Source organism: Wyeomyia smithii, chromosome 2, assembly GCF_029784165.1.
Source record: "Wyeomyia smithii strain HCP4-BCI-WySm-NY-G18 chromosome 2, ASM2978416v1, whole genome shotgun sequence".
Taxonomy (NCBI): domain Eukaryota; kingdom Metazoa; phylum Arthropoda; class Insecta; order Diptera; family Culicidae; genus Wyeomyia; species Wyeomyia smithii.
In genome coordinates, this window is record NC_073695.1 from 65,953,029 (window position 1) to 66,074,924 (window position 121,896).

Below are 121,896 nucleotides of genomic sequence, written 5' to 3' on the forward strand. Positions count from 1 at the left end.
GAATTCGATACCCAGCTTAAGAGCCCATTCAGACAAATTGTCTAAGGTATCTTGCAATGGTCCTTGCAGATCGCTAGCCTTGCCACCAGTAATGGATACAACGCTATCGTCTGCAAGTTGCCTTAGCGTGCATGAATTTGCAAGACATTCATCGATGTCATTGACGTAAAAATTATATAAGAGAGGACTTAAACATGAGCCCTGGGGGAGGCCCATGTAACTAATTCGGGAAGTTGTCGAATCGCCATGTGAGAAATACATATGCTTTTCTGACAACAAATTGAGCAAAAAGTTATTCAAATTTGGTGAAAGTCCCTGCGAATGAAGTTTCGCGCTTAAAACTTCTACAGAGACAGAGTCAAAAGCCCCCTTAATATCCATGAACGCAGAAGCCATTTGCTCTTTTCGAGCAAAGGCAAGTTGAATTTCAGTAGAAAGCAACGCTAGGCAATCGTTCGTCCCTTTGCCCCGGCGAAAGCCAAATTGAGTATCTGAAAGTAACCCGTTTGTTTCGACCCATTTGTCTAACCGTAAGAGGATCATTTTCTCCATTAATTTCCGGAGGCAAGAGAGCATCGCAATCGGCCTATATGAATTGTGATCAGAGGCAGGTTTCCCGGGTTTCCGAATAGCAATGACTTTTACCTCCCTCCAGTCATGCGGAACAATATTTAGCTCAAGAAACTTGTTGAACAAATTCAACAAGCGTCTTTTTGCAGAGTAGGGTAGATTCTTCAACAGGTTGAATTTTATTCTATCTAACCCTGGAGCCTTATTGTTGCACGACAGGAGAGCCATTGAAAATTCCAACATCGAAAATGGAGGCTCTTCCGTAGTTACTAATAACGCGTCGCGAAAGGTTTTCTGTTCCGGTACAGAGTCCGGACAGACCTTTTTGGCAAAATCGAGTATCCAGCGATCTGAATACTCCTCGCTTTCATTCGAAACGTCACGGTTCCGCATGCGCCTGGCGGTATCCCAAAGAGTGCTCATCGCTGTTTCCCTGGACAACGCGTTTACGAACCGCCGCCAGTACCCGCGTTTTTTCGCCTTTACTAAGCTCTTCATCTGCCTGCCCAGTGCCTCGTACTTTCGAAGCAGGTTGACAGTGCCGTACTCCCGGTAGTCCTTATACGCCGCGGACCTTCGCGCGTACAGCTCAGAGCACTCTTTGTCCCACCATTTGTTGGGAGGGCCCTGTCTAATCGTTACCCCGGGTATCGGTTTCGTCTGAGCTTGAGTCGCGGCGTCGATTATCAAGCCAGCTAAGAACGCGTATTCTTCCTCCGGAGGAAGTTCCTCGTGAGTCTCGATAGATTGCGCTATAATAGACTCATAACACTTCCAATCAATATTACGTGTAAGGTCGTAGGAAATATTGATTGGGTTCGGGGAAGTTGAACCATTAGCAATTGATATAACGATTGGAAGATGATCACTACCGTGGGGATCGTTGATTACTTTCCACCGGCAATCTAACGCTAGTGATGTCGAGCAGAGGGATAGGTCAAGCACGCTTTCACGTGCTGGAGGATTAGGTACACGTGTCGCTTCCCCAGTATTCAAAACTGTCATATTGAAGTCGTCGATCAAGTTACAGATTAAAGAAGATCGGTTGTCGTCGTACAGCGACCCCCATAGCGAACAGTGAGAGTTAAAATATCCCAAAATCAAAAAAGGTGCGGGAAGCAACTCTGCTATATCAGTGAGATGCCTATGTTCAATCCGCGCGGATGGAGGGATATATAACGAAACAAGGCATAGGTCTTTTCCATTCATATTCGTTTGAATGGCAACGACTTCAATATTCGAGATCGAGGGGAGGTCGATTCGGAAGAAGGAATAGCACTTTTTAATCCCTAAAAATACCCCTCCACCGTGTGAGTCTCGATCTCGACGAATAATGTTAAAATCGTGGAAATTGAGTTGATCGTTTGAATTGAGAAAGGTTTCACAGAGCGCAAATGCGTCACAATTGTATGTATTTATTAAATGAGAAAATAGATCGAATTTGGGGATGATACTTCTGCAATTCCACTGTAATACAGTGATAAAATTCCTAACCTCTTTCGCCGTATTAGTCATCGAAAGATATGATAGCTGAAATGAGGGGCCAAGTTGCTGCTAGTTGCATCAAAAAGGTTTTCACTGTAGGAAGAAGGGCAAGAAGAATATTTTGTAGGGGATCTGGTATGTTGAATGTTTTAAATATCCAGTCCACAATATCAGAAAATTTTATGAACCCTGTTTCTTTTTTATCTTCTGATCGAGAAATGGGTGCACGAGGGGTTTTTGGTGCCCCAGGAAGCGGTGGGTACTCCTGGTTTGATTTAAAATTAAAACCGGGAGGTACTTGCTTCGGTTTTTCTTCACCGCTTCCTTTTTGTGTTGGCTTATTGGTCATTCCGCTTGGGGTTATCTTGCGACCTTTGCGAGAAAGATTAGGAGAGTTGATCATTCTCCTCTTCCTAGATCCTTCTGGCATGGCATAAGAACACCCTTCGAGGGGATCGTCAGATATACCCTCATCGGTTGGCAAAAAGGAAAAGATGTTTCCTGTCGAAGGTGGCTCAGCACTCTTCAGCATTTCTGCGAAAGAGCGCTTTGATCGTTCCTTGAGGGAACGCTTTATTTTTTCCTCGCGCTGTTTGTACGCGGGACACGCCGAAAGGTCATGCCGAGTTCCCTCGCAGTAAAGACACTTTTCAGTATCCTCACTGCAAGCGGTCTCAGCATGATTGCCTCCGCACTTGCTGCAGCGTGCCTTGTTGCAGCAGTAGGTGGCTGTATGACCTAACTGCTTGCAGTTTTGGCAATGCATGACCCGCGGTACGAACAGGCGTACAGGCAGACGAACCCTGTCCAAAGAGATGTAGTTCGGCAGTGCGGATCCGGCGAATGTTACACGGAAGGAATCCGAAGGGAAGAATTTCTTCTTCCCTTCTTCGATGGATACTGAATGCAATTGCTTGACATCCAGTATCTTTACATCTTGAATCAGGGGGTTCTTGAAGCAGCCAACCCCGTGACGCAAAATGTCATCGACCGTGAGGCTTCCTTCGGTAACCACACCGTCGATCTCCACGTCCTTGGCAGGGATGTACACGCGGTACTCTCTCGTGAAGAGCTCGTAGCTAGCAATTGCGTTTGCTTGCTTCAAGCTACTCACAACAACTCGCAGTTTGTTCGGTCTAACCTTTGTAATTTCGGTTACGTCCGAAAACTGTTTTGCCAGGTCCTTGCCGATTTGAATTATATTTAGAGGCTTCTTTATGGGCCTGAAGTAAACTACGAACGGACCTTTCGAAGCATCTGGGTAAGCTTTCACCCGTGTTGCCGGTACCCTTGGTACGGGGCTAGGTAGCGGGGAAGGTAGAGGGGAATTGATGGGGGAGATCTCAATCTCTTCCCCAGTTGTTTCCACATCCAGGAATAGTTGCACCTGCATGTCGTCCATTTTGCGGGAGCGTTACGCTCTACCGCACACAATCGATAAATATTCGAATGTGAGGGGGGGTCAAGTAGTTGCTATTAAATTTTAAAAACAATTTTTCAAACTACAATGGATCAAAATAAAAAAAAGGCAGTAATACTAATACTAATAACAATAGTAATAATAATAATAATAATAATAATAATAATAATAATAATAATAATAATAATGATAATAATAATAATAATAGTAATAATAATTATAATAATAACAATAATAATAATACTATTAATAATAATGATAAAAATTCTAAAGTGAATACTTCACCGAACGTCTAAGTCACGACCTCACGGCTGATAGTAGGATTAATCGAGCGTCTCCGCAGAACAAACAATGACGATCCAGCTTCGTGTTGTGACACAGTGGCCGTATCCTACACGCGACCTTGTAGATGCCACTTGTAGTTGACTTCCACTCGCTCGATCGTATGGTGGTCCGTGCTGCTAGCGGGGTAACAGCGGTGCGGGAGAATTATTCTTGCTGATATATCAGCTGCGTATCGGATCACTGGCGGGGTAGCCTGCCCCTACCAGTGTGCAGAAGATGTTTCTGCCGATATATTGCAGGCTATTGTTATCGCACACAAGAACTAATCGAAAAAAAAAAACACCCGTACGATAACTCGTGTATTGTTATTTTGCGAATCAAACGGAGATAAACAATTTGCGTCTAATCAAGACGAAAGCAAAACAACGAATGATAAATTCGACATATGGTTGCCGTTACAATTCGCACAGCGAAAATTTTTACTCTCTTTCACAGGACATGTGTCCTTTTTGTGAGAAGAGTCTCCACAAATTTTGGTCCATGTTACAAAACTTTGAACCATGGCCATAACGTTGGCAAACACGGCATTGGGTGATATGCTTTTCACCTCCGCCAAACTTTCGATATAATTCCCATTTTACACACACGTTATATAAAGCATGTGGTTTTTCAAAAAATTTAAGTTATTAACCTCACTGCGGTTAAAATGAATTAAATAATTTACAAAGGAAATTCCAGTTCGCTGACTGTTTTCGCCTCGTGATTTTTTTTTCATCAGAATTACTTGGGTAGGGGCTATACCAAGTAATTCTGTCAAAGTAGTTTTGATCTCATCAACGGTTTGATCGTTGGTGAGACCTTTCAATACGACCTTGAACGGCTTGGCGCTCTTCGTATCATACGTAAAAAATTTATACATCTTTTCAGTTAAATACTGAATAAGACGATTCCAATCTTTCAATGTTTGGGCCAGTAAACGCCATTCGCCTCTTCGGCCAATTTGATAAGTAACTTTGACGTCGGAGAGAAACGTAGAAAGTTCTCTTTCAAAAATATTAAATTCAGAAGCAATAGTTACCACAATAGGTGGAACTTTCTCCTTTTTTACAGAAATTTCACTATGAATAGTTTTACTTTCGAACATTTCAATTTCGCCGGCTTCTTGCTCAGGCAGAATATCATATAAATTTTCACTGCATAAGCTAGTTTCAGAAAGAGATGCCTCTCTTTCCTCCCCGTAGCGATGCGTGGTTTCTTTTTTCGTCCTGCCATTTCAGGTGATACGAAAAAAGTTCAAAAATAATATCAGATTGCAAGTATTGAGAAAGAAAGTAATAGGTAGTCTTGAGAAAGACTGATGTAAGTTAACTTCCAGGTAATCTTTAAAAGACACACTGACAAAACACAAACTTTGAAGCTATAGGCAGTCAAAGACCAGTCCACATGCAACCGAAAATACGTCTGATTTGTCGGGCAGCTCAAGACGCACTGAAACCATTCTCTTAGCGTCGTTGCGTGGCGTGATGAATTTTTATTCCGTATATAATACGAATAAATTTCCCTGTTCCATGTTTAATCCGCGGCTGCGCATAACCTTTTTTCGTGATCCTCCGTCCAGTCTGCGTTTGCACCAACCCTCATACTTTCTCTTTAGACGTTACATCCCTTTTAATGAATTGTAGTGAATTTTCTATGCCAATATCGACTGGATTTCCGAATTTGCTTTTTAAATTAAACAAATCTTTTGCCCGGTTGGTCACTTATCTCAGCAGCAGCTCGGTTCTTTTCTGTGCGTGCTGTCAGAGTGCGTTTATTTCACACAGAATCGATCATCATATCAGATTTTGAACAGCAGACTATCTTTCTCGAGGCAAATGAACAAGTAATTGAGGACTATTTTTTTTTTAATCAAACAAGATTTCTGTTCTGGATCCTAGCAATCAAAATCTGCCGCGGCCGTCCAATTTGGGCAAAGCAAAGCAAAGCCTTGGTGCCTTCGAGCCGAGACTCGAACTTGCGACGACTGGCTTGTTAGACCAGCATCGTACTTCGGGACCTACTGGGAGAACAATTTACCCGGCCGTCCAATTTACTAAGTGTAGAAACAATTTTTTCAGTAGGGGTCTTCACATCGAGCTCGTATACGAATACCCAGCCGTAAACTATGTATCTTCCATTACTCGTCAATGCAGGTGAGTATTTTTACGGCTGGGTATTTGTTTACGAGCTCAACATGAATACCCATAGTGTGTTGTCAGAATGCCTTATATTCTATCGGGGCACGTGAGAAGTCGGGGATTGATGCCACCATAGGCCAAAAATAGAAAAAAAATTTTTTTTTGGTTATTATTGATTTAATGGATCGGATATTGACCTGTGAATGAAGAAAAGCTGTTTTGTTGGCCTATTTTATGAACAGTTTACTTTTGAGCACGAGATAAGTGAAGGTGTTTGACACTTGCAAAATCAGCTTAAGCAGACGAGTTTTTTTACATTGTGTACATATCCTCTGTAGAACAAATTCAATTGCTTCATCTGCTCATTTACATTATAAGCCCTCAGAAAACAGGTATGTTTTGCTATTGCGGTGTTCTTTGGATAGGTATGTGCTTAACTGAAATTATAATTAGTCGTAAGAGGAAACATAGTAATAAAGTCAGAGAGCACCATTCATACTTAAATTCATGTAAACTTTTATATATCTTCCGCGCAAAATACTATCACCAAATTACCACTAAACGAAAAATTTAGGACCTAAAAAAAATTGTTTAAGGTTCCAACTGCGATTATTTACATCTAGGTAGACGGCAAGTGGCTAAAGATGGTTACTTTTCCGTTTGAATTTCATACTTTTTACATAGTTTCTTAGAAAGGTTTTGGTACATCCAGCTTTAATTTACAAATTTGTTCTTAAACATTTGTCTATATTCGAATTTTGACATTTGGTGTTGAAATACGATGAAAATTTGTAAACATGTTCTCAAGATGTTGTACTTCAAGATAATGCAATAACAAAATTCTCGATTTTTTGAAAACTAAAAAGGTATATAGCCCTTAATAGAGCAATTCCACACAAAAAACCGGCAACCAATTTAATCGACCATTTTTGATTTAGCTGAAACTTTGCATATACGTTTCTATGGGCAAAACATGCCATTTTGTGCTATTTGTTTAATTTTTTGAAACACGACTTATTTTTGAGAAGCTATTGAAAATGCTATTTCGGGAAGGTATTGATGATTACAAACATTTTTAGAGCCAAAACGGTTTGTTTGATCGGTGTGACTTTTTCAACAAAGTTGTAGATAATAATTTTGTCTTTCAAAAAAAAAATATACACTCTTGAAAAATATTTTTTTTATGAAAAAAAGGTAAAAGAAAAATTAAAAATCTATTATCCTCAGCATTATCAGCTCGCTTTTTAAAATCAAATTTTTTTTATAAAAACTACAAAAGATTACCTGAACAATGCAACCGGTCTGGCCATAGAGAAATTAAGAAAAAAAGGTTATGTTATTCTGAAAAATAAAATTTCTTAAATTTTTTTCGAGGCGCATTTTTTTTTTTTTTTTTTGAAAGGAAGAAATTGTAATCTACAACTTTGCCGAAGGCCCTATGCCAATCATTCGAACCGTTTCGGCTGTAGGTAGATTTTTAATTTTTAATACCCCAGTAACCATAAAGCACTAAATCATTGACCCATAACAATATTATATTTGCTTACAGAATTCTGGGTAAGAGCTTATTCTGACCTGAATGCTTGCATCTATCTGATATAATGTAAAAAAGGCTGCATATGGCAACCCTTGATACGCATCACAATTGCATGTTTGGAGCGCTCTCGAGATTCTTTGAGATTTACGCTGAGAAAAAAAAAAACAAGAAAACATTTATTAATTTGATGTCCTAAAACAAAGCATATAAGTCTTCAAACGTAATCCATATGGTTTATTTCATGCATTCCTTCATTGTTGTTTCGGCCGCTGCTATAATACATGAAAGAACAGACAATACCAGTTTTTAAGAATCACCACTCGTTTTACGCTTGTTTTGGCACTTTGGCACGAAAAAATTAAAAGCTTTCTCCAAATGCATTCAAGCACTACATCTTGAATGTATCAGGAATATACATATCCCAAACTAATGTCAACAAATATAAATCTTATGTTAACAAATAATATAAAAGGGAAAAAACCAAATACATTAAAAAATTTCATATACAGGATTTGGAAATTTCAAGTAAATTCAATAAAGTAACTTAAAGGCAAAATCAACATACAAATGTAAAAAAGCGAAATTCTGCAGAAACATTTTTTATTCAATAAACAGAGGAATATATTTCCCAAAGACTGCAGAATATCACGTTAAACGTGAAAAAATAAAAAAAAACAAGATTCAACGAAATAACAAATGAAAAAAAATAAACACCAACAAAAAGCTGGGTGCCTTCCCCCCTTTCCCCCCTGCCAAGTTTTGTTCTGGAAGTCAAACATTCAAACACTAGAAGCCAGAGTGATTTTTTTTTCAAGCATAACTATCAAGATCTGATGTTATTTCGAAAAATAAAATTTTTTGATAAAACACCAGATCTCGACGTTTCCTACTCCTACTCCTGGCTTTCTGCTGAGAATAAATTTAACGGTTCTTACGTTAGGCATTCGGGCTACATGACCAGCCTCCTGCAACCTGCTGCGTTTCATCACGCTAACTCGTTCGTCACTTTTCAACAGTCGGTGTCAAACCAGCCGTTGCGCGTTGCCGTCCCACGCGTCGTACCTACCACTTCTCTCGCAGTCGTGTTGATACAGTCAAATGGTTTGTTTGATTGGCATAGTCTCTTTGGCAAAGTTGTAGATAATAGTTTTGTGCTTCCATAAAAAAACGTATCCTGTGAAAAAAAAATTTATTTTCTCAAAAAACCATAATTTTGACGTAGGACTACGTCTTTTTTTTCTATACTAGATTACAGTTTGTGAAATTGAACATGAAACTGGCAAATGTTGCGTCAGATTTCAAACGATTATAGCAAGCGAACGACTTAATGCATCTTAGTCATTTATATGTCGGTGAATAGATAAAATGTGTTACAATTGTTTGATATAATGTTCAACATTGTTGCTTTACTGCTTAATGGTGGAAAAAGGTGAAAATTTCCAATATCAAGCTTTCCCATACATTTTCCTCGTTATTGGCTTGCTTCCCGAGCAGAGATAACAATAACATGGACGAAATAAATTCCACTGCCTACATATTTTGACTCAACAAAGTGCTTTGGTTTGTTTGTCTTTCTCTAAGCTGCGTGGCCACGCCCTAATGGCAAAAATCTACGCTGAACTCGATACAAAAAACTGCGTGTAGAAAATTCAGCTTTAGTTTAGTTTGTTAAACAATAGCAAGTGCAGTGCAGCTGTTAAAGGTGCGCGACAACGAGAAACGAGAGCTGCATACGAGTCAACTTCCAGGCACTGCGGAGCATGTTACCTTTATTTTGCATACGGCAGCAACAGTCACCATCGTTCGCTGCAGGATATTTTGCCTGCACAGCTACTGGAGGGCACAGCGGAGAGCAAATTTTATTATGCGCGGCCAAGAAAAATATTCAAAGCTACCGTTGGTGCGATCATCAGCGTTCTGTTCGTTCTGTTGTTGTTCTGCACACGTGAAGATTATGGAATCGGTTCGGTTTTATTTTGCATACGGCAGCAACAGGCACAATCGTACACTGCATGATATTTTGAGGGGAACAGCGGAGAGCAAATTTTATGCGCGGTTAACAAAATATTCAATGCTACCGGTGGTGGTGCGATCATCAGCATTCTGTAGCACACATTTCGAGCTGAAGATTATGGAATCGGTTTTTTTTTTTTCAGAATTATAAATACTTGAAGATAAGAGTTATGAGAATTTTCACAGCTACTGAAATGTTCATCTATTTCTCAATAATCATTTTTACAACAACATCCAGGGCGCACCAAAGATAAACGGTAGTGTTGCCTATGAACAGTTTATCACAACATGATATAACCCTCATTTCAAGAATTTTCACTGCTAAATTGAGTGATTTTCCGGTTTAATTGTTTGTTTGTGCCCACTCGAACACCGTTATCAGTCAAATATTAGAAACGAAAATTAGTTAATCTAAGAACCAGAGTGATTTTCGCATAGGGAAGGCAAAAACTTTCTGTTGATGCTTATGAAAATCACTCAGTAGTATCTAAGGTGTTTTGGTTTGTTTGTCTTTCTCCAAGCTGAGTGGCCACGCCCTAATGGCAAAAATCTACTCTAAACTCGATACAAAAGACTGCGTGTAGAGAATTCAGCTTCAGTTTAGTTTGTTACACAATAGCGGGTGGAGTATAGCTGTTAGAGGTTCGCGACATTGAGAAAGGAGAGCTGCATACGAGTCAACTTCCAGGCACTGCGGAGCATGTTACCTTTATTTTGCATACGGCAGCAACAGTCACCATCGTACGCTGCAGAATATTTAGCTGGCACAGCTACTGGAGGGCACAGCGGAGAGCAAACTTCATTATGCGCGGTTAAGCAAAATATTCAAAGCTACCGATGATGCGATTATCAGCGTTCTGTAGCACGAATTTCTAACTGAAGATTATGGAATCGGTTCTTCTCAGAACTAAAGATGCTTGAAGAGTTATGAGAATTTTCGCAACTACTACTAGTGTAAAATTTTCGTGTATTCATGCATCGTTAGTTTTACAATAACGACCATCAAAAATGAACGGTGTAGTGTTGCCTATGAACGCGGATTCCGGAATTTACGCGTTTTTTTTACGCGGTTTCCGGAATTTACGCGGTTTTTTTACGCGGATTCCGGATCCGGTTTTCCTTCGATTTTCAAATGAAGAATAAAAAACTGCTCGAAATGCCTTAAATGACAGTTCTCTCATATACCGTACATGGGCGAAACGTCATCTAAGACCTTTCGAGCAGTTTTTTTATCCTTCATTTAAAAATCAAAGGAAAACGATAAACATTTTTTCAAAATCACGTTTTGCTCAGAAAACACGGCTTTTTCAAATGATATATAAAAACTGGTATAGCTTTAGGACCCAACTACAAAATTTTGGCTTCTTAGTAGATTGCTGCTATCTTATAGATGTAGAATCGTATAGATGTTCTTCCGAGGAGCATCTGTTAATTGTGTAACGAAAAAAATGCCGTTCTAGACTCTTCTGCAGAAAAGGCTACAGGGGCGTGTTGGTTACACTTTTCATATGAATCTGCATTTCATTGGTTTATCACATTAAAAAAAAAAAACTTTTGGAATCCGAAGACACTATTTAGCTAGTATGAAGGTGAAAGGCGTTATGGAATTAGATTCCACTTTTTGCCTTATTGGACCATTGTGCATCCCCTTGACAAAGCGGACTCTGTAACCTCGTGGCAGCTCTCTTTTGTTTCAAATTTTGTTTAGCTCGAGTTATTAATAAGAAAATATTACACCCTGCTTGGGTTTTAAAAAGCACATTTTACAATAATTTTATCACTATATCAAAACTTTTAGTGTCAAGAAGGACACGTATTTTTAAGTTAAAAATTTGACACTTGATGAAACTTAAACATGCCCGTCTGTATAAGTTTTTGTCACACATACACTCACGAACAACCAACTAATAAGCGTTTCTTACTTTTTATGCTACAGCTAAGGGATCGGTATTCTCAAATGGTACTTAGTATGAAAGATAGTACAGTTACCCCCTTGACCTTATTACTTTTATCGCATAACCACGCCTACCTAGAGCGGACTTACTTCGGATGATTACTCGGTTTCATTCACAAAGGCCGCCTTTGGTTTACAAGTCTTATTAGCACTAAGCGTTTTATGACTCTAATCTAATCACGACACATTCAATGAAAGACTACCCTCGAAATGGGCGGTGAAAATGGCACCATAAAAGCGCGCCAAGCTCAGCGGGTAACTCAACTTAATTTGCACTTTTTATCATCACTTACTCAATTGCAATTGTGGCCTTGAAGGTTGATTTGAATCCGTCATGCATGAATGGCCGCTACCCGTTTAGAGTTAAAGATCGCTGCTACGATTCATTTCCTTCCATTCAGGAGACTTTTCCCCCGATCCGGCAATCCCCTCGAGGCGGTCGGATCGGCGTCGGAGGAAGAACATTGCCCTGGTAGCCTTACCTTACAGCCGGTAATACAATAATGACGAATGATGATGTTGAAATAGACCTAATCATCGCTGGGCAGAGATCAAGCGCTTCGGTCAGTGCAGAAGCTATCTGCGATGCTCTGGCCGACGACGGAACCTCGTCTTTAGCGATTGATTGACGGTTTCACATGGGATTTCGCGCTTTTTAAACCTGTAATAAAATCGTTATTTTACGATCAGAAGCAACTGATTACGTTACCCGAAATAGCGCAGCGCCTAGCTAATAAATTGAATCGTAAAATTGATAAACAATTTCCTCCTAATGAGTAGAGGTTCAGAACCTGCTCAGGTCGACCCAGGTGCCTATATATGGCCTAATTTTGACGAGTTGTTTTTTATCGCTTCAGCATTAACCTTATAATTACGGGAGTCAGAATCAGTCAAGCGAAGCGATAGTAGTGTAAAAAATCTCGCTTATGTCTGGGATCGTAAATTTCCGCTAGATTAATGGTTGGTCATAGAATCCAGACGCCGCTTACGTCAACCCAAATTAGATAACGTTTGAGGGAAGTTTGTTGAATAACATCATTATCGCGCCCAAGAGTAAACTGTAACGGCACTAAAACATAAATAGCTAGTTATGCAGGAAGATGTTCGTAACGACACTTCCGTGGTGCAATTTTATGCGCCACCTGAGTGTCCACATAAAACTACACCGCCTCCCGGCTTACACGGTATGATTTATAAAACAATTTACTGCCCCTACTCACATAGTAAAGCGTTACACTGTGGTGTGATTTAAACCATAGCAATAAATTACCGGACCAAAGGGTAACGCTTTACTTTCAAATATGCGTTTAAAAAAAACTGGAACTGGAACACTCCTTATTTTAAAGGAAGGTTTTCGCATTTTTTTTTTTTAAGGGGGGATTTGTTAGTAGCTTAAGTATTTATGATAAATATTAGTAAATAATGAGTTTGTGTGTCCAATCACAAATGGTGACTTCTCAACACTGTTAGAAATTTGTAATTTTAATTATTAGGATTTGTTTGCTTTCGCAATTAGGACTTATCATTCGTAGGGATTTAAACCTACTTGTCAGAAAAGGGGAAGTAAACTTACAACTAACTTAATTGCTAACTTATTGGCTATAAAGAGAGCTTATCGTAGCAATTGAGGATTGCAACGATTTTTGTCGAAGTTTGTTAATAATTTTATTTGACATAGTTTCTAATGGTTCAACACCAGTAAGTCTATGTAATTCGAGTGTACCAAACCAAGGAGGACGCTTCAAAATCATTTTCAGAATTTTATTCTGAATCCTTTGGAGCGTTTTCTTCCTTGTTGAACAGCAACTTGACCAGATCGGTACAGCATAAAGCATTGCTGGTCTAAAAATTTGTGTGTAAATCAAAAGTTTGTTCTTTAAACAAAGTTCCTGTTAATAAGAGGATATAAACATCTCGTATATTTGATGCACTTGGCTTGTATACTCTCAATGTGCTCTTTGAAAATAAGTTAAGGTTTTCGCATTGATTTCTCAGTTATCAAAGTGGTGTCTAAACAAAATCAAAATGCAACAAGACATTTTATTTCCTTGACGTAAGACCCGGTTTCATGAAATCAGTCAGCCGAAAGACATAAATTATATTTCTAACTAACTCTCTTCTTCTTAAAATATACTGTTCAAACAATAAGTTACAGAATACAAACAAAGTTACTAACTTAAAGCATCTTCTATTATTATTATCAAGACAGTCTTCAGGCGTCCAGTGCTCTGACTGAGCACCCCAATGCATTTGGAATCGATTGTGACATCGATAATTTATCCCTTTTACACCTCATGGTGTAAAAAGGGTTGCACCCGCGCCACTCTGCCGGTCTGCCGATTCCGTTAGGCACGAGCCGTCTCCGGGTTCACCTCAGCTGAGCTGAGCAGCACATGCAAATTACATGCTACGTTATGGGGCGTGCTTCCTCGAAAAGTGATCAATTCTCCCCGGGAATCATACCCGGAATGAAAAACACCATTCATACCGTCGGTCGGTCGACTGCACGGGGTCCGAACTTACGATCGGGATCTAAACACGAGAATTAATGCTCTTCTTTGCGTTTAGGCGAGTATATTAATTTTGCTCTATTTATTATCGACAATTGCTAGCTTAAGCCCGGAGTGGCCGTACGCCGACCGAACAGCAGTCTGGCACCGCGACGGACCCCCACACACAGCCGCAATCGTGATCCATTTATTTAAAGCCAATTTATAATCTATCTACATGGTCCGCCTCCTGGAAAAATTACCAACCTAATGCGAGAACCATGCGTGTTACCCAGGTATGAAGCTTCTTCAACCGGGCAAATTCTGCGCACAGCTGGCGATTGGTCACGGAGGTCACGACGAAAAACCTTGGAAATAAATTGCAGCTTTTTACTTTCGTAATTGATACCACGTGGTATTACCTACCACGTATAAATATGTTATTATGGAAGGTTTACTGTTTGATTTTTTTCTTTTAGTTACTGACTGATCCGTGGTAGATCAGTAGGCGTCGGCAGTCTGACTTTTACTAAACTTAACAAGTATGCCATATTCTCAAAGTGCCGTTTTTCTGTTTGTTTTTTTTTTCCAGATGATGTCCACCCAAATCAGAATATTTTTACACCCTGTGTGGCTTTTCGTGTGGTTGGAACCCCTATTAAATATGTTAACAGTAAGTATTCTAACTATTCTAACCTACAGGGTCCGGCAATTGAAGAACTACGTTGAAACAAACAGCTAAAATTACCAAAACGAACATTTTATTTTCAATTTATTCAAATTCACTCAAAAACATAGGGGAACTGCTCTATTATTCATCTCAGCCCATATATTCATCTCATACAACATGAAAACACAATTTAAAACAGGAAAAAACGCTGATTTTCTATCTGCTAATCCATGGAGTGGATTCTTCTTAGTTCACTTAAGATTTCTCATAAATTAGAATCCTCAAAAACTCCTTTAAATGCACTGAATTTGATATTATAGTCGGGCGTCTGCACTAGAAAACTCATTTAATTCAATCACCTACCTCAGAAAACAAAATACGCGCATTGTTCTATACGGCTACAACGGGACTTGTTCAGCAGCCAACCAAAGTTTTTTTCATCACTAGCGGACCACTTTTTTATTTTAATCACTAAACAAAATCACTCACTACACTAAGAATACTTTAATCTTTGAAATGTTCACCTCAAATTTTCTAAAACAAGCTGGAATTAGTAGAAATATATGAGGTGAATTTCTACAAATTCCAAATTTCAACTGTATGTATTTTCATCTGTTTTCACAGCGTTGAAGAAAATCGAAAGTTGCCAAATCAGTTTCCGAACTGTTTCCGAAATAATTGACATAAGTCGACAGCACTGCAGTGGTTACCTAGGATACCAATTTTGCACGTAAACAACTACTGCGGATATCTAGGCAACCAACTACGACGGGCAACGGCTACGTGTATTCATGATAATGTAATTCATTCATGATTAACGGTGTGATGAATTAAGGGGCGTCGTGGGATGAATAATTAAGTAGTGGGACAAGCTTTGAGATGGATATGGGAGCGTTGTGAAAAATGTTTTGTTTTACAAAATTCAGGATAAATCTAGCTAAGTTTACTGAATATACATTGCTGAACGATTCCATAAGCGTGCGTAAGCGTATTTTGTTTATTTGTTCAATAATTTCGTGAGAATTTGGTGTTTAATCCATGCATTCTTCGTGAATATCGGCCTAATGGATGAATAATGGAGCAGTTCTCCTATCACTATTTGAAAACACACTGGTCAACTTGTTCGCCTTTAAGGTTAAGCACTCGCGGCAGCTATTTTATCCAGGATACCGCCAGATGTCGCTTCGGAACTTCCACACTTTCAAACGGCGAAGCCCATAGGGTTCAGGGCCAGTGGACTCGCCTTATATTTTGAGCTCGAAATGAATTCTGGAAAATGCTCCGCAATCCAGAGTTGGGTTTTTTGTTGCTTTGTGAGCCTGCGCCGAGTCCTATTGGGAAATCCCAATCCCTGGTACGAAACTGACGACGTGCCCACGGTTCGAAGATGTTATGTACAACTAGTTCCTGATACGTGTTTTAGTTGATCTTCTCTTCTTCATGGGCAAAACCTAGCAGAGTCCGGCCATCACGGGTGATTCCGGCCCAAACCATTACCGATGCTGGATTCTGTTGCCTGGTGGCCGTCAGCACGTCGACAGAGGCTTGCAATTTCTCTAGTAACCAAAGTCTGTCGTTGTGCTTATTTACGAACTGTTTTTTTTTTTATTCTCGCTTATTTTCCGTCGGTCTATTTCCGCCACTGTTGTGGCAAATTACCGACGCCCAGGGAGGCGACTCCACACCCAGGTCCCTAACTCACGACCCGTTTATTAACGGACCGGCGCCAACGGCTTTACTTCCTCATGCGATGGAAGGCGTGATCCCAGAGATTTTTCGCCTCAGAAAATCTCCCGGTGTCGGCTAGGATTGAATCTAGACCAGTTGGGTTGGTAATGAGTGGATCACGCCACCTCACAACCATCGACACCTATGTCGGCGGTGGGATTCGAACCCAGGCGTCGAGCGTGGTTGGCGGAGACGTTACCAACCACACTAGGCCCCCGCTCTTCAATTTACGAACTGTTGTAAGGTGAAGAGTAAACACGAAACTCTCCAACCTTCCATTAGCAGCCCTTTTTATCAGCGCCTCTGGGTTTTTTTTAACCCGTTTTTGTATTTGCCTCACAGGAAGATCTTGATTCTTCTAGATATTGCAGGACTTGGTCTGAAGTCTATCTTTCAAGATCTGACTACTTTGAGAATTTCACTTGAAGCGCCTTTTGACAATCCTCAGGGTGTCAGGTGTCACCACAGTAGCTCGACGTCACCCTCCATACCGTTTTTGCTACTTCCGATCTTTAAAATATACTGTATACAAAGGTTCTGCATAACTAGTAAAATATTCATCTGGAGTAGAACAGCTTGCAGTTATACTAGATAAAAACCTCAATTGGAACTCACATATATGATAGGCAAAGCTTTAAACACTTTCTGGGTGAGCAAGAAAACGTTTAAAATAAAACGGGGATAAAAACCTGCAATGATCCACTGGATTCATACGGTTATAGTGAGACCCAAAACAAAATATGCTGCCCTAGTTTGGTGGCCCAAAACTAAGCAAAGAAAGCTAAAAAACTTGAAAAATTACAACGCTCTATGCTCGAGAAGATTGCTCTAAGGGTCAAAGGGACACAGTAATGTTTGAAAGGTATTCTTACTGGACATCTCAGTTTACTGAACGTTTTTGAAACTAACCCAGTTGTAGAGAACGGGGACTGGATGGAATCTAGACTAAACCTTGATATACCATACGAGGTGACAGGTCGTCACAATGGCAATCGAAGGGACCAACTACTCCACCAAGATCGATAACACTAGTCAACACCAGTGCACTCCAAAAGCTCAAACTGAAAAAAAATGAAAGATCGTAGCTATTCAACCATTCCTGTGAATTCTGGTGTCCTTAGCCATTGCCCTTTTTTCAATGACTTAAATGAGTTGCCTCGTAAACAAACCCAGTGAGTAATTTCTAAACGACACTCTCAATCTTTGATTTTTCCCGGTTTGAGCTTTTGGAGTGAACTTTTTTTTCATTTAATCGACCAGTTTAATCTTTTATACAGCTGGATCAAAAATGGGGAAAAAATACGGGAGCTGGGATTACAGGTCCTAGGCTAAATGTTTCAATACCAATGTGATGTTGGACGACCGTTTTTTGGCAGAAATTTAAGCCATCTTTTTTCCTTGTAGAAGCCTAAGACCACTGCTATCATATATTGTGGTGACTATACCATCTTAGAATGCGCTGCAATTTGTCTGAAAAAAAAAATCTGGACTAACATTCTTAGGTTTTAAAACCTCCTTTTCATTAATCCTTTCATTTAAATAATGACGAGACATAGTGAAAAGTTGTCAATGGATGGCTTCTACAACATTATTTGAAATTACATAAAAAATAATAAAAATTTAAATTTGAGATCCTCTGTTGAAAAAAAAAACAGTTTCAGAACCAAAAAGTAATTTAAAAAAACATTTATCTCAGTTTTTACCAAAACATTTTTTTTAGATAAACAATTCAGTTACCTGGAACTCTTCTGAATAACTTAAACTTTCAAGACAAAAAAGTATTTTTAGCAAAAAATTTTCCATGTTCAGCATTTTTTACGTTTCATGCTTTTGAACGTCCATGAACGCAGGGTAATGGCCGGAATAAGAAAAAAATTGTGAAGAAATTACTTTTGGGGAATTGTAGGATTGGGAAATTAAAAAATATTGAAAAATTTGGATTAATGGATGTCCACTGAAGAAAATTCAAGTAAGTTCAACATTTTAATATGAAAATTCTGACAATTCCGAAGAAATCATCAATCGACAACTTTTCTCTATCTCTTGTCATTATTCAAATACCATATATCGAATCATAAAAAAACCTTCAGACGTTTCCAAATTTTAGTCGAAATAAATTTTTGAAAAAAAAATATGCAAGCTTAGTCTATTGGGGCCTAAACACCCTTAAAGTTTTGTTGAATTCTGAGAGAGTGGTGCCAACATTTGGATGAGTTGGTGCGAAGTGATTCTAATATATCACAGTGCAACAACCATCGAGTTTTTATTTTGCCTTGGCTTCTATGTGTGATTTTTTGATTTATTTTGTTTCAAAAACAAAATTTTCCGAGTTAAGACCCGTTTCACATTAACCCTAGAAATATGGCCTGCGTCTGTCTGCACCTTTGCCCTCTCCTTTTTTAAATAGAGCGGATCCATTCTCGTTTTTCAAAAAACTGAACTCTGGCATGTGTTATGTATCGATGTGTTAACACCGTAATGATCATCATCTTCTTCTTCTACTATATAAAAATGGAATTCCGTAACGCCTGATCTTAATGATATTATTCCCTTCGTCTTAGAGGTGTACAGGAACTACGTAAAACATGCACAATTATGACTTTTTGTGCTGAATATGCCTCTAAATTAAAATTTAAAGCGATGACATATGATTCTTTTTTAATTAAAATTTTTGTTTATGTTCATTAAAGACATTTGAGGAAAAGCTATTAGTACCTATCTGATTATTAAAACATGAGATATTCATTCACAAAACTACGTAAAACATGCAAAACTATGACTTTTTGTGCTAAATTTGCCTCTAAATCAAAATTCAAAGCGATGACATATGATTCTTTTTACATTAGAAAAAAAAAATAGAAATTAGGAACATGCAAAATTATGACTTTTTATACTTAATTCGTCTAAAAATCAAAATTCAAAGCGATGACATGTGATTCTTTTTTCACTAAAATGTTCGTTGATGTATAAGAAAGACATTTGAGGAAAAATAACAAGTATCTGATTATTAAAACTCGAGATATTATTCACAAAACTACGTGAAACATGCAAAATTAGGACTTTTTAAGCTGAATTTGCCTCTAAATCAAAACCCGAAGCTGTGATCTGTGATTTTTCTATAATAAAATGTTCGTTGATGTTTAAGAAAGATATTTGATGGAAAATTAATAGGTATCTGATTATTTAAGATATAAATATTCTTCACAAAACCACATGAAAAATGCAAAACCATGATATTTTAAGCACAATTTGTCTCACAGCTATGATATATGATTTTTTTTATTAAAATGTTTGTTTATGTTCAGGAATGACTTTTGAGTAAAAATAACACCATGTAAAACATGCAAAATCATATATATTTGGGCTCAATTGGCCTCTAAATCAAAATTCAAATTTATGATATGTAATTTTTTTTTCATTCAAATGTTTGTTAATGTTCAGGAACAACATTTGGGAAATAGCAATAGATATCATATTGCTAAAAGTTGAGATGTTACTTTAAAAACTACGAATGTTTAAAGATAATTTTGTGCATAAAAAAAATATTAAAATACTCTTTTTGAAATTTATATATATAGTTCAGTATTGCATTCAGTTTTTTGACTCCCAGAGCCCATTAAACGTCATAGAAAATATATTTTTTCTAATAATTTTTAGATAAAACCCTTCAAAACACAAATAAAAAAAATCGATCAAGATCTGAAATTCTCATCGCAAAGCGGGACTTACGACGGAAATTTACATGAAAAAAGATACTTGATATCTTATCGGAGAACTGAGATATTGGCATTTTTCTATGTGCCGGAAAACTATGCATTTTAACAAATATGTTGAATAACTGTTTTATTTGGGAGATGAAAAAATAACAATGTTCAGAAAACAAATGCAATTTTAGATGGCTGATAACTTAGTAAAAGGTTTAAAAATTCGGAAAAATCCACGAAAAAAGTTAGAACGAAAATTGTGATTTTTAGTGCCTTCTAATAGAAAACTCAATGTTGCTCGTAATAAGTAAGAGATAGAAACTTGATGTCTTCGGTAAAGTTTCTTTTTCAGATAACCTAAAACTTTGTCGAAGACTATCTTATTCTGATTAAAAAGTAAATTTTTTATCTCACTCATTGGTGGGTTAATCACCCATCTTTCTACATTATAGGATGCATTTTTAAAAATCCTGAAACTTTCCCGAACATACCTTATGGCTATTATCAACATTTGAATCACTATTTAGGAAATTATACGCACAAACGGCAAAATAAAACACTGTGCAATGGAGATATTGAGCGTTAGTGGCATTTTTGAGAAAATGCATAGTTTTCCATCACATGTAAAAACGCCAATATCTCAGCCCCCCGATAAAATATCAAGTATCTTTTTTTCATGTAAATTTACGTCTTAAATCTCGCTTCGGAATAAAAATTCAGTTCATGATCAAAAAATTTTTTTATATGTGTTTTGAAAGGTTTTATCTGAAAGTTATAAGAAAAATTCACTTTTTGTAATGTTCAATGGGCTCTTTAAGTCAAATAATTAAATGTGATGCTAAACCAAACCATGCAAAATATTCAAAAACAATCCCACAAAAATAAAAAAATATATGAAAAAACTTAGGAATCGAATAGGTTTGAAAAAAAAAATGCAGAAGAGTGGTTTTGTAGCTTAAAAAAGCCATTTTTCATAAATCACGTTTGGGCAACCTGAAAACGATATTTTAGAAAGTCGAAATGTTCTATAAAAATGCTATAAATAACATTATCTTTCAATTTAGGGCTGAGCACCTTGACTTTTTCAACATCTATTTTTATGGGACAGCCTAATCCGTATGCTTCGGAGAGGCCATTACGGCGAAGAAACTTCCCTTGGCTACCACATCGCTCTGCGCCATATGGGCAACATGATCCCATTCATTCTATGTCAGCTAGCTTCAACGCCCTAGCAGATTTAGTCGATTTCAACATCTCGTAAACGACAAGCTTAAATGTTTCCGAAGTATACTTTATTGTCTGTGAATATTAAATAGTAATAAGCAGTTAATTTTATCACCAAGTTCACCAATGTGTCAGATGATTCAGGACCTACAATAAACAATAATAGCATTTTCATTCCCATCTTTGAAAAAAAAAACATATCGGACAAAAACTGACCTCAAATGGTGAAATTGTCATGTCGCTGACATTTTACGTGGATCAGTCACCTACCAATCGATTTCTGAGACTTTTTTCTCTAATATAAAACATGAACCGACATGTAGATATTAGCGGTTCCATCAATGCTCTACATACTTGATATAATTTTGCTTTGTGAAGTATATTAAAACCATACCCAAACTGTTTTCGTAGAATCACCGTTTTGAGGTCAGTTTTTATCCGATTCAAGATCTGATGTTTAGAGATTTTTTTTTTTTAAATTCTGTGGCAATAACCATCGCTATTAACTGTTTCGGTTACAGACGGTGTTATCAGGGATGGACGAATGGTTCAAGACATTTACAATTGGTGAAAAGATTTGAGAACCCCACAGTGCACAGTGGTCTAAACTCGAAAAACCGTGATCGTTCTATTTTTGAAAAATTGATTTTATGTACTCAATGTCTTCGGCAAAATTGTTTCATAGAAGAAGGCCTTACTTTTGGCGTTTCCGGTTTTTCGATCAATCCTCCCAACAGTTAGGTAAAAAAAATCTTTTTTTAATTTTCAATATACCAGATTTCTCCTAAATAATTCTTAAGCACTTGATTTCCCTATTGCGGCAAGTATTTCTTCCTATCGAAATACCCCTTCTCATAACAAAAATTACAAAAATAGCTAAATTACGAAATCTCAACCATTGACCACTTTGTCAATGGCATCGATGTGCAGGATACAGAAAAAACAATTGGCAACAATGACTCAATAGGGAGTGGTTCACAAGTATAAACCATCTTACGAATATAACAAACTACAGGGCGGAAAAGCAGCGTCACTTGAACGAAGGTGAAAGTTGGCTTCCTCTCAACTGGTCGGACCCTCTGTTCAGGCCGGCGTTAAGTAACATCACTGGTCAGTCATTATAATAGTGTGATAATAATTTTCTGAGAAAAAAGCACAGGAAATTACCACTTGATTACGGCAACCGATGGGAACAATTAGACAACCGTCTGTTGACTCTCTTAGGAATCAGCTCCCTCAGGGGCTGTGGCGCCATACATTACGTAGTGCCGCAGAACTAGACAGACGATGGTGTTTTCGATGGAAGAAAGGAGAGGAGACCCCTATAATAACAAACCTTTAATTCGGAGGAACAAGGTTAATAGCATACGGTGATGACAGCAGTCGGTAAAATAACACCATCGTTCGTTCCGAAGATAGTAAAAGTCGTTTTAAGAATGAAATATCGTGGGAAAAGCTCCCAGAGCCAGCCGGTCCCAAAAGCGGTGCATCGTGTTTCATTCGTTTTGTCGTTCCGTTTGGTTTTCTTTGCCGTCGCGCCTCGGTATACCCGTGGGGGGTCTTGGGGCAATTAGCATAATCATAATTCAAATGAAGCTTCTCGAAAAAGCGGTCTGTCGCCCCGCTGCCGAACTCTCGATTGCCGGAGCTCGACCTCGGCGACAGTGCGTCTAGAGTGTCTCGTGTCTGTGCCGGCGGGGGCCGGGCTCTCTAACCCAAGGCAGATGATTTGGATGGAAGACAGGTTTGGTGGACGACTAAACAACCGCATCAGGCGACGATGAAGAATAGCGTGGGGGTGTTGGCAGCCGCTTGGCATCTATCATGGCAGTCATTGTTGTGGCCCGCAGCAGGTGGTTGCGAAGAACCCTCCAAACGAAAGTAAATTTGCTCTCGTGAGATTGGAGTTAATAATTGTTACTAGTTTATGGTGCTATTGCATAATAAAAAATGAGAAAAAGTTTCGTTTTCTTACTAAATAAAGGTTAGAATTTTTTTCGGAAATTTGCTGAAATACGACTAAGGCTATGTTACCATATTGCCATATTTTCTTGTGTGTTACAGATGAAAAGGATGGCCAAAATTATGTTCGCCGTTTGAGTTGTTCGCGACGGGCAACCGTGCGAGTTTGTAATAAATCCCCCATTTTTTTTATTAAGTAAATTTTGATATCTTGTTTAGGTATGTATAATACCGAAAAACTCATGTATTTACCGCACAAAAATTAACTGGTCATTTATTGCGCATAAAAATGGAAGAAATCAATTAAAGCATACAGTTATTTCGTGAAAATTGCGTGTTTTTATAAACAATCTTTTGTCCCGTAGCTATACCAAAATTAGGGCCAAATTTGCGCTGCCACCCCCACTTTAGATCCCCCACAGCTAGAGATGCCAAACATCGGAAATACCAATATTTCTTCCGTGTAGGGCAGTAGTGTAGCTGGGGCGAGCAGCAGCAAACGGTTTAATCGCTAAAACCCACCTATTTGTCTTCCATATCTATTATTTCACTATACGTGCTTATTAGCAACCACGTTAGTGAGATTTCACTTTTAATGTTTGCTTCCACTTATCTTAGTCATTTCCGTATCACGGCGTGGCCGCACAGAGAAAAATATACATTTACACGATGGGCCGATTTCCATGTTTTCGCTTTAGCGAACAGTCTTTCATGTATTGAAATTAATTGTTGGTTCCCCCAACTGTTGCAGGCAGTTAAGCTATCCGCGGGGAATAGTTGGTCAATTTTGACGACTCTACGAGAATGTCCGTCTTTGCCTATATTGGACTTCCGCCGTTGTGCAACAAATCGTAAACAGGACCTCATCTGGAGAATTTTACAAGGATAGCAACAGATTTACACCCTAGTTTTATGGCCTCTCATTAGCAGGCAAGTCCCGCTGTTTGGGTACAATTCACCTCCGCGGTGCGGTCCATGGTTCATAGCTGTAACTGTTCGTATGTAGATTTTACTTTTATAGCATCCCGCAGTCAGTCAGTCAGTCAGTGAGCGGCTCATCAGAGTGGCTAATGAGCTCAATCGAACGGAAAGAAATGAGAACACAAACAAGTTGCATACATGGTTGATCATGAATGTTGCGGTAGACTGATGAGCCGGCGATAGAGAAAGAGAGAGAAAGAGCTGGTTTGATTTGCATATGCTGCAGACACCCGGCAGATACCTACCCTCCGGCAGCAACATTCGATCAATCGAATACTTTTTCCGTGTTTGCTTGACGAGCGTGTATAAAGTGTTTTTTTCTTCTTTATTGGTAATTACGTTCCTTTGCTAGCCTCTTTATGCGTAACCAGATGAAGAGCAGTCAAATTGTTATATGCACAGTGTACACATTGATGAGCTCAAATTTATCGCTAGCGATAAAAATCTATGTTTGTTTGAATGCAAAATTACCAAAACTAAACCGACAACAATAAAATCGACCAAAGAATAACGATACAGATAGATTTATTATGAAATAAATTGTAAATAATACCAAGTGAACAATTAATAACAAAAACAGGGTAGTTGTATGAATTGCCATAGGCTAGTGAGAACATAAAATTAAATATAGTTTAAAGGAACGATTAGAATACTTGATTTAGTTCTTCCCATCAGAAGAAAATGGCTTTTCCTAAGTTTCCTTTTTATTCAAATGATTTTCGTATTTTCTATACATTAAGAGCAGAATCAATTGATTTTCTGTTGAATGCAGTCCCGTAAAAATTGGTTTTACGCAGAAAAGGTAATTTCGTAACAGTTGCTTTCAGATCTTCTGGACTTGATTTTGCGAGAGGAACATTAATTATTGTAATCTAGACTTCTGTTCTAATATAATAATATCATTACATTATCAAGAGTCAAAAGATTCAAATGCCTTACGTGGCGAACCATTTTTGTTAGGACGGTCATTACTCGACCAATTACGAGCGGCTCTGTTTTCAATGAATCGTTGCACACGAGTAAAAAACACTTGAATATTTTTCACGGGTTGAGAAATTGAAACAAACTGTTTTATAATCATATAAAGGCTCCAAACTTCCTGAATGCTGGTGCTGGAAGGCTCTTGGTGAGAAAGTCTGCCTGTTGCATCGACGTTGGGACATAGTCGACCCGAATCAGATTAGCCTTCAAAAGATCCTGAACGAAGAAGTGCTTAACATCCAGATGCTTCAGACGTCCGGAGACGTCCGGAGACCTTCGGGTTCGAGGCGATCTTAATTGTTGACTGGTTGTCCTCATGGTAGGGGATCGGACCCACTGGCTTGAATCCGAGATCTTGGAGCATTCTGACCATCCACTGGCCGTAACAAGTTGCTGCACAAAGCGCGATTAGTTCGGCTTCTGTGGACGAGAGAAACACTGAAGCTTGTTACTTCGCACTCCAGCTGACCGCTGCTCCGAAGACCTTGAACACAGCACCAGACACAGACCGGCGATCGACAATGTTATTCGCCCAGTCGGCATCCGTAAACGCCTCCAACAGCGGTTCTGCTCCGCTGACCTGGTAGACCAGTCCCAGGTCAAGAGTCCCTTTGATGTAGCGGAGGACTCGCTGAAGTCGTACCCAATGTTCCTCGTTAGGGCACGCTTGAAACTGGCTAAATGAATTCACTTCAACCACCAGGTCCGGCCGAGACGTCAATGCGGCTTACATGACGCAGCCAACCAGCTCGCGGTACGGTTTCTCGGTTCTCTTCGACTCTACCCCCTTCGGTAACTTCAGCCGGTGTTCCATCGGGGTTGCGATTGGCCGAAGTCCTGCATCTGGAACCGATTGAGAAGGTTCTCCAAGTAGCGGCCCTGATTAATACGTGTCACCTTCTGTTGCCGATCCAGATCGATTCGCATACCGAGGAAATTCTTAACTTCGCCAACGTCCGTCATTTCGAACTCGGCTGAAAAACAGCCCTTCATTGTACCGACCAACTCCTCCGACGCACTAGCAATGAGTACGTCATCCACGTAGATGACTAGGACGACTTGCTTCCGTCCGGATCCACGGTGGTCGTTCCGGCTCCTCACGAAACCCAACCGTACGACGAACTTGTGGAAACGGTCATTCCACGACCTGGCCGCCTGCTTCAACCCGTAAAGTGACTTATTCAACCGGCATACGAGGCCATTCGCCTCGCTGACGCATATAGATTTCCTCGTAAAGATTGCCATTGAGGAAGGCCGTCTTGACGTCCATTTGATGGACGGCCCATCCTTCATAGTTCGCCAGGGCCAGGGCCGTACGCAACGTGTCCATTCGAGCAACGGGAGAGTACGTTTCGCTGTAGTCGAACCCGTGCTTTTGGCTAAAACCCCTGGCGACTAACCTCGCCTTGTACCTCGGTGTTTCGTTCTCATCAGTTTGCTTTATTTTAAAAAACCCATTTACACGAAACAGCACTTCGGCCTTTTGGTAGCTTCACTAGGGTCCATGTTCCATTTTTCGCCAACGAGTTAATCTCTTTTTGCATGGCCTGCTTCCACAGCGGCCAGTCTTCTCTCTTCCGCAGCTCCGCCACAGTTTCCGGTAGATTCTCAACGTATAATACTGCGTTTAAAGCGAAACCGGCGTAGTCCACTTCATAATCTCTATGCCACGTTGGCGCACTACGGTTTCGGCTCAGCCGCCCGACAGACGCAAATCGCTGAACCATTCTTCGGCTCATTGTTCGATTTCTTCACATGGACTTCGACAAATGTTTGCTGTTCCAGCAAATCAATATCGCGAGCCACCACGATCAATTCTTCTTTGGGATTCCACACTAAATACCCGTTGGCTGCGTACCCGACGAAAAGGCCCTTCCATGCCTTCGCGTCTAACTTCTTATTACGTGCACATAGACAGCACATCCGAGTCTCCGAAGCCTGGATACGTTCGGTCGCTTACCTTCCCAGAGCCCCGAAGGCGTCTTATCCGAATCAACCGCACTGGTAGGTGACCGATTTACCAAATATGCAGCGGTCTGAACCGCCTGAACCCAAAAGGACTTGTCAAGCTCAGCATCTGCAAGCATCACACGAGCTCTCTGGATGACAGTACGGTTCATCCGTTCGCTGGTTCCATTGAGTTCCGGCAAAACGAATAAAAAGCCTTGTTTTTGTATTCTCCCTCGTTGTCACACACGAACCGGGAGATCCGCGAACCGAATTTGGCCGTGACCAGCGCTTCATAGTGCACAGAACGATCGAATACTTCGTCTTTCGATTGCATCGGAAAAATCATTACGAAGTGGCTCCAATCGTCAATGAACGTTACGAAGAACCGTTCACCGTTCCGGTCGACCGGCGTAACCGGACCACACACGTCGGAGTGGATGACTTCCAACATACGCGATGATCGTTTGGTTTCGCGCGGGAGAAAAGGCTTTCGGGTTTGCTTCGCGACGATACACGATTCACAGAACTTTTCCCTCTTGGCCGAAAATTTGTCACTCACCGGATGCAAACTATCAACCATGCCTTTAGCAATCAACTGTTCCAGATGCTTCAAGTTCAAGTGGCCAAACCTACGATGCCACAGTTCTAGGCCCTTTGTTATTCGACCACACGTCAACATCGCATTACGTTTACAGTTTTCTCCGACCTGGAACAGATCAAGTTCATGCAGCTTACCACGACGCGCACCGGTGGCAGTGATTTCGTTCATTAGGGGGAAAAGTGATCGATTTTCAAGAACCAAGTTTTTTTTGGTTCCTTTTGGGGTCCCAAACAACCCTAAACTTACCGGAAGTTGAAAGGTTTTGTCTCCGCTTGGTGCATTGCATTTCAAATTTGTATGAAAATTTTCTATGGGAAAGCCTACTTTTTTGCATTTACCTTTCTAGAGATCTCAATAGTGATCTAATAATGCACTACATTAGGTAAAAGTATAGTTTTTTAGATACCCAACAACTTTCCAGAAGGCACTGAAGAGCTAGGATGTCTCTAAGAAGAGCTATAGCTGTTCAAAGTTGAGTATGTCGATTTATATGCAGATACACTAAGGTGGAACAAGCAAACAAGTTAAGGTCAATATTCTAGGCGTGGGCAGAATCTACAACATGTTTCTGAGGTAACTTCTGATGGAAATCTGACTGACGACGGTACACTGGCAGTGTTGGCAGAAAAAATGATTTGCAACATAAATTTCGACATACTCAACTTTGAACAACTCCAGTATTTTTTTTTTTTTGGGACATCCTAGCTCTTTGATGTCTTCGGCCAAGTTGTTAGGCATCAAAAAACCTACCATTTGAAGTCATGAAACCTATGGTTTGAGCCACTTTGAGCTCTTTAGAATAGGAAATGCAACGTTGGTTTTTCCATAGAAATTTGAAATGCAATGCGCCAAGCGGAGACTAAACCAATCGACATCCGGGCCCCAAATAGAACAAAACAAAATTGGAACAAAACAAAAGGTATCAACTCTTCGAGCAGTTTCTTGTCCTTCACCAAATGGTCCGTGCACCCAGAGTCTACGAACCACTAGACTAGCACCCGATCTGAGCAGTCATCGTAATCGTTTTTCGTCATGGTAACAAATACAACCGAATTACTGTCCGTCAAATTAGCACTCGATTGTTGTTTACGCGTCGCACTTTTCTTTTTATCCTTCAGGCACTCCGATAGCTTGTGCCCTTCTTCGTGACACCCATAACAACGAAAAGACCTTTTTCTTATGGTATCTTCTCTTTTTCGAACCTGAAAAACCGCCACCTCTGCTTTCGATGTGAACAATTCGACACCTGCACTTGCACCGCGCTGCTCGATTTCTTCATCTAAGAGTCGGCACTTCACAAATTCCAGAGATAAATTATCTTCTGGCATTGTCTCCAGAGCGGTGACGACGGTAGAGTAAGCCTGCCCCAACGTCACCAGCAAGTGGCAAACCACGTCTACCTCGTCGATGACAACACCCATTTTCCGGTATTCTCTCACAAGGCGATCAAAACGGAGAAAATGTTCCTAGAGGGCGCCGGTTCCTAGTCGCAGCGCTAGCTTCTGTCGATTTAGGTGCATCCTACTGGCGATGCTTTTCCGCTCGAAGACGCGGACTGAAGCGTTCCAAATCTCCTTCGGTATCCGCTGCTCCTGATCGTGTTCCAACTGGGAATTGTGTATGCGAGACACCAATAACGACCTAAACTTTTTGTCATTTTTCTCCCGTCTTTCGCGTTTAACCTTCTTTGCAGCTTTTACGTCATTGGTATCGCCCGCTGCATCCCACAGCTCTGGCAAGTCAACAGCCTCCGATTCCACGCACTCGAGGAGGTCGTACTCTTCCAACAATAAGCGCATGCGGAACTTCCATGCCGTGAAGTTTGTCCCATCGAAAAGCGGAAGCAGGAATCGGTCTGGCTTCTCCTCAACCGCCAAAATCTTACTTAACACTCGCGATCAACGTTACTGGGCACCGTAACCTGAAATAATCCAACGGATGGCTTCATGGATCGACTTCAAAGAACTAGGACACGATGTTCTTAGAGAGAAAACAAATCACGTGTTTATCCATTGAAAGTTTATCTGGAAAGAAATAAGAAATAGCCAAACGGAAACTGCCTAATGACAGTTACATGAGCGGTACGTTAGATGGGAGCCTCTCTATTTTGACTTCTCTCAAACATTTTTGAACAACAAATTTTCACAAAATATAATCGGGAAAGTACTTCACATTACGCTCCAATAAATTTCTACTTATAGACGAGAACAAATACTTTGGGTAACGACGAGACCAAATACTTTGGTACCGTTTATTTGGATGAGTTGTTGACTACCTTCTTTAGGAAAATACGCAATTACAGGTTCAACCCAATTTGTAAACATGAAATGTTCCTGCGATTTAAATGTACTTTCTATAGTTACTTCCTTGCGACCTTTGGTTTCAAAGTCCTTAACCTTATCGCAATGGATCGTTATCGAGCAATTCAGCGTCTTCGAAGGTTTTTGGTCTTGCTTCGTGTTAGTGTACAGGACAATTGCGCAGCTAGCGCTACGATCCTACTGACACTTGCAGTCTCTCCCAAGCCGGGACTCGAACCTACGACAACTGGCTTGTTAGGCAAGCATCGTGTATCAAGACCAGCTCGGAGGTCACTCAGAGAGTTAAGTTTTTAAAAATAGTAGTTTAATTTTTATACACTAAAACCAATATTTCGCTAAGGGATGGGTAAGATCAATTGATAATGGATCGACTTGGCGGAAAATTCTTTGAAGAGAATTTATTACCGAGTGTGAGGTTCAACCGCACGTCAGAAACAAACTAGGGTCGAATGTAGCAAAAATCTTTTGGATTCTTTTTCCTTCAGAACAGCAATCTTACCGTGTGTACACCAGCAGTCTTTCCGATCCTGGGAGGTGAACATGCTGTGAAACACTCTAGGATCGTAATTTTCTATTTCATTTTATAGATAGTTTTGAAGAATTATTTGCTTTCTCATTCTTTTGCACGATGGGCAACTTTACAAAAGCGCTCTCTGACAAATGGGTTGATTTATTATTTGAAGGCCAAAACCCGAAAAATAGTAAATCCAATCCAAATGAATTAATTAAATGTTTGATTTGAATTTTTGAGAAAATATAAACATTTTTACGTTAAAAATGCAGTGGAAATTGTGTAATTCAATTTTCAACAGTCCACTAGAACCCAACTTTGTATCGCCTTCACTTTCTAACAACTAGGAGTTTCGATACTGAATTTATCAAAAATCAATAATTTTTTTTTCAAGATGTCACCGAGGTTAGCTTCTCATCGGAGACCCACATTGATGATCAGCCGGGACTGAGCACCAAGGAGTACATCGTAATCGCAATCTGCAGCCTCTGTCTGGGGTTGATCTATATAGCGTCGGTTTTTCTCTACATCCACATGAAAAGACGAAAGCGGGGCTCCGGTGACGACGAGGACGCCAACACGATCAAAAACGACTACTCGTCCTACCAGCAGAATGATCAGGTAACCTTCGGCATTGGGCTGGGTTCACAGGTGAATCCTTTCCACGGGAACCAGCAGCGGAACAGTTTCGTTGGGAGAAACGGCAGCCAACGACAGAGTGGCCCCGTTGGTCATCGTGGAATCTCGACACCGATGAATGTGGGCCTGCACACCGAAGAGATGGGAATCGTGAAGAACAATCCGCTGCTGAAGCACTTTCCCAATTTGAGCGATAACTCCGGTTTCATTAGCGACAACTCCAACTCGGTGTCGGAGTTTGAGGATGATCGAATGATTGATCCCGAGAAGAGGGTAAGTCCAACAATAGCTGCTTTAATTTTTGAACGATGTTATTTTAAACATAATCTATTCTACAGATGCAAACCACAGCAAACATTCACCAGCCAAAAAACTACTTAGGGCATACCGACATGGATGGAGGACTTCACCATCAGCAGCAGCAGCTGCACAATCACCAGTCCCTACAGAGTCCGGATGGGATGAGCAACTCGAGTGGTCCCGATACCGAGTGTTTGCCCGAGGAAAATGTGTCCATTGTCGAAGATATCAGCAACGACGAAAAGCTCGAAAGTATGAAGTCTATCGTCAACGGAACTATGCGTCGCAAGCTGTACTTTAACCCGGCCTATTTCGAACCGCATCTTCTGGTGGTAAGAATGTCGAGTAAAGTATCATTTTATTTGAGTTTAATTTCGCAATTCTTCTAGTCTCCTCCACCGGCAGCCGTCGAGTTTCTGAACAAAATTCGCGAGGTGATTACAATCGCCAAATACAAAATGTCTGCAAAACGCTTCCAACCTTCCCTGAATATTATCCCCGAGGAGCTGCAGCACGCGCAAGGATCGGAAACGTACGCGGCAGCCCACACTGCTCCTCCCAGTCGCCGCAGCAGCCTGATCAGTTCTCGCAGAGATAGCTCGAAGAAGAGCATCTGCTCGGGATGCCCCGGTTGCGAGAAGAAGGGCAATTCTGACGTTGTGGTTCCTTCAAGTAATTGCAGAAATTGTGGGGACAAGCAAAACAGTATCCGAAAATGGCTGGAGGATGTTTCCTCCAACCATGGTGACACGGCTAACGATGCGGATGTGTACGATGGTGGAAAGATGAACAATTCTTCGGATAATATGGATTCACTGAAATCAGTTGATGATCGTTCGACTTGCGACTCACTGCCAATCAATCCGGAAATCAAGAAGTTGCCCAAATCTATGCGACCCCGCCACGGCAGTATACAAAGTGACAGTTCCTCTGCTTCCGACAACGAAACGATCATTGCCAACAGCGTCACGGAACGATCGTCTCTAGTGCGGGCTCCATCTCGTGCGAAGTCAGTTCGCTCGGACACAAGCTCCTCAGCACCGAAGATTGTGTCCCATAGCCTGAAGTCCGATATTATGAAAACAAACAAGTATGCCTCCGAGGACGGTTCGTTGATGAAAAACAACAGTTTCGTGTACGACCCGCATGAAAACCGCGGTCGAAATCAGGACAACTACATACGAAACATAAACAATTCGCTGATTCACTCGGATGTCAAAAAGAACTACGACAAACGTGACTTGTACAGTCTCAGCGGAAGTGAACTCTTCAACAATCCCCAGTTTGAGTCTTCCCCTCAGATGCAACATCGTCAGATGAACGCCAACCATCGTCACCATCAGAATCAGCAAAGTAGAAAACGGTCCAACTCGCACAGCCGTCCGGGACCCTCGGGCAAGAGGCAAATTGAAGTGCTAGACCAATTCGCCAGTGCCTCGTCGCCCAAGCTGAGAAGTTTAAACCACATGCCGGATATGGTCTACGAAGCCCTAGCCATGGATGAACGGAAAAAGTCCTGGCGAAGCCAGGGTAATCCTGTCGCTCTAAATGAATTCCTTCACGAAACATGCGAAAGCCGGTTCAGCAGCATCGATCGAACGGAAAGGTACCGGAATGAGAAGTTCTTTCATGACTTCATAAACTCGGACGGCAGCAACACCCCAGGAAATCGATCTGGCAAAAACTCATTCAACAAATATCAGCCAGATTCTCCCATCTATTCGCGTAAATCTCCCCACTATCTTGTTGTAGACTACGAAACCGATAGCCTTGAGAGGGTGACCTCAAGAACCCAGATAAGCTTCAACACATCCACAACCACTAGCAGTGATCTCAGCTCGCAGCCTTCGCCCTCCCACAGCACAGCGCTTCCCCTGGAAGAAGAGGTTGAAATCCGCAATGCCATCTACGATCGTGTCGAGGGGTTTAGAAAAGATACGGACACTATAAAAAAGGAACGAGAAGCGCATCCAAGCGACGATGACTACGAGGACGTTCCGATGAACTCGCTGGCGGAAACCGTTATCCAAGTGCCAACGAAAAAAGGACCCAAAATCAAGTGCGATACCCCGTTCCAGGGTAGCATCACGATCGAAGTAGAGCACAGTCCGGATGATTGTGACCTTTCGACCGACAGCGATCAATTTGAACCGGACACACTGGATCGTAAACCGAAGAAGCACAGCAATATCGTTGGTCGACACAAAAGCAACGTTTGGGCCCAGGATCGTTCGGGCAGCAAGGAAACGAACCTAACCTCTCTGCCAGCCGATTTGAACAATCACTTCGTATTAAAAAACTCCCAATCCTTTAAAGAAACCTCGTTTGGCAGTCTGCGCGAAATTTATGAGTCAAAAAACTTAAAAAACGCTAACCACAGCCAGATGCACAGCTTGGAGGAGATCGATGTGCAGTCAGGAAAGTTGCTCACTCTGGAACTGCGGCACTCCAAGAGACAACGGTCGAATGACAACACCGCTATCGCTCCCAAGCTGATGCCACCGGATGTGATTCCATCGGACGTCCCGAGAAGTCGCAGTCACTACGATCAACCACGTCCACAGTTGAAAAAAGTTGAAGATTATGGAATCTCTCCGAAAAATCTGGCTTGCTGGAACAATGATAAGTTTTTGAAGCAACCCAATGGTCCAGCACCGAAGCCCGTTTTGAACAGTATTGAAAGCTATGAATCCACCAACAGTATGACTGCGGACAGTGACTCTACACAGTTTACGGGAGTGTCCGATAATGGCCACAACTCACCGCGCAAGCAGACAAAGGTTGCCAACTACAGCCAAGTGAACAAACAAGGCCGCGAGAGGACGTCGTCCCTCGAGAGGGATGACTTCCGGCAGGGCCACAGCGGTTTAGATAGTTCCAGTATTTTGAAGAGCTTCATGAGCTTAGGGGAGATCAACGAGAAAAACTTCCTCGATCAAGTGGATAACAAGATATACGATCTCAAGGAAAAATCCCAAGACCGGACAAAGTTTATTGAGGATATCGATAAAATTGAGGTTCTGTCAACTAAGACGCTGTCGAACTATGATTATCCGATGAGGAAAACTAATGTCAGCGTGAGCAAGAATGAGCAGGAAGATTCTAAGGCCAGCTACGAAGTTAATCCGGTTACAACTACCAAGATCTACCGAGTCGAGATCAATCCGTCCTCCAACGGGATGCAGATAGCTATGGGTCTTCGTGATCGGGTGAAGAAAACGAAGGATATCAAAAACGCCTGGAAAAAATTCATCGGAATCGCTGCTTCCAAATTCAACGGAAAAACCTTCGATGGTAAGAGTGACTCCGATGTTGAGAAAAACTCCGACACCTCGGATATCCTAGATAAGGATGAGGGGATTTCTTCCCTGATCGATGATGCGAGCGGTGCTTATGAGAGTACGCATCACCATCATCATCGACATCACCATCATCACAAATCGGCTGGCTATAGTGGACCACAATTGAACGGGCGTCAAATAGTGATCGTCCGTAGAGATTCTCGTTCCAGTGGAAAAGACGACAGCGGATACATCAGCACCGATTCCGGCGAGTCACGGTTGAACAACAAAAAGCTCTACGAACGTTTCAACTTCACAGCTAAATCGAACGAATCCACCAACGCGATCCAAGAGGAAAACAAGTATGAAATCTGCGCAATACCGGAAAACTCCGTGAGCACCATTAAGAGCAGTACGTCATCTTCGTCCAGCGGCAGCACCCGTTCCGATAAACAACTGACCCGACCTCGTGATCCTCCTCCGCCGCTGCCGCCACCTAACCCACCACCTCCACCGCCCACCACAACGATTCCCACCAAGAAACAACCGTCGCCTCCGCGTGTGATCGAAAAGCCACAAACTAAGCCGCCTCCTCCTCCGCCAAAAACCCCTGCACCGAAAACACCCCGTCCAGAGGAGAACTGCCTTTTCAACACGGCGGACGCGATCAGCGTACGGGTATACTCTTCGGATGACGAGAACCTGGCCAGTAGTGACAACGCGTCCTGCATCTCAGATAACAACGAAGACGACGACGATGGCACCAGCTGTGCCACGGACGACATCTGCGAGTCCGGAGCGGAGAGCGTCGAAACGCACTCCGTATTCTTCAAGAATATCCGGGCGAGGCCCCGGGAGGCCCGTTCCGGAGCGATCGCGTTAGCTCACTAGAGTTGTGGGGCAATTTGATTACATTCCGTGCAATTTGATCGGCAATTATTTTGATAACTGGTTGTGCAATAACAACGATATGCTTAGAAGTTTAAGACTAGAAACGTTAAGGACTGTACATTCGAACATGACACATGGAGTTATTGTACCTCTGAATACTTTAAATAGCGAATATAGTTCGGTAGGACTTAGGTAGATTTAGTTTGCAATCGTAGTTTAAGACTGTTTGTTATCGTGTGCAATTTTATTAACACTCACATTTGTTGTGCAATTTATTTTTAATGTAATTCTAAGAAGAGGTTTGAAATCATTTTCAAAGCGAGATTACCCCAGTACCCAGATGATACTTTTTCAACTTTCTCTATCATAAAACGTGGCAATATTAGCTGAACTATATTATTTCGACGGCTCTTATAATAATCAAAAACTAACAAATTTTCGAAAAACTAAGAAAAACATACTTCAATTCCAAAACAAAAACTTAGCTTTTTCAGCTGTTATTCAGCCAGTTGTAAAAATGACGTATCAGTATAATTGTATAATTTATTGTTAGTCACCAAAATAATCTTCAACTTTTGGACCCAACACTTCGCTGTGTTTGAATCGTGTGCACGTGCAATAAATCGCCAGCGTTTTTTGAGTGTTGTGATAGAACGATGCAATTGAAACCTATAATTAGCTGTTAATCCTAAGCACTAGTAAGACGTAGGCTAGCTAGCTTAGAAAAGGCCGGATATGTGCAATAAACTCAACAATCCGATTAGTTTCTTAAGGTGTGCAATACATGTTTATCTATAGTAGCAGTAACAAGTAATAGCTCGACAAAGGTAGTTATAGCTCAAACACAGCTATAATACCAAAAAATCAATAACTTTTTTTTTGGTGCTTAGTTTAATTACATCTAGCAAAAATTGTTTTGTTCATCTTTTATTTATTTTTGTTAGTAGGTAGAAACAACAAAAAAACGCCTAGCTTCGTAAGTACCTGCCAAATATTTAGATTTAAAGCCAGCGAATGGCGACGTGTTTGTTTAGATAATGGAACTGTTTCGAGAGAAAAAAAACACTAACGACTTGGATATAAAACCATTTAAAAATCTTCCCATCCTAGAGGAACTAGCGACAAAACGAAGAGGTTTAACTGGTCTTATTTCTCAACAACGTTCGAAAAATGGGGCTTTATGGTGATTGAAACCGATCGAACCAACTTGACAAGGTGTTTATGATGTATTTGAATTAATTGAAATTTTGTTGATTTTAATGTGTTTAACGTAATAGTGCAAGACGTTTTCTTCGTTTGTTGGTAATATTATGCGCAGATTTTAACTATAGATAAACATAACGATTAGGTTGAGTTTTAGCACAATTATTGTAGCTTAGTTACTAACCTAAGACATTATACAAAAGAGTATAGAAAAAAATATAGAAGCGGCCGCTTTTAATATGCCTGGATTTGCTCACATATTTTAGCAAGTTGTGTTCTCGGAACTGTGAACGCAACTGTTCTTAATCTAATGTGTGCTTTGTTTTAAGAAAAATCTATAACAGCAATTAGTTTAATAAAAAAAAAAAAAACATTTTATTGTATTTCCATTTTGAGCCTATTTGCCTTAAAATTTTATCACAGTCCTCTTCATTTTGATACTAATTCTGATTCATCTGGTTGAGTATCCCTCTCCTAGGTTGAGGGGCTTCACGGTTTTGCAATTAGCAATATTTGAATTACTAGAATGATGCACTTACAAATAACAAATTAAACTTCTCTGCCGGTTCCAAATAATCCTCCTAATTGCGGTGCATGCCCAGATACCAATTGCAAAACAACTCAAACGTCCTTGGAAAAGACTCTCATGGGCTTTACTGTCATAATTAACAACAAAGAAAAGTTGAAACTTAACCTAATAGCATGAGACATGCACTCTCTATGTGATTTAATAAGTCACTAATGCTCATTAGATTCTTTTCACTGAAGCGGCCGTGTAAGAGACGGAGTATGTGTGCTGATGACGACGACTAGTCTAATTGCTTGAGTAATTTTTGGTGAGCAGGTATACCTGCAACAGTGTGAAAGGTACCGATTAGAGTAGTGAGGGGCAAATGTACGCACTTAATTGTTTTTACAACAGAGCTATTGCAAACAATCATCATAAAATTCGGTTTCGTTTCCAAGCGGTACATGAACCTTTCGCCTTCAAAATGTATTACCAGAGTTTTTCGAATTTTATTTGCAGCATGAGAATAACACTTTTTTGAAAAAATACTCAGATGCGAACTTTTACCCAGCATGCGGGCAAAGATAACTAGATCAAGATACCTAACTTCATACATTTACTTCATACATACATTACATACATTTTGAACACGACCACTTTCCTATGGTTAGTGCTGCCATCTGATGACTTAAATTCTTATAAAATTGACACTATGAGCAAAACCGATTTACCGTGCATAGTCCGTCATCGATCGTTGAGCTGTTCAAGATTGTATATGAAAAAGGTGTAGCAGTTTGGTCAGCTCGTCAGAGTGGGGCTTATATTGAGGGGTTTTATTTATTTTCAGGACTCGTTTATAATTCTCGAGTGTCTTCATATATCACAGAAAATGCCCTTGGGAAATTGTAATTTAAAGCAGTGTAGAAGATACTTACGAAAGTAGCGAGGACATAAATTATGTACAACACTCTCGTCAACACTATTTTGTCATATATAAACATATCATTTTCTCACATTTTCGGTTGTTGTTAAAAAGAACAGAATATACAAACCCGGTACATATTCATATAAATATGAAGCAAATGTTATGGTTTGTGTAAAATAGCACAATAAACTTTAGCTAATCTGGTTGCTGTAAAGCAATGATAAATTAAATTGAATTTATTGTTTCTAGTAGCATAGCGCAATGACTTGATGTCGCTCTTAAAGAAGTAATGTCATCTGCCAATAGAATATGAGACGATTTCCAAGTGCTTCTATAGCGGTTTTATTGTTATTATTATGATTTCCATATCAGCCTAGGAATCTCGCGTTTGGTTTTTGGGGGAAATATTTGTAGAAGCTTTATCGTTAATTATTAACTTTATTAACCTCGGCAAGAGTGGAAAACTTGGCTGTAGAGTGTGCTGATAGTGGTTATCAGGAATTTCCGATAGAACGCTTAATTTTAAATGATGCGCCGATACTTGATTCTTCTGGAAAGTTTCATGTTTGAGAACTAAACATTCGTACACATTATTATCATTTTTAAATGGAAGCACCGTATAGTCGCCCACATGGATACCAAAAACAATATTTCACCTTTCAGCAGTCATGTCTTGGCCTTGTCGTCAGTTGATTTTGACGTCAAGTCTACATCAAATTAACAGTGTATAAATTAGTTCGACTTTTGCTCTCGCGCAACGACAATCATGTCCGATGAATTCTGCAAGAGTCAGGTATCTTGTTCTAGTCATCTTTGATGCGGGCAAAAGTTCGCACTGTATGAACAGTGTATTTATTACACTATGCTTAAAAAAGTTAATTGTCTTCGCTGATTCTTTTTAGCTGTGTTAGAGAGGTGCCCCGAAATAATTTTTTTACTTCCGGAAATTCGGTTTTCTGGGGACATGTTTGGGTGTTTTGGTGATACAGTCAAACCTGTTTTTGTGCGACTCTTTTTTGTGCGAAATTTATTTTGTGCGACTTTTTTTATGCGATTATTTTTTTTGTGCGACTGTTTTTGCGCAAATTTTTTTTGTGCGGCATATGTAAAAGGACCTCTTCCGACAACATTTTCAGCCATTTAGTTTTTCCGATTCTTGGAATGAATTCCAAAGCATTACAGAAGTGTTGCGTCCAAAAATTACTATTCGAGCCAGTTTTACGTAGGAAAAGTCACGATTTGCTTGCCTACGAAGGAAAGCGGTTGAAAGGATTAGCATGTTTAAAAAAGTTTCGTTTATCAATCCGATGTTTTAAAATTGTTCTCATAGGTGTTCTAAATCAGAATCAAAAACTGTCCCTATCCACCGCATAAAAAATTTTTTTTTTCCAATAATGCTGTGGAAATATTGTTTTGTACCTGCACGTGAAGTTTCAAATGACTTTTTAGCGATTTTTTTTTGTGCGGTCCCGATCCCTCGCACAAAAACAGGTTTGACTGTATATCCCAAAAAATGGACCTTCCAGAAGAGATTCCACTGGGGCTTCTAGAGGCCATAGAAACAAATAAAATTTATTTTCGGAACCGGGGTGATACACAGAGAGAGCTGCGTAGCCGCAAGGTTACAGAGTCCGCTTTGTCAGGCGGATGGTCGTGGGTTCGAATCTTAGTAGAATCAGGCCATTCGATGTCAAAAAGGACTTTAAGTATGAGTTTATTCTCAGGCTCCCCACCACTTACCCTTTCTTTACGCTGAATTCTATAATACCTTTGCGTGAATTTCTCTTAACAAAAAATAAGTCCCTCTTATCAATAAAACTGGCCAGAAGGACGCACGACGAAACTTCTACAGGGAATTATAATTGGCGATATTTGGCAGGAGGAAGGAGGCTCAGTATTGAAGAACAGTAAGCGTGTAAAACGAGGGGAAGTACATTACACACAAGCACTGATCAAAATTAATAATAAGCATGCCACTTCTCAATAGCGGTATTGCTAAAAATAGAAGTGCGGGATTACAGCAGACACCCGGGCATATCTCACAATAGATCAACGATTGTGGTCGCAGTGAGGAAGTCCGTACAGGAAAAAAAAATACACAGAGACGCGAAAACGACTCCAGATGCCATATTAGATTCCAAAAAAGCGACTTCCGGTTTCCGAAAAACAACCAAAAAATGGTGGAATACCTCCCAATACTGGTATTTTCGGAATCAAATTGATGGTGAGATCAAAAATCATCTTCAGACGTTATTTTTGAATAAACGATGGTAACTTCCGGTTTGCGGTAAACAGTAAAAATTGACCAAATACCACCCCGTATGAGTTATTTCGGTAGCGAAATGATGCCAATAGACCTGAAAACGATCCCAGAAGCCATCTTGGATTTCAAGATGGTGACTTCCGGTTTCCGGAACACAACCTAAAATGGCCGAATACCAATATGAGTATTTCAGGGATCGGGATCATGCGCAGACACCAAAAATAAACTCCAAACGCGATTTTTAAACTCGAGATGGTGACTTCCGGTTGCTGAAAAACATCCAAAATTGACTGAATACCATCGCATAAGAGTATGATGCCAAGAGACCTGAATACGACACCAGACGAACCAGAAGTCACTATTTTGAATTTGAAAATGGCGTCCGAAGTCTGCGGTAGAGTTCCGATACGATGGTCCGACAGCGAACCAGTGGCTGCTTGGTATAGCAGCTGCTAAGCCGCGTAGCAGTGATACAGGTTTAGTTGCGTCACCCCTACGCCCGTGGTTTCGCAGCCAACATACCGGCTGGGTACCTGAGGCCTCTCATAAAGTGTTTGGCGTCCCGTTTTCCAGAACATACCATGCACTTGAGAGACTCCCCGCAATCCTTCACTTTTTGGCCTGCACCACCGCAACGCTCCTGTCGGGCCCCTGCAGGTCCAGAACTTATGTCTTGCCTCAAAGCTCCTGAAGCAAACGTCAAGTTGCTGGAGTATACTTAGAGGGCATACTGACCAGCCGACCTTTAGCTTGCCTTCCTTTACCCAAGCAGCAAAATTTGTTTCGATAATGAACTTTGCGCATCACAGCAACAAATTCTTATGCGAAATTAAGTTGCAGTTACATCTCAGTTTCATATACAATGACAAAAAAAGCGCAGGAGGTGGAGCCAATTGTAACATTTTCGTTGTTTCAACACAAGTTTCAAGAATGAAACCGCAATGTGTATGAACTTATGCATGGAATTTGATAACAACATGGTAAATGCTGCATTGCAAGTTCATGGCTCAGTTTTAAATATTGCTTCCCTTATCATGCCAATGCAATGGTCATTACCAGTTTTTAATTTTGCTTCTTCAATTCATCAGTACCTTAGCGTGATAATGAAATTCAAAGCAATTTATCATATTTCGTTTAGAGACCCACACTTTTTGGACGACTTCTAGTCCAAGCACCCAAAAGTTACAACGCAGTAAATAACCTCATCTCAAAAACAAATATGAGGCGAACGATCGAGCAAAAGTTGCTGTTACATGGCTCCAGAACATGACAGCAACTTTTAGAAGTATTTTTGTGTGTTTGTTTTTTGTATCTTCGCAAGCATCACGTTGGCAACCTATATGCTCCACCCACTAGATCTATTCAGTGAAGGTTAGGTTTTCAAGTGCCGTTTATACGTTTCAACAACAAATCTAACCTCGCGAATTACGTTGTTGGTGTGAAGATTTTTGAAGCAGCGATGCAACTTTAGTTGTTGCTTGTTTCTTTACAATTTCATCGTAGTAACAAAAAATGTTTCTTAAAACCTCGGAATTTCATTAGTACAACAAATGATCACAATTTATTTTTTTAATATGTTTCAATTGTTCTAGGTTCGCATCTGCCGATGCTAGTCGGAAGGTGGCCAGCTGGGTCCCCGCTGGAACTTTTCGGAGATGGATTGACTCACTTTTTTGAGGGCTTGTGCAACGTCGCACGCCTCGGTGATTTCATCCAGGTTTTGAAGTAGAATACTTCTCTCAGGAAGTTTGGCTACATAGGGATGTGAAATGGAAACTTAAACCGAAAAAAGTGAAAAATATGTCCAATTTCAAATGCTAATAAATCGGTTAGTATTCGATGGATTTCCTTCGTTCTTGCAGCAATAGATTGGAAAATCTTCTAAGATTCTTCCCAAAATAAGATAATTGTAATTTTATTATTCACACTATTGTACTATTGAAAATAGTCAAGCCTTGTCAAAACGAAAAATTCGACCTCTGATTGGTCGTTATATGCTTGCTTCCCAAGCACGGTCGACAGGATCATATACCTTGCAATTGAAAACATGCTATTTGGCCTATATAAGAGCCTGTTTCAGCCGGAGCCGCTCATAATAGTTCTAGACAGCGACAACAGCAGTCGTCCTTCCTTAACAGCAGCACTAGCCCTGTGATTGGTCACCACGTCTCAGGAGCAGCGCGGTTTTTCTCAGCGTGTGTCGCCAGACAGCCATTATTCCCCCTGTGTTGGGGCAGCATGAAGATTGCCATCAGGAAATCCAATTTCGGAAATCAAAATGCCTTTTTCAAGGCAAATAACCAGTCATTGAAAGTTAATAATTTTTGTCAACGCAAGAAAGCATTCTGTGTTGCATCCTAGCAATTTAAATTTGTCGCACCCGTCTAATTTACTCAACGTGAAATAGCTTCCACAGTGCATGTTGTCCGTGTATCTTAATTCCCCAAATGTTAGGGCAGCTCAAAGGTTGTAATTAGCAACCGATTTTGAACCGCAACATGCTTTTTTCAAGGCAAATAAAAATATAATTGAAGGTTAATAATTTTGTGGCATCAACACAAGCAGACATTCTGTGCGGGATGCAATCAAACTCTGTTGTAGTTGTCTAATTTCCACTTTATTTAGTAAACCCCCCACTGTAGGGACAGCGCAAAGGCTGCGAGAATAACCGACATTGAATAATAAACTGCCCTGTTAGTACGCATTCACAAAAGCAGTTAGTTCGACTATGCAGAGCTAATATGAAGTCGATTCAATCAATCAGCATAAACAGAATTTCGTCGTCTCCCAGCTGCCAAGTTGCAACATGATGAAACACGCAACAGCGAGCAAACGAAATCGCTTGATGTTACAAACCGCAATAAGATACGGGTTAAAACCTTTGCGTGTGTGAGAGCACCATCGGTGTTTATTCGCTGGATACACTATCTACTGTCTACTGAACGCAATAATCTGCTTACATGGGACACGGGGACGGGAACATTTTCTTCAACCAAGCTGCACAACACGACACAAAACATGTTATTTTGTTGCTTCAATGAGAGTGCTATCGGTCCGACTCGACAGAATGTTCACAAGACATCATTTTTGTGCATCCGTTTCGTTTCGTAGAAACTGAGGAAAAACTTTAGAAACTGAAAAAAGAGGTGGAGCTTATCAAATGATCGCTCTGAGCCAGAATGAAGTCACACATATTTTTCAAGTTATATCATTCCACCACGTACGAAAAATAATTCATTCCTATTTTCATCCCTATATAAGAGCCTGTTTTAGTCGAAGCCGCTCATAATAGTTCTGAACAGCGACGACAGCAGTCCTCCCTTAGCAGCAGCGGAAGCGAGCAGTGGGTACCATCGATAGCGGATAGCGGCCACAACTGTGGCATGGCTGCGGATAAGCGTAGCAGTTTCAGCGGATCTCTCCATCGATAGCAGCAGGGCCAGCAGATGCAGGTACAGCGGATACCAATGGCGGCCACAACTGTGGCATGGCTACGGATAGCGTTACAGTTGCTCAGCAGTTGGGCCAGCGTATAGCGTCAGCTGATGCAACCAGAGTTGCCAATGTTCCAGTTTAAACTGGATTCTTCCAGTTTTTTTTTTTTTTTTCAAGTGATCCAGTCAAACAGTTTATTCCCAAAATCTTCCAGTTTTTTTTGTATATCTGCCAGTTTTATCCAGATTTTCTGGACACTCAAGCTCCGACTGGTTTGGAAATATTTTTAGAACGTAAATGTTGTGGATTGATGAGTCATTGTAGCAACTCTTAACAGTATTTTCAGTATTGTATCTTCTCGCACGAAACACGGCCAAAATAAAAATCGTATTGCATGGTTGAGATAAAAAAGGCAAGTAATCTCAGTTTTATTCAAAACTAACAAATTGGTTTTATCAAATCATGAAGAAAAAAAAAAATAATTGCAATGATGGGTTAATGTTATATAAAAATAAAAACAATCCGTCTCAAAGATATTATATAAAGGCGACATTCTCCAAATTAATTTCAATGACGAAGCAGTTTTAAAATTGTTCGAATAATTAGATACCTAGGGATAGCGATCTCAGAGATAATTGAAATTTAAACTTCACAGATGTAACGTAAGAAAACGTTGCATCAGTTCTTTTGTTCAAAGTTAAAGTAAATGATTAAAGCATCATTTTCTTGATTTTGCGATGAACTGGTTGCGCAATTTGTAATTTTGCTCCTGTTAATTAAGTTTTTCAGTCAATTCAGTCAATTCAGACAATTTCAAATCTTCCAGTTGGTCTCGAGGTACGATGCTGGCCTAACAAGCCAGTCGTCGTAGATTCGAGTCTCGGCTCGGGAGAGACTGTAAGTGTAAATATTATCGTGGCACTAGCCCCGCAATTGTCCTGTACATCCAACAGTTGGCTGCGATGTCTGTGTATAATAAACAGAAGGTCAAGTTCCGATTCGGAATGTAGCACCAAGGCTTTGCTTTTTTGCAGTCTACAATTTCAACAAAATGTAAGCCCGGAGTTGCTGTATTTAAAACTTATATTGGATTCAATAACCATTACAGAAAAGCTCTCTGACAATTAATTTTTTTATTTTGCAAAATTTTGCAAATTTATTTGGAATCCAGTTTTTTCCAGTTTTTTCTTCAGCATTCTTCCAGTTCAATTAAAAATTTTATTGGCAACTCTGGATGCAACGACACTCCTTTCACTAAAATGCTGTTTCAGTGTGGTAGCGGGTAGCATCAGCAGCTTGCGTGAAGTGAATACATCAGCCAGCAACTTCCTCTAAGGCCTCTGCCATAGTAGACGCGAAAAGCGGCGCGAACCGATTCGCTCGGCCGTAGGTTAATGTACAGCTCTACTGATGGCTGTACATTAACCTACAGCCGAGCGAATCGGTTCGCGTCGCTTTTCGCGTCTTTTATGGCAGAGGCCTAATGGGAAAGTTGTATCATTTTGTTCGGAAGAATATTATTGTCGGTAATATTACAGAGATGCGATTGCGTAAATCCGATTTTGAATTGAACAATTGTTCTTTTGAGAACAAATAAAACACTTATTTGAAGAGTTAATAGCTTTTGGTTCCAATAGCAGTATAGTGACAGCCTCAGCGGTAGATGCAGATGCAGCCGGTACTTCCCTGAGGCCGATGTAAAGGTAAATGGGAGCAGCACGGCGAAACAGTTCGGGTTATGCTTAGACGCGCGTCATTTTTCGTTGTTGATATTCCCCACATGAAACGACGCGCTTTCGTATGATAGCGGTGGTATTAGCGGTAGATGCATTTGCCAAAACTTCCTCCAGTAATGCCGTGTCTAGTTTTCAATGTGAAAACCTTTCTCATTGTGTTAACCGTGCGCCTTAGTCCTCACTATCAAGGTAACAGAGATGTAAGATAAACACTACATCCTTTGATAAATTGAACAATTGTCCTTATAAGGACAACAAATGAATTAATGAAGATTTAATTTTGAAGTAGAATACTTCTCTCAGGAAGTTCGGCTACATAGGGATGTGAAATGAAAATCTAAAACTGAAAAAAGTGAGAAAAATTTCAAATGCTAATAAATCGGTTAGTTTTCGATGGATTTCCTTCGTTTTTGCAGCAATCGATTAGAAAACCAAATCCTACCAAATGCTTGAAATTGCAATTTTATCATTCGAACTATTGTACTATTGAAAAATCTTATGCCTTGTCAAAACACAAAATTCGACCTCTGATTGGTCGTTATACCGCGCTTTCCCAAGCACGGTCGGCAGAGTTATACAACAATATCGCACGCTTAGCCTTGGGGCTAATAGCGGTCTCGATCAACTAGATTAGTTGAGAGATTTCGTTATCGATATTGTTTTTTTGGCACATTTTGCATGTGTAGGATAAGTACAACGATACACCGTGCCCCAGTGCTGAGTCGAGAAAATTTCCAGCTCGAAAAGATCCTCGACTCGATCGGGAATCGAACCCGATATCACAACCGTGTGGAGAGCTAGCCGACCGACATCGCTAACCACAGAGCCACGGGGACCACGTCGGCAGAGTTATGGACCTAGTAAATTGGGAATGCATCATTTGGCCTATATAAGAGCTTCATCAAAAAATAAATAAACATTTCATCGGATATTAAATTGAACAACTGAATTTTGAAGAACACAAATGATTATTTGAAGAGTTAATATTTTCTCGTTTTGCGCTATAATCCAAAGTTAATTATTTTCATCTACATGCATACTCTGACTATTATTACGTGTTTGCGTCGCTTAGTGTTTGGCTACGGTCATGCAGAACGCAAATAATGGCGCGATGCGATTTGGCAAGACGAAATCTGTTAAATGTATAGCTCTACTTCGCCTTAAAAAGAGCTGTACATTCCACCACGGTAAGGCGAATCGCATCGCGCCGGCATTCGCGTTCTGCATAACCGTAGCCTTTGTTCCGTTCCTGTTTAATGATGTCATATTAAATGTGCATATTACAATTCGGCAGCACTTCAACTTCTCATTTGCACAAAATTTAAAAATATTCAATGAACTTCATTCAAAATATCAGACAAAAAGAAATTACAATACTGCCAATGAACGGTCAACGTTTATTTACTAGAAAAAATGACTGACACGCAAGCAGCCGGGTTATCTTTCTTGTAAAAGTATTCTACTTCAACCTTGCGGTCGTGGCTTTTCATACAACCTTCTTGTGATTTTTAAGCTGGAGAGTCACCTCCGAGATGAGTGCCCAAACCTACACCTCTTTGCCAAAAACCTGCTCGGCTACCGCCTTGTAGGAAGCGCCCTTGTTCTTCGCATCCTTTCGGAGCTCAAGAATCATCTCACCAATCGACGACGATGGATAGTCCGCACATCCGTCCCTAAATCCTTGAGCTGGGTTTCGCTCCTTATTTACTTCAAGACTTTAGAGAACGTAGACCCGTTAGTCTTGAGTATGATGGCGTCCCTCCTGCTCCTCGCCTTTTTGACATTTGGCGGACGTTTTGTCACCGCTCCCGTGTTGGCACTTTTTACCCTCCTTGCGCTCTTCTCCTAATCCGGTAACCCATGAGTTTCCCGCAGTCGCCGCTCCGGTCGCAGCTCCGGCCTTTGAGCCTGCTGGTGTACTAGTTCGCGAGACTAGCTCCACCAACCGCTTTTCCACGTTATCGGAGGGTGTTTCCCCCGGGGATTGCCTCGTTCGCTTACCAACCTGCCCCGTAGTGCAGATGGCGGCGAATTAGGGCATCAGTCTAAATCTGCTTAGATTCAATTGCCTTCCTAGTCCTCACCTCCTTTTCGGAGGCTTCAACTCGAGCCACAAGTTCGGCGTACTTCTTTTGAACTTCGTCGATGGTAGCCCGGAGCAGGAAGAGGCTCTGCTTCAGATCCCTGGACATATTGCTCCTATTAGCATGATGATAGCATCGAGCTGTTCGGAAAGCGCTACCACCCTAGGCCGCTTGTCCCTGCTCTTATCGATGGCCTTGACTAGCAAGGGACCATCAACCGTTGTATCCGGTGTGGAAACTGCTGCGTTAGCCTTTCCGTCACCGGATTCTGCCGCATCCGTCTCCGCCTTTTTCTGCGGAGACCGCTGAATGCCACCTTTGGTAGTCCTTCCAGACCCGTCACTTGTTGCTTATTTGAAATCATATTAGTTCCTTGCGTGTTTCAAACGGCCTTAAAATCGCTAAATAGGTGGTGCATGGGGCTTTGTATTCACGATACTTTTGAAGGATCTGCTGCAGCGTAAACCTTTGGTCCGTTGTCGATCGCCCATCCACAACACCTTGATAACTTCACACTAACCTTCGTGCCAACGGTGAGAAACGGCTGAAGATAATCTGAAAGAGCACTTTGAAGCCTGCGTTGTGAATATTGGGCATATTACTCTTTCCTTCCACTCCTCCGGAATCCGGGTCCAGCTTAACAAGCTCCGCTGCGATGCTATCCTTCCAGCTGATTTGTTGTTCTTGAGCTGCTGTATAGCATCTCTGAATTCCCTTATCGTGGGGACCGGTATGTTTTTCTCATCCGCTGTGCTGACAAAATCATTCCTCCTACCATCCTGGTCTTCTGCCGCTGCGTACTGCTTCCACCTGTCGATAAACCCCACTTTCATCCGTTAAAATTCCTCCATCTTTATCCCGTAACATTCCAGCTTGCAGCCTTCGCGGGATGCGTTTAGTCTCTTGTAGAATCTACGCGTTTCTTCTTGAGAACGGTACAAATGCTCCATTTCCTCACTCTCCAGCTCTTCCAGTCGGCGCCTTTTGTCCCGGGAAAGATGGGTCTGCTGTCTCCGTTTCTGTTTGTATCGACTCACGTTATGACAGGTTCTTTGTTACAGCGTCAATGCCCGCGCTGCATTCTTCTCGTCTAGAATCGTTTGACACTCCTCGTCGAACCAGCGTCGATTCCTTTTAACGAATCCAACAACACCTTCCGCTGCGTTGTTAATGGCTGCTTTCACAGTACTCCAACAGTCCTCTAGAGGGGCTTCGGCAAGCTCTCCCTCTTCCAGCAACGCTGCCTCAAGGCTTTGCGCGTATTCAGTAGCGACTTTGGGGAGGTCGCTACAGATCACACCGTGGCGGGCGACGGTAGTGGCGGTTGTTGACAACCGAAAATCTTTAGCGCATTTTCACTATCAGAAGATAGTGATCAGAATCGACGATTGCGCCACGATAGGGTCGAACGTCGATAACACTGGTCAACACAGGTGCACTCCAAAAGCTCCAGTCCCTTACTTACTTACTTGCTTAAATGGCCGTACGTTCTTAGACATGATCATGTCCCTAGTAGGCCTTTTTTTCCAGAGACTCAAATGAGTTTTCTCGTAGACATAACGTTTAAACAACAGACCCGGTAGGCAACTGCTATGCAGATATGCCAGATGTTTTTGAAAAATGTCTGCAACTGCTCGAAAAACCGGAAAATGTGCTCGAAATCTGAAAAAAATCTATCCGTTTTCCGAAAAAAATTCGCTCGCGTAGGCAAAAGTCTGTAAAAATCTGCACACATTTCCAGAAAATCTGCGCAAATATAAGGAGACTCTGACAAAGATCTGCAGAAACCGCAAGAAAACTGCAAATATCTGCAAATCAATAAATATCTGCACACGGACTTTAAAAATCTGCGTTTTGCAGACAAATCTGTACATTTGGTATCCCTGCTGCTATGCGACACTCTCACGTAGCATTGGGCGATACGACGGAGAGTATCGATACTTCAGAATCGATACCCGAAGAACCACAAGTATCGAGATACTCGAAATATCGGTCAAAAAGTATCGATACCAGAAGTATCGATACAATAGCTGAGATCATTTTTTGAATTTTCGATATTGTTGTTCCAGTTGAAAATCGAAATACCGACTCGCGACTTTCGATTTTTTTACCTTATGCACAATGCGCATAGTGTCGCATCTAGTGCGCTGTATTGCGCGTCAGATGCGCTATACAGCGCACTAGATGCGACATACACAATGCGCAATTGTGTATAAGGTTGAAAAATCGAAAGACGCGAGTCATTATTTCGGTTTTCAACTGAAACAATAATACATTTACTGAAAACCAGTAATCGATTCAGTGATTCGCGAAAATACAGCAAAACTATTTGCTGAACAGAAAACAGTAAATGAATGTTTACTGGAATTCAGCAAAAGAATTGATATGTCAAAAAATTTACGTCAAGCTGTCATTAGTAAAACGCGCCAAATCGCTGTGCAGCTGGTACGGGATCATCGCTAAGCTCCTGGTAGCGAATATGGGATCATAGCTAAGTCCTTGTTGGGCTAGATGAACTTAAAAGTTGAAATGATAATCATACATCTCTAGTTCAACAGTAATTTGCCTATGATCCGATGGGCGGATGGAATCTGGTGCCTGACGGAAACATGGTTCCCTTGAACTAACTGGTTAACCAGCAAATTGATTTATGCTTTGTTGAATGAACAGCAAATTGTCATAGCTGACAACCAGCAAGTTGTATTTCGTTTTACTGAACATGCAGCAGACGACCTGTCACTTTTATGCAATTGAGCATTACTGAATAATTAGCAAATTTCATTTTGCTGAACAGTTTGCTGGAAGCACAGCACACCAAAAATCAGCAAAATTTTGGTGGTTTCCAGCAATGGAAATTTGATGTGCCGACGGCAGCGTAGAGCTATGCCTATTTTTGAAAGTATTTGTGAACACGTTATTATTGAGCACTCCTTTTTGGCTTTAAATGTGTGGCTTAAGTAAAACAAATTTCGAATTTGGCCCTATGCTGCGTTTGGCTTAGATTTTGACAGTTCGTTTGGATCACAACATTCTCTCTATCTATTTCTCCATCTAAGTTTTGCTAGTGCAAATAGACTTGTGCGATATTTATACTGACAGTGGCAGCTTTTCAGTGGTTCCAGCTCGTATGGTCCGTAGGCATAAAACAATATCGATACAAATATCGCGGTTTTCAGTATCGATACGGTTGAGTATCGGACGCCTGTGTATCGATCCAAAAAATCGAAATATCGTCTCGAAAGTATCGATATTTCCGATACCGATACAATATCGCCCATTGCTACTCTCACGTAAGTTGACGCGTTTTAGTAATGGCTAGGGGCACCAAAATTCATAGGAATAGTAGAATTGCTATAATCTTTCATTTCTTTGATAAAGAAATATTAAAGGTTTTTTAATATTTCTCAATACATACCTATATTGTTTTTAGTATTAGAAATTATCTGGAAATCTGAAATCTTACACTGAAAACATAGTAATTTTAAAATTTATTTTACAAAAACGATCTTCAAGATCTTCGCCCATGCGCTTACTTGTTATGCAGGAATGTCTCTTGGAAGTTCTGAACAGATGACTCGGGCCTGGTTTTTGTTTTCTGCAGCAACCTACCTACATGAAATGAAAAAAGAAATCCACACTTCAGGTACCCTGAAAGATTATCGATATCGGATGATGGTCTCATAAACATATCGTTGCCAGATTCCTTAATATACAATCAATGTATATTAAGTTGCTTTTTCTAAGCAAACAATGCGAACACAATTATTCAATTCAATTCAAGTAACTACTTAAGGCAAACAAAACAGTGCTGAAATGGAAAATATACTAAGAATACAACAAATAGTTTATTCAGGATGACATACAATGCATGAAATTGTGATACCAGCGTTTATCGTATCCACAGAACAAACCTATACCTACTAGAGCTTTAAAAAAACTATATTAAAAAAGTTGAAAACAAAAAACTTGTTACACTTTCGGTTTCTTAGGTAGAGATCCGAATGCCGATATCACGGTGCCTTTGGTACCGGTGGCCGTTGTCGTCAGTGTTTGCGTGATAATGCCGGCCGCTTTCAGTGCACCTGCTGCCGAAACTGTTCCTGGAGCAGCTCCCAAAACGCCGGGCTGATCCCACTTCGATTTGCGTTTCTTCGATTCGTCCGTGTCCATCTTCTTGACACCAACTTGAATTTCTGTCTTCGCATTTTCCTTGCGTGCCTTCTCTACTTTCTCCATCTCAGTTTTTTGAGCCTTAGCCAATTCTTCGTAATATGATTCTTTTCCCCACTGGGAGGGGTCAAAAATATCGGGTGAGTAGTTCGTACCCAGTTCGTTAATATCACAGAACTGAATTAGTTTTTCGTATATGCTAGGATTACGAAACTCTTTTCGCTCCTGTATAATTTTGTTTGTGTCCATATTGGAATTGCGCATCTTTTCGTATAGAGTGGAAATTTTTTCCTGCAATTCTAGGGAACATTTTCCTTTCGGCTCCGGAGGAAGCGAAAATCCGTACATTTTTGCCCGATCGATTTTCTTCGGTGAGGAAGATTCAACAGCGGTTCCTTCGTCTTCCGAAACCTCCATAGCTTCTCCTGCGACCCGATTCGGAGACGCATTTTCTTCGTCTGATACGACGGTGTCGTCAAAGTAGCTAACCAGTCGGAGCGCTTTCTGACGGTTTGTTGACGACTCGTTAGATGTTGTAGCACTTTTTGATGCACTTGCGTTTACACTGGGAGGCGTGACAGACGGTTCTGATGGATCACGAATCGGTGTTTGCTGACGTGATCGGACACGGGTCTAAAAGAAACAAATCCATTACTATTTACTCCCTGCTAGTAGAAACTAAACACAGCACAAACTAACAATAGTTGATGAACTTCCATCGGATGCTACCGACTCGTTGTCCGATTTCTGATCGTCTTCGTTTTCCGAATCGGTGTATGTTGCTGTTAACGACGCAAGTGCGGAATTTTTCGCACTCATTTTACCAGAAACAATCAAAAATTTCAGAAATATTTGGAATGTTTTTGAATTTCACTACACTAATGCTATCATTGAGAGCAATGCACAAATACTTTTGACAGATGAGTAGCAAGGCTGCCAGATTTCGTTTTAAGGAATAAATATAAGCGCGAACAATGGGCTGGCAAGGTAATTTTTTGGTGCAACAACATACATCTATTTCAGTCGCGCTAATTAAACAACCAATTTATCTGCAGTCAAGTCCCCTCATAATCAATAACCATAAGCGTATGATATTTCATATGGTTTAACGATAGCCCATATAGCCAAGACTATATGCTGAAGAAGTTGTTTTATAGTTATTAATTATGCGGATGCAGTTACAATACGATGTATTAATTTAAAAAATACCTTTCTTTTTTTTGTACTAATCCGACCGATAACCAATTTTTCAGTAGGCACTACGTGTGTTTTTTTAGATCTCTACGATTTTGTTTGATTTATAAAATACAAAAATACATTTTTATAAATTTCCACTAACTGGCAAGCAGTGCACAAACTGACATTTCTGCTGCTGGCCTTTGGAAAGTGTAACCCTGATTCACGTGTCATGACAGGGATGTCAGATGTCGAAAAGAAATGGATTAATTTCGAAGACTTTAGAGCTCAAGTGAAAAAGTGGAAGCCTAAATGCCCGAATACACGCACGGCGTAATGACGCCTTCTCCATACAAATTAGAAGACGTAATCACGCCTGCCGTTGGGACGCCCATTTAGACAGAACCTTCCAGCTTCGCCTTCTAGCAGTCACCCGCTGCCTACTGCTACGCACTTGTCTGCCTTCCGTGTAGACGCATCGGGCCTTCCACGCTGTGCCTTGAGTTGCCTTATTTTGGTGAAGGCGCTGGCAACGCCGTGTTGTATCATTTTCGCCTGCTGGTGATTTGAGAAATATGTTGCTTTATTTTTTCCTCCAACAAAAATGAATGAACGTGTAGACGCGTCGAAGGTGGTAGAAGCTAGAAGGCACATTGGAAGGTTTCAAGAAGATATTGACAATTTTCGTAAGGAAGACGTTGTCACGCCGTGTACGTGTTTGGGCCTAAATAGTTAATCGCTTCCAATTTAAGAACCAGTTCGCGAGAGGCGCAACCACCTTTCTGAGGGACGTTGTTTTGATGTTCTCCGATTGAGCTCAAACTTCCAGCGTTTGTTTGTCTATTCAAGGTAGAGAGTTTTGCAAAATTTCATTTATTTTTTCATTTAGGTTAAGTGGGGTCAAACGACCCTTGAAGATTTTATGTCCAAAAACGTCCAAATACTGAAAGAAGCAATAACTCCTGCTAGACTTGATGGATTTTTCTAAAAATTTGTATTATTATTCTACACTAAGAGTATTTTAAAAGTTGCTGTAATTGTACATAGTTATACCGCAGACAGACGTCCAAGCTGAGTGCCAAACTTGTGTAAAGTTTTTTGCAGTAGCAATCCGTAACCAGATAGCGCTACCAGTACCGCCAGCCTCGTGCACCAGCGAAAAAAAATGTATTGTAGCGATAAGGTCACCAGGCGGCGCTAGTGTACGAGTGATTTATAACGCAATTTACTTTGAAAATTTACACGAAAATTTTGATCAATGTTGTTCTTGCTTGGACGTCTGTCTGTGGTTATACCATAATTTAACACTGTTTTCATTGTAAATACAGTCGTCGTTCGATAACTGCAACATATTTACATTGCAGTTATCGAATGCCGTTCGATAACTGCAACAATTGACACATGCCAAAATTTAGAGGGGGGTCCGTCACTACCATTTTTGTTTTCAATGATGTCGATATGTATTTTTTTAATGGAAAAGTGGCAACAAATAGCAGAAAACTAAAATAGGCAAGCTTTTCGATTAATCAATTTCATATTCATAGTTCCGCATCATAATTTATTGCGTTTTAGTAACTACTTTACATAACCAATATGTAGGCGAAGACTCGGGTGAAGATAAAGTACATCACTACAATTGACCATTTTACGAGACGTTTCTGAAACTCAATTCTTGAATGAAATTTTGACAGAAAGCTCGGAACCGCTGACATAACGCAAGTAAAAGCAACATCAAAGTCAGTGACACCTGTCAGTTCGTAAAATGATCTATTCAACGCTAGGTCACAAAATATTGTTTGTGATCAACTATGCACTGCCTCGCTGAGTAGTGAAAGCTAGCCAAACAATTGCCAAAGGATTTTTTTTTTCTCATAATAATTACGGAAAGTGAAACACATAACATGGTGATTTTGCTTTATTGATTATTAGTGGAGATCTATAATTTCCCATCTAGAACAAAAAGACAACAAGTAAACGAAATCGAAAAAAAATCCAGAGTAATTAAAGAGTCTTTTTGAAATGTTTCTATAGAGATTCAACAATTTTCTGATGGCTAAACTTGTAAAATATCACAGCGGAATTCAGCGTTCGGATTCGGGTGGAACACACGGAAATATCTATTCTATCGTATATTTACTTGTAACGTTCAGAATGCGCAAAGCGCTCGATTGCGAATGAAAGATGGTACCGACTAGCGGCACATAGAAACGTCTTTTTAACATAAATGCGAGGGGCGCACCAATGCACATCGATAGCTGTAATTATCGCCATTCCAATACTCCTCCTCGATAAGCAGCAGCTACTTTGTCAGACCGAGCCTTACACAAAATTGCCCAAGCTTTATTGGTCCTAGCGGTTTTGTAAACATGTCCGCTATCATTTCTTGAGTCGGACAAAACTCCAACAAAATCTGCTTCCTGCTACACAACTCTTGAATAAACCTCTGTCTTGTGTCAATGTGCTTAGAGCGTCTCTTGCATTGCTCCGTTTTTATAAAAGCTAAACATCCTTGGTTATCTTCTTTTATAACTGTTGGCTGAATTTGTTCTTCACCGAAATCGCGCAGAAGTTTTCGCAACCAAATTGCCTCCTGACAAGCTTCACTGGCTGCAAAATATTCGGCTTCCATTGATGATAACGTTATACTGGATTGTCGTCGGCTTGTCCATGATATTGCTCCTCCTCCAAAAATAAACACGAAACCAGAAGTAGAACGCCTGGTTCCGACGTCTCCCGCCCAATCGGCATCAGAGTAGCCGAGAAGTGCTTGATTCAAATTACCTCCTAGCCGCAAGTAAAGGTCCCTTGTAGATTTTAAGTACTGGAGCACTCGCTTTGCTGCAGTCCAGTCCGATTCACTAGGCGCATTGAACTTGCGCCCAAGAATAGCCGCACTAACTGCAATGTCAGGTCTAGCAATACAAGCTATGAAAAGGAGTCCACCAACTAGGCTCCGATACATCGTCGGGTTATCAAAAACCTTACTCGCAACTTCTGTTTTCGGGTACCCAGGGTCCATCGGGGACCGCACCGTTTTAGCCTGCTCCATGCCAAATTTGGTGAGCAACTTGTCGATATAGTACGCTAAACGTATTTTATAACAAACATTTTCTCGCTTCACCTCCAAGCCAAGAAAATACTTAACTTCACCTAAATTGGTTAACTCAAATTCTTTCTGGAGACTATGAAATATTTTCTTGCTTACTGCTTCATCCACTGATGCGACCAACATATCGTCAACATAAACAATTAAAAACACCTTGTTTTTACCTTGATGTTTTCGGTACAAACAGGAATCAGCTTCCGTCGTTTCAAAACCTAGCTTTGTCAACACTTCATTGAGCTTTCTGTTCCAGCACCTCGCAGATTGGCGCAGCCCATAAATACTACGCTTAAGCTTACACACCAAATCTTTCTCAGGTACCTCATAACCGGGTGGCTGCCGCATAAAGATTTCTTCGTCAAGCGTCCCATATAGGTAGGCGGTTTTAACATCCCAGTGTTGGACGATCATGTTCCACTTAGCTGCTACCACGAGAAAAGTTCTTAATGTAGCTTGGCGCGTTACAGGAGCGAACACTTCCTCGAAGTCTACACCGTGGAGTTGTGTGTAGCCTTGTGCGACCAATCTCGCCTTACACTTAACGATCGTATCTTGTTCGTTGCGCTTCACTTTATATACCCATCTGGAACCAACTATTTTGCGCCCGGCTGGCAGAGGTACGAGTTCCCAAGTGCCATTACGGTGATGAGAAGCTAGTTCCTCTTCCATCGCGTTCCTCCATTCAGGCTTCTGCATTGCTTCTCGGTAGCTATTCGGCTCTTCAATAGCACACGCTGCAACACCAACAGTATAATCCAATTCATATTCCTCCAAATACTGCGGCGGTACGCCACGATTATGACGAGACGATCTGCGTACGTTTTCTACCGAGGGCTCACTTTCATCACTTGCAGTTTCATAAAAATTATCATGGTCACTCACTTCTTCATTACCTTTACAGCTTACATCTTCCATTGGCACTAACGTCACATCACGATCTTCAGTTGAATCCCGTTGCTTTACACATGTTGTCTGTTTCGGCTCTGTAACCGATACCTCCATCTGCGAGTTTTCGTTGTTGAGCTCAATAAATTTAGCGTCTCGACTGATGGTAATTGCATTGGTATCGTATCTGGAACATGAACGAATACAATACTGCCAAACACCCGAAGATGTTTAAAGTCTGGTTTTCTACCCCACCAGAGCTCGTACGGAGTTTTAGAAATTGATCTTGATGGAAGCCGATTCTGGAGGTAGGTTGCAGTTAACGTAGCTTCTCCCCAGAAACGTTGGTCCAAACCCGCATCGAGCAACATACAGGTTGCCATTTCCGTTAACGAACGGTTTTTGCGTTCCGCCACTCCGTTCTGCTGGGGGGAGTAAGGTGCTGTAAGTTGCGCTTTGATACCTTCGTCGCGATAAAACTTGCGTAGCTCATTATTGTCGAATTCTCCGCCACCATCCGACCTCATAACATGCAGCTTACGCCCAAATATGTTCTCAGTCCATCTCACATACTTCTTTATATGCTGAGCTGCTTACCACTTATGCTTGAGCAGGTATGTCACCGTAAAACGACTGTAGTCGTCAACTAAGTTCATTATATAACGGTTACCACTTGGCGTAATATGTTTCATTGGACCACACAAGTCAGTGTGTACGATATCCAACGGTTGTAATGACTTCCGCTTAATTACAGGTGGAAAAGGAGCTCTCGCTGACTTCCCCTCCAAACAACACTCACACACGGATCGCACACCACATTCGTTAATTTTCATGTCGGTTGCTAGCTGGTCTCTCCTCATACGTTTAACTGCATACCAATCTCGGTGCCCTAAGCGCCGATGCCATTGGTGTTGGCAATACTCGTTATGATATCCACTGTATGCCTGCATTGAGGCCTCATCTACTCGCAAATGATACAACCCGCCATGACGAATACCGGTTGCTACTACACACTTGTCAGCATTGATGATTTGGCAACCCACCTTGTCAAACACTACTTCTAAATTATTGTGCGCCAATCTACCAACTGAAATCAAGTTTGTTGAAAGCCCCGGCACGAATTTTACTTCCTTAACTTCGATTTTAATCATTTTGCCGTCACCATCAATACCATTCAAACTTACATTCCCTTGGCCACGTATCTGCGTTTTCTGTCCATCAGCTAACGTAATCCATCCACCACAAAATTTTTTCAGCGATATAAAAAGAGATTCGTCATTTGACATATGAGCGCTGGCTCCACTGTCAATCACCCAGCCATTCTTTCCACCACCAACATTTAGAGTCACTTTTCTTCGTCGCTAACAGCTTGCGACAGTTTCGTTGAAGATGTCCTGCCTTTTGGCAGAAATGGCATATGCGAGTTTCTTTGTGGGATTTGTATTCACTTGACCGCATCGCCTTTTCGTGTTTCGTTTTCACACCGGAATCTCGCTCTTGCCTTCGTTGTGATTCGTCCAATAACTTTGACTTAACTACATCGATGGTTAGGTCTTTGTCCGGGCGGCTGTCGAGAGCTGCGATCATTGTATCAAATGAGGGGGGCAGACTGCGCATCAGCATACAGATTCTCATATCACAAGGCAGTTCGTATAGCTCATCGATTTCAAATAAATGCTGTTCGACATCGCCTCGCTCAGACAAATTAAAGGCACATAACTTTTTCAGGAGAGAAACACGAACTGATCGTGACGTCTTCTGGTGGTAACGTTTCAATGCTTCCCACACGTCGTGCGCGTAGGTGGCATTTTTTTACCAACGATAATTGGCTATCATCTAATAGGAGCACAATAGTTGCTTTCGCTTTGCGATCAAGCGATTTCCACTGTTCGGTGCGTGTCTCTGTTGCAGGAACAACACTTGAAACCACAGTCCACATGTCTTCACGAGCAAGCAACATTTCTAACCTCACTTTCCAGGTTTGCCAGTTTGATCCATTCAACTTTGGAATCTGAAACCTTGTGGCATCCATTGTTTCACTGTCTTTTGTTCGCACAAACAATAGTTCTTTATCACGAAAAATATATCTTCACTCGCGCAAGAGTGGAAAAACGCGGACCACGTTTCGAAATAAAACTTCTTCACAACCCGTCGACACTGGGCCCATAACCCTGATGGCCAAACTTGTAAAATATCGCAGCGAAATTCAGCGTTCGGATTCGGGTGGAAGGAAAACACACGGAAATTTCTATTCTATCGTATATTTACTTGTAACGTTCAGAATGCGCAAAGCGCTCGATTGCGAATGAAAGATGGTACCGACTAGCGGCACATAGAAACGTCTTTTTATCATAAATGCGAGGGGCGCACCAATGCACATCGATAGCTGTAATTATCGCCATTCCAATATTTTTATTTTTGAATGCATTTAGAATTCCCCCGCGAGATCTGTCGCTTCAATGTCAAATATGACTTTGACATCAAATTTGACGGATTGCAGTCCGATAACTGCAAAGTTATCGGTCTTGCAGTTAAAAAGCGTTGCAGGTAAAAGTCTTGCAGTTATCGAACGGCAACTGTAACTGAAAGGTATCGCGTTGCTTGGAAAAATAATAATCGCAAACAGTTTTTGTATTCATTGTCGTTATAAAAAATATTTCGGTTTATTTTTACGTAAAGTAATAAATTTCATAAGCTTTAAGGTGGAAATGTGTGGAAGCCATAAATGGCCGACTTCAAGCCGTAATTTGTAGTCGACCACGTGATGGCTTCTACACACTACCACCTTAAGTAATAATCATGTGAGCGTACTTCGATTATTGTACTTGCGTTTTTCTGGATTTTAGATTTTGGTTACAAATTCGAGCACACTTCATCACCAATGTTAATTACCATTCGACCAATGTTAGTTCTCAAAATAGTGTTCTGTTAAAAATTTTGTTAATTCACAAAATAGTGAGATGTGGGATTGTGAAATTTTTGCAACTGCATGCACCCCGAAAATCTGCCTCACGCTCCCGTACACATTTTCAGAAAGTCTGCGCAAATATATATAAACTCAAACTTATATATAACGGCAGATTGAAAAAAAACATAGACTCGTAATATTTGTGTTTTACAGACAAATTTGCTCATTCAGTCTTCCTGATGTTACTAAAACCTTCGTTTGAGTCATGCATGCGTTACAGCAAGAAGATAGTTACACCAAAGATGATTAAACAAGATACCTGACTCTTGCAGAATTTATCGGACATGATTGTCGCTGCGCGTGAGCAAAAGTCGAACTAATTTATACACTGTTAATATGATGTATACTTAACGTCAAAATCAACTGACGACAAGGCCAAGACATGACTGCTGAAAGGTGAAACAATGTTTTCAGTTTCCATGAGGACGACTGTACGGTGCTGCCATCCGAAAAATGATAATAATGTGGAGGAATGTTTAGTTCTCAAACATGAAACTTTTCGGAAGAATCAAAAATTACCGGCACATCATTTGAAATTAAGTGTACCATCAGAAATTCCTAATCACCGCTATTAGCACGCTCTACACGCTCCACTCTTGCCGAGGTTAAAATCGGGTGCCCCGGTGAACCTGACCATATGCACAATGGTTCTAGAACCTGGCTTGCGACATATCCAACTTTAAGTTTTGGTAGAATGGGACCTGAAAATAAATATAACCCATCAATATAAACCCCCACTCTGACAGTCAATTTCACACTTTTCTTTCGTACTTTGAAGTGCAAAAAATATGGCAATAAGGCAATCCACGGGTGACGTTTTTTTGCTTGTACATTTGTTATTGTTGATGTTTTTCAAGCTGTAAAATCGAAACACGGCCAAAACCGAAATCTTTTAATGTCTGCAATAATATCAAAAGTGATTTTATATTGTAGTATTTAGGATTGGCACTCGCGATACTAGAGCTACCGATCGGATAACATTTGTTTTTCACGCTTCTGGATCCGGATTGCATCCAAGTTGAGACCGATCGAACATACATAAAGCTGGCATAAGTTGAAAACAGACTGAATTCAGCTGATCGCAACTGTCTCGTGGATTGCCTTATAGCATTAAGTGCAAAAAATGACGATATCATTAATCTGCATGTTATCTTAAGCGTCAAGCTGACCAAACAGCTACACCTTTTTCATATACAATCTTGATCAGTTTAACGATCGATGACGGACTATACACAATAAATCGGTTTTGCTTATAGTGACAATTTAATGAGAATTTAAGTCATCAGATGGCAGCACTAATCGTCGGAAATCGGTCGTGTTCAAAATGTATGAAAAATATAGAAGTTAAGTATCTTGTTCTAGTTATCTTTGGTTACACGCTATCAAAAAACGACGCATGTGCGTGTTCTCTGCTTTGAGTGTATTATTCGTTTCTCCCTCCCAGGATACAAGTAATTTAACAAACAACCTTACACTGAAATAAAATCCCACGTTTCTACCAAATGCTCTTTACATATGAATACCAATAAACCAACCCAATCATTTTAACAGGTCGACCCATATCGATTTTGAATGGAATCCACGATACTTCGACGTGTTTTGACATTTGACGCGTTTTAGTATTGAAATCTGAGTGTAAAAAGATTGATTTTGGTATGCATGACATGGCAAACCGGAGTGTAAGACACTTGAGTTCGGTTTATTCGCGTTGAAAGAGATTTCGAAGGCTGTTCGCACCTACGTGAACTCTCGTATGTAATTGTCAAAATGTGCGTGATGACAAAAGCAAAAATATTTCCTTCTTTCTTTTTCGCACGCAGAAACCAAACAAATATCAGCAACACCGTCAACGCCAATTTGTGCTGTGAAGTGAAACGCAAGTGTATTCCACTTAGATATGAAACGTTTCATCTATTAGCACAAAAGTAAGTGGAATCCACTAGGCAGTAACGTGTCGATTTTTTATAGTGTATGTTGTTCTACGTCAACCTTTCGGTCGTGGCCAAGGTCGTGGCTTTGCATACAGCCGTTGTGTTTTTTGACGTGGGACTACGTCTTTGTTTACTATATTGGGATGCATTATGTAAAATTGGAAATGAAACTGGCAAATGTTGCGTCAGATTTCAAACGTTAATAACAGCATAACCACATGATGGATAACAATAACCAATATGTTGTTGGATAGATAAAATGTAGACCAATTTTGTAATATGCTAGTTATCACGTTAATTTCATTGCTAAGCGGTAAAATTGATAAAAAGTATCAATGAGAAATTTACGCGAATAATGAACCAACTACATGCGAGCATTCCTAGCACAGACGACGTGAATGGACTGTTGAGTTCCAACATGGACACCATACGTTTCCTGTGATATTCTCTGTATCAATATCGAAATAAAAATTGACAGAGTCTCCCCGTCCCTATAGGTCAATTTATTTTTGCTTCCATGAGCTTAGACTAATATGATATCTCGAAGGAAAAGTTTTCCAAAAAGGTTCTGAATCTGCTTTCAGAACCTAATAAAAACTGATGTCATGAAAGAAAACATGCCGGTAAAAGCAACAGTACCAGTGGAGTGAAAAACCGCAGGTCTCTCGTCGTCTATGATTGCAGCGGTACTCTTCTATTCGTACATTCCAGCGCTACACTTCTATTCGTACTGGAGTGGTACTATTCATATTGCAGTGGAACACTTTTGTTGGTACATTTCTATTTGTGTGCAATCGAGGAAAAACTGCAATGCTGCTGTTGATGGTGATTGAAAGTTTATCTCATATTTATTATTACCATGAATTACTCAACAAGAATTGTAAATTTTTGCAACGGATATTTATTTAATTTTATCTTCGATATTCACTAACTAATCGTGACCAGATAGTATCGAAAGAGTAAATTCTCAAATATACACATTTATATAAGAGCAAGAGCCTGCGAATGCTTGTGAATTTTTGGTTTATTTACTAAGATTCATTCAGAATCTCATTTTACATTTCAAAATTGTTAGATAATATGTTATTATTCTAAGCTTTACCATAATAAACGTATATTAGCTGTCTTCGTAATACAGCGAGTGTTGTAGTTGTAGGCAAATGAAAAAAATCATCAAGCAAAAACAAAAATGGAATTGTTGATTGTGTAACGTTTTTTGTTGGAACATGTTAATAATTTTGTTTAACATATCTCCTATTGTTTGCCACTTATTGAACCTCTGTAAGGGCTTCCATATTATTTTGAAACTAAGATCCATATTATAGATTTGATTCAATCAGAGTTAAATAAGACGAAACCAATCATTATGATAACGTAAGTATTATTGGATTTGGTTTTTGAGGATATAGAGCTAATTTCTGGTGCGTCTTCAACAAGCACGATATGGTTGTGCCTTGTCAAATACATGTTGTTTGAATAAAAAAGTACTACAGGCAGAATATCGCCGAATCGCTGAGCAAACACATTGATTCTGTCAGCAGACTCTGTATATTTTGTAACAAAAAACAAAACACTAATTACAGTGTTTAGTCCCACGTCGCCATTTCATACAACCCTACACACCAAAATTTCTCTTTATGGTTCCGCAAAGTACATTGCTGAAAGTGTATCAGCAAACCATTTGTTTACTGAATCACAGCATTTTTTCAAAAGTTTGCTGTAATTCAGTTCTACAATTTACTGAATTTCGTTCAGTAATTTTATTTTTGTTATAAACCAGTATTTCATTGATAAGTTTACTGGAAGCAAAATTTTGCTGGTTTCCAGCAATGAAAATTTGGTGTGTAGGGCTGAATACCTTGTAGTAATTTTCAAAAAAAAAATGGTTTGTCAAAAAAAATGCTACATCGATTTCAATCCAACCCCTCCCTGCCCTTGTCAAAGTTTGTCACAAAACGATCATAGCCCCCTCCCCCGTATAAAAACTACGTCATATAAGAATACAATAACTTTTAGTATATAGCTGAAAACTTTTCGGAATCTAAATATCATCATGCAAGTCGCAAAATTCAATATTTTTATTTCAACGTTCAATGCGAAACCTAAAAAAAGGTGCTTTGCTGCCTGGTAGTAACGAATTCGCATAGGCGGAGAGTTGTCCGATCATTTTCGTACTCGTATCAATCATTTTCACTTCTATCACTGAACGGTGAATGGAAAAAAAAATCTTACTTTGTAAACAAACCAGTGGTAAATCTAATGCAATGATCTATTTACTACTCGTCACCTTTTCTATACCACATTGCTTTACCACCCCCTCGTTGGTCGCATCAGGCAACACCGTTGACAATTTTCCGCCCAACACCGCAGCAGTGTGCTCCCTCGTTGGCAGTACAATTTTGGTGATTTTTGCACGTGTGTAAGTGTACATCAGTTGGAATCCTCGTACATATTCAGTGCGATCGTGTCAACAAAAAACCACTACACTGATATCTTTTACCAGTCGTTCGTCTTCGTCACTGTAAAAGCAGACAGAAAATCAGTTCCTGTTCGACTGGCACCAAGAAAATACATCAGCAGTAGCAGCGGAGGTAGACACACTATCAGTAATAAAAAGTGGCAGTAGTAGTAGGCAGTGTTAAGTGAAGTGAAAAATATATGCAGTTGATAAAGGATCGCTATTATTCGAACTGAATTAGGCCCGTATTGTGAGGGGTTCACACAAACACAGGTTCTATTCTGGGCCTTTGGCAATTTGGAACATGATTCATGTGGTCGATTCTGGGGATGGATAAAAGTTGGAACACATTGAGCGAGCCGTCATTTTTTCGTCGTCATTTAAATTATTTTCTTCAGTAAGAGAACCCATATCAGTAGAGCAAAAGGGGTTGAGGTAAGGAAGGATAGCTGGGCAGAAAGGGAAAATCATCTTGCGAGTTTAGCGTGTGTGTGCGAGCGAGAAGGTGTGTACGAAAAAAAAGTTAACAAAGGAAAGTGTCGAAGATCTCGAGCTGTGTGCTAAACTAGACAGCAGAAACCAGCAAAAGTACGAGAAAGGGGCAAAGCAGGGAGACGTGTGTTCTCTTTTGCTTTTTTTTCATCATCAAATGGCTGACAGCAGTGTGAATGCAAAGTGTAGTGATGGTGTTTCGTATTTTGATAGCTCGCTAAAGGAAAAAATGACTTCACACAACAATCCGTCGAACAGCTCGTCGTCAAATTCTGGAGGCATTGGAGGCGCTTCTGCAGGGACATCCGGTGGCCAAACGACGATGGTCGATCGACTGAAGATGCTCTATCCGAACGTGAACGAGGCCGTCGATCCGCTGCCCCGTTCCTGGAGCTCCCAAGACAAGTGCACGACCATCGGACTGACCCAGAATAATTTACGTGTTCATTACAAAGGTTTTTATATATTTCCTATTTGTTTTGGAATCATTTAATCGTTCGTGCTCCCTTATAGATAAATATATATTTTCTATAATTAGTTTTACGAATCCACAGTCGAAAGTAGTTTCCTCAATCTTATTCTGATGAGGAAGTATATCCCCCTCTCGGGAAAGAGTATTGATTGTACCAAGGTATTGGTTCTTGTTCAATGTTGAAAAGATATTTTATATTGTATAGAACCATTTTGTTACGAGTACGATGAGGGATCGGACGAAGTATAACGTGATGCGTAAATGATTTCATTCTTTTTGGTCTTCCAAAATGTGGAATTATTTACGTTGTTCTACATGTATGGTATGCTTGATTTCGACACGACTAATTGGGTTTAAAGTTTTTGTTATTAGTTTCCAGAAATGCAGTAGAATTGTGCTTCAGACTGATAATTATTTATTTGGATACGGCCATAAGCAGCCATCATTTTCTGCTCAGTTGTGCTGATCAAGGTTGCCAGAATATTTGCCATCACTCTGTTATGATTGCAATTTGTATAAGTTTCGACGGGAAAGTGTTATTGATATTAAGTGTGCATGCAGAAGTATTCTTGGTACCCTTGTTTTCATTATAAATCCTACTAAAATTTTATATAGCAGAACGAAATTACTACCCGAGAAAAAATAACATTGTAACCATAAAAAACACGGTAGTTTTGCTTTAAGCTTGTAAACGATTGTTGTCACTACCATGTTTTAACAACGTTTTTTGTTGTTGAATCTACCACCGAAAATAATTTTACCATGAAAAACATTGCCAGTGACTTCTAAATGTATGGGAAAAATCCCTGAAAAAATGCTGTTAAGATACATAACGACCCCCCTTTTTCATGGTAAAAATGGCAAAAACGATGTTTTTTATTGTTCTGGACAATGATATTTAATGTAAAATTGATGTATCTACAATGAAAAACAAGGTTAAATTATGGTATAGCTATGTACAATTACAGCAATTTTTAAGGTTTTTTTAATGTTTTTTCAATGTTATTTTTTTTCGGGTAGCTCTCACGGCTTAACCAATCGGTTTCCGGTCTTCTATAAAGTTTCTTGGTATAACAATACAAAATTCACTCAAAAGAATTGCATAAAAATTATCCCTCGATAGTAATCGAGTATTTTTATCCTTTCCTGCTGAATACGGAAGTTTTGACGAGGGACTTCAGTTTCAAGTATAAATTTACGCGTAGAAGGCACCAATCAATTATTTAACAAACGCGATACGCGATGCCGTGTCAAATAGATGTTCAAACAAAACAAAAAACACTACAGGCACAGTACCGCAAGTGTAAAAGATTTTTTTCTCGAGTGTTGGTAAATATTTTTCTAAAAAAAAGGGTTTTAAAGGAAGCTGTGAATTACAATACGTGAGTCACAGAACAAACGAATTGAGTTTGTCTGCCGACTCTCTTACTTTTGTAACTAAAAATCTCTAATTACGGTGTGTTGTCTCACGTCACAATTTCAAACAACCCGTAGCACTGTATACCTTGTAGTATTTTTGTACGTTTGTAACAGTTATGCTGCCGCTATTCGAAAAATAGTCCTATGTAAAATTTGCGAGAACGGGTCCATATTGGCATGTTTTTCAAGAATAGCCATTAAAAAAGTGAGGTTTGATTCCCACAACCTTGATTTTAATGGCAATTCTTGTAGAGCATGCCAAAATGGACCTATTTCTGCAAAAAAAAAAACAAGAAAACATAGGACTTTCACATAGGACTGTTATGCGAATAGCGGCAGTATGAGAGTATAGTCAAACCTGTTTTTGTGCGAGGGATAGGGACCGCACAAAATAAATCGCATAAAAAAATCATTTGGAACTTCACGTGCAACTACAAAACAACATTTCCACAGCATTATTGAAAAAAAAAACTATTTATGCGGTGGATAGCGACTTTCGTCGCACAAAAACAGGTTTGACTTATATGGTTTTATGTGGAACAACGAATGGTATAAGGGGCCATCCACATACCACGTGGACAGCTTTGGGGGGGGAGGGGTATGTGTAATGTCCACTGTCCTACACAATTTTTAGAATTTATATGAGCAGTTGTCCACAGGGGAGAGGGGGGGGGTAAAAATCGTTTAAAATCTGTCCACGTGGTATGTGGATGGCCCCTAATACATTAATCTAGTGGTCATTTGCTTTCATAACAGCTTTGTGAGCTCCTCGCTCCACCCCCAATATTTTCTCCAGAAGTTTTGCTCAAATACTACACCGTTTGAATGGCATCGCTAGCAAGTGAAAGTAAACTTGCAATCATTCAGTTTATCTTTCTAATCTGCTGGGGAAATAACTCTTCAGTACAAAAAAATGGAACGAAACTTGCTACAAGCCAGAGGCAAGACGCAAAAAAAAATCCCCACTGCGCAGGCAACACTTTTATTCCGCCATCCATGGTGAAGGAAGGCGCAGTCCTACGTCAAATTAAACTACTTTAACCCATTCCCTGCGGATGATGTCATATGGCATATAAACTTTGATAACAGTTTAACAACTATGCTTGAAATTTCTAACAATGAAAATATTCTAAGCAGTTAGAGAACAGATTGATCTTCAACATGCAATATAGTTTGTGCCAATTATGCATGCGGTTGCTGAGTAATAATAAGAGTTTGTCATTTTTCGATGTAAAAACGGATTTTTCTCCGCGGGGATAGGGTTAAACATAACTTTAAATACATACATTGATAATATACATTAGGGTGGGGAATCGTTATATGGAAAAAACGAAATTTGATAGCAGAAAGCCAGAACCAAGTATTTTTTGTTCTATTTGGGGCCCCAAACAATCCTGAATTTATTGGAAGTCGATTGGTTTTATCTCCGCTTGGCGCATTGCATTTTAAATTTATATAGAGATTTGTATGGAAAAACCAACTTTTTTGCATTTTCCATTCTAAAGAGCTCAAAATGGCTCAAACCATAGGTTTCATGACTTCACATGATAGATTTTTTGATGCCTAACAACTTGGCCGAAAACACTAAAGAGCTAGGGTGTGCCAAAAAAATACTAGAGCTGTTCAAAGTTGAGTATGTCGAAATATATGTTGCAAATAATTTTTTCTGCCAACACTGCCAGTGTACCGGCGTCAGTCAGATTTCCATCAGAAGTTACCTCTGAAACACGTTGTAGATTCTATTTACCCCTAGAATATTGACCTGAATTTGTTTGCTTGGTCCAGCTGAGTGTATAAACTCGTTCTGAAAGGTTACTTTGGATGGGTACCCTACTGACGCCAGTACATTGGTAATGTTGGCAGAAAAAAGATTTTCTGCATTTAAATCGACATACTCTACTTTGAACAGCTATGGCTCTTCTTAGGGACATTCTAGCTCTTCAGTGGCTTTTGCAAAGTTGTTAGGCATCTGAAATACTATACTTTAACATAATGTAGTGCATTATTAGAGCATTATTGAGCTTACTAGAAAGGTAAATGCAAAAAAGTAGGTTTTTCCATATAAATTTTCATACAAATTTGAAATGCAATGCGCCAAGCGGAGACAAAACCAATCGACTTCAAGTAAGTTTGGGGTTGTATGGGACCCCAAAAGGAACCAAAAAAACATGGTTCTGGAAAATCGATCATTTTTCCCCACCCTAATATACATATACCTGATGAATACATACATTTTGTGATAAAACCTCCTCAATTATTAATTATACCAATTAAAACTTCTTGGGGATAATTTGAGATAACATAATTTGTCATTTTTGCATAAAATATTTCAATGAAACATTTGAACAAAGACAAAGTCAATCATCGGTAAACAAAACTGTAATACTCTCAAATAGAAATATGTGATTCGTGCTTAACCACATTTATGAAAAGCATATTCTGAATTGAAATGCAATATCATGTATATACACTAATGCACATTCATTGCTCAGTTCGGTAACCTGAGAATATGTGATTTGGCATTCTGGATCTCGGAAGGCTTGATGTTGTCGCATGGTTTCCTGGCATGCCTATCTTTTGTGCTTTTAGATATTTCATTGAAACATTTCAGTTCATATGTGTTAATGATGTTGCGTTAGATTTCAAACGATAATAACAGCATAACATTAACAGCATGATGGAAAACAATAAGCAAAATGTTGTTGGATAGATAAAATGTTGGACAATTTTGTAATACGCTAGTTATCATTATTATATCATTGCTAGGCGGTAAAACTTGATAAAAAGTTCCTAGGGCAATATTACATGCAAGCATTTCTAGTACAGACGACATAAATAGGCACTAACCATTTCCTGTGATATTCTCTGTAATAATAACAAAAAAAAATGAGAGAGTCTCCCCGTCCCAATAGGCCAATTCATGTTTGCTTCCATGAACTTAGTCTAATTTGATGTCTCGTAGGTAAAAGTTTTTCGAAATGTTTGAAACAACCCTTTTTCTTGAACAATTTTTAAACCTGCTGTATAAGCCTAATAAAAACTGATGTCTTGAAAAAAAAAGGCTGGTAAAAGCAACCGTACTGTACAGTACATGTGGAGCAGAGCGCCGCTGGTCTCTCGTCGTTTATCATTACAGCACACAGTGGGACCAAACTGAAAAAAGAGGTACAAAAGTCTTTTTTGACGTTTTAGCATATAGGTTCATTAAAAATATTGTTAAGGATGGTGTACAGTCGAATTGAAAGCAACAACATCTAGTTACATGATATCAAGTTTATGTCTTCATCAAAGTTGTAAAACTAGACCATTGAGATCTAGATAATTTTTTTGAGTTTGAATCGCATTGAATCGAGTTGGCATATTCTACACAGTTGTGGATATCATCAAGATAACAACTCTTCGTCAGACTTCAATATCGTATATTAAATATTTTGCTTTGAAAATTGGTTCTAAGTCAAAATTGTGCTCATTTTTAAGTAAATTAATTTCAATGAATGGCATGCTAAGGCAACCCAGATTAGCATAATTTAATCAGTCGTTGTATACAATAGAAGTGTGCGAAAAATTATGGTTGTTACAGCAATCTTTTCGATCATACCCATCACATTTTTGATGACCTTGTAGACTGAATTCACACTAACTCGACCAGATGTTAAATCCCTCTAATTACAGTGTTTAGTCCCACGTTACCATTTCATACAACCCTAGGGCTGTCTACCTTGTAGTATTTAAATGCACGGTATAATTTACCGACTGAGAGACAAAATCAGCCCAAATAAGCGCAATGACCCGGTTCAGTGGAAAAAGATTCTTTGTTCAATTCTCGTCGTTCCTTGCTTGAACAAAAATAAAAAAGAAAAAAGTTCATCACGAAACTGCCTCACTAACCAGCAAATCACGATTTCTGTCAGCACTGGCATGTGGTGGGTATGTTTTTGTTGCTGTGCTACCTACAGCAAAAATGTTTTCCCTCACACTCTGCTCTCGACTCGTCAGTAGCACACCCCAGTGTTTGTGGTTTTCCTTGCGTTCGCTGAAGGCGAAATTGTCATTGTTTTCTTGGAAGTATTGGTGACATGCCCAATACTCGGAAAAATATAAGTAGGAAATGTCCACTTTTATAGTTTTCCAAATGCAAAATTCATGAGTTTTCTTTTAAACAATGTCGTGAAAATCGAATAAATTTTCGCTGATACATCTATTCCATTTTTTTTTGTGCGACACAAGGCAATTGTATCAATGACGCACACACGCGAACCATAGCTGTAAATAGTAATTTATTGTGGTGCTGTTTCACTTCGATTCACCAACTTGCTGGCTGTGTGTAATGCTATCCTGTTCCTCTTCGCGAATAATGACCAAGAGGTGCGGAAAACAACACGATCGCTCCCATGCGCAAGTTGAAAACGAAACGAAACGGAAAACAAAACTGTAAACATCGAATGGTTCTCGTGTGTGAGTTCTCGGTGTTGCTTCCATATCATTGATATTTGACGTTTGTTTTTGGGGATCAAGTTTTCAATTCTCCGAAAAGTGATGCTGAACAATGCCTGAATTAAGTTGTGGTTAATAATAGATTATGTTGTATTTTCCATTAAGGTTCTTTCGCCGCTCGAACCATAACATTTTTGGTATCGCCACGCATGTAGCTTGATGAAGAAAATACTCTATCGAAATGAATCAAATTTATCTCTGTTACGAATTGTTGAACACTTGGTGGTCGCTCTATGTGCAGTTCGATTTTATGTGAATTATTTATATTGCGCTGTTGGTTTGCCTTTAGCACCGCGCACACATACACATGGACGTGATGTCGGTCCGTTCAAGCAAACTGTCAAATTTTCGTCGTTTTTCTGATTTTCCATCGCTTTGCCATTTTCCATTCCATTTATGGTGAAGTTAATCCTGAAGCACAAAACGTCATTCCCGATACCGGACATAAGTTTTCAAGTATCGCTTTTACCTAATGTTGAAAGACCTCACTTATCAGCTGATTTCGAAATCATGGCTCTGCACTATGACGGTGTGTCAGAGCTAGGTCTGTTTTTTTATGTTGAGTTTTTCTTCGTTGTCATCAACACCAGCAAGCGAATAGTGTGTTTTTTTTTCTTAGCTGCAGTTGAATTTTGAACCATATATGCCGTCTCTCTTTATATCCTCCTCGGATCAAATATGAACGTCACGATGTACGACTTTGTGACAACGTGTAAGTGTGTGAACACACATATCGGTTGAAAACCTTCGCTTTGTCATACGGTGATTATGACGATGCTTTGTTTGACAGCTCCTTGAGTTGAAAACATATTTTACCTGTGATAAAATAAATCCCTTAACAAAAACATTAATTTTTCAAGGTAAAATAAAATATTGACGCTGAATTATCGAAGTTCAATGCAATTGTTCATTGAATCATCCAACCTTTCGACAAAGCTTCCTCACGCATCCAAAATTAGATCGCTGGTACGTCATGTTTGATGCTATATCTAAGTATGCCATTAAACTGCGTGTTAGAGAATCTACGTATTTCCTCTTCTGGTTCCCTCGGGCACTCATATTCCAACCAATTGCTGGTATGAGTTGTGGGCTAGTATCGCAGCAGTGTAGAGGCACTGAATAGGGCTAACAGGAGAACGCAGCTTAGCAGCTGATGCTTTTGCTCGCTATATGAGTTTGCTAGAAAACAATCATAATAATGGTTGGCCCACTCTCTGGCCGTACACACATACGCTTTGGAGCTTTCATAGCGTGTACGTACGCACACTGTATACTTGTTGGATAATCTGTATGCTCCGCACACAAGTACGGCAACTGTATCAAAGTTGTTTATGATAATATAATGATGTTAGCCTGTGCTAATATTTTTACATTTGACTCAGTAAATCCTAATTGATTTAATTATTTAATTAATTGATGATACAGGTAACGGTAAAGTTCGCTGTAACAATTAGACAGTAATGAGACGGATTCCATTGCAAAAAGATGTTTCTTATCATTATCGTGTCTACTAGCATCGGTAATCCTTATCGTGTATTTATGTTTGTCTAAAGTTCAGACACTTTGTTGCAATGCTGTTCTTTGTTCGCTCAAAACGAAGAGAATACTTTGAACAGTTCTACGCCGTAGAGTAAATTTAGGTCTGGATAGTTATAACAATGAAGTAGTCTTTTCTCAAAGAAAAAGTGACAAATGTCGTCCATCCCTTCCCGTAAATCAGTGTTCACTCACTTCGTCATGCCACGATAAGACAATGAGCCCTTAAATTCGTTCGAGTGATTCTCATCGATATCAAATTTGCTGTCCATTAGTATCAACAAGTGATGAATCGATAATTCGCAAAGTAAGAAATGTTGTCTACTATGCAATCTCATAAGCATAATATTTCGGTCGTGGTCTGTTATTACGCGTATCACGCGTCTGCTTGATTCTACACACAGTGAAATAGATCCAACAAAGTATATTCTAACTTTTATGAACGTTTGAGAAGAAGGTTTGACGAAAAAATGCGTAATGGTTGTTCAATACATCTTGCTTTTTGATGTCTGTGTTAGGAAACACAGACCCGGCCGAACTTCTAAAAGCGGAAAGCGAGCGGCTGTACTACGCGGTCCACCAGATAATACTAAGAATCTGGGCGGACGAACAAATGCCGAACGACTGGTTGGAAGGCCTCATATGCCCTATCTATAAGAAGGGCCATCGATTGGATTGTGGCAACTATCGAGGGATAACGTTGCTCAACTCCGCATATAAAGTGCTCTCCCGTATCCTGTTCTTCAGATTGAGACCGCTAGCGGAATCTTTTGTTGGCGAATACCAGGCTGGTTTCCGACAAGGGCGTTCCACGACGGATCAAATTTTCACCCTGCGACAAATCCTCGATAAGTTCCGGGAGTACAACTTATCGACTCACCATCTTTTTGTGGACTTCAGGGCGGCATACGACTCAGTGAAAAGAAAAGAGCTGTGGCAGATCATGCTGGAACACGGTTTCCCTGCGAAACTAATAAAGCTGAGTCGTATGACACTGGAGGGATCAAAATCGTGCGTGCGGATAGCTGGCGAGACATCAGCGCGTTCGTAACGTTGGATGGACTGAAGCAGGGGGATGCGCTCTCCAACCTACTGTTTAACATCGCTCTTGAGGGTGCAGTACGAAGAGCAAACGTCGAAAGAAACGGTACGATCATCACAAAATCTCACATGCTTCTTGGCTTTGCGGACGACGTCGATATCATCGGTATCAACCGTAAGGCCGTGGAGGAGGCCTTCGTACCTTTTAAGAGAGAAGCAGCGAGATTGGGACTTGTCATTAACTCTGCCAAAACGAAGTACATGGTAGCTGGCAGAGAGCGTGGGAGTCCCCGTGGTGTTGGTGCTGAGGTGGAGATAGATGGGGAACGATTTGAAGTGGTTGACGAATTCGTTTATCTTGGTACGCTTGTGACATGTGACAACGATATGAGCAGTGAAGTGAAACAACGAGTTGCAGCTGCGAACAGGGCTTTCTACGGACTGCGTAACCAGCTATGGTCCCGTAGTTTGCAAACTCGCACAAAACTAGCGCTGTATAGGACGCTGATACTCCCGGTGGCCCTTCACGGACATGAAGCATGGACGCTGAAGGAAGCTGATCGACGAGTGCTCGGAGTTTTAGAGCGTAAAATTCTGCGATCGATACTTGGCGGTAAACTGGAAGACGGAGTGTGGCGCAGACGCATAAATCACGAGTTGTACCAGGTATACAAACATGCTGATATAGTGAAGGTAATACAGCGGGGCAGGCTGCAGTGGGCTGGACATGTAGCCAGGATGCCTGACGAGAGAGCCGCCAAAACTATCTTCAGTAGAGAACCGGGAAGAGGCCGTCGACTCCGTGGTAGGCCTCGCACGCGGTGGATGTGCGCGGTGGGAGAAGATGCACGATCTGCTGGTGTACGGGGAGACTGGAGAACGGCTGCTCAAGACAGAAGAAGATGGACATCTCTAATTCGTTCGGCCCTGGACCGGTGAACGGTCCGTTAGCCAAAAAAGTAAAGTAAGTAAGTAGTTAGGGAACACAATTTTTGCATACCTCGGGAACTTAATCAAGCAAATGAAACCAAATTTGATATGTGAAAGGTCTTGGGAGCAAGAAATGTTTCTATGTATGTTGGTTTGACAACCCTCCCTACTTTGGAGGGGAGGGTGTAGTGCTGGAAAGCAGCCGAAAGTGACCAAATACCACCCAATATGGGTATTTCCGTAAGCGTCATGATGCATAGAAGCAACAAATCGACCTCAGTAACCATTTTAATTTTAAGATGACGACTTCCTGTTTTTGGAAAACAGCCTAACATGAGCGAATATCACCCAATATGGGTACTTCCAAAACCAGAATGATACTCAGGTTCTATATTCTACATACCATTTTGAAATCCAAGATGACGACTTCCGGTTTCTGAAAAACAGCCATAAGTGGCCAAATACCAGACAATATGGGTATTTTCGCAATCGTGATGATGCACAGACACCAAAAATCCACCTCAAATGCCAATTTGAATTCTAGGATGATGACTTCCTGTTCCTGGAAAACTGCCAAAACTGACTGAACAACACCCTTAAAGAACAACATTTGAACCTTAGGTGATAACTCACTAACAAAAATTAGCAAGGTTATGACTTAAAATCGCTAAAAAATATTTTCAACGCCAGAAAAGCCAAGGATGATTTCAATCAGATTTTATATATTAACTTGAAATGGACGAAACTAAACTATGAGAAAAAAAAGATCCTAAAACTTAAAACTGTAACAATGGTGTTGGCCTAGCGGTAACGTCTCCGTCAGCCACGTTAGGATCTGGGTTGGAATCCCAACGCCGACAAATACAATACAAATTTAGCAAAAAAATTGCTGGATTTCAGACAGCCGAAGCTAAAAAAGAAATCCTGATAAAGAAATTATTGATTTCCAAAAAACCCACAATTATATTTATAATTAAATTTTAAATTACTGAAAATAATTTAATTTTTCATATTTTGTTTTCCGTGAGCATAAAAATAATTAATAATATTTCTCAACCCTCCCAGCTGGTTTCAAGGTACGATGCTTACAAGTTGTCGTAGGCTCGACTCTCGGCCCGGGAGAGACTGTTAGTGTCAGTAGGATCGTAGCGCTAGCCCCACAATTGTCCTGGACACTTAACAGTTGGCTGCGAAGTCTGTGTATAATAAATAGAAGGTCGAGTTCTGAATCGGAATGTACCACAAAGGCTTTGCTTTGCTTAGTATTTCTCAAAGCTTGATATGATAGAAAATGATTTCGAAGATTTGTCGTTTTCGAAGCTCAGAAGCAGCCAAAATGATTCAGAATTAAACTTGAAATTTGTGAAAAATTATTCTGAAGGCTTGAAAAAGCAGAAACTGACCCTACAAATTGCCTATAACCTTAACTAGAGCAGAAAGCAGAAAGTTACAAATATCAAATCGCTTAATTTACACAGTTTAATTGAACCAGTAATTAATCTATGAAAGTCTAAAATAATCGAAAACTATTCTGAAGAATAGTTCAAAAAAAAAATTGAAAATTGATGTGTAAAAAATCTGAATCAATGGAGCACATATTTACTCTAAATTATGTGTTTACTTGACCCTCCCAGCTGGCCTCGAGGTACGATGTTGGCCTAACAAGCCAGTTGTCGTAGGTTCGAGTCTCGGCTCGTGAGAGACTGTCAGTGTTAGTAGGATCGTAGCGCTGGCCCCGCAATTGTCCTGTACACTTAACAGTTGGCTGCGAAGTCTGTGTATATTGAACAGAAGGTCGAGTTCCGAATCGGAATGTAGCACCAAGGCTTTGCTTTGCTTTTTATGTGTTTACTCTAACTTAGTGAATTAATGAATACTTTGAGAAAATAACCACGACATGCAACACTTTTTATGGTCTTCAGCAGTTCCATAAAGCCCCTAGTGTACCCTTTGTGCCTGGTGTAATTCCTCGTTTAGGATTCACACGATTGGCCCAGCTGCATTCCTTAGCCATAAAAAAGCGAAAAATAATCAGCAGCAATTAGATATTGGCTGAACTAATTTGCTTTTTTTAGGCTTCAAAATAATATTGATAATATTATAAAACTGAAATTCTTACACAAATATCAAGAAATATTTTTGCATTTTTAAACCGCAAGAAACATTAGTTGCTAACCGGGAAAACCAAGTAAAACAGGAATTCGAAATTGGAAAGCCGCTGGCCACTCTGTTCAAAGTAGAAAGTGTAGGAGAAGCGGGCTGGAAAAGTGTGATATAGACAGGGTTGCCAACGTTCCAGTTTAAACTGGATTCCTCCAGTTTTTTTCAAGTGATCCAGTCAAACATTTTATTCCCAATATCTTCCAGTTTTTCAGATATTTGCCAGTTCTATCCAGTTTTTTATTCACTGAAGCTCCGATTGATTTTCGAAAATATTTTAAAAACGTAAATATTGTAGATTGATAAATTATTTTGACAATTCTTAACAGCATTCTCAGTATGCTATCTTCTCGCACGAAACACGGTAATTTTATTGGAAACTCTGGATATAGATTTGATAAGACGGGAGTCGAACTCGCAATCTCTCTGTCTCTGGCATGGTTTCCCAATTGAACTTCTGAGATTGTAGTACCCCCCAAGGTCTAATATCGTATTACCATTCGTGTTGCTTGTGTATATTTTTTGAAATTCTCGTTTTTAGATTCTATTTTCGGGAAGTTAAAAAAAAAGGAAATCATGCGAACTGTTTTTGTTTTCAGTGAGCTGTCAGTTGGAATGTTGATTTCGAATGATATTCTTACTTTCTCCTTAAACTAGCAGCATTCAATAAGCATCGAACAAGCACTCCATTTTTCATGAGGAATATTAGGAAATATCAGGGGAAACTCCAAAACCATCACGGTCCTGTTATAAACGGCTTTCTAACGCTGAAATGAATTTTTTTTTTCAGCATAAAAGGCATATCCGATCGAATACTTTTTTCATTAGGACTTCAAAGTTGCGTTCCACTGCGTTGCATTTTTTTTTTGTGCTGAAAGCTAACAAAATATCATGAAAATTAATGTTATGTTCCAGAGAATTTAATTTTGAAAACTTTTTCGCCACTTTGAATCGAATAACTCATACCTAACAACTAGCTGATCTTCAGAAAATTGTCTGCACGTTCTAAGTGAAATGACATAAGTTTTACAATCAACTCAAAAGTGTAAAATGCTCTCTCAATTTAAAATTGACAATACTTTACAATTTTTGGCCGGTCTGGTGCCTTCTTTTTTTTACCTGTAGGAGACTGAACCACTGCGACCATTGGTAGTAGATCTACTGTGGTATGCTCCGCCTTAATATAGGTGCATTCAATTTTGGCGCATAACTATTATTAAGTTGATGTCCAATTTTGATTTGCACGTGTATCCCAGTCAGGTATGTCTGAGAAGGGCTTTCGTTCCATATTTCGGAAGGACTTAGGAATCCTTTACCGAGGATATTATATAAATACTCTGCATTCGCAAAGTAGGTGTTCAGAGGTTTCATTCTCAAGTCCGCAAAAGCGGTATTTCTCGTAGTGACCAGTGAGAAGTCCTGTTATCGTACTTAGGTCTTTTTTATGGGGCCTAAGTAGCGTCATGGTTTTTGCGTAGTTTGGTTTTATAAGTTTTTTTGATTGCCGTAAACCAGATACAGCATTCCAATTTTTACTTATGACCATCCTCTCCCACTCATATAGTTCTGTTTTTAAAGCCTTCTTAGCACAGCAAGTCAAACTAGTAGAGAGCCGGTGCTTTCGAAGCAAATGGTGGAATTGAATTTTTGTACTCTTTTCTGTAAAATCCCGATTTTTACTGATGTAATGAACAATTAGCTCAATCGAACTGAAATGTGGAACAGGTTGTTTTTTTTTTTTTTAAAAAAAGGATTCTTTCTTGAAAGATAAACTCCAAATTATCATAATCGAGCTCACTTCCTCTAATCCACTTTCGGCATCTATATATTAAAAGTGCACGAGAAGTCTATCTCTCATTTCATATTGGGGGGTGCAGACGGTCAGAGTGGAGAGCACTCTGTGGAATGTGGTACTGAAATTCGTTGCTTTGTGTTGCATCATCATTATCATTGGCATTAGCCTGCGGGTGCAATTTAGAGGAAAAGAAAATTATTTTGCGACAGCGGATATGAGAACAGGCATGTTGAGCCCGGCAAAACTAACAGAAAGATAGTCGATTTAGGTTCAGCTTTGTACTATGAAACAAAAACTCCAATCCTCGGGAGGGTTAAAAGATATTCGCTTCGAAAGATATTCGCTATTTTTATATTCTCCGCCATTGAAAATTGCCACATATATTTATTAGCGGCTGCTTGGACGAAAGAAACATTTAAAAATACAGTCATACCTTGATATAAGGCAACCTCGATATAACGTAACTTTTACCTCGATATAACGTAACTTTTTGAGATGTATTGAAATAGAAAATAAATGATACAGCAACTGTTTTTGGGGTATAAATTGCTTCAAAAAAATGTTGGTAGTAAGTTTTAAAACCGATGAAACCAATGCGACAATTGTCCTAAATGGACATAAGAAAGGTTTAAAAATACTAATAGGTGATGGGAAATAGGTTTTCGCGCATTTTTGAGTAACCATTAACGTTCTTGCATAAATTGAAAAAAAATTTTTTTGCTTCGATATAACGTAACTCGATATAACGTAACGAAAATAAAAATAAAGTTGCCTTATATCTAGGTATGACTGTATACTGATATGATGAGTGCAATCGTGGAGAAGTTAATTCTCACGAGGAAAGACTATAGCGCTCCAAAAATGAACTTATTTGTTTGACTTTAACTTATTTGACTTTAGTTGTTTGCAGAACAATTTCACGTGAACTAATTGGAAATAAATAACACGCAGCCATAGAAGTGATACAAATACATTATGTTAAGGAAACATTCTAAATTTGACCTCAAAACTAATGTTTACTTGAGTGATGCTTTCGAAAAAGACACGAGTCAATTACACGCTATATTCATTACTGCGCCTAAATGCACATCCTGGCAGTGTAACCCTCCCACCACCACACTGCCGACCTTACTCTGTTGGTGAAGGCGTGCGAATTTATATGCCCGTGAAATTGTTGGCACATCTAAGCGGTCGCGTGCGTGCCGGCTCTATTAGCTCGCAGTGAAATGTTCACAATCACAAATGTACCACCAGTCGAAAACTGCATCTCATTTCGATGATGATTGGTAATGGCGTGGTTAGTTTTTGTTCGCATTTTCTGCGTTACATCATGCACTCGAGGAGCTCCTCGCTCGGTGCCGATGACGGAAAGCGAAATGCAAGCGCTAGCAGTGTAGTGCACATAACCCATCAAGAGACTTGCCCGAGTGTTTGCCTATTTCAGCGTGTTTTCTTTATCAGTGATTTTTACACTACAATCTAACAATAATTTACAACGCAATGAATACAAACACACCTGCACTGCACAGCCAGTCAACTCTTCGAACAAATGGTGAAATTAAACTAGCGGAAACTGAAAGTGCTATCAATAATTAAACAGTCCCACTGTGTAGAGGATGATCTAACACAATTATACTAATCCACTTGATCCTATTTGATTTGAAAGTAGATACATCGAAAATGACAAAAAAAAAACGAACAATATAATAAATAAAAGCTAATACCGTACGTCGCAACTAAATCTATTGCTATTAACCTTACACCGCACAGCTAATTGCTAGTTGATGGTTCAAACTTCTTTATTCGGCAAACCGCCAGTGGAAGTTCTGCGAGTTTATTCAACTGTCTGAGAGATGGTTTGACACCAGCAAGCAAAAAAGGGTCTCGTCTGCTGTTTTCAGACATCGACGGCGGACGCAGGCAGACAACAAAGCGACGACGACGACGATATCCGACCGAGAGACAACCGGGGCGGGTGTAGATAGAATGGGTATTTCGGCAGCCGGGCAAGAGTAGCAATACAAAGGCAAACTTGCACCATTTCCTGACCCGACCGATCGAGTTTCTGAGTTAACTACAGCGAGACGAAATGTGTGCAAACGTCAGACAGGCGCAGCCATTGATTCATGATGGCTGGCAAATCCAAAACACGTTTCCGATAGATGATAGTGTAATCTTCGTCCCAACAGCACACTGCTACTGTCTGTAAGGATGAAGCTATAAGACGGTTTAGCGTGACAGCTAATGGGAGTGCAACCTAGACCGGGACTGCGAAGGCGCGTAGTTAGATAAGATGTGACACGTAAACGATTTCGATAGTGTTTGTTTCGTCGACCAGCTGATAGTGTAGTGTGGTACATACAGGCTGATATGTGATTTTTTCAGCAGAAGCATGTTAAGCTGATATAGTTATAGATCAATTTGCCTAATGATATGAAAATGTAAATTTTCTGTTCTTTCGATTGTATAAGTTCTTTGTCTTTAGCTTTTTTCATCCTTAATTTGCTATAATAATTAAAAACCCGAAAAACCATTACAATCGTAATTAACGAAAGAGGGATTGAAAAAAGCATTTTAATTTATTTAAAATTGCTGGATTAATTTTTAACATACTTATACCGTTTTGACTCAAACTTCGACAGTCTCAAACCTCGAACACTTCAACACAAAAATCACATTATCATAGCTAAAGTAATCGAAAGTATGACTACCATATACCTTTTCGTTCCTTGGAATGTTCTTCACCCAGTGCACAATGGCTCATAAACCAAATTTAGGATGTCCCTTAAGCTGGAAGTACAAAGTCAGCAGAACAAAGAGTTAATAGCATGAAAATTAAGTGCTCATTCGATGCTCATTTAATGCCATATCGCCGAATTTAATGCTCCATCGTTTCTTTGAAAATTGCATTTGTTTTCTAGCTTAAGGAAATAGCTAGCAGACAATATACGAAAATAGCATTTTTGGTCACAAAACGGTTCTATAACGGTCAAAAACATTTAATGCTCATTTAATGCTCTTGAAAAAACTTGATTTTCATGATAATTTTATTGATTTTGTATAAATTTTTCAATAATATTATAATATGATAATACATAAATAGCTTCAATTTTTTCAAACATTTTCCTCTGAAAACAATCAGAATCCTTTTGATACGATTAGATACCAATTAAATGCTCCCATATGCGAGCAGTTTCAATAACTTAGGTGCATTTTTCATTAAATATTTTTTTTTTCAAAAATATTGTTCTGCTAGCTTAAGAAAAAACTTAGCAGAACATTGGCCAGAAACAGCATTTTTAAGCAATAAACTGTTGTAGAATGGTCATAATAATTTAATGCTCATTTAATGCTCTTGAAAAAACATGATTTTCATGATAATTTTATTGATTTTGTATAAATTTTTCAAAAATATGATAATATATGAATAGCTTCAATTTTTTCGAACATTTTCCTCTGAAAACAATCATAGTCCTTTTGATACGATTAGATACCAATTAAATGCTCCCATATGCGAGCAGTTTCAATAACTTAGGTGCGTTTTTCATTAAATATTTTTTTTTTCAAAAGTATTGTTCTGCTAGCTTAAGAAAAAAGTTAGCAGAACATTGGCCAGAAAAAGAATTTTCAAGCAATAAACTGTTGTAGAATGCTTAAAATAATGTAATGCTCATTAAATGCTCTTGAAAAAACCCGATTTTATGATAATTTCATTGATGTTGCATAAAATTTTCAATAATATTATAATAATATGATAATACATGAATAGCTTCAATTTTCTCGAACATTTCCCTCTAAAAACAATCAGAAACCTTTTGATACGATTAGATACCAATTGAATGCTTCCATATGCGAGCAGTTTCAATAACTTAGGTGCATTTTTCATTAAATGATAATTTTATTGATTTTTTCAAAATTTTCGATAATAAGATGATTTCCATCCTGTTTTTTGATTTTCAGATCAATTCTGTTGACCGGAAAAAGTTAGAAAGATCGTTTATTTTTTGTTTTTTTCGATCTTTTAAAAATATTATTTTTCAGCGTGCAGAACTTTTTTTTATGCAATTTTGAGCGATTGTCAGGTATCGTGTACCATTTCTTATATTGTCTTAGCGGCTTTTGAATGGTTGCGTGCGATTATGACATCATCATGCCTCCATATAGTTCATTTCATTCCTGCCCATAATGCAACTGGTGATGGACTAGCAATAATGAAATGATCGGAGTACAACCAGATCGAACCAATCTCCAAAAACATGATTTCGAGTCATCGGTGTTCAATGTTCTAGGGATTTTTTGTAATTGGGGCTTATTACAGAAAACGAGGCGAGCGGCGAGTTACTCGCCTGACCAATTTTGATATTGCAGATGGCTGGATTTGGACAAGCTGGTCTGCGAAACTGTTCGACTCAGCTGTCACCAAACATGTTTCACTCGCATTCTCTAATACAACATTTTGCTCGTCCGTCAGTGACTGGAGGTGAGGCCATAACATTATGAACTATTTAAATGATTTCTGTTCTTCATGTATGATAGATTATTCATTCTCACGTAGGGGTACTGGGGATAAGCCCGGCACTAAGGGTAAGACCGTCACCCCTAGGATTTTACTAGAAAACGCTAATTAACTGTGTTTTGGAATATGTGAAGTGTTGGTATTTAATATTTTAGATATTTTAAGACCCATCGAAGCCACCGTGAAACGTCAAACGTCAAAATAATAGACAAAACATACGCTACTGCAGCTGATGCGTAAACGGATTTAATTTTTTGTGAGTGGAACTTAAGCTTTTATTCATTTGAAAAGACTAAAATAATTTTTCGTTGCTCTGCAATTTATTGTCTGTATTGTTAGCAATCACAGGAATTCGATCTGAGGTAAATTGAAGCGATAAATTTGTAGAAATACTCTTTTTAAAAAAAATGTGTGCTGTCGGGGTAACACCGTCACCCAGTGAGTGGGGTAAGCCGACATGGTCTGAGGCTAGTTGGATGTTACTGACACATATTTCTCATCTATTACCGATGTCTCGCTGATAATAAAATTAATTAATCGATTAAGAACCATGCACTCAAGCTCTTCTGTGATTTATGAATGATTCCAAGGGTTATTAGAGGTGCCAAATGTACTGAATCAAGTCACAAAACTGACGGCTTTTCCGGTGGTATTTGAAATATGCTCCGGTGTGGTCAATGTGATCCTGGTTTCAATGAAACTAGTTAATAATATGATTTAGAGTGCCACATGATAGGCTTGCCGAGTATCAAAATCCTTTCATTGTTTATACATAACGTTCACCGGAACTTGTTCCGGTAATCTGCCCAGAACCAGTTAACCGACAACAACCAAATTCAACAGTAACATACAGAAATGTAAGATCTCTCATTCGGTGGTTTCCGAATTAAAATTGGTTCAGTTAATTCGAGTTAATTCATGAACAAACTTAGGTGCCGGTGTTACCCCCAAGGTGTTCCAAAAAAAATGCTTTGAAAGATCGTTTCAACAGAGATCGATCCTGCAGCTCCGATTTTTTAGATGGATCGATCTGGGACCGCTCAGCTGAATCGATCCTGAAGATTGATCTTTCCCTGTAGATCGCCCAATCCCTTATTCCGTATCCTTTTCAATAGCAATAACTTCTCTGGCTATTTTCTAACAACTGTTGGTCCCTTTTTTCGATTTGTTGGGTACTATTTGATCACTTGTTTGATCAACTGATTATACTTATTAGCGACGAATGCTTATTAGCTGAGTCAATTAAAGGCCATAATCGTCTTGTTCAGTATTAAACTGATAAGATATACAAATTTTTAACCTATGACATCAAGAACGCCAAGCCGGTCGAGGTTGTCTTGAAAGGTCTCACCAGCGATCAAACCGTTGATGAGATCATCATCACCGCTCAACCACCGATCATCAAACTTACCCCAACAGAATTAATTGGCATATCTAATGAAACGAAAATCATGAGGCGAGAAAAGTCAGAGAGCTGGAATTTCCCTTGTTAATTATTTAATTCATTTTAACTGGATTTATCTCCCAGATGGTCTCGTCGTACGATGAAAGCCTAACAAGCCAGTCGTCGTAAGTTTGAGTCTCGGTTTGGGAGAGACTGTTAGTGCCTGTAGGATCGTAGCGCTAGCCCCGCACCACTAAAACAGTCGGCTGCGAAGTCTTTGTATAGTAAACAGAATGTCAGTTTCCGAATCGGAATGTAGCACCCAGGCTTTGCTTTACTAACCGCACTGAGGTTAAAAATTTGAAATTTTTTGACAAACCACATGCCATCAATAATGTTCAGGTAAAGTGGGAGTTTTATAGAAAGTTTGGGGGAGGAGAAAAGCCCAATTGCGAATTTTCCAACGTTATGGCCATGGTTCAAAAATCTGTAACTTGGACCAAAAATGCCTCATTTGTGGAGACTCTTCTCACAAAAAGGCTATATGTCCTGTGAAAGAGAGTAAAAATTTTCGCTGTGCGAATTGTAACGGCAACCATATGTCAAATTTTTATTAATGCCCAGTCCGTCTAGCAATTGTTAAGGCACGGCAAGGTAAACAAAGTTCAATTTCACAATCAAAACAAAATTCTCCAAGCTGTACCGCTGTACCGCCCATTTTTTTACTCTTTTGACAGATAACAGGTTCGGAATAAAATTCTGAAAATGATTTTGAAGCGTCTTGGTTTGGTACACTCGAATAACATAGACTTACTGGTGTTGAAACATAAAGCTATGTCAAATAAAATTATTAACAATTTTCGACAAAAATCGTTGCAATCCTCAATTGCTACGATGAGCTCTCTTTTTAGTCAATAAGTTTTGAATTGAGTTAGTTGTCAGTTTATATTATTTTTTTTTTGATAAGTAGGTTTTACTCCCTACGAATGATAAGTCCTAATTGAAACAAATCTCAATAAATTAAATTACATTTTTTAAATTTAATTTTAATTTAATTTTAATTAGATTTTCTAAGTTATTGAAACTGCTTGTAAATGGGAGCATTTAATTGGTATCTAATCGTATCAAAAGGATTCTAATTGTTTTCAGAGGAAAATGTTTGAAAAATTTGAAGCTATTCATGTATCATCATATTATTATAATATTGTTGAAAAATTTATACAAAATCAATAAAATTATCATAAAAATCAGGTTTTTTCAAAAGCATTTAATGAGCATTAAATTATTATGACCATTCTACAACAGTTTATTGCTTAAAAATGCTGTTTCTGGCCAATGTTCTGCTAACTTTTTTCTTAAGCTAGCAGAACAATATTTTTGAAAAAAATATATTTAATGAAAAATGCACCTAAGTTATTGAAACTGCTCGCATATGGGAGCATTTAATTGGTATCTAATCGTATCAAAAGGATTCTGATTGTTTTCAGAGGAAAATGTTCGAAAAAATTGAAGCTATTCATATATTAGGAAGATTGATCGTGGTTCGAGTTTGTCTCATTGTTTTTTATGGCACCCTAGGAATGAATGAAAAATTTTCCTAAAATTGCAATACTTTTCAACTAAAATTTTGATTGAATAGAAAGAGCAACTATAGACGATTAAATTAGTTGCCTTTAAAAACACCTGATGTCTAGTAAATATCATTGGTATGAGTTTTAATGCAAGCGAAATTTTGATCCTGGTTCGTGCCATGTTGATCGTGGTTCGCGTCATTTATGATCTTGGTTCGTTCTAATAAAACATAGAAGTTCTGCATTGGAAATTGACGGAATACACGTAATATAAACGTACTTTTGTGTCAAATACAGTTATATTCTCAATATATCTACTTATCAGAGTGGAAGAAACTTGTACATAATTAGTATTCAGATTATTTCGAACAATAAGAATTCAGACATTTTTTTTAAACGGAAATTTACTTTGAGAGTTTCACACTTTTTTCTATACGGACTTCCTCACTGCGCCGAATCCTTGATCTATCGTGAGATATGCCCGGGTGTCTGCTTTACCCGCGTTTCTATTATTAGCAATACCGCTATTAAGAAGTGGGATGCTTTTAATTATTTTATTCATGGTGGTGTTTAATATGATGTTATTCTTCCTTTTTCACATTTAGTTTTGTTCCTCCTGCCAAATATCCCCACTAATAATTTTCTGGAGAAGTTTCGTAGGACGACTTTCTGGCCAGTTTCATTATTAGAAGGACTTATTTATTTTAATGGCCAGAAAATCAATGTTGATTTGCCTTGTTAGTTAAATTATTTTTTTTTATCCAATTCCTGCGTTTTATAGAAAAGTCCGTCTGTTTGTTTAGATTTTTCGCGATGTTTTTCCAGAGCGGTTGACTGAAACTCTCAGGTTAAAAATAAATATTACGCATTGCCCCTAGCGGTGATTTGGTGAAACTATTAGGACGAACCACGAACATTTGCAGCGCGAATCAGGATCAAAAAACTAATATTGTATTATTAAAGAAAAAACACAATCCGAAAAATTTTTTTTTATAATAAAAGTTTCAGTACTGGTAAAATATAGATGGATCGACTTTTTAAACTTGATTTGAAGTTTTACATCACGAGCTAAAATACTGTAGAGAACTTCAAACAGACTGCTTCGGTGAAGACATTGGCAGCCTAATTTACATCTTTCATTAGCTCGGCTGTCAGGGTTAGTTGAAGTAGTTTCCTTTAGGAAAAAATCAAAGGTATGTATTGTTAACAAATAGCAGCAGCTTTAAAAATTTTTTAATTAAAAATCTTTGACTGTTCAATGGTTTATCGATGATTTAGTTAATAGCACGAACCAGGATCAGGTTTTGCATAGTGCGAACCACGATCAATCACCCTATCATATTTTTGAAAAATTTATACAAAATCAATAAAATTATCATGAAAATCATGTTTTTTCAAGAGCATTAAATGAGCATTAAATTATTTTGACCATTCTACAACAGTTTATTGCTTAAAAATGCTGTTTCTGGCCAATGTTCTGCTAACTTTTTTCTTAAGCTAGCAGAACAATATTTTTGAAAAAAATATATTTGATGAAAAATGCACCTAAGTTATTGAAACCGCTCGCATATGGGAGCATTTAATTGGTATCTAATCGTATCAAAAGCATTCTGATTGTTTTCAGAGGAAAATGTTCGAAAAAATTGAAGCTATTCATGTATTATCATATTATTATAATATTATTGAAAAGTTTATGCAACATCAATGAAATTATCATGAAAATCAGGTTTTTTCAAGAGCATTAAATTATTTTGAGCATTCTACAACAGTTTATTGCTTGAAAATGCTGTATCTGGCCAATGTTCTGCTAACTTTTTTCTTAAGCTAGCAGAACAATATTTTTGAAAAAAATATATTTGATGAAAAATTCACCTAAGTTATTGAAACTGCTCGCATATGGGAGCATTTAATTGTTATCTAATCGTATCAAAAGAATTCTGATTGTTTTCAGAGGAAAATGTTCGAAAAAATTGATGCTATTCATATAATATCATATTTTTGAAAAATCTATGCAAAATCAATAAAATCATCATGAAGATCAGGTTATTTCAAAAGCATTTCATGAGCATTAAACTATTTTGACCATTCTACAACAGTTTTTTGCTTGAAAATGCTCTTTCTGGCCAATGTTCTGCTAACTTTTTTCTTAAGCCAGCAGAACAATATTTCTGAAAAAAATACATTTAATGAAAAATGCACCTAAGTTATTGAAACTGCTCGCATATGGGAGCATTTAATTGGTATCTAATCGTACCAAAAGGATTCTGATTGTTTTCAGAGGAAAATGTTTGAAAAAATTGAAGCTATTCATATAATATCATATTTTTGAAAAATTTATACAAAATCAATAAAATTATCATTATCATATCATATCAGGTAATTTCAAGAGCATTTAATGAGCATTAAATTATTTTGACCATTCTACAACAGTTTATTGCTTGAAAATGCTGTTTCTGGCCAATGTTCTGCTAACTTTTTTCTTAAGCTAGCAGAACAATATTTAAAAAAAAATATATTTAATGAAAAATGCACCTAAGTTATTGAAACTGCTCGCATATGGGAGCATTTAATTGGTATCTAATCGTATCAAAAGGATTCTGATTGTTTTCAGAAGAAAATGTTTGAAAAAATTGAAGCTATTCATATAATGTCATATTTTTGAAAATTTTATACAAAATCTATAAAATTATCATGAAAATCAGGTTTTTATAAGAGCATTAAATGAGCATTAAATGTTTTTGACCGTTATAGAACCGTTTTGTGACTAAAAATGCTATTTTCGTATAGTGTCTGCTAGCTATTTTCTTAAGCTAGCAAACAAATACATTTTTCAAAGAAATGATGGAGCATTAAATTCGGCGGTATGGCATTAAATGAGCATCGAATGAGCACTAAATTTTCACGCTATTAACTCTTTGTTCTGCTGACTTTGTACTTCCAGCTTAAGGGACATTCCTATGAACTAGTTTCATACTATTTTCTTCGCTCTCGACTTACTCTTGTGGGTTACTCTCGTTTTTCGATAAGACTCTGACAGAGATGTTGAAAACATCGCTATTTTGGGTATCAAGAAATGAAATTAAAAAAATGGAGTTTGGTACTACAACTTCAAGTATCATTCTTCACGCTCAATAGTAGATTTCCGTCGGACCATACCCCTTGTTTTTGTATTTTTGCTTTAAAGTACGGGGAGTCACCGTGAAAGTGATTCACACATTTGGAAAACCGAGAAATAAGCCTTCACGCCGGGAAAATCATCCTCCTTCATGTCTGCCGTTTCATTCGTTCCTCAATTTCTGAGGAAATGTCAACATAACCTGTTTTTTTTGTACGATAACCTTAAAAAAATTTCGAATCGGCATAAAAAAAAATTCAAAAACAATTTTTTTTCAAATCCGTGCATTCTGCCCTAAAAATTTTAAAACGTAACGATTTTCATCATGTTTATAAATAAAACTATCGAGTAAGATACATTTTAACGCAAAATGAATGTCAAAACATGTGCATTTTTGACTTGAATGAAATTTCGCATTTGCTTGCGACTGGAAGACACATGACTTATTCATAGATATTCGGATCATTTTGACTAAAGCGATATAATTAAAAAAGCGTGTTGGTTCTAATGGATGAAATAATTAAAAAATTGTATCTAAAAAACGTATACTAATGTTGCTATCGATGAGTTGAAGCCACAGAATTCCTTGATTTGGAAGAAAGATAGTATTGGAACAAAAAGTTTTTTTTAATAATTGTTTCAAATTATAACGATGTAAAATTGATAGCATTTAAAAACCTGTAAGTTCGAGCACAAATAATTTTTCAATATTTTTGGCAGAAAAAATTTTTTACATACCTTCGAACTTTTAAGACGATTTCGTGAATATGTGTTTTTAGATTATGAATTATGACGATTTTTTAGATTTCGAAAAATCGAAAATTATTTTTTTTATTACACCATCTTGAAGTACAACATCTTGAGAACATTTTTACAAATTTTCATAGAGATCTGAGCAGAAGGGAGAAAATTGCAGCGCGGCTCGCCACGGCCGCATAAGCTAAACTTGAAACTTTATATGCGTTTATCTGGAAATGGTGTTTCTTTAAAAATGACTTTGCCGTGTTTATGATTGCGGCGAAACTACTAAACCGATGTTCTTCATTGGTTTTTTTTTAATGTTCGTTATTAAATTAAAAAAAGCTCATATTTATCGAATCCCTGACAAACGGTCATGATTATGTTTTGTGATATAGTTAAATTGCTTTTTAAGCAGTTTCTGTTGTTATTTTTCACGCATCTTTCGAACGCGAATTTCGGAATTTCCGCAGTTTATTATGCGGATTCCCAGGAAAAGTCGCGTTTTACTTCTGAGGCTTTTCTTCCCAAAGACCGTTGAGATTAAATTTTGCATGAGGATATTTTTTCGAAAAGAAACAAAACTTCTACGCCTCAACTTAGAACATATTGCTTTGATATTTTCATTTGTTGCCAAGATATTTCCAGTTTTTCACTGAAAATAGCCGTGTTTTGAGTCCAAATTTCTCGGAATGTTGTAAATAGTTGCGAAACAGACTATATGCATTTGAAAGTTTGTCAAAAGAACTGCGTCATTCATAAGAGTTCAACTGTTTCTAGTTGTATCCATCCGAACATTTCATGAAGTAAAAACCCCTCTCTTAACCGCCAGATTTAACAATTATGTCGTATAAAGTTGAAATATTTAATACAATTACCATTGCCTACTTCATGATTTCAGTGTCCAGAAGCAACAGCTTGAATGATGGCTCCACAACGGCTCAGTGCATCTATAACAAGTCTTGCATAAGATCGCATTGTAATCACAAGCGTATGTGCAATGTGCACAGTAGATTGCAGTGTTCAGCAATTCTTTTTCTCATAGATTTTTCTACAACTTTGCCTAAAAAGCAACTTGATATTTTGAAAATTAGAAAAATTAATTTTTATATTTAACTGTTAGGATGATAGATCATAAAACGAAAAACGTTTTCTTCCACCATCTATGTAAATCAACTAGTTTTTTTTCTTCAACTTACTCTTGATTATCGCCCAATATTTTTCAATTGGAATCTGGACAATTCGGTGGGTTGATAGCTTTTTCGATATTAATTCCATTCTACTTGTACCAATCCATGACTTCCCGGCTGTAGTGGCAGCTGACCAAGTCTGGCCAGAACTTCACTGGACCGTCATGTGATTTGATGAACGGCAAAATTCGCTTCTGGAGGTCCTGTTCTTTGTACACCTATCACCTATCAACAGTGGTGGGCACCGCTAATCGATAATTTAGCGACGCTAATCGCTAAGCCGCTAACCGGAAAATTTAGCTCGATAATCGCTAAACGCTAAACGCTAAACCCACATTAGCGGAACTTTTGCTAATCGCTAATCGCTAACTTTTTAAAATGAAAATAGTCATATCGCTATATTCATTGCTCGTGTTTTGTAAGATTTGGACCACTTTGATCTTTTTTGGTTAAACAAACGAAAACAATTACTTTTTAAAGCTAAGTATTTACAATAAGAGGTTCACGAAACGGTATTCTTATTTGATTTTGTGAAAACAAGAATAACAAAAGTTATCTAGCTTGCATTGAAAAAAGTTACTCTTAGGAATGTTTTCATAAAAATTCAATTATTATCTGAATCGAAAAAGTAGAACCAAAGTTGTCATAATTTCAAGCGCATTGCAATTTACCAAAGTTCTTGGTGTGGCGAAAATTCAATCTAGACCTTGTGCTTGTTCTTCAAAATGCTCCTGTGGCTTGTACGATAACTGGAACTCTATTCTAGGGTAAAAAAACTGACAAAAGTAACTTTCGCAGTAAAGTATGTTCACCTTTCGAATCAATTTACGTACGCCTTCAGCAATTCACAGTTTTTCTAAATATTTCTATCGTCGCTTCTCTACAAAATTTAGCGAATTAGCGATTAGCGTTTCGAAGGCCAAAATTTTAGCGACGCTAACAGTTTCTTACCAGCTCAAAAATTAGCGAAATCGCTAAATCGCTAACTGAATTTTAGCGTCGCTAATTAGCGAATTAGCGGAATGGTGCCCACCACTGCCTATCAACCATTCATGGTTGATCCGGAGATGAAAACCTTGGTTTTTTGCCACAGCTGCAAATGGCAGACCCCCTGCCACACCATCAGTTTCCGAGCGAGCTTGTCAGCAAACATGAATTTGAATCGCTTGGCGACATCACCCTTGCGCTTGGACACGTAGAATTTTTGTCCTGGGAGCTGCACGAAATCCTTTTTTACATACACGGGGGTCGCTTTTTACGCGGTTGGTTTGTACCGCATTTAAAAGATTAGGTTAGATATACTTATACTGAACTTATTTGATACCGCCTACAAATAATCTTCTGAATCGAGTAAAAATAATCTGCGTTATTGTAAAAATATCTCGTTTAAAAAAAACGCATAAAAACAACCCGCGTAAAAAGCGACCCCAGTGTATGTCTCATCGTCCACTCCCAGATGGTCTCGAAATACGGTGCTGGCCCAACAAGCCAGTCGTCGTAGGTTCGAGTCTCGGCTCGAAAGAACACTGTTAGTGCCAGTAGGATCGTAGCGTTAGCCCCGTTATTGTCGTGTTCACTGAACAGTTGGCTGCGAAGTCTGGGTAAGTATAAACAGAAGGTCGAGTTCCAAATCGTAATGTAGCACCAAGTCTTCGCTTTTCTTTGCTTTGCATCGTCGATTAAAATGCAACCGTCGAATTTGCTCAAGACTTTCTCATACAGCATTCTAGCGCGGCGTTTTGCAACGAGATTATTCCTATTGGGGTGCTTGCTGGCGTGGAACGACCGCAGGACCCACGACGACAGATTCGTCGAACAGTGCTGCACGGTGCCGAGAACTTCTTAGCCAAATCGCAGACGGTGATGCCAGGGTTCGTCCAAACTGCTCTGCAGACTTTCAATCGTAGCTGCTTGTCAATCGTTCAGCACGCTGTTTACGGTTGATTTGGGGAATTTGACGCACTCCGCAAATTTTGCACCTGACCACGTCGGATTTACAACGTGAGTATGAAAAATTTTCCCACGTCTTTCACGTTCCACCGTCGAATACTTTTGATCTACTGACTCGAATTTGATGAAACTTTCACCACTATGTAACCTTTCTCATCACTGCGCAATCATTGGTTTCTCGTAACCGCCACTAGAGGCGCCACAGTAAATTGAAAACTGCAACCAAATATTAAGTGGATCCAACTCTACGACGAAGAGGAGGTGCGTCAGAGTGCGTCCCAAACACCACAGGAGTACCGCAGGGTTTCATCCTGTGGCCGGTGATGTGGAATGTCATGTACGCCGGAGTGTTGAAGCTAAAGTGCGCTGTAGGGATTGTGATCATCGGCTTTGCGGACGACATAACGCTGAATATCTACGGCGAGTCAACCCGAGAGGTCGAGCTGACGGCCGCACACTGCATACACAGGGTCGAAGACTGGATGCACAGGAAACTGGAGTTAGCGCACCATGAGACGGAGAGCGATCTTCGAAACTCTTGGGGCTTATGGTTGACGACAAGCTTACGTTCAGGAGCCACGTCAACAATGTCTGTAAGAGGGCCTCAACGGGTATTGTAGCACTATCTCAAATAATGTGGAATAGCTCAGCGATATACGGCAGCAAACAGAAATTTCTTGCCAGCGTGGTTTCGTCCATACTTTCGTATAAAGCATCAGTGTGGTCCAAAGTGCTAGATATCTATAGTTTCCGTGGTAGACTGGAAAGCACCTACAGGTTCATATACTTGAGGGTTGCGAGTGCGTAACTTACAGTGTCATACGACGCAATCTGCATCGCCTTTAAGGGGAGTCTAAAGTGTTTCGATCAACGTACAAGGGGCGTACGAGGTACCAGAAGGTCATTCTCAATGATCAGATGGCAGCGGAAACGGTCCAATTCAGTGAAAGGTAAATGGAGGCACCGACTTATGCCCGACATATCCGAATGGGTCGGGAGACAGCACGCATAAGTGAACTTCCATCTGACACAAACCTTGTCATGCCATGGCTGCTTCAGGCAGTATCTACACAGGTTCCGGCACGCGGGGCCACCCATGTGTCCCGAGTGCGTGGATGTGGAGGAGAACGCTGAGCATGTTTTCTTCGTATGCCTTCGAGAGATCCAAACATTACTCCAGACAACTTAGTTCGGAAGATGTGCGAAGACCCGGGTATCTGGGGTGCGGTTTATGCAGCCGTCTCTCAGATAGTCCTGGGACGACAATGTGTGTGACAGGTCAACCTACAACACGCCAGTGGTAGCTTACTACCAGTCTCCAGGTTACTATAAAATCTTAAGTTCGATTACAATCAAATGAAAAGGAAACGTATAGGGTAACCAAACTTCGAAACCACGTGTTCAATCGTAACTCATCAGTGAGTGAGTCCAAGTAGTCTTCGGAATATGTTTCTTTTCATAGCTGGATTTCAGATTTTTAAACATAACAGGCAAAGTAATAATCCGTTTGCAAAAAAAAATCGATAGGGTCTTATGGGGCAACAAGACTTCCCATATGACACTGATTTTATGAAAATCGGTCCAGCCATCTCTGAGAAACATGAGTGACATTAAATAGTCTCCAGAACACGTTTCTTCATAAAATTCAAAAGTTAAGGGTTTTATAGGTAGCCCGTTGTCGAACTGAGTCGAATGATATCATATGTATATATATATATATATATATATATATATATATATATATATATATATATATATATATATATATATATATATATATATATATATATATATATATATGATTTCTAGGAGATATATATATATATATATATATATATATATATATATATATATATATATATATATATATATATATATATGATTTCTAGGAGATATATATATATATATATATATATATATATATATATATATATATATATATATATATATATATGATTTCTAGGAGATATATATATATATATATATATATATATATATATATATATATATATATATATATATATATATGATTTCTAGGAGAAGGGCAAAAAATGAAATGATAGAAATGACTTTTTATTTCAATTTCAATCCTGAGCAAGGCCGCAAACATTGAAATAGTACAATATCAAATTTAAATGATGTTAAGGCCACATATTTTGATCGTAGCTATAGTTTTAAACAGTCTGCTGGTTACGTCTCTTTCTATAACTTTCAAACCACATGTTTAAACATTATGAAATTAATTGTTTAAGGGTTTAAAAGCCCATTAATTTGAATTCAACTATGTTCGTAGCTTCTGAGATATAAGAGCGATTTTTACATTCTGACGCCAAAACCAAAAGTTTGATTACAATGAAATTCAATAGCAACCTAAGCGGCAAATAGACCCTTCATTTGACACCAAGATAGAAAGAATCGATCAGACCATCTCTGAGAAAAGTGAGTGCGAAAAAAAAGTGCACATACACACGTACACACCCACACACAAACATATACACCTATACATGCATACATGCAGATAGAAAATTCGTCGAACTGAGTCGAGTAGTATATGACATTTGGCCATTTTGATCACTTCTCTACCTTTTAATTAGCCAGTGATCGTTAGGAGAAAATCAATATGTTTACTTTCATTATGTGATTTCACATTTTTATGAAAAACGAACAAAGTTACAATCCAACTACAATGAAATTCAATAGCAACCTATGGGGCAACTAGACTTTCATTTGACACTAATTTTGTGAAAATCGGTTCAGCCATCTCTGAGAAAAATGAGTGAGTTTAAACAACCTCAGGATAACTTTTCTTTACATAACTTTTGAACCATATGTTCAATCATAACGAAATTCAAAAGTTAAGGGTTTTGAAGACAGCCCGATCATTTGAAACCAGTTTTATTCAAATCGGTTATGTGGTTTCTGAGATATTGATGTTTCGCGATTTTTACATTTTGATACATAACCTCAAAACTAAAAATCCGATTACAATGAAATTCAATAGCAACCTATGGCGCAACTAGACCAATCATTTGCAATAAATTTTATGAAAATCGGTCCAGCCATCTCTGAGAAAAGTGAGTGAGAAAAAAAAGTTGCACATACACACACACACACACACATACACACATACATACATACATACAGAAAATGCTCAGTTCGTCGAAAGGGGTCGAGACCACTTTTATACCTTTGGTTTTTCCAGTGATTGCTATACCTTTCTAGGAGAAAGGCAAAAAGCTTCGCGAGGCTGGCGCGTTTTTTTTTTTATTTATATTATATCAGCTATTACAATGAATTCTCACTCGAATGGACCTACAATATTGAATAAAGGATAATTGATTTTTCGTCACCCTGTAAAACCTTAGTTGATTGTTTAGCTTTCAGTTAGTAGATATTGGTGAGTGGTAGGGTTTGCAATATTCCTGAGAATAGATTTCCCGGGAAACGGGAATGAAAAATCTCATTTCCCGGGAACCGGGAAAGGAAAAAATCCTTAGCAAAAATGAGATTTCAAATAAAGTTTATTAATAAAAAGTTTCCAACAATCGTTTACAATTTTATTATCTATTGAAAAACAAAATTTATTCAAGTTCACTCCAGAAATTCATGAACAATCGTCTATCAATCGCCTCAGTTCCGCTGACAATTTTTCGTTAGGCCCAAATATTGTAGTTCCCTTCTGTAAAACTTTGCTTAAGATCGCTGAATCGCCGCTGGTGTCTGATTTCTAAAATACTTCTAAATCACCGATTCCAGCTCTTGCTACATTTCATTAGAAACTGAAGAGCCCATTACTTTTAGTTTGTTGAAGATAAAGCTGAGTGTTTGACAGCCAGATTTTAGAGCATTTGAATGCCTTCGTAATTAATGTGAAATCGCGGCAACGACCCAAGTTACAGTGACTGAGTTTTATCAATTTATTTATTTCTGGTCGCATTGATTTACGGGTTTCAATTTTTTTTATCAATTTACAGGTTTCAAAATTTTTTGTCAATAAACAAAGAAGAAATCAAGCAACTATCCGCTTAGTAGTAAACTCACTAGCAAAAACAAGACATGAGACGAAGAAAATATTTCTCAATTTATCGTTTACTATATAAGACAACATATATTTTTGACGAATGAATTAAGCAAATAATTTGATATTACACGGCAAGCAAATATTGATCGTCGTTTCAAGCAAATATTTGCTTCGTATAATGCACACTATGAAGCTGCTCTACACTTCTACGACGTAAGTTTCGGGTTTTGATACGATATTTAGTTTTATTGCAATATTGTATTGAAAATTTTCCGAGGAGCTCGGGAATCCCGGGAATCAATATTCCTATTCCCGGGATCCGGGAATCCCGGGAAAAGGTAATTCCCGGGAAATCGTTCCCGGGATTGCAAACCCTAGTGAGTGGTAAGGGTTTGCCAGTATTTGAGAAATTTGTGAAATTGTAATTCGAAGCAGTCGTGATGTTTTTTCAATTGATGGTTATATCTTAAAGTTGTACAAAAGTTTCATTTTCAAAATTTTTACCCTGCAAAAAATATCTCAAACAAGAACAGTGGATACTAGCATTCAATGAAATTAGGACTAGCATAGATATGAACTAGCCCTCTGGTGTCATTTTAACAATATATACAGACACCACGTAATTTTGAAAGTGATAGTTTGGCTGTCTAAAACTCTAGCGTAAACCTGATCTCCGCTGGGCAGGGAGAGCACCTACATAACAGCACCGCTTGCCTCGTGGTCACGGCGCACGACGTTGCTCGATCATCTGGCACAGGCAAAAGGTTGACCTACTTTTAGGTCTTGCGACCGCGTTTGAATGTTGTCCGCGTACACTTTGAAGCTGGCTCGCAAAGCTCTTCGCATACACGATACGGACCGCGATCGCAAACGACGACGAGTCGGCGGTAGGCGGTCCAAAGTCAAGCAGTCGGCGGCAAGTGATCGCGTGTACCGTTCAGACCAGGTGTCTCGAACATTTTCTTTGGTTTTCTCCCGTTTTTAGAAATCTTTTTATATCTTCTATTTGAAAAAGAAATCTTAAACAAATAACATTAAACTTTTCTCATTTTTCAACAAAACAATTGATAAATTAGAATCGTTGCTTTTCAAAGTTACCTAGCCGAACGGTACTGCGTCTATTCGCACAATGCAACCAGTTGAAGCTACACGGCGATGATGAGGAAAATCGCTGTTAGAAAAAAAATAAAGTAGCAAACTGGAAGGTCACAACTAGCGAAACACAAATGATTGTCCGTTTACGAAACATTTCAAACCCGACGCGACGCGAAATGATTGAACGACACTGGTTTTGGTTTGCTATCGCGGTTATGATCATGGCCATGGAAAAGGTGAAGTTAGTGCTTCGCCGTTTTGCTGTTTTTTGTTGCCTCGACTAAACCAATAAACAGGCAGGACGCGGCGGAGAGGATCACGCCGCTCTAACTGCATTTATCAAGATGGCTTGACAAAATATTTTTTTTAAATTTTTTTATCACCAATATTTAGTGGTTAATTTGTGAGTTCGAAATCCAATTTGTGGTAATTTGTGGTTAACTGGTTTACGAGAAATTTTGAAAAAACTGAGTCAAGCCATCCTAAAACATGATTTTGCTTCAAATGAATCGGACAACGATGATATATACATCATTCGAAAGCTTTTAACTTGTGGTTCACGAAAATGTAATTTTAAGGCCTTAACTACTAGTGTGTGTAAAGAAATTTGTGTTTTATTATTCACGTAGTTCTACGTTTTGTTTATTTGTTGTTGACGCTGCTGGCCAATAGCGGCGTTGGCTGTTTGCGGTGTTTGTCACTGCTATACTGAACGTGCGTGTGGGGAATATGGTAAATATCGAGATTTGGGGAACTAAGCCAACACACTTGTTATTGTGGCGCCAGCACTAAATTAAAGTTCGGAAGTCAGACTTCCGACTTCCGAACTTTCTTCCGACTTTACAAACACGTAGAACAGCTGCGTGTTCACACAACATGAACTGCGGAATGATTTCAATGTATTTGTTTTTATAAACAAGACTGACAGCGCAGTGGCGGCTGAGATGCTTGCAGTGTTGCGAGAACACCAAAAATAAACATCGGAAGTGAGCCTGACTGCCAGTTTATCATCGACATTTTGATAATTTTTCTTTAAATGCACAATATTTCAGGTAGCCATCCAGGCGCAAAATGAATGTGTGTAAATTTGTTGGTAAAAAGGATACCGGTAACGAAAATGTACTTTTAAAGGAAAGCAATCCAAATTCGACGGATTATTTTTCAGAACCAGCAGCAGAGCCGGATTTACGATTGTGGGGGGTCCGGGGCCCAGTCTTGTGTGGGGGCCCCAGAATAAACTTCATCCATCTTTGAAAACCTAACAAAAGTTTGTCAGAAATTTTCAGAACATCTTTTTATAATGTTTCTTCGCTTAAAAATTATCAATTATAAAATCAACGCTCAATTCGCAAATTCACAATGCCATATTTGACAGCCTTGATTTTTTTCATACGCTGCAATCCTCAATTGCAACGATTAGCTCACTTTATAGTCAGTAAGATAGTTTTTAGTTTATTTTAAGTTTCGTTTTATTCCTTTTTTTTTCCTTGACAAGTAGGTTTAATAATTTTCCTACAGTTACATTAACTTAACTGCGAAAGCTAATAACATTCAATAATATAAAAAAGCGTACAAATATATATATAATAGTGTTGAAATGTCACCATTTGTGGCAGAACACACAATATTAATTCTGAATAGATATTAGTACATAAATAAATCATTACAAACATTCCCCCCCCCCCTTTAAAAAAAAAAAAGGGGGAAACAATCTTCGAGTGGACAATGTTGGCACTTTTAACATAGTTTGGTTTTGTTGGCGACTTTGAAAAATAATATGGATTGTACTTAAATACAAAATCAGGAAACTAACGGCTCAATTTGGTTAATATACTGGTTAATATACTGGTACTGCTGGCTCATAACGGTAATTTCATTATCTGTAGCGTAGTGAAACCTGCACTTTTGTGAATGTTCACCACTACTGTGTCGACCCATTGCGCTCGTACCAACAGTTAGCGAGTAGAAGTAAAATGCAATAGTGCAGCTCTTGCTATAATAAACAAGAAACAGATTAGCGTAATTGCACAGAGGAAATTTTCCCATCGTTCGAAGAATAGTTCGAATGAGAGTTACGTTTTCCTCATTCGATAAATGCTTTTGATTTGTTTGCTCGAGTTTGCACTTTTGCTGCGGTTCGATTCATTTCTTCCTTTCACGAGAGAATCAAAGATGAAATCCGTGCACATCCCAAAATACAGATGCCATTACTTTTTCAACCGACTGTTACATTTTTCTACTCATTGAAGTGGGTTTATCGGGATCTGTCCGCTCAACGCAATTTTTTTATTTCTATATACCGACACTGCTGCCACCGAGGCTGCCACACACCCATTGTTGATTTATTTCCCGAAAACAAAAAAAAAAAGAGTTAACGACCAATATCCGTTAAGTCAATCAATGATGTTTCCCGACCGACAAGTCTGCTGCTGCCATGCGGTAATGCGGTTGTAAAACGGCGAATCGATCGAAAAGCATCGCAGCCATAGTTTTTCAATGGCTCTCGAATGTGACGATTTGGACTACGGGCAACACCTAACGTAGTCAGCTTTATTCTCGTCATCTGGGGCGGTAATTGACTGGGAACACCAGCAGCAAATGTGGGTTGGTGAGATTAATGGATTTACACGGCTAATCGCAATGTTTAGTGTTAATGTCTTCATCCAATGTATATCCAATTCAATTTTGCCAAATTACAAACCTGAATGTTCAAATACAAGTTCCTAATCCATGTTTGACATGTTAGCGTTGAACGTCTTTTTTTAGCATAATATTCTGAGTTTTTTTGCCACTCGTGGCAAAGCAGAACATTTTAATTTTTTAATCTAGGCAAAAGCTGTAGCATAAACTGTGCGCCTGCAATGTGAAACATTGTACAATTTTTTGAGTGCCCGTGTTGTGCCGTAATATGGTACAAATGCATATTCCGTTTTCGTTTTTCACCTCAATGATCGGGGCCCGATAGGAGTTCGAATTGGTTTTGTGCAGCGTACGAAGGTAGCAGCAAGGTAACCGTACGTACGATATGCACTGAAGCGGGAAACGCGCGAAGGGTGCCGCTATTAGTGTGAAGGCATGATGTTCGGCGTGCTTGCAGCAAAACGCTACTCACTAACAAATAATCGCGTGTTACTGAGCGCTACTCTATACTCTACTAATACCGAGGAAAACAGCCTGTATTGTTTTGGGTTGTTGTGTCGTTCGTTTCATTTTTCAGCGATACCGCTGAATTCCTCCGTTCTTTGTTATTCTGCTATTCTAGCAACGTCATCGATCATATGAGGTGACCTTCTTCCTCGTTTCTCATGGCTGATACACCTGATTGGTTGAGACGGGTTGCAAAGAGGGGCCTGAATACCGTCTACCAAGAATTTAGTTCAAACGATTTGTTGAAGCTGACTCACATTTCGACTGGGGATACGCATTTCGAACGATTCTTAAACTACCATAAAAGAAATGTAATTAAACCTTTTCTTTCTGTTTTTTTTTTATTTCAGGAGTTGGTAAATCACACACAGACGCAGCATCGGTGCGTACGCCATATCCAATTCCTGCCGCATGCGGACTATACTATTTCGAGGTGAAGATAATCTCCAAAGGTCGCGATGGCTACATGGGCATCGGGTTGACCGCACATCCGCACTTCAAAATGAATCGGTTACCAGGTTGGGATAAGCAGTCCTACGGGTACCACGGTGACGACGGCAATTCGTTTTGCTCCTCCGGTAATGGACAACCGTACGGGCCCACCTTTACCACCGGTGATATTATAGGTTGTGGTGTAAATTTAGTCGATAATCACTGTTTCTACACTAAGAACGGCCACCATCTAGGAATAGCTTTCAGAGATTTACCGGTAAGTCCAGTCGAGATTCACTGCTTCGATAGACGTAAAGTTTTCATTTCGGTTTCCACTTTCAGCCACGGTTATATCCCACAGTGGGACTGCAAACGCCCGGCGAAGTGGTGGACGCCAACTTCGGCCAGGAGCCTTTCAAGTTCGACATCGAAGACATGCTGAAGGAGCTGCGAGCGGCCACCAAAGCAACCATCTATAACTTTCCCCTGCCGGACGATCAGGGCGACTGGACTGTGATCTTGCACAAAATGGTCTCCTCGTATCTAGTGCACCACGGCTACAGCTCGACGGCGGACATGTTCGTCCGGACCACCGGGCAGTCACTGCAGGAGGACATGGTGTCGATAAAAAATCGACAAAGTAAGTCACGATGTATTTACGATGTAGGGAACTGCGTCTTTGTTTTCTATACTGCCGTTCTACACATAGTTGTCCCATGTTACTTTTGGTCGATTTTAGTTTTGTATCACCAATGAGTCTATTTTCATGTATATTTTTGAAAAACTTTCAAAAATAACATTGTTTGTTCCGAAAGTCTTGAAAAACCATACCAAATCTGTTTGTCCCATCGATGATTTTCTACACATATTTGTCCCACTATATTTTTTCTATTCTAATCGATCCCACTAATCGCTAATTCCTATATTAACAACTTGGGAAGTGCTACAGAGCAATAAAAACTTCACCTTACAACGTTTGGCTACATTAGGGGTGTCAGAAATTCGGTAGCGAAAATCACTTTGCTTGATTATTTAAATGCGGTACGTTCATATCTTTGTTCGGAATACCTAAGCCTTGGGTGCTGGTTTGTAATCTGAATGCCATTACTTTTCGAGTATAAGAATATAAACGCATGAGATTCATACTAATTGAAAGTTATGAGAACTGTCTTTTGTGTGTAGCCAAAATGGTGAAAGCCTAACAACGTTCAAATATGGGCAATCTGAAAAAACAATTCCCCTTTGTAATTGTAAGTCATCTGATACTTATTCAATTAACTAAACTTTTATCTCGACTATCACCACCTGCTTATAAAGACAACACGATTGGCGTGATCATTTTCGTGAAACATTAAACAGACTTGTATCCCCAAAATGAACTTTGTATTGAAAAACATCGAATGCACGTGGTGGGACTGATATGCATAGAAATTACCTATTGAAAGGCAAATTTCTCGACATTATTGTCCCAGTGGGTATTTTTATGGGAAAGAGTGTTAAACCGCAAAACATTCAACTAGATTTATTGAAAACAGTCTATTGCAAGATAAAACTGCTTAAAAACCTATGACTGCATTTGTCACATTGGCGCTATGCGTGAAAGCATTGTAAAACTTTAACATCGTTTTTCTCGTTTGCATGATTTGGAACATGGGACAAATATGCGTAGAACGGCAGTATACTGGGGTATATTCTGTAAAAATGAAAATGAAACCGGCCAAATGTTAGACTCGATTTCAAAGGTCATAACTGTTTGAGCATATGATTGATTACAATAATCAATATATCGTTGGATAGATGAAATATTGGACATTTTCGTGAAACGTTAGTTATCATATAAAAAAATAGCTCCAGTTTATCCAAATCATCGAATCCATAAATTGCTCAACAAGAATTAAAATTTTTTCAACAGAAATGGGCAAAATTTTTATTTTATTTTTTGGTGTTTACTAACCAATTATGACCGGTGTTCAAATTGTTGATGCCTGTTCGTAATGGAACTTACTACAACCCGTACTTTTCTCTAGAGAAAAATTTCATCTAAAGTGATCAAAACTTTGGCTACCAAATTGGATTACACCAGGAAAATGCATTTTCGATCATGTTCGCAACTACCGAATTTTATTCTGAGACAAGTATTAAAAGCTGAGAACAAAAGCTAAGGTTTGTTTCGTTTAGAATTTGGCTGCATACAATTTCCGATTTCTCTATGACGTACAAAATTGGTAAAAATATTTTTTTGCAGGGTTTTTAAAAAACTTCGATGAAAAAATACAAGAAAAATTATTTGTCTGCTGTTCTGATGAGTTCTCGTACTTTTCGTCGAATGCCTCCCAATTTCTGCACAGTGGCAACATCAAACGTATCGGCTTTTTGATTGATTAGCGATTAGCCACTCTCCTTAAATTTACGCTTGACTATTGCCTAATATCTTTCGATGGGACAAAACTGTGGGCAGTTTGATGGATTAATAATTTTTTCGATAACATCAATATTATTCTGTTTGAACCAATTCCAATACATCCCGGGTGTAGTGGCAGCTAGTTAGATCTGGCCAGAACTTCACAGTGCCTTCGTTTGACTGGATGAACGGCAAAACTTCTCCTTGCAAACTTGTCCATTCATGGTTGCTCCAGCGAAGAAAACTTTTGTCTTCTCTCCCCAGCTACAGATGGCTTGCCAAATCATCAACTTGCAAATGAATTTATCCGCGAAAACAAATAACCTCGAGCATTCCTCTTACGATTATCAAGGTAAAATTCCCGATCCGGGTTCAGTCCCAAGTCCATTTTGACGTATGTTTCATCGCCCATCAAAATACAGCCTTTGTACTCTGTTAGGACTTGCTCGAATAGCTTTCGTACTCGGGTTTTGGCAAGCAGGTTCTGTTTCAGCGTCCTGTTGGGTTGTTTGCTGGCATGATACGACCGTAATCCTTCACGCATACAGATTCGACGAACTGTACTATGTGCTGCTTTGAACCTTGTCATCAAATCACGGGGGAGCTCCAGGATTATTACGACCCTGATGACCTTCGGCTCGTAGATTCCGGTCCGATGTTCCACTTCTACGTTTGGTTTGTTTAGCGCGATCCACCGTCAAAATGTCCCGGTAACGTTTGAGCACGGTATTCATAGTCCATTTCGGTAGCCTTGGGATCATTCCATCTGACCATGTTGGGTTCCCCACCTACGTTGGACAATTGATACAATTTTCTCTCGTCTCTCGCGTTCCATCTTGGATAACTTTCCAACGCGTGTACCAATTCTGACGAAATTATCCCCACTTAGTATTATTAACCCTCTAGTGCCCAGTGCCGCCTTTAGAAGGTCTTCAGTTGAACCTCTAAAAAGCTTCAATCAATACTTAAAACATGTTTATAACAATTCATAGTGATTTTTTCGAAGTCCGTCTGAAAATTAACTTGGGCACTACCTAGAGAATTAATATTAATTTTCGAAACAATTTTTTTTGTTTTTTTTTTTCTATAGGGGGGGGGGGGGGGGCAGGGGGAGTTTGTAATGATTTATTTATGTACTAAAATATCTATTCAGAATTAGTATTTTGTGTTCTGCCACAAATGGTGACATTTCAACACTATTATATATTTGTACGCTTTTTAGTATTATTGAATGTTATTAGCTTTTGCAGTTAAGATAATGTAATTGTGAAACAATTTGAATTTTGTTTACCATTGATGTCTACCTCTCAAGGCAAAAAATATTAGTTATACGTTCCTGCAATTGTTGTCACATCTTCCATTCTTATTTCAAGGTTAGTCTTAACTTTTTTGTAATCTATATATGATCTACTTGTGATTCTACGTTGCGAGAATCTTTATTCATAAACGTGGTATAAGTAAAATCAAATTTATTTTATTACTGACTTCTTTCTCCGTCAGTAAAACTTACGTTTTAGAAATGTGGAAAAGACTTATGTTCGAAAAATTAAACAATACGGTGAAGCAATAGTGAATAAGTACATAATTATGGTCCAATACGGGCGATATGGGCATCAGTTTATTGTGATGTAAAAATCCTTTGCTGCCCATAAGAGCATAACTGCTCCATATGAGTGATTATAAATTTTAAGTTAAGCCCAAAATTAGCTGAATTATTATCCCAATTGATTTTATTCCATTATACACATTTTTTTCCCAGAGATACAACCGAAAATCATTATTATTTTTAACCCTGGTAAGGTAGTCTGCGTTAATTTGACTCCTCGTTTTCAGCAATATAGCAGGCTGGCGAAAACCTAGAAAATCAGGGAATTTATTATTCGATCAGGGAATATCAGGGAAAACGGAAAAATACTCAGAGAAAAGTTTTTATCCGAGATGCAATTCTTTTTTAAACGACTCTTCAGCGCAAAAACTGATTTTTTGTAGCATTGAAGGTTGATTCGGGACCTCTACGGTTCGGTTTCATATCCGATTGAACAGTTTTTTCGATGGGATTTCAGAGTTGCGTTCATTTACGTTGCAGTTTTTTGTGCTGAATGCCAAAAAATATCAGGGAAATTAATTTTATATTTCAGGGAATATCAGGGAAAATCAGGAAATTGGCTTTCAAAAACTTTTTCACCACTCTGTTGCTCATTTTTTTTCTAACAGTGCGTCCGTTTTTTCTCGTTTTTAAGTCAATGAAGAAATATTAAAATCCTAATTCTGGTTTTTGATATTTATCGGTGTGGCAACACCGTAATGATTCATCGATATGAATAATTGTTTATGAAGTAGAACATGCATTTTTTCAAAATTCGGGAGTCAATTTGATTTTTTTTTCAGGGTAGAAAACAGAGCTTGTTTATCACTCAGTTTTCTTGACTGGCTATGCATCCCCAAATGTGCGTTTTTCTGTAGTGATACTGGGAAAATTGCATTCAAGAGCGTTGTTTTTCTCTCCGCCTTTGAATACTAGTTTCCTAACGTTGGCCAAGGCAAGTGCTTATTAATAATCTATTATAAAACTTACAACGTTGACTCGAAAAAGATAAATAGTTTCATGGTAAACGACTCATTGGCTCCATTATTATCGATAAAATTATACCTTAATAAGATAATAATTCTGCCAACCTTTCATAGCAATAGTCTTCAAGTGTTGTGTTTTGAAGCCACATCATCGGTCAGAACTTATTGCACTTTGATTGTATAATGTTTGTGTCAGTGGCGTAACCAGAAACTCCTTCCAGTTTTGGCAGGAGAAACGAGGTTTCTATAAGACTGGTATTGATAGAATGGATCGAGGCTCGGTATAGCAGAGTAGAAAGCTTGAAACGGAAGGTTAAAACTCATACACAAGCACGGATATGAATAATAAGCGTATCACTGACTGAGTAATAATACTGCCAATGAAAATGTATTGCGGAGTACAGAGAACACCTGGGCAAAACCACAATAGATCGAATATTTTCCTGCTGTCATTAGCGATACAGCTCAACGTGCAACGCACTCGCTGTACAAATTACCCGTCGCGTGGTTTAATCAATGGTCAATTCGTGAATAACATTCGAATTGTTTATGCCAATGAAAACCGACTATTCGAATTTTGTTTAGAGAACATCCATAAATTACACAGCATTCGAGGGAAGGGGCTTACAGTTTTGTGACGAAATGTGACGAGCGGAAGGGCAGGGGGCCAAGCCAAGCTTCGTACTCTGGGGTCGCTTTTTACGCGGTTGGTTGTACCGCATTTAAAAGATTAGTTTATATATATATTTATACTAAACTTATTTGATACCGCGCACAAATAAAATAATCTTCTGAATCGAGTATAAATAATCCGCGTTATTGTAAAAATTTCCCGTTTGAAAAACGCATAAAAACAACTCGCGTAAAAAGCGACCCCAATGTACCATATATAAAACTAAGAAAAAAAATAGATTTTTTCCCACTCTTCTTTTTTTTATCTTCACATAACATTTATTTGACACGGCACAAATACAATTTAATGTTTAACGGCGCCAATTATATCTGATGACTTAAAAACTAAAGCAAATTTTTTATCCTCGCTGCCGACTACGAGCTGAAATTAAGTCTAACCTAAAACTAGCATGGAATTTCCAATCAGTGTTTTGTTGTTCAATGGTCGTCTGATAATCGTCGAATGGCATGTATGGATTCGTTCTGCTGAGCCACGATGTCGTGAGTTGGGACAGAGGCTCGTAGTCCTTGGGTCCTGGTTCTATTGTGCGGGGTCTGGTTGCTGGTTTTGTGCTTAAGGTTCAAACGTGTTCTTGTCGTTTTGTTGGGTGTAGACGGAGGGGAACGGGACTAGACTGGGGCATAGATGGATTTCAGGAAAACGTATATAAGGGTCATGTAGGGTAGGTCACGGCTCGCCAAGACATCACGAACAGCTGGCCGTCTACCTCCGGCCTGAAGGGAAGCTACAAGTTTAGACCTGGCGTCACGGTGAACAGGGCATGACCAAACAACGTGCTCTATGTCGTGATAACCTTCACCACAGGCACAGATACCGCTTTCTTCGAGCCCAATACGACGGAGATGCGCGTCAAATCTATAGTGGTTGGACATAAGCCGAGACATCACGCAAATGAAATCTCAACCTACATCCAACCCCTTGAACCACGGGTTCGTCGATACCTTGGGAATTATGGAATGTAACCACCTTCCCAGTTCCCCTTTAGTTCATGAATTTTGCCAACTGATGATCGTATTCTGACGTAGAAATGCGAAAAATTCATTGTAAGCAATTGGTCTTTCATAAATATCGCCGTTTATTGCACCCACCTTAGCCAAAGAGTCCGCTTTCTCATTGCCCGGTATCGAGCAGTGAGAAGGGACCCACGCTAAGGTAATCTGAAACGATTTTTCGGATAAAGCACTCAAATGTTCCCGTATTTTCCCCAGGAAATACGGAGAGTGCTTAACATCTTTCATCGATCGGAGAGCCTCAATAGAACTGACACTGTCCGTAAAGATAAAATAATGGTCCGTGGGCATTTTTTCGATAATCCCTAGGGTGTACTGATTTGCAGCTAATTCTGCGATGTAAACAGAAGCAGGATTATCGAGCTTATGGGAGACGGCTAAATGATTATTGAAGATACCGAAGCCAGTGGACCCATCCAGAAGTGATTCGTCAGTGTAGAACATATTGTCGCAGTTGATGTTTCGATATTTATTGGAAAAAATTTTGGGGATCTGCTGCACGCGTAAATGATCCGGGATTCCACGAATTTCTTCTATCATGGATGTATCGAAGAACACAGTAGAATCAGAAGTATTTAATAAGTTGACACGATTTGGAATATTCGGAGAAGGGTTAATATTCTGAGACATGTGATTGAAATACAATGTCATAAAACGGGTTTGAGAATTGAGTTCGATTAACCTTTCAAAATTTTCAATCACAGGACGGTTCAAGACCTCACATTTAATAAGAATACGAGAAGAGAGGCTCCAAAAGCGGTTTTTCAATGGTAGAACTCCAGCTAAGACCTCCAGACTCATCGCATGGGTCGACTGCATGCATCCTAAAGCGATACGCAAACAACGATATGGTATTCGCTCCAGTTTGATCAAATGTGTGTTTGCTGCGGAGCGGAAGCAGAAACACCCGTATTCAATAACAGACAATATCGTTGTTTGGTAAAGCCTTATAAGATCTCCTGGGTGGGCTCCCCACCATTGTCCGGTTATTGTACGAAGAAAATTCACTCTTTGTTGACATTTTTTCATCAGATACCTCACGTGACAACCCAAGGTGCCTTTAGAGTCGAACCAGACACCAAGATATTTGTGTACCAAAACCTGAGATCTCGTTTTACCCATTAACTGTGTTTGAAGCTGAGCAGGTTCATGCTTCCTAGAAAAAACTACTATCTCAGTCTTCTCCGGAGAGAATTCGATACCTAGCTGTAAAGCCCAAGCAGACAAATTGTCCAAGGTATCTTGCAATGGTCCTTGCAAATCGGCAGCTTTGGCTCCTGTAACAGAGATTACACTGTCGTCTGCAAGTTGTCTTATCGTGCATGAATTTGCCAGACATTCGTCGATGTCATTTACATAAAAGTTGTAAAGGAGGGGGCTTAAACATGAGCCCTGGGGAAGACCCATGTAGCTAATGCGAAAAGTTGCCAAATCGCCATGCGTAAAATGCATGTGCTTTTCGGACAACAAATTGTGCAAAAAATTGTTCAAAATTGGAGATAAGCCTTGTCGGTGAAGTTTACCCGAAAGAATGTCAAAAGAAACGGAATCAAAAGCCCCCTAATGTCCAAGAACGCAGACGCCATTTGTTCTTTGCGAGCATACGCCAACTGAATATCTGTTGAAAGCAACGCAAGACAATCATTCGTCCCTTTGGCACGGCGGAAGCCAAATTGAGTATCTGATAGTAGACCATTTGATTCGACCCAATGGTCTAAACGACGGAGTATCATTTTTCCCATCAATTTCCGGATACAGGATAGCATTGCAATCGGCCTATAAGAGTTGTGATCAGAAGCTGGTTTCCCTGGTTTTTGGATAGCGATCACCTTCACTTGCCTCCAATCCTGCGGTACAATGTTTTGCTCCAGGAACTTATTGAACAAGTTCAACAAGCGCCTCTTGGCATTGCCGGGTAGATTCTTCAACAAGTTGAATTTGATTCTATCTAACCCAGGCGCGTTATTGTTACAGGACAGGAGGGCAACTGAAAATTCTGCCATCGTAAAAAGTGATTCTATCGCGTCGTGGCCCGGAGACGCATCGCGAACAATGTTTTGCTCAGGAACAGAGTTCGGACATACTTTCCTGGCAAAATCAAATATCCGACGACTTGAAGACTCCTCGCTTTCGTTGACCGTTACGCGATTCCGCATTCTTCGGGCTGTGTTCCAAAGAGTGCTCATCGATGTCTCCCTAGACGTCTCGTTTACGAACCGACGCCAAAATCCGCGTTTCTTTGCTTTAGCCAAGCTTTTAAGCTTGGTATCAAGCTCCGAGTACCGTAAATAGTCGCCAGGTATACCTCCCTTCTGGAAGGCCAAAAACGCGTCGGATCTTTGCGTGTAAACATCGGAGCACTCTTGGTCCCACCACGGAGTGGGAGGCCGTTCTTTGATCGTTACGCCGGGATATTTCTTCGTTTGGGCTTGCATCGCGGCGTCGAGAATCAAGCCCGCGAGGAGGTTGTATTCTTCAAGTGGTGGATGATGTTGAATCGACTCGACCGCTTTTGAAATCATTTCCTCGTATAACTTCCAATCGACATTCCGTGTGAGGTCCTACGGAATGTCAATTGGTCGCATGCGCGTTAACCCGTTAGTAATTGAAATAAAAATAGGCAAATGGTCGCTACCGTGAGGATCGAGGATTACCTTCCATGTGCAATCCAACCGTAGCGACGTCGAACATAAGGATAGATCCAAAGCGCTTGGGCGCGCTGGAGGTTTCGGGATACGTGTCATTTCACCGTTGTTCAAAATAGTCGTGTCGAAGTCATCGCAAAGGTTATAGATTAAAGAGGAGCGGTTATCATTGTAAGGGGAACACCAAGCCACACCATGAGAGTTGAAGTCTCCCAAAATCAAACGTGGCGAGGGAAGAAGTTCTATTAAATCAAAGAGCAGCCGTTGCCCAACCTGTGCTCTGGGAGGAATATATATTGAGGCAATACAAAGCTCTTTACCTTGTATTGTCATTTGACATGCGACAACTTCGATGCCAGGAATCGAGGGGAGGTTAATACGATAGAAAGAATAGCACTTTTTAATCCCTAAAAGTACTCCTCCATATGGGGTGTCTCGATCAAGGCGAATAATATTGAAATCATGGAAGTTAAGATCAGTATTCGAAGTAAGCCAAGTTTCGCAAAGGGAAAATGCATCGCATTTGTTTTTATTTATCAAAACTTTGAATGAATCAATTTTTGGTAAAATACTTCTGCAATTCCACTGTAAAACAGCGATAGAATCCTTCAAATTAGCAGTTGAATTAGCCATCGAAGGATACGATCGCTGCAAGGAGGGGCCATTGGGCAGTCAACTGCTTCAAAATGATCTAACTGTTGGGAGGAGCGCTGTAAGAAAGTTTTTAATTGGATCAGGTATATTGAAATATTCGAAAATCCAGTCCACAATATTAGAAAAATTCACCAATCCAGCATTTGTTTTGTCAACTGGATGTGCAAAAGGAGCAACTGGGATTTTAGATGTTCCTGGAAGTGCTGGGAACTCCTTCTGAGACTTTAAACTGCCAAGCCCAGGAGGGTTTTGCTTCGGTTTTTCCGTAGCACCTTTAGTTTTGGTTGTACTGTTCTTTCCACTTTGGGAAATCTTAGGACCTTTTCTGGGAAGCTTAGGGGAGGAAAGATTTTTCCTCTTTCTAGACCCCTCCAAGATTGGCAAAAAAGTTCCCTCTAGTGGTTCGTCAGAGTCGGTTTCATCTGAAGACAACAGATCAAAGCGGTTCGCTGTTATGGTAGGAATGGTCGTGGTCTTCTTGAGCACATCAGCGTAAGAACGCTTTGAACGCTCTTTGAGAGACCGTTTCAATTTATCCTTGCGCTTAATGTACACCGCGCATGTGGAGAGCTCATGCTGATTCTCCCCGCAGTGGATACATTTATCAGCATTCGCACTACAGGAATCGTCGGCATGGTTCTCTCCACACTTACCGCACCGTGCCTTATTGCAACAGTAGGCGGCTGTGTGACCTAACTGCTTGCAATTGGTGCAGTTCATTAAACGGGGTACAAATAAGCGCACAGGAAGACGAACCCGGTGGATCAAGACGTGGCTCGGCAATGCAGACCCGGCGAACGTGACACGAAACGAGTCTGACGGAGTGTATACTTTTTTGTCGCCGACGAGCGACACAGATCGCAGTTGATTAACCTCTAATACCTTAACCTCAGGAAGGCTGCTGTTTTTAAAACAGCCTACAGCATCCTTCAAGAGGCACTCGACGGACAAACTCGGATCGGTCACGACGCCGTCGATCTCCACGTCTCGGGCCGGTATGTATACGCGATACTCCCGAGTAAAGAGCTCCAAACAAGCTATATCGTTGGCCTGTTTCAGGTCATTGACCACAACACGGAGCTTGTTTGGTCTGACCTTGATTATTTCAGTCACGGCCTTGAAGCGTGACGTCAGGTCTTTCGAAATTTGTAATATGTTCAGGGATTTCGACTTAGGTCCTGCTTTTGGCCGGAAATATACAACGAAACGTGAACCTGCTGTTTCGTCAAGGTAGAGCCTGGCACGAGAGGGAACTGAAGAGTGAACAGCGGGGGAAGGAGCAGGAGGGACAGGGTCAGGAGGGTTCGGTGTCGGAGGATCGGGGAGTGAGGTATCTACTTCCATTGTGCTAAGGCTAGCGCCCTAACACCGACAAGAAACACGTACCTTTTCTTGATTTCAAGCGATGCTCCAGTTGTCTTCGACAATGTGGTCACGTAATCGTTGGGTGCAGCAGCCGGCAGCCGGCAGCTGTGCGGATTTACACTTTCTTCTTTGTTTGTAGCTCTGGTTGTCTTCAACACAGCTAAACACCGAAACGATCGGTTCAGCAGCGGCGGTGCAGCTACGCAGCAACAAAGCAAACAATAGCGGATGACCTTCAAAGCGGAATTATTTTGCACTGCACAGCACTCGTTAGACCGGGACCAGGCAAGCGATGCCTTTTGTTCGATTACTTTTTGCGAATATATCGGGACGACCGATAAACACAACCGATGCGCTTGGTAGTTCGACTCGGAATGATCAACTGTTCTTTTTTATCACTGTTTTGTCTGTTTAGGGTCATTTCCAATACTTTATTGTCTTTTCTTGTTCATTAATAATACACGGTATGCTTTTGATAATAAAATTTGCAAGACAAATATCATGGGCGGAGGAGGGGATTGTTATAAAGCTAAAAGCTGTTGTAAAGCTTGAAGAATTTTGTCTTTCCGAAAAAAATCCCCATGTAAAATTCCAGCTCAATCTTGCAGCAGACTCACAAAATAGTCGCAAAATTCCATTCTCACCGACAGACAGACACTCGATGCAACCTTCTGTTGCATAGTCTGAAATTCTGACATTACTTCGCCAGAATAAAGTGCTGATACTAGACATCTTGTTTCCCGTGGGAAAAATGACGACCGCATAACAATAAAATGAGACAAAAAAAAGAATAGAGAAAAAACTTTCAAAGCCAAATTTAAACAGTAATTACAAAGCAATTAAAACAGCTGGAAAAGGACTGGGAGGTAAATCCCTGGGGTGGGGGGTCAACCAAATGACCACGTGGTTTTTTTATTCCTGACTTATAATTTTTTTGCCACCAAGTCAAGAATGGATCTTTTGCACTTTTACTCCGAAATATAAAATGTACTAAAAGTTTTATAACAAAATTTTTGGCACATGACCAATGAAAAGAAAAGGTTAAAGTTGGGGAGGGGACGGAGGGTTGATCAAAAGACCACGAAAGCCCTTGGGGAGGTACGGGGGGTATAAAAAATGATCAAAATATGGCCACGTAGTTTAGGAACGGCCTCTTAGAACTCCATTTGCAATTTTCTCAGTTGGGACTCTTATGCTTTTATGGGCAGTGAATGTTTTGAAAAATTCTTAGACCTTTCAACCTAAACATATTTTATATCAAAAAAGGCTACCGGCGATTGTACTACACATTCACATGTTATTAGAATAGGGCATGCAAAATGACTAAATTGTTCAAATAGCATGATTCTGCAAAAGTGTATGTCTCTGATGCAGGGGCGACTCGTCCATAGGTGCAACATGTGCACTGCACACTGGGACGCCAGCAAAAAATATATTTCAAACGCAAATTTTAATTTATATTTAATTGGTTTTCATTTTCACTTTTAAATAGTATCAGAGAAAATGACTTGCGTGATTACGCGGACATGATTGTGACTACTTTCCCAAATTGTGATTTAAAGAATTCTCAGTTGAACAGGCAGGTTCAAAAGGCACGAGTCGCCCCTGCTCTGATGAACCAGCCTCTCAGAAATAGAAACGTTCTGAATTCCGCAATTTAGTTCACTCTACTAACATAAAAATGAACAATTGAACACAAAATATACCAATTCATTTTGAAATGTTACAGATCAGTTAGTTGATGATTCACAACTAGTTTGTCATATTTTCAAAACGATTTTGAATAATAGATAATCTTGGGAAATTTTGAAACAAACTGTTTATAATAAAGTAGTCTTTCTCTACATTAAACAGCTAAAATAATCAACTGACGTACGTCTTCTTTCAGAAATAATCAAACTAGTGCTATCGGGGCGCATGGGCCAAGCAATCGAGCAAACGGTACACTTATATCCGGGCCTGCTGGAATCGAATCAAAATTTGCTATTCATGCTCAAATGTAGGCAGTTTATCGAGATGGTGAATGGATCTGATTTTGACCTTGTAAGTCGCCTGGTGCATTGTTACTAGCTGTTTCATTTGTAACTAATTGCTCCTTTTTACCAGGGCGGTTCAACTCACACGAGTCCAGTGCAAACGTCGGTGATACAGTCGACGAAAAGTTTTCAAAACGGAAACACAGTCATCCCGGATAGCGCAGACAATCAGGGTTTTAGTAAAAATAACGTCCTTAGGTAAGAGTTTACTCAGCAGCAGCTCCGATTGTCCTAAAATAACAAATTTTACATATTTTCGCAGTAATAACGGAACGTGTATTGAAGACGATTACTCCAACGACGTGGAGATGGAGAATGGCCATACGAATAATGTAAACTCGAACGGCTACAAAAATGGGACCTCCAACAATAACATGAACGATTCGCTCGAAGACGATGAGGACGACGAAGACGGTAAGGACGAAGATATGGGTAAGAATTCTTTCTTCGAGTTTGACAGTCGAACTTATTCAATACCCAATGTTTCATTTCAGATGTAGATCCATCGCTATCACCAAACTGCAAGTCGACTAGCGCTGCCGGTGCAGCACGGTCCGGAGTCGAACGGATGTTGGCGTTTGGAAGAGAACTATTCCAGATGAGCCAACGACTGGAAAAAGAGCAAGGGGTTAACGAAACCAATCAGAAAATGTTAGAGGTAATGACACTGTCTAGCATTTTCTTTTATTTAACCCCATTTCTATTATCCTATAATAACTCTCATGAATCGATTGAAGAAAAACATTTAAAATACACTACAAATTTTCATTATCCACTGCCACGTTTGCTAGTGTCAATTCTCCGATTTGATTACTAATTCCATTCAATGAAAAGCCCCATCTTGCCTTATTGCAGACTTGTTATCGTTGTCCACTGAGTTCATGTTCTCTCAACACAAGCATAATCCTAAAATCTCTATTCTCTTCTTCTCAAACGCTTATAAATACTACCCGGGATGGGATGTTTGCGACTTAGTTGCGGATTAGTCTAACTAACAAAAGAAATGTGGTGCAAAAAATTGGTTCCTAATCTCTGACTATTTTTTTGATTGCAATGTGATGTCTTCAAATAACAAGCGTAACATTGTCATTGGTCTTGCAAAATATTTGGGCCTATCACGGAAACGAGGTGAGTGGCGAGTTACTCGCCTAATCAATGTTGGTGATACAGATGGTGAGTCGACTGGATTTTGGACGAGTAGCTCTGCGAAACTGCTCGATTCGTTTTTGACTCAGGTGTCACCAGCTAAGTTTCACTCGCGTTCTCTAAAACAACATTTTGCTCACCTTGCAGTGACGAGGCGAGGTGAGTTACTCGCCTCGTCTTCTGTAATAGGGTCCATTGTAGAAAGAACTAGGTGAAACTAACCACAAAAGATTAAATATTATGGTGTAAACAAGTTATACAAGTCCTCCACCCATATCCACCCATATGGAACAAAAAGTAATGCAACCATCTGTCCCCTTATGAAATCAAGTAACGCAGTAGAAGAATGTGCTAAATAGAAATTCTTGTTTTTGGAGTAAAATTATCCCCCCTCTTCTATTTAACAATTCGTATTTTTCGTATTTTATGGATGCTGTATACTTGTATCACCACACACAACAAACATAAGGCAGTGTTTTCGCAATTTCAATTCGAAAAAACATGAAAAAAATGGATTTTTTATACTGTCATGATATACATTAGCGTCACATGTTTGTAACAGCAAAATGTGAAAAATGTATTCGAAGTTTCAAAAATGGCGTCGTAAACAAATTACGTAACGCCGAAAATCTAGAATTCAAACCCTCTTCCCTTTCTATGTAACGATAAGTAGCGTTTAATCTGACTACCCTCTCCCTCCCCCTAAAATAATGTAAGGCTAAACAACCTAAAATTTTCAATTTTGAAAAAAAATAACCGTTACGTAACTGTCTCAAAAACATCCACCGCTCCTTCTCCACTATATGTAACAATGCGCATTACAAACAAATTGCCCACATAAATATTTTATCTTTAAGAAGGAATAAATGAGTTCATGGATCTGTTTTGGCTTGACTTGCTTTTTTGTTTTTTTTTGCTGGAAAAATAAATTTTTAAAAGAGCTGTTAAAGAAGGCATCGGCGACGGACTGATGAATATTTCTATAAGAATGAATCTCTCTCAGAGAATCCTGTATTATTCATGCTGAATAATTTATTAAAATAATCAATTTTCTACTTTTCTCCCGTCGAATTTGGTCGATTCGAACAATTGTGTGCAACGGGCTTTTTGATACAATATACATTATTCAAAACGGGTTATTTATTAAATTTTTCTTTGAAAGAAACGATGCTTGAGTAGAATTAGTGGATTTGACTCGTCTAGATGATTCGATATCAACGATTTTTTAAAAACCTTATTTTAATGGAAGAAAGCCGATTTATGTACTTTGATCAGTTGTCAGAGCAGAAACAATTTATTATTTGTTTTTTAGCAGGATTGGAAAAAACACCTATTAAGAATCCTTCTTCGACAATTAACATTTCGTATATGGCTTAGCTTGAAGGTTATTATAATTTTTTTTCCTTGCACCCTAATGTCCGTATATCTTAACATAAGTAAATGTTGAAGGTATTTAAATTTGCTAATATGGCCTTGCTTTTCAAAATTTGTAACAGAATTTGCGGAAGTTAAGTTTTTCATCATAATTATGTTGTTTTTAAATTTATAATATTGAGAAAAAAAATTTCAAACAAAAACCTGTAGGATATTAAACTGTCTGCTTTTCTTTCATTTCTCTTAAAGGATGCATTTAGTTTATTAGCCTATTCAAATCCTTGGTCGAGCCCGCTGGGCTGGCAGCTGTGTCCGTCGCGTCGGGAGTCTGTATGTGCTGCCCTAAATTCTGCCATATTAGGTAAGTTAGTTTGAGAAACCACGGGCATTTCCATCGAGGCTAAATTTTCGTTTTTTTTTTTTTCAGAATCAATGAGCTACTCGTGGCGGCCACCACTAGAAGTGTGTATAGCGCACGCCTGCGAATTGCTCCGCCTGATGTCCAGCTCATCCCTCGGTGCGTGCGCCTTCGTTAGTGTGGAGGACGTTCTCACGCAACAGCAGCATCATTGACTACAGCTGTTTCTTCAGCTGTCCTCTTATTTCAACGTCTAAATTCTCGGCTGCGCCAAAAACACAGAATACAAGCACAGCTCTATCGCGCATCTGCACTGCTGTGTTTCGCGTGCACTGTTCCTGCTGCTTCATCTAGTTTTGTCCAGCCACATTTGGAGGTATTACTTCTCTCTCTCACTCTCTTCGCCACCGGTTCCTTTCCAGCGCCGTTCTTTTCTTCCGTCGTCGAATATTTTGAGGGCAAATCATCAGCGCTAGTGAACTTCTGCTTTAATCGTTAATGTTTGCGGTTATTTTATTTATTTTTGCTATGCGTGTTTGAGTTTGCCTGAACTTTATGTTCAATTTTGTGATGGTTTCCTGCTGGTGGCTTTTTGCTTTTCGCAGCACCACTTGACAGCTAAACCTTTCAGCAGTAGCAGTGGTAGTATTTGGTACCATGAAGGTTTGAAGCAGAGTTGAATCATATTCTTCTCCTCGTGCTGTTATAGCAAACAGAGCAAAAAGGAAGTGGAACGTTCGTGTATACTGGTTTCCTAATATTTTTTATCAAACACTGCTTTCTTTTGTTTTAATTATATTTTAGTTCATCTTGAGTTTGTTTGAATTTAGAGTAAAGTCTTTAAGGATCATGCATACCACATAAGAATATTATGAAGGATGTAGAATATGGATAAACAGTAAATTGGAAAACGCATTGAACAAGAGCGATTGATTACGGTTTATGCCTGAGAGCAAGCTTGACTGCGGGTGGCGCATAGCATTCGCATTACACCAGAACAGGGTTTGAAATGCTCGAAACAGTAAATTTCATGCAACAGAAACCTTTTTCATTATGCTGGGCCTAAGTAATGCATACAATCGCAATTGGTTTGTATGATGATACAGTCAATAAAACATTACGATCATAGTGTACTGTAAAAATAATAGTAGTTAAGAAAAACAATTACCCAGTTTTTATTTACACTGAAAATCAACAAAACTGATACGCTGTTTTGATAACGTATCACTTGAGGTTACTACAAATGCGATATTTTTGGCTCAACTTGTGCTAAAATTTACAAATTGTGAAGTTTCAAATTCAGCAGGCATTTTATACCTTGTTCTGCTCTGCTGGGAAATCTTTAGGATTTACTCCGCAGCAACCATGTGCCACCCCGAGAGTCGCAATAAGACGGACATAAACACTTACACTCGAACTCATGCACACAGCAGGTGTTGAGAAACAAAAATCAAGCAACTAAAAAGTAAGGATAGGTGGTAAGTGATGATGACAAAGATAAAAAAAAATCGATTTAACAAATCTATACATAATGAAATATTTACAAGTAAAGAATGGAATACAGTTGATCAAGTGAGTGTTACTTGTTAGCAAAGTTTTAGTTTAATTTTTGTTTTCGGGTTTTTCATTCTGCTCATAGCTTAAGGTTTTCTTGATATCTTTGTGTAAGTAGGTACCAGTTGCTACCGTTGGGCCTTGTAATGATTTTAACTAGAGCTCGGTAAATTTATAGACCTCACGCGAACCAGCAGGACGATATTGCATGACATTTTCTCGAGTTGGTTTGCGTAATGATCATAGCCGGAATTTGTCGATAACTGCAGGAACTAAGTTCCAAAACATGTGATAAATTTTGTGGGTAAAATTGAAAAAAATTTTATTTGTGTCTAACCGGCTGTTAGAGTTCGAGGGTTTGTCATGCAAACTCGACCCAGTTAACTTTAAAAAAGAGAACGCTTCGTACAGGTCCAAACTTTATTCATTGCGCACACGAGCGCCAGCAAATCGTTTCAAGCCGAGGATTGTAATGAATATTTGTCTCTCTTTCGATCTAAATTTAGTTAAATGACTATTTCGAATCTAAAATCAAGTTTCAAATATTCATACCCAGCCCCAGACATGTACAGTTAATGAAGCGACGAACCACTTCGGAAGCCTGAGGATTGCAAACTATCTCGCCATTTCAACCGAACGGATGTGCGTCTTCCAGGAGAATTGTTCTTGAACCCTTCTACCCCCTGCTGCATTCCTAACGAACTGGTGTACGATTTTTCCCTTGGTTCTTGAATAAGCAGCGGCCACCAGTTGAGAAGTTTCGCTTCAAGCTTATTTGCATTGAGACTCAATTTCAGCGCCTAATTTGAACAACCGCAATTAACACATAAATTTACGTATGCTCCAACCTAAACCAAGCGGAAATAGTGTTCAATCTTGTATAAAGTGTCTATCTTTGTACCCCAATCGCGTCGTGTTCCGGACCGGTTTTCACACCATCGCGACGCTTCGTGAAGTACTGTTTTGCCCTCTAGTGTAGGAAGCTAAACAATAAACATAAAAGAAAAACAAACCAATTTGAATGATTTCGTTTGCACTTTACTCGTACGCAAATCGCAAAATAGAGAAAACAAAAATGCATTCGTCTGAGTAATGAATACCAGAAGAAGCAAAAGCAAAACGTAGTTTGAAGATTGATAATAATGTAAGCAAAACTGTATAAAGAAGCTACAATTGTTTGAAAGCAACAAATATAATACTAGAAAGTATGCAGCTAAAAAGGATGAGTAATAAAAAACCCAACCCTCTTATGTAATAGCGTTACCGAGCGTAGCGGAAAATAAGTAATCAATAAAAGTGCGTAGAGAGAATTCATACATAAACACAACACGCCACCACACTCGTATAATGAAGCAAAACAATACAATTAAAGGATTAACGATAAATAATTTTTAATGTTAAGTTCGAAATATATATATTTAAAAGCTAAGTTTTGTGAAATTACTGTGAATATCGACGCTAAAACTGAAAAAAAAAATTAAGAAGCAAACAGATGATGAGAAATAATAAAAGTTTTAATTTTAAAAACAAACCTGATTCTTCTGCTGATTGATTGATGACCTGCAGCAGCATCGGACACTCGCTCAACGGAGCTCAAGGAGAGAGCATTTTCCGGAGGCAACGAGTTTCGTAGTAACTACTGAAGACCGAGTGTAAAACGACGAAGAACAAGATTACATGTGGGTTTGGAAGATCACTGCCGGAAAGTATATTCTACAAGTATCGTAGCAAAAATTTGCCGCGTTATCGGTCAAAGTGATGAAGTTCCTCATGCCAAGGAGTAAAGGCAGATGGTACGTTTTGAATACGTATTGTAAGAACTAGAATTGCAGAAAAATATTAAGTAAAGCAAAGCTTATTTACTACCATTTCGCTGTCGAAACTTGACATTTCTGTTTACAGAACAATTATAGAGCTAGCGCTAAGATCCTATTGATACTAAACAGTTTCTCTCGAGCCGGAATTCGAGATGCGACGATTGGCTTCTCAGGTCAGCATCATACCTCAAGACCAGCTAGCAGGAAAAATATAAACAGTAACCAAAATGCGGAAGCTACCCCATCAAATTCTC

General features: G+C 39.3%; 3 protein-coding genes across 4 annotated transcripts in view; 2 read left to right on the forward strand and 1 right to left on the reverse strand.

Moving 5' to 3' along the window:
- Positions 1-37,241, forward strand: part of LOC129723399 (uncharacterized) — a 300,768-nt gene extending 263,527 nt beyond the window's left edge. The window contains exons 9-12 of the mRNA XM_055677597.1: positions 14,523-14,603; positions 30,958-31,475; positions 31,541-31,834; positions 31,892-37,241. Coding sequence (XP_055533572.1) covers positions 14,523-14,603; positions 30,958-31,475; positions 31,541-31,834; positions 31,892-35,674 — 4,676 coding nt within the window. The 3' untranslated portion in view covers positions 35,675-37,241. The remainder of the gene's footprint in view (positions 1-14,522; positions 14,604-30,957; positions 31,476-31,540; positions 31,835-31,891) is intronic.
- Positions 37,242-51,637: 14,396 nt separating this feature from the next.
- LOC129722595 (SAP30-binding protein) lies at positions 51,638-52,904 on the reverse strand. Its single transcript, XM_055676182.1, has 2 exons — positions 52,698-52,904; positions 51,638-52,631 (listed from the first exon to the last, which is right to left on the reverse strand). Exons 1-2 carry the CDS (start codon positions 52,815-52,817, stop codon positions 51,798-51,800), a joined length of 954 nt encoding a protein of 317 aa, XP_055532157.1. The 5' UTR covers positions 52,818-52,904; the 3' UTR covers positions 51,638-51,797.
- Positions 52,905-64,594: 11,690 nt separating this feature from the next.
- On the forward strand, positions 64,595-121,356 carry LOC129722434 (ran-binding protein 9). 2 transcript variants are annotated; one of them, XM_055675882.1, is made up of 10 exons: positions 64,595-64,954; positions 65,225-65,466; positions 101,936-102,294; positions 102,360-102,657; positions 115,246-115,400; positions 115,464-115,591; positions 115,656-115,825; positions 115,888-116,051; positions 118,163-118,274; positions 118,341-121,356. In XM_055675882.1, the coding sequence occupies exons 2-10, from the start codon at positions 65,241-65,243 to the stop codon at positions 118,484-118,486; spliced, it is 1,758 nt and encodes a 585-aa protein (XP_055531857.1). In that variant the 5' UTR covers positions 64,595-64,954; positions 65,225-65,240; the 3' UTR covers positions 118,487-121,356. The 2 variants fall into 2 exon arrangements, with proteins under 2 accessions (XP_055531857.1, XP_055531855.1); XM_055675880.1 differs by having other exon boundaries at positions 64,595-65,466.
- Positions 121,357-121,896: the final 540 nt, after the last annotated feature.

Coding starts and splice junctions, on each gene's coding strand:
- LOC129722595 (XM_055676182.1), bottom strand. CDS start 52,817: ATGAGTGCGAAAAATTCCGCACTTGCGTCGTTAACAGCAACATACACC. Junction 52,632..52,697: donor ATGGAAGTTCATCAACTATT/GTTAGTTTGTGC, acceptor TGTTTCTTTTAG/ACCCGTGTCCGATCACGTCA.
- LOC129722434 (XM_055675880.1), top strand. CDS start 65,169: ATGGCTGACAGCAGTGTGAATGCAAAGTGTAGTGATGGTGTTTCGTAT. Junction 102,658..115,245: donor GTCGATAAAAAATCGACAAA/GTAAGTCACGAT, acceptor GTCTTCTTTCAG/AAATAATCAAACTAGTGCTA. Junction 118,275..118,340: donor CCTAAATTCTGCCATATTAG/GTAAGTTAGTTT, acceptor TTTTTTTTTCAG/AATCAATGAGCTACTCGTGG.